This window comes from Neolamprologus multifasciatus, chromosome 2 (genome assembly GCF_963576455.1).
Source record: "Neolamprologus multifasciatus chromosome 2, fNeoMul1.2, whole genome shotgun sequence".
Lineage (NCBI taxonomy): Eukaryota > Metazoa > Chordata > Actinopteri > Cichliformes > Cichlidae > Neolamprologus > Neolamprologus multifasciatus.
The window spans coordinates 3,780,913-3,925,091 of NC_140440.1; the positions used below are offsets into that span (position 1 = coordinate 3,780,913).

At 40.7% G+C, this 144,179-nt stretch overlaps 4 protein-coding genes and 2 long non-coding RNA genes across 19 annotated transcripts; 2 read left to right on the forward strand and 4 right to left on the reverse strand.

Moving 5' to 3' along the window:
- The first annotated feature begins 1,843 nt into the window (after window positions 1-1,843).
- On the forward strand, window positions 1,844-18,723 carry LOC146523849 (NLR family CARD domain-containing protein 3-like). The gene is made up of 6 exons (XM_085172294.1): window positions 1,844-3,232; window positions 3,357-3,530; window positions 6,386-7,318; window positions 7,792-7,838; window positions 7,970-11,214; window positions 14,956-18,723. The coding sequence occupies exons 1-3, from the start codon at window positions 2,373-2,375 to the stop codon at window positions 6,510-6,512; spliced, it is 1,161 nt and encodes a 386-aa protein (XP_085028420.1). The 5' UTR covers window positions 1,844-2,372; the 3' UTR covers window positions 6,513-7,318; window positions 7,792-7,838; window positions 7,970-11,214; window positions 14,956-18,723.
- cplx2b (complexin 2b) lies at window positions 13,046-83,628 on the reverse strand. Of its 3 annotated transcripts, none has more exons than XR_014876022.1 (5): window positions 83,411-83,628; window positions 37,705-37,868; window positions 21,058-21,233; window positions 14,907-20,372; window positions 13,046-14,387 (listed from the first exon to the last, which is right to left on the reverse strand). XR_014876022.1 is itself a non-coding variant. In XM_085172318.1 (3 exons), exons 1-3 carry the CDS (start codon window positions 37,733-37,735, stop codon window positions 20,175-20,177), a joined length of 405 nt encoding a protein of 134 aa, XP_085028444.1. In that variant the 5' UTR covers window positions 37,736-37,871; the 3' UTR covers window positions 13,046-20,174. The 3 variants fall into 3 exon arrangements, 1 of the variants encoding a protein (XP_085028444.1); XR_014876019.1 differs by having other exon boundaries at window positions 37,705-37,871; XM_085172318.1 differs by lacking the exon at window positions 83,411-83,628 and having other exon boundaries at window positions 13,046-20,372; window positions 37,705-37,871.
- LOC146523851 (uncharacterized) lies at window positions 33,046-37,698 on the reverse strand. The gene is made up of 2 exons (XR_014876030.1): window positions 36,899-37,698; window positions 33,046-36,057 (listed from the first exon to the last, which is right to left on the reverse strand). It is a non-coding gene; the product is annotated as an uncharacterized LOC146523851 (long non-coding RNA).
- Window positions 64,489-81,337, forward strand: LOC146523852 (uncharacterized). Its single transcript, XR_014876029.1, has 2 exons — window positions 64,489-64,985; window positions 72,543-81,337. It is a non-coding gene; the product is annotated as an uncharacterized LOC146523852 (long non-coding RNA).
- Window positions 83,629-104,744: 21,116 nt separating the features above from the next.
- thoc3 (THO complex 3) lies at window positions 104,745-108,396 on the reverse strand. The gene is made up of 6 exons (XM_085181014.1): window positions 108,175-108,396; window positions 107,472-107,628; window positions 106,208-106,412; window positions 105,542-105,703; window positions 105,254-105,354; window positions 104,745-105,161 (listed from the first exon to the last, which is right to left on the reverse strand). Exons 1-6 carry the CDS (start codon window positions 108,352-108,354, stop codon window positions 104,998-105,000), a joined length of 969 nt encoding a protein of 322 aa, XP_085037140.1. The 5' UTR covers window positions 108,355-108,396; the 3' UTR covers window positions 104,745-104,997.
- Window positions 108,397-109,670: 1,274 nt separating this feature from the next.
- Window positions 109,671-139,384, reverse strand: shtn3 (shootin 3). Of its 12 annotated transcripts, none has more exons than XM_085180951.1 (17): window positions 139,084-139,384; window positions 133,995-134,055; window positions 122,248-122,342; window positions 121,268-121,433; window positions 120,967-121,064; window positions 120,658-120,739; window positions 120,150-120,244; window positions 119,394-119,540; window positions 118,142-118,295; window positions 116,264-116,438; window positions 115,888-115,958; window positions 115,601-115,707; window positions 114,629-114,643; window positions 114,301-114,360; window positions 113,302-113,431; window positions 112,257-112,524; window positions 109,671-112,010 (listed from the first exon to the last, which is right to left on the reverse strand). In XM_085180951.1, exons 1-17 carry the CDS (start codon window positions 139,159-139,161, stop codon window positions 111,896-111,898), a joined length of 1,917 nt encoding a protein of 638 aa, XP_085037077.1. In that variant the 5' UTR covers window positions 139,162-139,384; the 3' UTR covers window positions 109,671-111,895. The 12 variants fall into 12 exon arrangements, with proteins under 12 accessions (XP_085037077.1, XP_085037058.1, XP_085037067.1 ...); XM_085180932.1 differs by having other exon boundaries at window positions 114,301-114,363; window positions 139,084-139,383; XM_085180941.1 differs by having other exon boundaries at window positions 113,302-113,428; window positions 133,995-134,058; window positions 139,084-139,383.
- Between the last annotated feature and the right edge of the window lie 4,795 nt (window positions 139,385-144,179).

Genomic DNA, 144,179 nt, shown 5'->3' on the forward strand with positions numbered 1-144,179 from the left:
CAAGATCCTGATGAGCTGAAGTAAGTTGTCAGTAAAATGTCTCTGATGTGTCTTTGAATTGTGGTGTTATGGTTCTTACATCTGGTGACAGGGCAGGAGAGCTTTGCTAATGTACACAACTAACACACACACAGAGACACACACACTGATTTTAGGAATCCATATTTCCTGCTGTCAGAAAGCTTCAAGCACAGTGTACATGTTAGTTAAAGATACAAACTTTTTTAAATCTAATTTGTCTCTCATGAGCCTCCTTGATCTATACTTCTTCCCTCACAGTTTAAAACGCAAACTTTTTGAAGTCATAATGTCTCAGGGAGATGATGATATAAGGACATTGTCATAATCTTTCCACCAATTGAACTGGTTTGGTCAGCATTTGCTATTTCTCCCTGCTTACAATACAAGGATAGACAAACTGTGTAGAACCAGGAGCAGTTATTGCACCCATAGAGGAGGATAACAAATTAACATGTGTTAAAATCATTAGGCATTTCTAGTGGTTCAAGGATTAGGTGGGACAGCATAATGTCAAGCTTGGTCCGGATTCATTGATTTGATGCTATGCAGATCTTTGCAGGTAGACATCTACAATTGTAATGCTTGTCCTTTTGTTTCCCTGCTGCACAGAAAATATGATTAACTGTAGCAATTATGTTTTGTAGTGAATTTCTTAAACAGTTCATTGTGCTTCTTTGAAAGCTGCTATAGCACCTTGTTTTCACCCTGAAAGGGGCATGGACGTTCTGAGTTTAGGGCGACTGTAATAAGTTATAGTGCTAAATAATGTTGGCAGGCACATCATTGTAGAATCTGGACTCTGTAGATGTGGGACCTGGAAAAGTAAACCCTTATCAGAGCAAGGATAAAGGTTTACTTTTTTAAAGAACTTATTCCTATTTATGCTATTTAATGAGAGATAATATAAGCTAATTATTTTATGGTTCATCCACAGGATTGAGGACTGGGAGAACTCAGAGGATCAAAGTCATCAGTATGACGTGGACTCCATATTTAGGGTTTGTCCATGTTAAAACTAATATTTTAAATATGGTCAGTTCACAGACATACCCATGCTATATTTTGCAAACCTGTGGTTCGCCAGTCTAGCCACCATAGATCTGATGTGTGGCTTCATTAGTCTAATTGTATTCTTCATTTACGTTCTATTACAGCAACTGGAGGACAATATTATCCCTTTTGGAAAAAAATGACTGAATAACCTGCAGAAGAGTGTGAGTCCAGATAACTCAGAAGTCAATGAGTGTGAGGATGACAGATTTTTGGGGTGTGACGACAAACAGCAGAAAGACTTATTTCTAAGGAGCACACTGCACTTCCTAAGAAAAATGAACCAGGGGAAGTTGGCTGACTGTCTACAGAGCAGTAAGACAACCTTCCAAAGATTTACCCCACTGAATGAAGACTAAATGGCTGATCGACTGATAGATTCAAATACTCATGCTTTAGGAGAATGCATAATTGGTGGTAGGTTTGATGTACCTTTGTACTTTTAAAAATCCTGCTTTGTGTGTGTTCTTTCAGAATGCCATGCTGCAGTTTGTCAGCATAAATTTAAATACAGTCTGAAGATGAAATTTCAGTGTGTGCTTGAGGGCATTGCTAAAGCAAGAAACCCTACCCATCTGAATCAGATCTACGCTGAACTCTACATTACAGATGGGGATACTACAGAGGTCAATAATGAACATGAAGTCAGACAGCTTGAAACATCATCCAGGAAAGTAGACAGGCAAGAAACAACAATCAAACGAGAAGACATTTTTAAAGGTTTACCTGGAAAAAAAGGAAGAGATCAGAACAGTGCTCACAAAGGGAGTGGCTGAATGTACTGAAAGAGAAAAGGTTCAGCTTGGTGGAACTTGTTCATCACTTCTTTACTGACATAAAAAAGCAGGAATCTGCAGCTTTGATGAGTTTCGGGTCATGTTCATCTTTGATGGTCTGGACAAGTGTCGATTTTCTCTGGACTTTCACAACACTGAGATCCAGACTGATGCTACACAATTTGCCTCAGTGGATGTGTTGCTAATAAACCTCATCAGGGGTAATCTGCTTCCCTATGCTCACCTCTGGATAACCACACGGCCTGCAGCAGCCAATCAGATTCCTCCTGAGTTTGTTGACATGGTGACAGAAGTCAGAGGGTTCACCGATGAACAAAAAGAGGAGTACTTCAGGAAGAGATTAACAAATGAAGACCAGGCCACAAGCATTGTTTTCCACATCAAGTCATCACGGAGCCTACACATCATGTGCCACATCCAGTCTTCTGTTGGATCACTGCTACAGTTCTGGACAATGTATGGAAGACTAGAGAGGGAGCAGAGCTACCAAAGACTCTGACTGAGATGTACATCCATTTCCTGGTGTTTCAGTCTAAAGTAAGGAAGATCAAGTATCATGGTGATGCTGAAACAGATCCACACTGGAATTCAGAGAGCAAGAAGATGATTGAATATCTGGGAAAACTGGCTTTTGACCAGTTACAGAAAGAAAACCTGATCTTTTATGAATCAGACCTGACGGAGTGTAGCATCGATATCAGAGCAGCCTCGGTGTACTCAGGAGTGTTCACACAGATCTTTAAAGAGGAGAGCGGACTGTACCAGGACAAGGTGTTCTGCTTTGTCCATCTGAGTGTTCAGGAGTTTCTGGCTGCTCTTCATGTCCATCTGACCTTCATCAACTCTGGTATTAATCTGCTGGAAGATCAGCTAAAAATGCCTTTATGGTCTAAACTGTTTAAAGAAAGAAATGATTTAAAATATCTCCACCAGAGTGCTATTGACAAGGCCTTGGAAAGTCCAAATGGACTTGTTTCTCCCATTCCTTCTGGGTCTTTCAACTCAGACCAATCAGGGTCTCCTTTGAGGCTTCGAGACACAAAAAGACATTTTGAGAGCAATCAGGAAACAATCCAGCACATTAAGAAGAAAATTGGTGAGAATCAGTCTGCAGAGAAAAGCATCAATCTCTTCCACTGTCTCCATGAACTGAGCAATTGTTCTCTAGTGGAGGACATCCAACAATCTCTGAGATCAGGAAGTTTCTCTATAGATAAACTATCTCCAGCTCAGTGGTCAGCTCTGGTCTTCATCTTACTGTCATCAGAAAATGATCTGGATGTGTTTAACCTGAAGAAATACTCTGCTTCAGAGGAGGCTCTTCTAAGGCTGTTGCCTGTGGTCAAAGCCTCAAGAAAAGCCTTGTAAGTACACAGGTACACATGTATTGAAAACAAAGTGTATAGATATTTGAAATTAGTGAATAGTCTTCTCTGTGAAACAGAAAATAAGGCTAAATAAATGTCTTTCCTATGTTGTTTTACATAGATTGACTTTCTGCAACCTTGCAAAGAGAAGTTTTGAGGCCTTGTCTTCAGCTTTTACTTCTGAGTCCTCTAGACTGAGAGAACTGGACCTGAGTAACAACAACCTTTGGGATTCAGGATTGAACCTATTATCTGCTGGACTTGGGAGTCCACAGTGTATACTAGACAATCTCAGGTCAGATGAATATAGTTCTGCCTTACTTAAAAGAAAGCAAATCCCATTTTGCAGTTGACTGTGGAATTTTTAGTAGTGAGGAAAGTTTGTCGTACCAGTCTACATGCTTAGATGCTTAATTTTATACACCCATGGCTATGGAAATGATTGAAACACTTGAATTGAATGATTTAGATGTTTGACTGAAAAGTTCTACCGCCCAACACCCATTTCACCTGACCTCTATGGCACTTCCTGTGGGTGGTGGGCTTACAGGACAGGAAGCCCATATTGTTTTTTTGGGCTGCACCCGGCCAGGCCCCATGGGCTAAGGCCCGACCACCAAATGCTCTCCCTCCAGCTCCTTCCTTTTTAGTCTGTGGGACTTTGGAGACTGCTGATAGGTACTGGCAGTCCAAGCAGAATGTGGAATAGGCGGTAGCTGAAGCAAAAACTTGGAGATTGGTCTGATCTCTTGGCAGAATAAGTCAAACTTATTCTCAGTGGGTGTCTGACTCAGCCCTTTGTCACTGAATACATTCATAATTTTTATGGACAGAATTTCTAGTTGTAGCCAAGTGACAGAAGGCTTCCACTTTGGTGGCCTCAGAATCTCATCTCTGCTTTTAGGAAAGGATGTTGCCTTGTTGTTGTTGGCCTCATCAGGTGGTGGTCTCCAGCTTTCACTGGTGTGATTTGCAGCCGAGTGTGAAACAGTGGGAATAGGAATTAGCACTTTCAAATCTGAGGCCATGGTCCTCAGCCAAAAAAGGGTGGAGTGCTCACTCCAGGTCAGAGATGAGTTGCTGCCCCAAAGCAGAGGAGTTTAAGTATTTCAGGGTCTTAAACTCCTCTGCTTACGATCCTTGAAGAGAAAGGGGACTGAAGGGAGAGGGGAGTGAGAGATTGACCGAGGTATCAAGGCAGTGTCGGAGAGTGATGGGGATGCTGTACCAGTTTGTCGTGGTAAAGAGAGAGCTGATCACAACAGCAAAGCTGTCAATTTAACCCTTTAAAACCGGTAGGAGCGGGCACGCTCTGTTTTGCGTAACTATTTTTAAATCCCGGTAGCTCTGCAACCACGTGAGCTAGCGCAATATTTTTTTTTGCATATGAAACCTGAGGAGTTGTACTTACATCTTATGCCATCAGCTTGTCCTCGGTCACAGTTTCCTTCCACATCTAGCTTTGCAAAAACTGCATAAAAAGCGCTTGCAGCAACAAAAACATAATATTCCAGAAACACGCTTTGCCGATCCGATCAGCTGTTTGTAACACTTCCTAGGTTGGAATAGATGTCAGCGTGAACTATCGCATGTCCGCCATGACCTGCCCAAAACCGGAAGTGACGTCATTTTCGCGGAAATGTAGTTTTTTACGGTCCGGGCCTCAATGAGCCTATACTGGTGTTTTTAAAAGTTATGTTTGACTTTATGACTTTCTGTATCGTTTCTGGGATGCTTAGGACTCATATTGCACTGCTGGAAATAGTTTATTTTGATGCATATGCTGCTTTTTTGCAAATTTGCACTATAATATTTATTTTCGTTTTTCCTGCAGTGTATAAAAATTGGTGTATTTCAAAAATAAAACTATGAAGGCACTCAAAATAAATTTCCTGTGGTGGGAAACTATTTTGTGCAACTTTTTTGTATTTACAGTTTTGAGGGATAAGCCTCTTAAATTTCTCTAACTAGAAATATATGTTAAAAAAACAAAAACGATTTTCAATTTTTTTGTAGTTTATTGCACTTTTTTGCAATTTATGTAATCACTATGCACTTAATTCCTACATATTATTAAAATCTAGGCTGTAATGGTTGTATTGATGTATAGCAACTTGAAATGCTCCCAAAAATGGCTCCACAGCATGTAAACATATAATATAAGCTCTGGCGGACTTGGTTCTATGGTAGGTCTTAAAGGGTTAACGGTTTATCCCTATACTCACCTTTCACCACAAGCTCTGTTTATTGACAGAATGAATGATATCACAGATACAAGCAGCAGAAATTAGATTCATCTAAAGGTGGCTGACCTCTTCCTTAGTGATAGGGTGAGGAGTTCAGTCAAGAGGGTTTCAGAGTAGAGCCACTACTCCTCCACGTTGAAAAGAGACAGCGGTGCTTTGGCCATCTAATTAAGATTCCTCCTGGGCACCTTCTGCATGAGGTGTTCCAGGCATGTCACACGAGAAGGAGGCCCCTGGGGAGACCAAGGACACGCTGGGGGAATACCTACCTTTTTTTCATATATTATCTCACACGCAGTTATGGTCTCTCATTGATAATTTTATGCTTTCATGATTTTCGTGTTTTCAGTTCTTCAAACAATAGTAATGTGGGATATGTAAGAGTTAGTGCCACTCTTAGATAGATTAGACGGGTAGATAGGACTACATCTTATTAAAAAAACTACTGACATGTCACTTTAACACAAATATTACTATTCATCATTTTGTTCAGGCTGACTGGCTGTTTCATAACAGAACGAAATGTTGGCTCCCTGGCGTCAGTTCTCAGCTCCCAAACTTGCAGCCTGAGAGAACTGGACCTGAGTAACAACAACCTGCATGATTCAGGAGTGGAACTACTGTCTTGTGGCTGGCAGGGTCCTTCCTGCACGCTAGAAACTCTCATTTAACAGGGCAATCCGCGCTAACTTGCTAACGGAGATTTGCCGCGTTTTGCGGCTATGGCCTTAACGTCATTTTAATGAGCACTAGTCTATACATACTAGTCTGTACTGTCTAGTAATGACTATACCAAAGGTATTTAATTGGGCTATTTATTTTTACAAGTAAACACCCCGAAAATGTGATAAGATCTTGATAACTTGTTTCATTTAAAATGTTATTTCTCTTATTGTCTCTTTAGACTGAATGTCTGTAACCTCTCTGAAGGAAGCTGTGCAGCCCTGTCCTCAGTTCTTAGCTTGCAATCCTCTAGTCTCAGAGAGCTGGATCTGAATAATAACAACCTGCAAGATTCAGGAGTGAAATGATAGGACTGAAGAATCCACACTGTAGACTGGAAACTCTCAGGTCAGGTTTCTCTAACGTAATCAAATGGTCATCTTTAAATTTAGTATAATCTTTTTGTGTGTCACACCAATTGCACATCTATTCTGTTTCTTCCTATGGTACCATTTTTCAGGTACCTTTGTTGATTTCAACATCTCAACAGTCTAGTCCAGTCTAAAACAAACCTTGGCACATTCCTATACAGTGGCTTTTATTATTGTTTAGATATGAATCTATTTCTCTGAGAGCAACAGATCTTTATCATTAAAATAAATTAAAATATTGTATTTATGTAAAAACTGAAATTTTCTAGTGTTGGTCAGCTTGTCTTAATACTAGCCCACATCACCTGCTGGTCAGGTTATTCTCTTCTATACATCAAGTTGGCAAAACTCATTTATGACATATAATATAGGCAGCTTTAACCTTCCCGCAGTTGCTGCACTCTCCATGCCACTCTGCAGAACAGATCCATACTGCCAAATATGAATACTTGCAGATAAATATAGCAATGGTAATTTAACAGTAATGGTCATTGCATTACAGAAAAAAAGGGATAAAATACTTAATTTCTTTGTGTGTTCTCAGGATATCAGGTTGTTTGATTACAGAGGAAGGCTGTGCTTCACTAGCCTCAGCCCTGACTTCTAACCCTTCTCGTCTGAGGGAGCTGGACCTGAGCTACAATCACCCAGGAGACTCAGGAAAAAGGCTGCTATCTTCTGGACTTGAAGTCTGAAGATAGCAGCCTGGACTGTAGTCTCTGTTGGAGACTACAGAGTCTCAAGTATGGAAAAATGTATTTCACTCAAAGATAATGACAAAGAGGGGAAAAAAGCTAAATAGGTATAGCCATAAGTAGATTAACTGGATAGTTACTGTATGAATGCTTCATTACTTTATTAGAAGAAACAAGGCAACAGATTTAGTGTGTACAAATTGTGGATTTGAAGTTTTCAAGTCATCTGAACTTTATTTGTAGAGCAACATTCCATGTACTTCATGAAATAGTAAAGTAATGATAACAGTAAAAATAAATGATAACAGTCAAAATAAATGAATGGTAACTCAAAGCAGAACAGATCAAATAGACTTTAATCCTGTGTATTCGGCTTGTTTACAAGTGTTCAATACTGATATAAAATGCATTCATGAAGAACACAGTTATTACTCCAACACTGGCAGTAAATAGGTGAAGTGTGTGGATGAAAGTGCATTGTGAAAAGACTGTGTTGGTCCTGACAGTCCTCCTCCTTTCAGGTTGGAGCCTGCTGGTGTCCAGTAGCTCAGACAAGGTCTGAGGAAGTGTAAGTATGTTTTAAAATGAGTCAGGAAAAATTAAAATGACCAAAACCTACTGTGGATGAAGATGATCTCCAACGTTAGTTGTCATGAAAATGTTAATAATGAGCAAATTATGTCCTTTTGTCTTCATTAGATTTCTGTGAGCTCACAGTCAACACAGATACAGTAAACAGAAACCTTAAACTGTCTGACAACAACAGGAATGTGACATACATGAAAGAAAATCAGTCATATCCTGATCATCCAGACAGATTTGACCAGAATCATCAGCTGCTGTGCAGAGATGGTCTGACTGGCCGCTGTTACTGGGAGGTTGAGTGGAGTGGAGGTGTGCATATATCAGTGAGTTACAAGAGAATCAGCAGGAGAGGAGAAAGAAATGACAGTTGGTTTGGAGGGAATCCTCAGTCCTGGAGTCTGTTCACCGATGGTGGTTACTCGATCTGGCATGATACAAAAGGAACATCCATCCCTTCCTGTTCCTCTTCTTCCTCTGTCTCTGGCAGAGTAGCAGTGTATGTGGACTGTCCTGCTGGCATTCTGTCTTTTTACAGAGTCTCCTCTGACAAGCTGATCCACCTCCACACCTTCAACACCACATTTGATGACCTGGGTTTGGACTCTGGTCTTGGTCTTACTTATCACTGGCTTCCTCGGTACGTTTGTGTTCTTTGCAGAAATAATTCACTTTTGTTAAATAAACTCAGACTGTTGACTGTGTCACACTGGTCAGGATCACACACAGCTACAGACCCAGTACTACAGAGCAAATCCAGATGTACATCAAGTATATCTTTTCATTACACAGATTCACATTTGAGCTGTCTTTCAAAGGTGGCTATCAACTCACATCTGACTGAATTTTGTTCTTGTGTCCTTAAAAGCAAACGATAAAGACAGTAAGAGTTATAACTGCTGCCACCTGGTGATTAGTTACTCAACAACAAAATGCATATAGTAGCTAGATTGCATTTGGTTATTGTTTTCCATTTTGACGAGACAGATAGGTTTACTGAGTTTGGTTGCGAGCGTGTCCTGGAGAGAAACAGATTCCTGCTAATTATTACTTAGTAATATCAGACTCTAAAGATTTCTTGTGTAACCCTTTTAATGAATGCACCGGTACTTGTAGTATTTTTCTACACCAACTGAGCATTCAAAGTGAGTTTCACTATTAGCCACATTCACTCACAAATATTCATGCAGTGCTTTAATCTATGTTTATAAGTACTTTTTATCTGTCATGCACAAACTGACTGCTGGCTGCACTGGATACCCTCTTATACATTTATTAAAGGAGGAAATTAGCAAAACAGTTGTTGTAACCAGGCTGTAAATGTGTTTGTTATGTTGTTACGATGTTGTAAAAATGTTAATATTTTCATATTTTTTTAACAGTATACTTGTAGATGTGTTTTCAGAAAGTACTTGTATAAAATGTAAATCAACATAGAAAGCAATCCGCAAACTATTTAAACATAATATTTATTAAAGATAATATGAAAAAACACATAAAATTCTTTAATTCCAGTTTGAATGGGGTGAATGTTGGCCTCTTTTGAAAGGACTCGTCACACAATTTTTCCAATTTTCTGGCACCCAGTGTGATCTAATGCTGCTGTAGTCCATCTGCTTCCAGGTTTGATGTGCTATTTGTTTAAAGATGCTCTTCTGCATACCTTGTGTTATGGTATCATGTGGTTTTATTTTGAATATGTTAAAATAATACAGTAACAAAAAAGGAAAATGACAAGTTCATCATATATTATTGAGATTTCTACATCACACAGAGGATAAATACTGGGTGAGAACACCCAGTCAAAGCCATCTTTGTTCCCTGTATATTGCAAAACTAGAGTGATTGCTCTAGTTTCTCAGCAAGTTTGTTCCATAGCTTCACTCCCAATCCAGTATCATGGCAAAGCGTGTAATAGACACGCTGGTCCACAGTGTCCATTTTCCACCGAGGCTAAGCGTGAGCTGCAGAAGTTGCAGTAAGCTGCAGTACCAGCAGAGGGAGATATTTTATTTCAATCCAACACGAAAATAATCACGGTTACACATTTAAAGAGACAACACATTTACATTAGCCACCTCTACAGTTTCGTGCCATGATACTGGGATTTCACTGTTGTATGGACACAGAGATGTTTTAAACTGAACTCCCCTCAAATCAACAGTTTTAGAATATTGTCAGTGAGCACGTTGTTTTTGGCTTTAAACATAATTTGTGTGGTTTTAAAATGAGCCAGATCAGTAAATTTCAGTATGTTTGATTTCAAGAACAGGCTTTTGTGTGATCTCTGTGACCAGTATTCAGAATTATCCTCATGGCCCTTTCTTGCAAAATGGTAAATGATGACAGTGAACCTGTCATCATTTGAAACCTCTGAAAAGTAATTCAAATTTGGTGAAATTAGTGGTCAGTAGAGAATGTGGAGTAATATGAGGTCCCAAATGTAAATTGCTTCAATGAAATAATGAAATACTTTTTGAAACTTTGTTATACATGTCATGATCCTGGGTCATGTTGACTCAGCATTCTTAGTTTTTGTGTCTTTTGTATTTTGTTCTTTATTTATCCCTTGGTTCCTAGGTTGTTCTGTGCCCTTCTGTGTATCTGGGGCAACCGTGGCTCAGCGGGTTGGGAAGCGTATCTGTAACCGGAAGGTCGCCGGTTCGATCCCCGGGCTCTCTGTCCTGGTCGCTGTGTCCTTGGGCAAGACACTTTACCTACTGGTGTTGGCCAGAGGGACTGATGGCGCAATATGGCAGCCTCGCCTCTGTCAGTCTGCCCTGTAGCTTGCCTCCACCAGTGTGTGAATGAATAGTGGCATTGTAAAGCGCTTTGGGTGCCTTGAAAAGCGCTATATAAATCCAATCCATTATTATTATTATCTGTGAGCTCTCGTCTCCTTGTGTTTTATTCCATGTTTTCCCCAGCCCGTTATGTCTGTGCTCTCCCCATGCTCTCTTTCTCTCCTCCTGTCTGCACCTCTGTGTACTTCCTGTTTTACTTTGACAGTCTCCCGTCAGTGTTTTACTCATGCCGTGTCTCGTTATGACACGGCATGAGTGTCATGAGTGTACCTCTGTGTACTTCCTGTTTTACTTTGACAGTCTCCCGTCAGTGTTTTACTCATGCCGTGTCTCGTTATGATTATCAGTGTCACCTGTGTTCCCCGTGTGCTCCTCCCTCGTTAACCCTCTGTGTATTTATGTCCACGTCTCCCTCAGTTCAGTGTCGCGTTCTCCTTCATTCATGGCCGTGTGTTTCTCTGTGTACTAGTGTATAATCAATCATCACACCAAGAAGGTTTTTTTCATGGAATCTTTCAGGGTCCACACCATCTACAGTATCTGTACCTTTCCAGTCTTGTGAGTTTCTTTTACAATTCCAAAATAATTAAGATAATTGTAGTTTTACTGAGACCGATTATCTGTCATTATCATTAACTGTTTATGTATTTCATAACCAAAAACCTAGTGGTGTGCTGTTTATGCAATCCCAAGGAAAAGTGTGCAGGCTCGCAAACAAGCATACAGGATGTAAACAAAAGCTTTTTTCTTTAAATCTGAGCGAAGAGTAGAAAAGTGCACTGTTTTCCTGGCAGCCAAATACATTCATTATTGAGAATTAAAAAACAGAAATCTCTTGGTAAAGTAGCTAGTCTAGTAAATTTCAGCTTCAGCCTGACTCCTGTAGTTGCTGGACTTTGCCTTTGTTGGGCAGTTTAGCTTCATGTTTGTCTATGAACTCCAACACCGTAACTGTGCTTGCAGACTCTGGCTCCATTATAACATCTAATTTAATGAAAGCTTGAAAATAATATTCATGCTCATGGTGAATGTGGAAGAACCGGCATCTGCATGATGCTTTTATCTTAAATCTGGTTAATATACCTTATTTTTAAAAATGAACACATACGTGTATCTGGAAAATATATGCTTTATAGATATCTAAATTATAGACGTCTATATAGCGACTAGCAAAAAGAGTAGAATACCCATACTACGATACAAAGCATGTGCTCCTAGCTCAGAATAAATAGCCTGAAGGATCCTTACAAAGGCCCATTTCAAACAAGTAGATGTGATTATGCAACCTCTGTTTTTGCCATTTACAGTGTCCCCATTAAATATGAACATTAGCTAAAATAAACAGATAATCTCCCACTCTCCCACTCTGCGCATGCCTTGAGTTGAGTCTTTCTTAGAAGGCAGAAAAACACTAAACCTCTTCTCTGCTGTCTGTAATTTCCAGAGACCGAAAGACTTTTCTCGTTAAAGGGCTTTGAATGACAAACAGCCCACACGCACTAATCTGTCAGGGAGTCTTTTATTCAGGATTAACAAAACTGTAAAAGAGCAAATCACTGCTGGTAATTCACCCATTACAAAACACTGTGGAAGCAGCAACAGCAATGCGGAGAAGCAGGGTGGAATTACTGGAATACAGCAGGCGACTGTTTGTCTTGAACAGTGTGAATCTTTTTAAATCTAGAAAGTGCGAAGATGAGGCTGCATATGCAAGCTAAACTACCAATGTCTCTTTGATGAACAAAATGATGAAACCAAGAACATTTAGTATTAATGCTTTAGTGCAAAAGTAAAAGCTGCCTTCTGTTTAAGGGCAATAGACTGATGGTCTACAGTGAAGGTCATCTGATTTACATTTATGGGCTTTTAGCTCATTGCTGCTCACCAAGTAAACTTTTTTTGTTACGTTTTTTTCTGTCTAAAGCAAAAAAAGGAGAAAAAAATACTTATTGGAAGCTTTTTAATCAGCCACATTTTAGTCAGTGAGATGAGCAGCTGTTCTCAGACTGGGAGGCCCGGGTTCAAATCCTGCTTATGGCAACATTTTTTTCAGTTAACAGTTAAACTTTTTTTTTTACTCTTCTCAACACAAATTTTATGTTCTTCACTCCTTTATAGCAGAATTTTCAGTTTTTTCACCCCTTATCAGCACAAATCTCAGCATCTTCTGCTCATTTCACCAGAATTGTCAGTCTCTCCATCTCTTTTTATCTTGAGAATCAGTTTTGCTCAGTGAGATGAGTAACTACCTTGAGACCAGGAGGCCCAGGTTTGAATCCTGCTCATGTCAACATTTCTTTTTACCTCTTTTCAGTACAAATTTCAGCTTATTTACCTTTTTTTCAGTAGAATTTTTGGCTTTTCACCACTTTTCAGCAAAAGCTGACAGGGACCACATTATCAGTGTGATCACCAGTTTTGCTTGCTGGGCTGAGCCATGTTTTAGCTCAGTGAGATGAGCAGCCGTTCTCAGACCAGGAGGGCAGGGTTCGAATCCCGCTTATGGCAACATTTTCTGCAGTTAACACTTCAACTGTTTAAACTCTTTTCCACACAAATTTCAGCCTTTTCATCTCTTTTTAGCAAAATTTTCACTTTTTCACTACACTTCAGCACAAACTTCAGCTTCTTTATCTCTTTTCAGCAAAAATTCTGCTGATTCACCTGTTTTCAGCGCAAAGTTCTGCTTCTTAACCTCTTTTCAGCAAACAATTCTGCTGATTCACCTCTTTTCAGTACAATTTTGAGCTTTTTCACCTCTTTAGCACAATTTTCAGCCTCTTCTGCTCTTTTCAGCACAATTTTCAGCTTTTTCACCTCTTCAGCACAATTTTCAGGTTCCTTATCTCTTTTTTTGCTGTACATTCAGCATTTTTTTTTTTTTTACCTCTTTTCAGTATAGTTTAGCTTCTTCTGCACAGTGCACATTTTTTTCTCTCATCATATCTTTAGCTGAGATAAAAATTACATCACTTCTTCAATCATGAAAGATAAGCAGCTGAGATAAGCAGCTTCCCACAAGGGAAATTGTTGCAGCAGCATGATGAAGTGTAAAAATAGTGCAGTCTACAATAAACAACAAGTAAATAACACAGTTTAAGTAAAAGTGCCACAAAGGCCTGGTAAGGGCTTTATACTATGAGATAAGCAGCTTCTAATGATTTAACTAATACTGCAGTCTTTTATTCATAAATGTTTTTTTTTTGAAAACAGTAAGGTATTATTTTAAATCTTGGTTTTTGAGTAATGATGTATTAAATCTCCAGGTTATTCATATATTTGTATATAAGGAACCCCGTTAGCTTCCACAATAGCGGTTGCTAGTCTTCCTGGGGCCCAAGCCATCAAGTATAATCTAATAAAACATTACACAATAAAGTACATGCAAATATATCCACATAATTAGCTCTTATATCCACAGTGAGGTTTTACAATTGTAAAAATATAAGCATGTAAATATCAATAACATTGAGGCACAGTACAAAAGAATGAAAAACAGGTCACAACATTGGCCTCTTACGATATTTACAATGATTAAAAACTGTGTAAATAAGCTTTTAATTTGTTTTTTAAAATGAGTAATAGTAGCTAGTTCTCTAATTGCAAAAGGCAGTTTGTTCCACTTAAAAGATGCTCTGAAAATAACAGAGTTTTTCAAAAAATTACTTTTGGCTTGATGAATCTCTAAATTGTAGTTTATTAAAAATCAAAGTAATAAAATCAAAGTTTTACTGGAAGCCAGAAAAGTTTATTATGCATTTGATCGATGCTGGTATAGTATGAACATCTCAACACTAATCTGGCCGACTTATTCTGGACTAATTGAAGTCTGTTAAGGTCTATCTTATGAGCTAATTGAACCAGATAATTGAACAATACTCCAAATGAGATAATACTAGTGCGTTAATAACGTTAATCATGATTGAAGAAGTGATGTAGAAAGAGCATTTTGTCTTTGACTCACAGCTGTATTGAGCCTGTACAATTAACTTTTGGATTCAATACCAGATTGAAGTCTCCTCCTGTTATAGGTGTGAGTCCATACTAGTTTATTCTGTATTTTAGCTGATAATATTAGCTTGGTATCAAGGAATAAGGATATAAGTCTTTAAATCATCCTTTTATCATAAGCCATGTGGTCAACTAGACCTTAATGAAACTGTAATGGTCCATCACATGTTTATTAGTGCATGAGTGATTGGCACTGCAAACTATATTCAGTTCAGTTCAATTCAATTGTATTCAGTCACCTCAAAGCCAGAATTTACTGCTTAATCTTATTTTCTCTGGGTCGCATAGACAGCAGACTCGGCAGCCCAGACCTCCCTCTCCCAACCACCTCCTGCAGCTCTTCTGGGAGGATCCTGAGGCATTCCCAAGCCAGTCCAGAGACCTAATTGCTCTAAAGTGTTCTAGAAGTGCCCCAGGGTTGCATTGCAGTTGGATATGCATGGAACTCCTCACCTAGGAGGCATCCAGGAGGCATCCCTATTAGATGTGTAAACCATCTCAACAGGCGGCTTGTTATGTGGAGGAGTAGTAGCTCTACTCAGTCCTGAATGACCGAGCCCAATGCACTGCATTTCTACTCAGTCTTATTTGTATGGTCACTGCACACAGTTCTTTATGGTCATCAATATTAGAAAACAAAATGAAAAAACAACAGATTTAATAAGTTACTGAAATGGTCACAAGCAAGACAGGACTAAAGACACGTTTTTTTTTAAATAAACCTTTGTTTTTATTAGTCTTATGCATTAAATTTCCAAAAAGGATGTTTCCGTTCCATAGATGACAGTTTTACAGTGATCGGGCTCCACGTAAGAGTATATGACATGCAATTAAAGAAAAAAACAAAACAACAACATAAGAACTCATATTTTACATTCTTAACCTCTACCCCCTGAAATGAGTCATTATTCAACCTGAATTAAAAATAAAGACCCACTCGTTTAGACTTTTGGAGATTTTTTTAAAAAGGTTTTTTTTCCACTTCCTTACAAATTTTCTTATCAGCAGTTTCCGGTGATCATCACGCCATTCTCTCCCCAGATGGAGTCTGCTTCTCAGACAGTAAAGACAGCATGAGTGGTGACCAGAACAAGGTCACATAATCAATAACCTGGCGAATATCACTAGAGCCCTTCTAATATAGCATTCAGAAGGCTGGCAGGCAGGTAAAGTAAACTGTCATGGAAAGTAGATGCCATAGCAGTTGCCAGTATAACATTTCAACTTATCCTAGTGCAAATGCCAAAAAAGTCAGGAATGTATTTCTGTTCACAGTTACAGCTAATGAGAGTTCACCAGTCAGAAGTAAACTCGTTGACTAAGTATTAAGTACAGCACATTCACTTTCATTTCTACAGTCACTGGCAGGATTCAGCAGGGCAGTTCATATGCATAAGCTTATGTGAAAATGTTACAAACAAGACAAATGTTATGACATCTTTCACAAAGTCCAGCCTCGGAGTTGATTGAACAATAAAGTTTAGGTTAATTCTAAGATATTCTCTCCATCTCTATCATTCATTACACTTAATAACATTATATTTAGGATGTAAACATCTATGGCATGTCTTTTGGACTCTGCCGGTATGGATTCTTTGTGCTGTCATTTTCTAATAGTCACGAGAAATCACCAAACCCGATGAACATTGTTTTTGTCCTTTTTTGGAGGGTGTAGGGGTGGTGGACTGTGGTTTTGAATGGCAGTTCCAAGCCTATTATATCTAATGTTTCTGGGCTCCTGACAACAGAATTTGATCATCCAGGTTTTCAGACACAGTCTCCGATAAAAACGGTTCCATCTTTCTGAGTTAAGATGTTTCAGAGAAATATCAGCCAGGACTTGGACTTTTTAAAGCATTTGAGACCTTTCATGTATAATTTTCATTGCTCTCATTCACCTACATTTATTTCTATTTTACCACAACTTTTTAAGTATTCCCTGTAAAAAAAAAAAATCACTCTGGATTATTCTTTGTATAATAAAAAAAAAAAACCTCCTCGCTTTTACACTTTCATCTATGAAACCAAGGATTTTGTTAAACTGAACAGCTCCACAAACAAGTGTATATCATGCAACCCGAATGAGTTCAAACAGCAGCACATCACGCACAGACACGCACAGGTGCGACAGATGAGTTACCGCTTACCTGACGTAAAGATGACATGGCAATAGCCCTTTTCAAAGACAATTCACATGCTGTGATGCCTCGAAACGAGTCCCGCAGAGAGACACTTTTACATACAGAGGATGTATGGCTGTAGTTTCCATGAAGGGCCAGTAACCAAAGCCATGTCCATAATTGTACCTGCTATGGTGGGGGGCTTACTCTGTTCTCGCAGAGGTGCACGTGGCCTGGCTTTGGGTGATATGGGAATCATTTTTTAATGTAAATAATCAAAACTATCAAGACAATGTTCCTCATGCCACCTAACTGAAGCCCACTGCACTACCAACCATCCTCTAGAATGATCCGCAGTCTAAGATTTTCTTTTGAGGTCATTGCAATTCCACTTAAATTTATCTCAGGACTAATTTCTTCAAGCTGAGGTGAAAGATTTTTTTTTCACTCTTGCTGGCACAAGTTTAAACAACTTAACCAGGCAAATGATTTGCCCTACTTTGTGTTTTCTGGAAAACACCAGCTGAATGCATGACCCACAGTAGTAGAAGATATGCCACGTGCCAATTTGTCCTGTAAGCTTGATTTGTAGTAATATGACAGTGGCATTTTTGGCATGCCTAAACACGTCCCCAGTTACGGGCTGACAAAGAGGAGAACACGCACACGTATCTGACAAATCAAGTGTATTTGCAGGACAGCTGTCCAGCCGATGAGCAGCTGGGAATAAACTCTGAACTTCATCCCACTTAAACATGTTATGGCATGGCTGTGTAATGGGCTGTGAAAGTTTAGTTTTAGAGCAGTTTTTAAATAGGAGACTCAAAGAATCCTATTTTATACATAAATGTTGTTTCAATGCCCCTGTGGTACATTTTCTTAAAATAAAATACAGTTTTTATTTTTTGTGTGTTTTTCTTTGACCACATCTTTACTGACAGCTAATAATCTCCAACACTCTCCAGTTCAATCTCTCTGGATACAATGCACAGATTCTGTTGCCTGGAGACTCCTACAGAAACAGGGAGTTGTGTATTTTTTCATAATTCGGTTCATTTGGTGTATTCTCTACCAAACATTGCATGCTCAACATCTGAAAGGAATGTGTTAAGTATTCTTCTTTTTAGACATGGCACAAAAATAGCTCAAAGACACACTGACCATAAACCAGGACTATATGGATCAACAACATGATCTCACATCACAGACACATAGAAAGACGCACACATATAAACACACACACACTTACAGTACACGTGTTGCACACGGAGACAGAACAATGGCTTTTTTTCTACATACATTTTCTTTGTCTACATGTTTAAAGATACAAGAATGGTAAGGATTTACAAACAAATGTATCCCTTTTTTTCGCTTCTTCTTTTCTTTTCTTTTTTTACGGGAAACAAACATGAGACATGTAACTTGAAATATTCTCTTTATATAATTTTTATTGCAATCTAAACAGTATGGCTTTGTCTAGTGAAAATTCCTATCTGAGCTAGAAAAATAATAATAATAAAAACTGAAAAATGTGTTTTATGGTGTTTATGCCAACTTTATCAATGGTCCTAATAATCCCTAAAGTTTTTCTAAGTCACAGACTCATGGAACAATGTACCGTCCGTACATTGTTCCATCACTAACCACTGAAACGTCATTGGGTCTTTTAATAATAACCAACATGCTTTGTTTTATTTATTAATGTCCACATAGTAAATAGATTTTGTTTTCATTTACAGTACACCTATTTGAACATGACAAATCACTATGATATTAGTTGGATTAACAGATGCAGGATGCAGAATATTAGCAGGCTCTTTAGGCAGTGAGACGCAACAACTCACAGACCAGTTATCCCAGGCTCAGTCTATGGTGACATTACCTATTAATTATGGAATACCTTTGAGGAAGAAACAGAGCATCAGTTTTAGCTTAGCGGTCCCTGGGATGCATGCATGTGCTGAACGAACTTGCTGTGTGTCTTCTGCAGGCCTGGCACATATGATTGAAAATAAAAGTTACACATGCACGTCTTTGTTTGTGACGAAAGAAATAAGGTCTTACCAGCATTTCTTTGGTCTGGATGTTGATGAGTGAAAGTCAAGGTTGATTTGTACATTAAAAGATGAAGGAAAAGGTTAGCTCAGGTGGGATGTGAAGTCAATTTCAATTTCAGCATGTTAATGAAAGTGTGAAAAACACCAATAAGTTAATCAAGTGCTTAGTAACCAAATCAACCCGTTGCTAGTGGAGATGAAAGCATGTACCAGCAACCCCCAGTATCCCATTGGTCAATGCTCTGATTGTCTATGGCACCCACACCACCTAAATGATGACAACTTGTTAGCTTATGATGAATGAAAATTCACACGTTGACATACGTTTTTAAAATGTTTAAGCTGTAAAGTTTCTCTTCTGTCAAAACGTAGTGGCAGTCTAATCAGCTGACCAGATTAGAAAAGCTCTTGTAAAACTAGAAGTGGAAGCAGAAGGGATCTCTTTTTTTGTCCTATTTTTCGCAGACTGTTTTTTTTTTTTGGAAGCTTTTGATCTTAAAAGGAATTACAAATCATATTTTAATGTTTTGCAATTATTCTGGCATTTCCACAAGTTTTGATGCTTTGAACATTGGCACCATCATCAACCATATATGCCCGCTAGAAATCCTAATATCAAATACGTTATTCCAAAATTGTCCAGTCTTGTATCTTTGAACGAGTGCCTACATGCTACCAACAGCGTTGACTCAAAATGAAACCCTCATTTACAATTCCTCTGCTAGAGGAGATGATATGAAGGCACGTGTCCTAAAAACTCAAATGTTGATTTCTTGTACTATAAAGGTCTACACGACGTTTGTAAAAGTCGAAAACACCCATTGATTTAAACAGAACATGCTCCATCAACTGGGAAACGCGGTGGAAGTGCCATTTAAACACAAAAGTAAGCAGACACAAATCCACTGTCGTCCAATGCTGTTCTCCACGATGGCCATGCTCCGTCTGTTCTTAATAGGCGTGAACAAGAGCAAAACAACTCAAGTGTAAGAAAAGTGAAAGTTTTACAACTACTGCGGTAAAGAAAAGAGGAAGAATGACACTGTCATCAAAGAGTAGAAAAAGCAAAGTAAAGGTTCTCTACAAAGGCAGTGTGTAGCCTCTAACAGTTTGACGAGGACCCCCCCCCCCCCCCCCCCCCCCCCAAATTCATTGTGATCCCAAGAACCTCAACATGCCCCGAATCTACACTCAAACCCCAACAAATAATTTCCTTAGTCTCTTTTCAATTAACCCAAAGAACCCCTCCTCCCTCTGCCCCGCAGCCTCACTCAGGCCAGACCGGACCCTGATTTTAGGGTTCATTTGATTTGTTTTGTGTTTTTTAGTTTTACTTCTTGAACATGTCCTGTAGAGGTCCAGGCAGAAACTTGAGGACTGTGTCAAGGATGCTCTCTTCGTCTTCCTCATCATCATCTCCGCAGCCTCGCGGGATCGCTTTCTTCGGGCGTGTCAGCGATCCCTCGCAGGCTTGCTCCATGGCCGCTTTTTCCTCTGCCTCCTTCTCTTCCTTCTTTTTTAACCCATACTGGATGAAGGAGGAACACCGGTGACGTGCAGGGAAAAAATAAAGGGTAATTAAATGACGAGTGAGACCCACCTCTGTAATCAAACCTAAAATGACATGCAGCGTCAGTGCCAGTCTGGGGTGTAACATGTTACAAAGTAATGCGCTACTGTAATAACATTACATTTTTCAGGAACGCAGTAAAGTAACATGTAGCGATACAAAATTTCTTCTTTTCTTTGCAGTCTTCCCAGTATAGGTTTTTGTTTAGCGTTGAATTGGTTTTGCCTTTTGTTTCATACTTCAGCCACAATAAACAGCTCACTTTTGGTTAAGAATCAAGTTTTCATTTTGCGTGTCTGCATTTGGGTCCTCCTCCTCTGTCCAAGCAGTCGGAAGCTGACTGTGACAGAAAGAAAAGTATCAAACATGTCTGTGTTTCTAAAGTGGAATCATCTTTTTGAACTTTTCTTTGTGTTGTTGTGTTCACATTTAAACTCTAACACAAAAATTGCATGTGCGTCCTCGTTAGGCTCGGGTTTGTTGGCGTGCTGGATTGTAGCCTCAGGTTTATATTGTTAACTGGAAACTAAGTAATTTCTGTGTGTTGCAGGTCAAGTAGCGTACAGTAGTGTAGTAGTTTCTCCAGCTTGTGCATTACTTTTGAGAAAAGTAACAAGTAATGTGTAACGACCCCAACACTAACCTTGTCCCTGATGGTCTGCCGTACTTTTTCCCTCTCTGCCTCCATGCGGGCGTGTTTTGCCTTCCTCTCCTCCTCCTGCTGCCTCAGCGCCTCCTGTCGCTCCTCCTCCTTCTTGGCTGCATCCGGGTCCTTCTCTTCCTCCCCGCCTAACATCTTACCCATGTCTTTGGTGGCCCCTGGACAGAAAACATAGAAATACTGTAAGTTCCTTCATCGTTATTATTTTTTAAAATCCAGATGTTAAATGTTTCCAAAACTGAACAAATAAGAAAAATAAAAATAAGTTGCAGCAATAATTTCACTTAAGAAGAAGTCTAATAATACATTTGTGGCTGCTATGACGCAGACCGATTCAAAAGATAACATGTACCTGATACCTGCTTCTGTCATAGTCATCATCATCATCATCATCATAGTTTATTTACATAGCACTTTAAAAACACACAAGGCTGACCAAAGTGCTGAACAATAGAAATATAAGAGATACAGTAAGAATAATAAATACAATAAAATAATAAATATAGTAAAAACAATACTTTTTTTTTTTAGTCAACTATTAAAATACTGTGTGTTTGCATTTCTGAGGATTAGGTGGTGAACAGGTTCACCTAGGAGCTTCAAGGTCCGTTGGAAACAAGACGGAAGAAGAACAGCCAGCTGGAAGAGCTTCAAAGAAACACTGAGACAGAGGAAGACACATTCTTCCATCTGCTGTGGCCATCTGTTATCTCTACCTGTACCTCCGCATTCTGCTACTAAACATAATTCAGACTAAACATAAGTTTTCAAAGTTTCTGGGCACAGCGTGTGGTGAAAAAATGAGACTTTATTATTATGAAGGAGATAGACTTTGGGCCTTTTTATACTCACAAATGAAAATATTGGTCAATTAGAAAAAAATCTGAATGAAATCAAATTAAATATTTAACATCATTTATCAAACAAAAATGCTAACAACCTCTGATTACAGAATAATTAGGTACACATCCCAGTACAGGGTCGGAACCTTGCATGCTTTTCATTAAAAGTCTAAGGTTAACACTTACAATAGTAGAGCGGTGTTATCGGTGAGGGTTACAGTCAGATACGATCAATTCTCAGAAATCTGAAAACCTAAAGCAAGCTGAGAAGTTCTCAGAGCAGTAAACAATTTGTTTTCTGAAAACGTTGATTCATTCAGTTTCATTCATTGGCATTTTCTGTGTTACAAATACATTTTTTGTTTTATATCATAAAGAGATTAAAACTTAAACCACTGAAAGAAGTCTTTAATCTGCCTCCTCCAAATTCTTGGATACGTTTCCCAGCATCTGCTCCTGGAACACACTTACTCTTACTTAAATTTGTCACTGGAGTTGCCTTTCAGATGTGAAAGCCACTCCCTCTGGCCTATCGATATTGCTGTTGTTACCTCCGTCTGATCGACAGTAAATACAGGACCACCTGAGAGTGTACAAATTATGGATTGTCCAGCAGAGAGAAAACTTCATCTGAGTATCGATCTGCCTCTCAGGGACTGGTGAGAGGACAGTCTGGCTGACAGCCTGGTTTTCCAGCCTAGTGCCTTTCTTAAGCCTCACAAGCTGAATATGTCTTACTGCTCAGGCTGCTCAGGTTGATCATTGGAGCATAGTCTTCTTGGGGTCCTCAATATGTTCATAAATACAAATACAATCTACAAGGTCTGTAAGTGGCCTGTTTGGAAGCAAATGGGGTCAATAAATATTGATTTTATCCATCACCATCAATTACAAACTCTATAAACTATCACAGATATATTGCAGTTATTTATTGTTATATTGCAGTAAAAACCCGAGTTAGTACCTCTCTCCCACAAGAGTCTAAAGAGACCAATTCTGAGTAAATTACTCAGAAGAAACGTGGCTTTAAAGACTCTGTGGTTCTCTCCTGGGTTTGTGAGCCTAGGGGCAGCTGCTCCTGTCGCTCCTCAGCAGACTCATGCAGTGGCCCTAATTGCCCTGCAGCGCTGTGTGGTGGCAGCAAACCTGCAGATGACAAATTAGTGCTCAGCTGGTGGGAGGGGCAGGCTGTGAAATGTTCCCTGTAACTTGCTGAGGAGGTGAGTTAAGGTCAGAGTGTGTGCTGTGGAGCCTTCATTGTGATAAAACACTCAGTTACACCGTGTGTGAGCATGTACAGCTCATGAATCAGGCAACCTTGGTTTTTGCCTTCACCTTAGAAAGAGCTCCGTAGTTTTCAGATCCTTTAAACAGAGTATTTATCGCATGAGGTTTGCTTCTTTGTTCATTTGCAAAAGGACAATCTGTTATGCAGCAGATGAGCTCCAGTTATTTAAAAAAAAACATTATGCAGCTGTATTCTCCCTTCAGATTATTTTTGAGGTGATGTCCAAGCACCGGACATTTCATGTCTCATTGTGATTTTTTATAGTACTGATGGAACAGAGTGAAGTTCTTTTACTGTTTTTTGCTCACAATGTGTTCAGTAGGCTCGTTCGCTGACAGTTATCTGTATCCATGCAACATGGGTTACAACACTAACTTGAAGCTGTTTACCAGAAAATATGTTCACCAACTCAATGGTAAGTGTCAATAAACACAAAGTACAGCTGAGTCTAATAATGATGTTTTATGGTTATAGTTTCTTAATCACAGTCTTTCAAGTCAAACTAACTATGACTACCTTTCTGGATCAAATGCAGGAATAGCCAAATGATGTTTCCACCTGCCCCCATTAGCATGATTAAAAGTTTAAGGTGTTTTGATAAGATTTTGAGAAGATGCTCTCTTCGTCTTCCTCATCATCATCTCCGCAGCCTCGCGGGATCGTTAAAATAATTTCCCAGGGAGGCAGAGCATTTCCCTTTGCCCTTTTAACCACTTCAAAGAATGCATTTAGCCTGACTCTTGTATTTTGCTCATTTCTCTCTCTGCGTTTCAGTCTGTGGTTCCATTACCATCACTGCAGTCGTTTCCTTTCCTTTCCTTTCCTTCTCATCCATCTCCCTGCTCCACCTTCACCACCTCCAATAATCCATTAGAGGCAAGCTCACAGATTTCCTCTGCAGACAAAGATAGGCAGTTTGAGGCTAAGTGCTCTAACGCCCTCAGTCCTTGCAATGTGCATTCAATCACTCATTACTTCACTATTCCCCAGACTCAAGTCTTTGTGCCACAGGAGCTGTAACATACAAAAGCTCTGGGTTGGAAGGGGCAGAGATATGGAGCGTGATGGTTGCAGCACGGCTTCATCAGCATAAACTAGATGCCCAAAAGGCAAACACTGGACAGCAGAGAGTCTCTGCAGATAAGATTTGATTGATTTAATAGATTTGGCTGAAGCTGATTAAGGAATGAAGTGGATAAATGTCTCAGCTGTATGTGGACAGATAACAGCAGAGAGAGAGATGCTCGTCATTACAAGCAGAGAGCTTTTACAAGGAGTAATTAGCAGCTGGGAATGAAAACCTCAGAAGAGGCTGAAATGGAAACCGAAATGAAATGGAGAGTAGATGTCTTTGTTGTATTTTCTGCAGTATTTGTCATTTTTATCTTTAAGTGCCTCTGCAGTCCTCTGCCCAACTGGAACAATGATTTGTTCTGTGTGGTGGGAGAAGGGAGAATTTTATAAGGCATAAAAATTAACCATAAATTAACTAAGAGCAAAAGAAAAACCAAAATTATCGCTCCTAGTGAAAATAAATGGGCATCACACACACTCAAGGATGTGAGAATGAACAACAATAACTTGTCCTGTACAGAAATGGTTGACAGATTTTCTTTTGTTTTGCTGTAAATAGATCAATATCTTTTTTTGGTCTTCATTAAATAAATAAATAAAAAGGGTTTTTGAGGCTATCTGGAGAATAACTAATGTTGACGGCAAGCTAAAATGAGAGTAAAAGACATTTTTCCATAAAGCAACTCCAGTGAAACTTCTTTTTTTTGGTGGAAATAACACAATTCCCTTTTTGTCTGCAGGAAACATACGAAAACCTGCTCTACTGAAAATATATGTTTCTCTAAATAGATCAGTAGACCTAAAAATCATCATCAAGCAGCTCTACTTAATAATCATTAGGATTTAGCAGCCTAGGCAAAGAGGCCCAGACCTCCCTCTCCCCAGCCACCTCCTCCAGCTTATCTGGGGGAACACCAAGGCGTTCCCAGACCAGCCGAGAGATATAATCTCTCCAGCGTGTCCTGGGTCTGCCCCGAGGCCTCCTCCCGGTGGGACATGCCTGGAACACCTCACCCAGGAGGCGCCCAGGGGGCATCCTTGTCAGATGCCCAAACCACCTCAGCTGGCTCCTTTCGATGTGGAGCAGCAGTGGCTCTACTCTGAGCCCCTCCTGGATGGCCGAACTTCTCACCCGAACAGACCGTTGCAGCGTCTGCATTACTGCAGCTGCAGCCCCAATCCGTCTGTCGATCTCCGGCTCCCTTCTCCCATCACTCGCGAACAAGACCCCGAGATACTTGAACTCCTCCACTTGGGGCAGGAACTCATCCCCGACCCAGAGTGGGCACTCCACCCTTTTCCGGCTGAGAACCATGGCCTCAGATTTGGAGGTGCTGATCCTCATTCCCGCTGCTTCACACTCGGCTGCGAACCGCTCCAGTGCGAGCTGGAGGCCCTCACCTGATGAAGCCAACAGAACCACATCATCCGCAAAAATCAGAGATGACATTCTGAGGCCACCAAAGCGAAAGCCCTCCGCCACTTGGCTGCGCCTAGAAATCCTGTCCATAAAAATTATGAACAGAACCGGTGACAAAGGGCAGCCCTGGCGGAGCCCATCACCCACCGGGAACGAGTCTGACTTATTGCCGGCAATGCGAACCAAGCTCTTGCAACGGTTGTATAGGGATCGAATGGCCCGTAGCAATGGGCCAGACACCCCATACTCCCGCAACACCTCCCACAGGACACCCCGAGGGACACGGTCGAATGCCTTCTCCAAGTCCACAAAACACATGTAGACTGGTTGGGCAAACTCCCATGCACCCTCAAGTATCCTCGAGAGGATGAAGAGCTCGTCCAGTGTTCTGCGACCAGGACGAAAACCGCATTGTTCCTCCTGTATCCGTGGTTCGACTAGCGGACGAACTCTCCTTTCCAGCACCCTGGCATAGACTTTCCCGGGGAGGCTGAGGAGTGTGATCCCCCTGTAGTTGGAACACACCCTCCGGTCCCCCTTCTTAAAGATGGGGACCACCACCCCGGTCTGCCAGTCCACGGGTACTGCCCCTGATCTCCACGCAACACTGCAGAGGCGTGTCAACCAGGACAGCCCTACAATGTCCAGAGCCTTCAGGAACTCGGGGCGGACCTCATCAACACCAGGGGCTCTGCCACCAAGGAGTTGTTTAACTGCCTCAGTGACCTTGCCCCCGGAAATTGGGGGGTCATTCCCCTCATCCCCAGACTCTGCTTCCTCCTCAGAAGACGCGTCAGTGGAATTAAGGAGGTCCTCGAAGTATTCCTTCTTCCGCCTGACAATTTTCTCAGTCAACGTCAGCAGCGCTCCGCCAGCACTATACACAGTGCAGGTAGAGCACCGCTTTCCCCTCCTGAGACGCCTGACGGTTTGCCAGAATCTCTTCGAGGCAGTCCGAAAGTCTTTTTCCATGGCTTTTTTTTCCATTCCATTACTTTTTTGCTTCAGCCACTGCCCGAGCCGCATTCCGCTTGGCCTGTCGATACCCGTCGGCTGCCTCCGGAGTCCCACAGGCTAACCAAGCCCGATAGGACTCCTTCTTCGCTGAACATGGTCCATTCGGACTCAATGTCCCCCGCCTCCCTCGGAATGCTGTTGAAGCTCTGCCGGAGGTGTGCGTTGAAGATCTCGCGGACTGGGGCCTCTGCTAGTCGTCCACCTCACAGACTATTATGAACGGTCACTGACAGCAGTGCTGTGGATACACTCACACAGACCAGAATTACACATAGGTTTATGTAAATGCACAGCCTCGCTGTCACAATGCATGCACATGGACCTAATCATAAGCAATCCTTTTCCAATTCCAATTATTTATAGATTAATTATTTAAATACATAAATGAAATTAATTATTTCATACATAAATGAATAGAAACTGAATGATACAACATCAGAGATCTAAATTTGGACAACCAGCAGCGTCCAGATATGGTGGTCACTTGCGACGCACACTATCAAATTTATAATGGATAATACACCTTTTGCAGAAAAGATTATGGGTTAACCTAAAAGCACGGCAGAGCTTTAGTCATTTAATTTGTTATATAAAAATCATGTTAAAATAATTTCATTTGTTTTGTGTGTTGCATTGTAGTTCTGCATGCATTTGGTAGAATTATAAGAAGCCAGTTCGCAGGACAGTCGATGTTTGTCTTTCAGACTTTCATTCGCTTTGTTTTCACTTGTTTAATTTCAGTTCACTCATTTATTATGTTGACTCCATGTTGAAAAAATGCTTCTCCAGCGCATTTAAATGCAATGCCCAATGCAATTGGGTACTAAGACAGTCTTGGTACCAGCAGCAATTAGAGACAAAGAGCCATCATGTCTAACCACAAAAAGTGTGGTTAGACATCAACCTGCTCTGAGAAGCAGAAGGGTTTGTATGTAGAATGATTAAAGAAGAAAAAAAAAAAAAAAAAAAAAAAAAAAAAGAATGATTAAAGACATTTTAAAGACTCAAATATGCCATTCAAATGTGTTTTGATGATACACTGACAAGCTGATTTTTTAGTTTTTCAGTGTTTTAAAACCATGAAATATAGAAACACAAAGTTCTCGTGCTCAGTTATCAGGTCATTGTTTACTCACTGAACTTCACTGTAACGGAAACTCTGACCAAACTTTTCCATTTAAAAGAGAACAGATGATAAAATTAATTAATTAATAAATAAAAGACAAGCTATGCCCCACTGACTCCTCCTCCGGCCAGTCAGATGGATGGCAGTGCTGTTGGTTAATTTGTCAGGGGTGGGGAGATTTGAAAAATGAAGCTCATTTTAATAATGGATTACCCTCGTTGCCAAATTAGGCCTTCATAATTCACATGAGCGTCTGGATTTGCCACATCGATCAGATATTCGGGCAGCATGACAGGGTAGTTGTTTAACCCTTTGTCAGAGTCCCACATTTCCAACTGGGAGCTTCTTTTTGCGGAGTCTAATCGACCGATCGCCATGCCCGCTGGCTTCCTGTCATTACTGTATCCTTATCTTCATCACGCCTGCACAGGAAATGAGAGGAGAAGCTCGACCTGCGTGGTCAGGACCGGTTCACGCTGATCTCTCAGAGAATATCTGAACATCTTTTATTTGAGCTTCTTTATGAGAAATGGCGAGACATTCGCATGTTTGATAACCTCCAGAACACAGAAAAGGCACGGAGTCCATATTAGGAATAAAATGAACGAACTGATGGCAGAGACAAAACGTGGGCAACAGTGAGACTCAGAGATCACATCTTATCACTGGGGTTAATGACAAATTTCAAATATCCACATGGCTAATAACGTTCCACCTTAAAATGAAAAGTCACATATTGTTCTGTGAAAACTTGCTTGATATTTTTGCCAGTCCAAAGAACCCAGATTTCTGATAAAAAATAGTCCTGCTCAGATCCAAGCTGTTTGTTTTGAGGGGCACAGTAAGTGCTGGACATGCGTGCAATCATTTAATCTGAGGATTAAAATTTGATGCATGTACTATTTCATGATATTTGAGTTAAAAATGCAGAGCATCTCTCTCTCGCTCATGTGTTTGAGAATAACACTGTGCACAGTTTTGTTCCCAGCCTGTGTGTGGATCGATCATGCTGCCCTGGACTGATTAATCCAACACATGGAAACTCTGATGAATGTGATTTGTAATTAAATAACCAGTAAATACAAACTGAGGCCTGCAGCTGAAATCTATACCTCAGTCTGCACCAATGAAACGTTCAGGAGGTATCCTACAAGTAATGACATTAGTGAGGCTCAGCCTGAGAGTGTGTCAGGCTGGATTAGAAAAAGTTTGCGTCCATGTGTTGTGTTTTACTGCACACACCTAAATTAAATGACATTTTCTCTGTGTTTGTGCAGATAAAGCATAAACCGGAACCAGGCCTCAATCATGTCCACATGTAGAGAATTCACAAAGCTTTCCAAAGGCTCAGAAAATGCATCACAGACTAAATCTCGCACTGTCGTCTACGTGTTGATGGTTTTCTTTTCAAAGGAAAAATAAGCCTTTTTACAAAAAATGTTTCCGCCAAGCTTGGAAACTACTATTTAAAATTGTTTAAGAATTAAGTTATAAGAGTGTCACATCTGTTTCATTGTGTTTCTTTTTAGTTTAGTTTTTTAATGTTGAAGTTTCAGGATTTTTTTCTTTGAATTTATGGGATAAATCTTCACTGAAGACTTGAAAAAAAAAAGGTTCTGGAAGCTGACGCATCAGAAACAGGAAAAACTAGGCAGTGTAAGAATCTGAGCAAATGTTAAATAGACAAAACTGCAGTGACTGCAGTGATGGAAACCTTGTCGTAGACAGGATCAAGTAACTCACTTACCCACAGCAGGAAAGAAGGCCAATCCATGAAGCCTGAGCCCACAGAAGAGCTTCAGTAGAACAAACTTCTGAAAGCCTTATGATAGAAAGATGCTGGTAGACATATTGTGTAGACCGTGGTCAGACTGTCCACAATGTCCACTGCTGAAGGCACCTGTTCTGTGGACATCAGTATCTGAACTTGGACCAAGCAGCAATTGAAAAACAAGTGGAGACTACGGAGCCAGCCTTCAGGCAATTGAAGCTGGCTCCATTAAGTGGGCCAGTCCCCACAGTGCCCCCCATTTCCAGCTTTACAGTAGAAATAAATATGGTTTTGGCCTCTATGGATGATTTTCACTTTAAAATCTGCAGCCATACACGTATGCGTTCATGTTCTCATATTTTAGTCCAGATGAATATCTGAGAGTAAAAAGTTTAATCGATGGAGGGACGTTCACTGCAAAACTTCCAGGCAATATAACTTGGTCTTGGTGCTTTGGTGTAATAAAGTGGGGGTTCTTCACAATATCAACTAGCTAAAACATGCCTGATCCACAGTAGGAAAGACAAATATGACTTTAGTAAAAAAGAAAATGTACATTTCTTTTTACTTTTTTATTCCCTTTCTCCTGTTTATTTCCATATTTCTGTGTTTGTATGTTAATGGCACGAGAGTTCCTCACCTCATTTAAAGCCAGCGTGTAGTTAATAGGTTACTGCTGCCAGCTAGTGTCATGGAGATTATGTTTTGCTTCTGTGTGCTTCACCCTAAAGACCAAAACTCCATACAAAACATATGAAATGAACACTGTGCTCACAATGTTTTCTCCACTGATGTTCCAAATGCCAAAAATGATGAAGTGTTAATATTTAAATGTAGCAGAGAGTCTTTTCTTATTAAAATAAAATAAAAACAAAAATGTTTCAAATTGTTTTATTCAGCGTTAGTCTCCCACTATACAAAAATATATTAGGGGCATTGCTCTATCAGCTCTTTCCCATGGCATTAATAATTTACCTACCATTAATGCCTCAGCTTCCATAGACAACCTGCTATCTCACTATAACAATGAACTTATCAACCTCTTAGATACCTTGGCTCTCCCAAAAAACTTGAACTGTTTTTTCTCTCGCTCTGCCCCATGGTATTCATCTGAACTTCGCCAACTTAAAGCTACTGGACGCCGCCTGGAACGTCTCTCCAGGAAAACAGGACTTACTAGTCATAAGGACATGTATCTCAGTCATATACAACATTATAAAGAAGCTATTCATCATGCTAAATTTGCCTACTACACCTCTGTTATTGAATCTGCTGAAGGAAACACACACTTTGTTTTCTACATTACATAATATTGTTAAACCCCCAGATACCTTTGCCATACATACACACTCTGCTGCAGTTTGCAACAAATTTATGGACTTTTTTTACACCAAGATTGAGAATCTTTATCAACAATTGCCCTCGTCCTGTGATATGGTCAATTGTTCTATCTCCATTTTTTGCCCTTCTCAACTGTCATCCTCTCTATCCAATTTTGAACTTCCCACAATAATTCAGCTAACTTCCATAATTACTAAGTTAAAGTCATCATTGTGTAAACTTGATCTACTGCCGACTAATCTTGTCAAACTCTCATTCCCGTCTCTTGCCCCACTGATTACTAATATCGTACACTCCTCTCTTATATCTGGTTCTGTTCCTTCTTCTCTTAAAACTGCAATAATAACACCCATACTGAAAAAAAATGGTTCAGATCCCTCCAATCGAAATAATTTCAGGCCAATTTCAAATCTCCCTTTCTTAGCAAAAATTCTGGAAAAGATAGTGGCTGCACAGATTCATCGTCATCTCACTGGAAATAACTTGTGCGAACAGTTTCAGTCCGGCTTCCGTTCAAGTCACAGTACAGAAACAGCTCTAGTAAAAATCACCAATGATCTTCTGCTTGCAGCTGACTCTGGACTTATCTCCATCCTCATTCTCCTTGACCTCACAGCAGCTTTTGACACTATCTCCCACCACATCCTTCTTCACAGATTAGCATCTATTGGTATCAATGGTACAGTACTCGCCTGGTTTACCTCTTATCTCTCTGGCCGCTCACAGTTTGTTTAATTACTCACTCACAGATCATGATCTACTCCAGTTAATTCTGGTGTACCCCAAGGCTCTGTCCTGGGTCCTTAACTTTTTATCATCTATCTACTACCCCTAGGTAATATTTTCAGGAAGCATGGTATCCAGTTTCACTGCTACGCAGATAACACCCAGCTCTACCTGTCCCCCAAACACACAGCTACTCTCCCACCCAGATCCATTTCTGACTGTTTAAGTGAAATCAAGGTCTGGTTTTCTCACAACTTTCTTAAACTTAATGGCAATAAAACAGAATTCATTTTAATAGGCACCAGATCAAAACTGTCTAATTTCATTATCCATTGATAACTCTGTTGTCACACCATCCCCTCAGGTTAAGTCTTGGTGTCATCCTCAATAGCACTCTGTCCTTCACAGCACATATAAATAATATCACTCGGTCTTCCTACTTTTATCTCCGTAATATTAACCGCCTTCGTCCCTCACTAACTCCAAACAGTACCGCCATACTTGTCAATGCTCTTGTCACATTTCGTTTAGATTACTGTAATTCTCTTCTCCATAAATTGCAGTTAGTTCAAAATACAGCTGCTCGTATTATTTCCAGAACGATCCACTGAACATATAACACCTGTTCTCAAACAGCCCCATTGGCTTCCAATTCACCTCAGTGTTAATTTCAAGATCCTACTTCTCACTTTCAAAGCGCTTCATAACCTCGCTCCTCCATATTTATCCAATCTTCTCCATACATACTCACCCCATCGTACACCCCGCTCTTCTTCAGCTTCCCTTCTGTCCATTCCACCTGCTCACCTGACTACCATGGGACTCAGAGCCTTTAGTTGTTCTGCCCCTAGACTTTGGAATGCACTTCCACCAGATCTCCGGACCACAAATTCTCTCACCACTTTTAAATCACGCCTCAAAACCCATCTATTCAGAATTGCATACACCTGATCTGTCTTAGTCCATTTTTACCTTGCTCAGCTTTTATACTTGCTTTTATACTTTTATGCTTGTGTTTTGTTCTGTTTTTTTACCTTATGTCTAAATTTTATTTTGCCATGTATATTATATTTTATTACTGCTATTGTTCTTGTGTTATTGTAAGGTGAGCTTGAGGGTCTTAAAGGCGTCTATAAATAAAATGTAGTATTTATTATTATTATTATTATTATTATTATAAATAACAAACACAAAACTTGGTTCAAACATCAGAGTTTCTAAGCCTCAGATTCTGCAGGGTTTTTATTTTTAGACTGATGTCCTTACACGACCACCTCAACACACTCCCACTTCATATCAGAATGGTCATGTTCCACCTCAGGACTGAAACCGTGTTTTGTTTTGTTTTGTTTTTGTGTGTGTGTGTGTGTGTGTGTGTGTGTGTGTGTGTGTGTGTGTGTGTGTGTGTGTGTGTGTGTGTGTGTGTTTGCTTGTATATATTCATGAACAGCCAGCTGTGTCCTGGTGAAATAAATGCCACCCTGTTCCAAGGGAAAAGGTCACTGCACTCAAGCACACCTCTACAGGAGCTAAATTACAACAAACACAAACATTGGGGATAGATGGATGGATGGATGGACAGGTGGATGGATGGATGATAAAGGAATGGATGAATGGGTGGATGGATGGTATAAGAAAATGGTTTATGCTGTTTTACTTGTTCAAATGTAACAGCTCATTTAATATTATTAACTGACAAAACTAACACTCGCACTATTAGCAGACAGGTGCCAGTACTTAACAATAAATTAACACAATATTTTTAGGGATTATGAAAGTATTCTGATTCTGATGATTCTGATGAATGTGACAACTTTAAAGCTTGAGAGAGGAAAGAGGATCACAGTTACTTTAATCCCATATTTGTGTGATAAAGAATGTGTTCAGATGCAAGGAGGCAACAGTTTGCTGTCAGTAATGAAATTATTTAATCTTATTTACTCTAATATGCCACACGTTAGCAGCATTATTTACAAAAATATTATGTGCTGTGAATCAGGGTTGACATGACTTGGCATTGTCACGATCCTGGGTCTTTTGACCCAGCGTTTTGAGTTTTAGTTGTTGTTGTTTTTTTTAATGTTTATGGTTTATGTTTAAGTTCATTAGGTTATCTAAGTTCATTTGTTTATCAGATTCCCTTGTGTTTTCAATGCCTGTGTTAAGTCTTCCTTGTCCTTTATGTGTTTCATGTCTGCATGTCTTTTGTTGTCAAGTTCATGTAGTCATGTCTGTGTTTCATTATGTTTCGTGTTTTATTTTGAAGAGGTCCTGTATTCCTAGGTTAAATGTGTTTAGTTGTACTCTCCCCTTGTGACTTTGTTATGTTCATTTCTTTCAGCTGTTTCCCCATGTGTTTCCACTTCCCTCATTATCCTCCTGTGTGTATTTAGTCCGTGTGTTTTCAGTCATTCCTTGTCAGGTCGTCTGCTAATCCACGTCGTGTCTCCAGGTATCAACACCAGTCTTCATGTTTAAGTTTTTTTTTTCTTCATGTTTTACTTTTAGTTCACCCAGTTTAGGTTTTTGTTTAGTTTCACCCATGCCCTTTGTTTGTATCCATTTTTGCCAGCCTTAATAAACGGCTTGTTTTTGTCCACGCCACGTTTCACATTCTGTTTCTGCAATTGAGTCCTTTTTACAATACATACTCACGTAACGTCACCTCAGCCAGACTGTGACAGGCGTTAAGGCCTATCTGTGCATTTATGCATGTGACTGAACCAATGTGGATCATTAAAATATCACCAGATAAATAGGCATCGGCACTTAGGTCACATGACCCATAAGCCAGATTCAATGAATCATCAAATGCAGGTGGCATCTTTGCCTGTTGGGGCATCACTGGAAGCTCTAATTTTCATTTGTTCACTCAACTACTTCTGACCCAACCCAGATCTTGGCTGAAGTCCCGGGGTGACCGTGCGTTTGCTCTGGCTGCCCCGGTACTGTGGAATACCCTTCCTCTCGACCTCCGCGCATCTGATTCCATTGCACTGTTCAAATCACAACTAAAAACCCACTTATTCAATCTTGCCTTTCCCTCTAGTTAATATTTCTTTTATGATTTTATATCATGCACTTTTATGCTAATTTAAATTCTTGTTTGCTCTGTACCTGTTGCTTTCCTATGTATCAGTGACAGCTACCTGCTTGCATACTTAGTACTTGCTTTGGTTCTATTTCTATTATCCTCCTCCTATTCTCTATGTTACTTGTTAAGCACCTTGGCATAGCCTTGGTGCTTTATAAATAAAGTTTATTATTATTATTATTATTATTATTATTATTTGTTGATCTTATTGAGCCAGCTTGTCTGCAGCAACATGTGAAACTGTCAAAAGATTACTGTACACCAGAAGCAACTGTTGAAGGCAGCAACACTAGCTCTCTTATGAGAAAGAGCGATAGAAGAGAACACACAAAAGGAATAAGCATAGAAGAATCGATTGCAGGAAAACTGAGAAGAAGAAGGGAAGAAGGAGTCAAAGGAGATGAGCAGATATAAATTAGTCCTGTGACAAAGTGGGAAGGCTGAGCGTTAAAGGAATAAATCTCATTTCATTCTGGCCGGTGGTCACCGACCTGACTGAACTAGATGAGAGGGCTGATTTAAGGAGGCATGACCTCAGTACCCTTGGGGGACCTTCACTTACAAGAACATTCACTTAGATCTGTTTTAGTTCGCTCTTTGTGAATGAGCCCAATCTCAGCTAGCATAAAAGCCACATGGGGTGTAAATGACGGGCTGGGTCAAAAATACAGAATTACAAAGGAAATGCAAGAGGATAAAACTTATTATCACCATTATTGTGATAAATCTCCTTTCCTGTTACAGTTTGTCAGTGAAATAAACTAAATGTGTTTTTTAAAACCAAAAAATAAGAAACGAGAGAACTAAAGTGCTGCTGCTGAGGTTGGACGTGCCTTTGCATAAATATGCACTCATACACGACAGGTTTTAAAGTGAGGACAGTGCTTTGTGGGAAACATCACAGGCTTCTCCACCACAGTACCCACACCAAACACCTAAACTTTCTTCATGCCTTCAACAAATTTCACTTAAAGTATAGATTTGAGTAGGGCTGCCACAAACGATTATTTTGATAGTCGACTAGTCACCAATTATTTTTGCGATTAGTCGACTAATCATATCATGGATCCATTGGATGTACAGCGTACAGCTTATTGCACCAGCATGCATCTGCTCTTATATAACTATCATTAGCTTACAGCTTTAAGTGTTTAAGGTATGTTCTAACTAAAAATAAAGACAAGATGATAGTTTATTAAATTTTAATGAAATTTGCAGATTGTTTTGGTGAAGTTTAATAAACTCCTTGCTATCTAAAATATAACGGGACACCAGAGTATATTCTCGAGCATCTCACAGTTCTGATAATCAGTTGTCTGCTTGACGTTTATTCGGCTGTTTAAAAACTACAACTTTAATCTCAGCCAAACCAATTTACTCAGGAACAAATAAAATACTAAAAAAAGCCAAACAATAACATTTTTAAGTTATCTACGTGACTTGTATGTGTTTAACCTGAGTAGCGAAAGACGGCGGTGGGTTTGAAAACGATTTGCCGGGAGTCCAGTATTCTCACAGGCTCTAGTGAGCCTACCCCCGGCTAGCTATCGAGCTAGTGGGTAACAGACATCTCAGAAAACGTAGGAGCGCTTTTGAAAATATGTGGTGTCTTGATAAACTGAGCAGATATTTGAGGTTTACACAGCTACATTCTCGCCTGAAAATATGTTTGTGGCAAGAATAAGGCACGGCGGGTCCAGCGATCAGTGTTCTCAGCCATTTTATTGATTTCTCACCACACACCACATCACCACACACACCTGAGTCCCCGTGTTTTAACCTGGCGGGCGTGATTGCGGATGCCGTGCAGGTGCGTCCGCCCTCCCTGCACGCCACCGCAGACCACGCCCCACCACAATGTCAAACGTTTATTTTGTGACCCAGAAAGAATAATAAGAGTAATATTAAAACTAACTAGCTGCTGCCATTGTTGGAAACTGAGCTGGGCTGCACTATGAATTCTGGGACAGAGCTACTTCTTCTTCTTCGGGGTTTAACGGCAGCTGGCATCCTTGTACATGCAGTGCTGCCATCTTCTGTTTCAGTCCGTTATTACACTCTTAAATTCTACTACTTATTCCTGCGTCTTTTGTGATCTTACAAAGCTTCAAACGACGCTTCGACTATTAAATCAGTCGTCGACGATTTTGATAGTCGATGTAATCGTGACTAGTCGACTAATCGTGGCAGCCCTAGATTTGAGAGCTCAAAGCACTGGAACTTGACCCATTTGCTAGTCCATTGAATTAGCCTCAGGGGGGAAAGTACGCATAGAAACAGTCACCTGTCTGTCCGTAGTGTGGCTATTTTAAATATAAGAGCAAGAGAGAACTTTAAGAAATTAATATAGCCACTACAGTTACCATCAAAACGATGAAAAAATATTGCCATAAACAGTTTATTTTGTGACACCACGAGACAAACGATAGCGTAATAAGAAAACGATAGATGTTTTCATATTGGCATCCAATATATATTGTCCTATTCTGCTGCAGCGGCATCCCACCCAGTGGAGAATCAAGCGTGACGCCCCAAGAAGATTTAGCTTGAGCAAGTTGAAGACGATCTTAAATGACGACGTCTAACCCTTGAGTAAGTAAAGGTCAAGGCCACAGATCACAAGGCCTGGAAGTGCATCGTTGACCAAGATGGAAACCCTACAACACCCACGGCAATGTATTGGCTTCATGCACGACCTCTCCTGCTGACTGCCAGCTAGGGACAAAAGATCTCTCCTTTACTTTCTACATGGACTATCTACATGCTGCCATGTGATCGAACATAACTGGTCAAACTACAGGCCGATTCAAAGAGAAACCAGAAAGCCTTCATGTTTATATGCACATATGTGTTTGTAAGGCATCTTAAACAGAAAATATCTCCAACTCTAATGTATTCTCAGGAAAAGCATTTAGGACTGCAGTACTTACCACCTAGAGCTTGCTTCATTACAAAATCCATGATTCCTGCTGATTAGTACAGATGTTCTTCTTCAAGCTGGAGACAACTGAGCATGCAGCCACCAAGCCCAGGATCTGTGAGTGTCTCAGTTCTTCCCCCTTCCTCTGTGATGCTGAGCGTCTTCAGCAACTCTCTGCTGGACACAAGAGATGGAAAAAAGAAGCAATTAAACAAACCATACAGCTGTAAAACAGTAAACTGTTTTCCTCACATAGAAAAACACACCAGTAATTTGATTTAAATTTAAGCTTTTGCAGCTGTAAACAATCATATTTCCTCCTTTGTAGAAAGTGCATGATTACATCTCCAAACATGGTGAAAGATCCGCAACACGTCTGGCATCAGGCAGCATGAGACAGCATTTCCTTCTGAGTTTAAAACAACACATAATGGGATCTTTTTAGCACTCTTTACCCCCTGACAGATATCCCTTCCTGGGAAGATCGTAGATCAATACTGAGCCCTTTTGCTCTGAGTCACTTATCCGACTGTAACTGAATACCAGAGCAGTCAATAAGTGGTCATACATATTTAATGGAAAAGTGAAAGAAATGCAGTTGTTTTCTATTTAGATTGACCTGAAACATATGAAATATACTAAACATGTATGAGAAAATCAGGCTGTGCTCACTCATACAGCATCAACATAAAAACACACACTAGATTCATGAGAATAAAAATCCTGTCTACATCAAAAGTCTATATCTAATTAATATTTCATACACTATGCTAATCTCACTGTCTCACTTTCAGAAGCGACTTCGTGTATTTCAACCCAGCTGGTAATAAAATCACTTTTGCATGAATTTCATCTTTAGCTAAATCTGATTTACTCAGCTTAAGTAAAGCTGCAGGTTTGACTGTGATTTAGTGACTGCAGTGCACACTTTTGTGTCTGTAATCAGAATTATTATTTAAACTGATTCTCAGAATAAATCGATCAGGTGGAATTACCAGCTGAGACATCGACTGTGCAGTAAAAAACGGTGTCGTATCATCTGTACAGAGACTGCAGATGAAAAATGTGAGCATGTAATGATTATTGCTGCTTTTCTGGAGTACTGATGGAACAAACTCTCATAAGATCTGATACTTGAAGATAAAATGCTGAAAATATGGCTGCATGTGCAGGTCCTATTAAAGAGGTAATGTATGGATTTAACCGGTGCAAGAAAATAAAAATCCAGAATGTAAATAATGCAAAAGTGAATATGCATCTCGAAGAAGAAGCTCAGAAAAATTTAGCTAGCTGTAATATCAAATCCAGGAATTTGGATGACATTGGTACCAACTACTATATTTTCCATCCATCCATCTTCTTCCGTTTATCAGCGGCCGGGTCGTGGGGCCAGCAGCCTAGGCAGAGAAGCCCAGACCTCCCTCTCCCCGGCCACCTGCTCCAGCTTGTCCGTGGGAACCCCAAGGCATTCCCAGATGAGATATAATAACTCCAGCGTGTCCGGGTACTTAAACTCTTCCACTTGGGGCAGGAACTCATCCCTGACCCGGAGTGGGCAGTCCACCCTTTTCCAGCTGAGGACCATGGCTTCAGATTTGGAGATGCTGATTCTCACACTCAGCTGTGAACCATTCCAGTGCAAGCTGGAGGCCATGACCCGATGAAGCCAACAGAACCACATCATCTGCGTGAAGCAGAGATGAGATTCAGAGACCACCCAAGTGAAAGCCAAATTGACTAGACCTAGAAATTCTGTCCATATAAATTACGAACAAAATCTGTGACAAAGGGCAGTCCTGGCAGAGTCCATTACCCACCGGGAACGAGTCTGACTTATTGTTGGCTTTGCAGACCAAACTCTTGCACTGGTTGTATAAGGATCGAATGGCCGGTAGCGATATTCCCGAAGCACCTCCCACAGGACACTCCGAGGGACACAGTCGAATGCCAAATCTACTATATTTTTTTTAAGTAAAACATCTAATTTATTATGGTGACATTAAACTGGCCAACATGACACTCACCGTGCATGTTCTTCAAATAGTTGACACTAAGGAGATGAGTGATAAAACTATGGTAACAGTTTGTTACAACGCTAGCAGTGCAGATTTTCTTCCCATCTGAAGAAAACATGCACAATATGTGCTGTGCAAAGTTTGGATTTTAAGTTTTCTTTTTTCTTTGTTGGCTTCTTGGTCATTAGACAAATTGCAGCCTGAATGCTCATTGGCCCATTCTGAATACAGTGCCCCCTCCTGTGCTGCTGTATAAACTCACTTGTATCTATTTGATTAACTGTGCAAGTGGCAGCCAAGATGAAATCCTCCACATTTATTGCACCTGGCGAACCAGAACAGCATTTCCATTTTGAAGCAGATCTCTCCTGCTCTCCTCGCTGAACACTCGTGGCATCATTTTGATACGCCAGTATTTGCCAGGGCTGAATGGTGCCGGGATGAAATAGGAAGGGACGGCAGATTGAGCTGCACAGCTTATTCTGGGAGGCGACACGGGAGACGAGGCCGAGTGGGATGGCAATCCATTTGTAACTGTGACCGAGCGCCTCGAGGGGTGAAGTACCTCATTTCAATACACACACATTCAGAAATTCAAAATCAGCATGCTCACCCACACGCAAGATTTGATTAAAAAGACTGCAAATGTATGCTGATAGATAATAGAAGAAATGTCAGACTGTTAACCTGGTGAGGAGAGTAAGTGTTTCTGCATGAATGTGTGCGTGCTTACGGACAGGTGCATGCAGAAACATGTGACTATCATTTGAGTTTAACTGGAATCACATGTCAAAGAGCTCTGAACAGCCGTGTGTGTGTGTGAGTAAAGTCTCTTTAGTCATAAGCTGTTGGCTTTTCCAGTTTCCAGCCTCAGTCCAGTGACATGTAACTGGCTGGACCTTTGCAGCCTGTTGTTTACATGTTGTAGCTGTGTACTGACACCAGGGGGCAGTGTCAGAAATACGCTGACCAGCTGGTCTGGTCTGGCTCATGTTTGTGCTGTTGTCAGACCTTTAGCTTAGCCGCTCCTACAGGTATGACCAAAGTCGTAAAAGAGGAAGAATGAGTGTTTTAGTGAACTGAACGTGAACATTATAAACAAAGAAAATGTAAAACAAATGTAATCACATTTTTTTGATCTTTAATTTATTTTTGTGCTTCTTTCTGCTCCTAAATGCTGCAGTTGCTCCTTCTCTATTGAAGCCCACTTTTCAACCACACCACGTGCGTGTTGCATTCTTAAAATCCATCACAAATGCACCACAAACTGCACTTTGTGATAATTAGTCATTCTAAGCTGGCTGTGTAGGTGTTGCCTCAGTGTCTGGTGCCGTCCAAGCTGACTTCTTACAGACCTGACTAGCTAAATCAAACAGGTCACTTTGGTTCAGTTGGAGGTGAAAGTGTTTTTTTTTTCCTTCTATCTTGAGTACTTTTTTGGTCACTGTCTCAACAAGACGGCAGCTGTCGTGGTAAATGTCCCGGCTGCTTTAAGGAGGTCAGAGGTTACAGTCCTTACAGTCACCTGCAGTTCAACTATTAGATATTAAACTCATTCTTTTAACCACTGAGGAAGAGAAACAAATATGTGGCCTTTTGGATGAATGGACTGCATTTTACAGCTGCACAGCTCTAGTCTTCCAAAACACTCAAAGTGCTTTATACTACAACCACATTTACTCACACACACACTTTTATTATAGCAATAAATATACAATTTAACTATCACGCACAGTTTATGGGCTTCTGATAGCGAGCGAGTCTCTGTGTCCTTCAACAGAACAGTGAACACTGGAAACAGACGCCACACAACGAGGAAAGGATTCTTTCTTATTATGCTGCTTTCCTGAAACTTCTATATATGGCTATATGTGTGCATGTGCTTTTCTAATACCACTGTGGCCAACTTTCTGGTGCATGAATAACACAGCATGTAGTGCTGCAGTACGTAATTTGGGTTATTTTGAACTGTGAATCATCCAAAGCTACTGTAGTGGAGTCCAAGAATAAAAATCTAGTGCTGGAAATGAGCAGAATAGGTGCACACTTAGCTAAATGTCACATAACTGGTGCCTTGGGCTTTATTATACACAACAATAAGTGAATATTAACTATCAGCAGTGATGTAAGGTGTAAAGTTACTACAAAACTACCACACAGGAGCGCCGATGGGAAATAATAAACACTAAGTTTATTTAAGTTTTTGTTGTCATATTGCAGTTTTTTTGTTAGATTTTGTGTATTATATTGTATTTTGTATTTTTTTGTTATGTATTTTCATAACAAGGATGAAAAGAAGTTCCACAACACTTTATGTATCTGCTATCGGGGGGAAGACGGTGGGTGTGTGGCTGCTGTGTGTTTGTGCGTAGCATAATCGGCTGCTGACATTCATTGCCGTAATGTATAAAGACACAGGAACCCATCTGGGCCCACGCATCCCTAACAGGACGGGCCATGTGTCCGTGTTTAATACGATCCCAGCTGGTCAGGTGTGGCATGTTTCTGTGATACAGTGAATGTGGGTTTTTTCATAATAATGTTTTTTACAGTTTGTAACAAAGGCAAAGATAAGAAGGTCACAATTATGATGATAAATTCTACTATTTAACATTTCCCTCTGAATATCCTTTCTTTTATTTTATGAGACTTCGAAATGGCTTCCAGTATATTATTTGAAACTTCCAACCCTGAGCTGGAAAAAAATTGAAGACTGGATGTATGTTGTTTTTTTTCCTGGTATTTCACCTGAACAAAACGTGCAGCAGCGTAGCAGAAGCAGGGACGTATCTCACGAACTGGACGAGGGGTCTGCGTGTGTGTCTGTGTGTGTGCACACATTTGGAAGCAGAACATTTCTCTTATCATTACAGAAACAGACTCAAGGACTCACTAATGGAATAAAGGAAAGATGCGGCTGTCAGACAAGGACATCTGGAAGAAGAGGACACACACACGCGTGCACACGCACACACACACACACACACGCACACACACAGGGGGCATTCTCTTCCTAACTTTGAAAACTATTAAAAATGATGACTCTTTATAGTGTCACGATTTAATTACTAATACTTAAATAAAACATGTCGATTCAAAAGAGAAAGTGGGCACAAGATAAAGGCCAATCAAAAGGGTGATAATAAAGCAGTACCTGGCAACTGTGGAAAGGAAGAACTCCCTTTTAATAGGAGGAACCAGGCTCAGGAAGTCAATGATTCTCCTCAGGAAGGCCTTTCTAAAGCTGAGGAAAGCTCATAATACACAGTACATTAACCAAAACCTAACCTGCCAATGCCATCTGGTGTTTCCTACAATCTGCTGTTAGCAATCAGAGGCACGTCTAAGCTCACTGAAGACATTTAGTCGTCCGTTTAAAAAAAAGAAGAGATGGGTCTGACATTTTCAAATCACTGCAACCCAAACAGTCTCTGCTTCTTCATCTCGACACAACAGAAATGCAATCTTCAAAAATAATTCATGTGAGAAAAGACTGAAGCAATTCATCACGGCGTTATCATGCGAAACGGAGGAGCGCTCCTCTACTTGCCTCCATTTACATACTCATCAGACACCAGAGACCTCAACCGCAGCTCGTTATGTAAGCGCTTATCAGTGGGCGGTTAGCACTGGACTGGAAGCTGAAGCAGCTCTCCGGCATATTGAACTTCTCTGTTCTGGTGATAGTGGAGGGGCTTTAAAACCTTACATAACCCTCCCTTTCACACAGGGCCAAATATACTATACAATCACTGATGACAGCCCCCAGGGGCAAGCCTCCCTCCCACCTCAGCTCCCATTCCCCAGCACCCAACCACTTTCCCTCCATCCTCAACCATCCTTTCTTCTTCTTCTTCTTCAGCTTCTTTTTTTAATTTCATAATCCGGGCGCTGGCAGCAGTGCGTGACGTGGGATAATGTTATCAGGGCCAGGCAGGATGGCTTGCTGATCCTATCCAGTTAATTGGAAGTTGTTTCCAAGTTTTGTGGAAGGAGATGTGGATGGGAGCGACTGGTGAAGACAAGCACGAGGCTGTCACTGGAACATGTTGATGACAGGCAAAGGGAGCGTGTTTCAGGGGAGGGGAGGCAAGAAAAAGGAGGAAAAGCTTTAAATGTGTGCATGAGCAGACAAAAAGTACACATGAATGAGCTTTAAAGGATAATGCTGGCTACAGGCTATTCTGTGTTTCTGTGTGTCATCAAATACATGCAAACACCAAAAACCATTAAAAGAAGGGAAAAACCCTGTTTTAACTGTCATTAATAATCACTGTTTAGGCATCCATATTATTATTAACCACACGCGAACAATTATCAAATGAATAAGTTCTGCATTTTTGGTAACTATGTTGTAGGTGTTGTAGGTTTTAGTTTAGTTTGAGTTAACTATAATAACCTTGGACAGAACCACCCTTTAACACCTCTGTTTTTAACACGTTTGATCCTCACTTCATTACAACCTTTGAACCTTTGGAAAGGTGGCTCTATAATCTATAATAAAATTTTTTTTCACTATGTTGTAGTTCAAGTGGTCTGAGAGGGAACCCAGCTCCTGCACCTCCTCTGGTTCGCAGGCTTTGGAAAATCCTGCTTGTACTCTAATAGAGGACTTTGGCCAACTGTGGGTCTGTTAGGACCAGTGAATAGTGTAACCATGGAAAAGGACACAGAGAATTACTGTAGTAAGTAATGTCACAGTAATGAATTACATGAGTAATGAAAGTCAGTTTGCATTAACTGTGTACAAGAAAAATCCTGCAGACCACATCAGCGTTAATATAAAGTCCCCAGACTTCAGACCCTAGAATTCCCTGAGCTGCTAGTATAGCTATAAAGTTCAAGTCATCTCCTTTCCAACAAACAACAACAACTAAGCTGTAGTGCCTCTCCACTTCACTGTGCAATACCTTTTGTGCAATACTTTTTGTTAATAATCAGCAGTGCAATAGACTCCATACTTGAAATGTGCAATTCACTTGTATTTTTATTTTTATTTTTATTCCTATTTATTCTATTTATCCCCTTTGTATATTTTATCTATATATGTCTTTGTATTTATATATGTGTGTATATATATATATATATAATATTCTTAACTCTGTAACTTCTGTCGGTGCTGTGCTTTTTGGAAAACAAATTTCCCAGAGGAACCTACCCGAGGGATTAATAAAGTTTTATCTATCTATCTATCTATCTATCTAAACGCAACCATTTCAAAGATGGAAAGTAAAGCTTCAGCAAGCAGGAACGGAACCTCTGAGGGAAGTTCCCCTCTCGACTAAGCAAGTTTCAGCACATCAGTCACACCAGAATTGCTCCTGTCCTTTTTAACCAGTTCCAGGAACTTACAATTTGTAGTGCTTAGCGCACATGCACTCGCACAAACAGACACACACATCCAGCTAACCTTTCACCCTGTGCTTGATAAGCTGACCCTGGGGACACGTGGGCAAACCTGGAAGGGAAATCAATACTGGACGAGTGGACCGAGATGGATTACTGACAGGAGCCATTTTTCACAGCAGGTTAGCAAGACTCCACCACAACACTCCATCTTCATCTGTCCAGGAAGGATGTGGGAGCACAAAAATCTTAATGTAGTGTAGCATCCTAGTGCAAAAGTATATTCATTTTACCCTTCATATGCCCAACCTGCCATTCCATCTGGTGCCAATGGGACCGGGCTGTGCCCCTGATGACAACACAGTCTGAGAAGCTTGTAAGGCGGCGCCATCAGTTCTCTGAAGCTTTCCTGGTATTAACCCTCTCAGGCTCAAATTAAGTTTTTGTTGCTAATGCACAAAAGAATACCTGCAGTGGTAATTCTGAGTAAAAAAACCTCATAAAATAGCTTTTAGCTTTTACCTGATTGTAAAAGCTAACAATCAGGTTGTTAGCTTTTACTTGTTGCAAATCTGCAACGCCTGCCTTGAGAGGGTTAACAAGTAAAATGGCTGCATCATTTGTTGTGCTTCATTCATGTTGTATCAGATTGCCAAGGTACCTCTGAGAAATTTTAGAGCATGCTGAATAATAAATAATGTTAAGTAAAAGGCTGGTTTACTCTTCAGGGGTTTGGATAAGCAGAAGTTCATATTTTGCATGTTTGCTGCGGCCTGGTGATGGGGATAAGGAGGTTTGCTCTTTTCCTCTGAGACCAAGCTTGCTAATTCTGTATTTATTGCAGAGCTGTTACTTACTGATCTTTTTTAACAGAATTAAAACAAAATGAAATATTGAAATGTTGGTCAATCATTGCCCCAATCTGCACAATCTCATACACACACACAGAGACACACAGACACACACACCTTCATACACCAAGTTACTCTTTGCACAGTGCTCAGGCTTTTGCACATTTCTATTGCACTGTTGTGTCTGTATTGTTCTCTTCTGTCTGGTGTTGCACTGTCTTTGTTTTGGTTTTTTGGAATTTTTGCACCCTGCACTTTATGTAGTTCTGTGTTGATTGTCTGTTATATGTAGCACCATGGTCTTGGAGGAATGTTGTCTCATTTCACTGTGTACTGTACCACTGCACAGTGACAATAAAGTCACTTGATTTGACTTGACTTGTTCATTTATGCTGATATTCAGGGACCCCAGAGAATCCCCAAATTTCACCTGGTCACTAAAATAAACAGAATTTCTATGCTACAGCAAAACTGATGTTTGCTTCATTCAGTTTGAATGTTATATATTCCATTTAAATAAGCTAGATTTTCTTTGTTAGGGTTAGGGGTTAGGGTGATGGGTGATGAGTGGGGTGGATCATCTGTGTATGGGGAACACATTAAGTGTGTTCCCCATATTTATCAAACCACAAAAACATCATCAACCTCTGAATTATGTAGCCTATTTATTTTGGGCTTTGTCATTTTGAAGATGTCTGGATAATGTGAAGACTACAGAGGTCAAAAAGCACCTGTAGGCAACTGTTGTTGTGATTCGGAGCTATATAAATACAACTGAGCTGAAAATTCCAGCAATGATGTGTAAAAACAACTTCTGCATAACCATGCTGTAGGCCTCCAGCTGAAACCATTGTTTCTGCAATCCCACTGTTTCAGGCCTGTGTTGCATTATGAAGTAGGATGAGTTTCATCAAATCTGAATCTTATATCTTTAGTCCTGAGACCAAATAAACACCAAAGTCCGATCACCCCTGAACCTAACACGATTATTTGTTCCTTCATAGATTCTGCACTCAGGCTCATATTTTGAGTCTCTCCATGCACAGACTGCAAATATGTTTCACTTTGTTTATCAGAGTAAAACGCTGCTGCCCGCTCTACAAATAATACATTGATGATACAAAAGTCACCAAAGACAGAAAATAAATGGCACAGACGCCAGTAAATGAATTAATTATGAACTGCTAACACTGTTCCACTCTCTCAGATTTGCCGGGCAGAAACTTTAGCACTCCAGACATTATTTATTCATGTAAGTCTGCAGTGAAAAATGATTTCCTCAACAGAGGCTAGAAGGCAAAGGAGGTCTACAGGACTGCATTTGATTATTCTTCTCATTATTCTTCTCGAGTCACTGACCCACTGTGGTAAAGGAGCTTCAGAAAGACCGCGTCACAGAGACAGGGCTAATTTTAACTTGCATATTTTACATTTTAATAATAGTTAATAGGGTTAATTTTAGCACTAGCTTTATGAAGAACTGATATGATGGATTAAATATGACACTATTCCTTTTTTGTTAATATTTAATGCAAGCCTGTCTTGAGAATGACAGATCCACATTTTAGTTACGGATGGTTGCTAAATTAAATTCTGGATCTTTCTGTTCATACTTGCCACTAATATCACAGAAAACTAAAACTCAACATTTAAGATTAAAATGTTTTACATTTTACATTAATTAACACTGTGAAACAAAACATTATCGGGTAATTTGGATGCAACAGTGAGGAATGTTACCTTCAGTCAGGAAGTTCCAGGATTAACAAGTTTATGTACAGGAAACAGAGCAGGCAGGTTCCAAGTTTTATTGACTGAGAACCAACTGAGGACAAAAGGTTACAACAGAGGGCCACAGAGGAAAATGCACACAGTACTTTCTGTTCAGAGAATGGATGGTTATCATGGCAGGTTTTTTTTTTTTAACAATTAGTGAGGTAGCTGTTAGGTTCCCGGACGCTCAGTGTTTATTCTGCAATGATGGCTAAAGCAGTTGATACTGAAGGACAACGCTCCTTTGTCCACATGAGGAAACAATAATAGTATCACTGAGGAAACTGTGGCGCCTTTCTAAAACTGATTTAAGTAGCACCTCTATTTTTTCTACATATGTAAGATGAAAGGGAAAAACAAAAGGCAGTGATAAAGATGGCTATCTAGTCCACCTATACAGTACAAGTATAGATTATTATTATATTAACTTATTTATTAGATTAGATTAGATTATTATACTAAATATTATGAAGCTCATATAATATTGAATAGAAGTTTGTTCCACATCATTAGGCCTGAATGAGCAAAACCATAATGTCCACTGTTTTAATCCTGTACTGTGGAACCTGTAAGTGATTCACCAATCGGATGGATCCGGGAGCGGGATCAGGTGCTACTGGACTGAAGTCATGAGTTCCCTAGAGTATTTAGAAGTAGAATGGGAGCCTTCAGTTTTCAGGCCCCTCTTTTATAGAAACAGCTTCCATTTTGGATTCAGGAGACAGACACTATCTCTACTTTTAAGATTAGGCTTCAAACTTTCCTTTTTGCTAAAGCATATAGTTAGGGCTGGATCAGATGACCCTGAATCCTCCCCTAGTTATGCTGCTATAGGTGTAGGCTGCTGGGGGATTCCCATGATGCACTGGGTGTTTCTTCTTCACTCATTTCTCACCCCAACCGGTCGCAGCAGATGGCCGCCCCTCCCTGAGCCTGGTTCTGCCGGAGGTTTCTTCCTGTTAAAAGGGAGTTTTTCCTTCCCACTGTCGCCAAAGTGCTTGCTCATAGGGGGTCATATGATTGTTGGGCTTTTCTCTGTATCTATGAAGCGCCTTGAGGCGACATTTGTTGTGATTTGGCGCTATATAAATAAAATTGAATTGAATTGAATTGAATTCATGATGTACTAAGAGACCTCTCTGCACTGAATCATACTTGTTTTTAATCTCTGGCTCTCTTCCACAGCATATCTTTTATCCTGCCTTCCTTCTCTCACCCCAACCGGTCGCAGCAGATGGCCGCTCCTCCCTGAGCCTGGTACTTCCTCTTACAAGGGAGTTTTTCCTTCCCACTGTTGCCAAAGTGCTTCCTCATAGGGGGTCGTATGATTGTTGTGTTTTCTCTGTATTTATTACTCTAGGGTCTACCTTACAATATAAAGTGCCTTGAGGCGACTCTTGTTGTGATTTGTACAAATAAAACTGAATTGAATTGGATATATGTCAATGAACTTGGTGAATGTTGTCAGCAGTGCAGACTGAGACGGACCCCTTCAGCCTCAGCAGTTTGTGCCTAGCACCAAAGGACGCCACGCCATTAACATCCTGTGCTCTGATTTTTTTCCTGGTGAGTAAATGCTGAATCCACCTGATGTCAAAGAGGTTCGACTTTGTTTCTGCAGGTTTAAACTTTGATAGCCACTCCACGCTGGCAACCCCACGGAGAGAGGACGACTGTATTTTCACACTCTCTTTGTTCTAGTCGTCTCTCCGTCTGTTTGTGTCTCTGTGTCTTTGTCTCACTCTGCCTACTACATTTTCCCCCTGCTGTTAGTCTCTCTCACCCTCTGCCTCTCTGTTTTATCAAGCTTACTTTATATTTCCTCCACTTTTTCATTTCCTGCCTAATTTGGAAATTTACCCAGCGCTGTTTAAGCTGAAGCTCAGTTCTTTGTTTTTCCTCCATAAAAAAATATTTTTAAATAATATAAAATTGTTTGTAATATTCCAGGAAATTGTCGATGGTATTTACTTAAAATTTCAGGGAATGATTATAAGGAATTGCACTCATAAATATGATAAATGTGATTTTGAGCAGTGATGACTTATAATATAATAATACTATTATTGCAGTTCAATTCATTTTCAAACATTAAGACAGCCTTTATGTTGCTGATGCTAATATTGATGAAGGCCTTGGGATTATACCAAGCTCTAACAGTACACATTTGGGTTTTAAACATAGTGTTAAATTTATGCATATAGGTTCAGATTTTCTTTAAAGTCTGCAGACATGAGTAAATAAATGTTTCTAAACTGAACTAAAATAACATATTTTTAGTCTCATCTCAATTCAGCTCCACTTTATTAATAAATCACATTTAAAAGCCTGGATACAATAAATAAGAAGATAGATAAGAAACAAATAAAATACATGTGTGGGTGCTAAGCTTATATAATCATGGCTTTTAAAAAAAGGAGAGCGAGCAAGTCAAATGCTGCGTCTTCAGTGAGCACTAAACCTGTAGCTTAGTTCTGTCATTTGATCTTCGAGGCGCTTTGCAGGCAGTCAAATATAAGACAGGTGCCTCATCCACACCAAAATAAAAACATTACAATTAAAAGCTGCTTTTTAACCATGCTCAGGTAATGTGTGTGTCATGTTAACCTGCTCATTTTAGTTAAAGGATCGGCCTAGAATAAATACAACTTCTGACTTTGGTCTACTTTTTAATCCTGCATGGTTACCTTAAAAAAGCTAAAGTTAAGATTTAGCAGTGTCACAATAATGAAACCATTCCCTGGCATCTGACTCCTTGTGGTCAGAAAATCAGTGGGGATCATTTGAAAGGTACTTGTCTGACATTTTTAAGGTTTTTATTAAATTAACAGCTCTAAATGAGGTTCCCTTGGTGAACATTTGACTAAACTCAGCAGGCAGCTTCTACAAACTACACTTTCCTCCTTTTCGGTTTGATTTTCTTCTCGTTAACAAGTGTCCATTTCATGCTGCAGTCGTGCTGGTTGGCTAGTTGGTGCAGATGATAGCAGCAGGCACACGACAAGACACTCATCTTAAACTCCTGACACGGTCTGAAAATGACCTTGACCACAGCTATTGCCAGCTGTATTAATCAAGCTCAAGCAAAGCAAATGTAAACACATCTTTGGAGCATCAACACATCCAACATCAAACTTCATTACAGATGCAGGATGCCTCACAGATGCCTGTGAAAGGATCGTTTATATATAGACTTGGACATTTGGACCATGCACATCTGCATTTGCATCTTGGTAGGTTTGAAAATGACTAAGTGGAACTAAGCAGGAAAAAACTCCAGCCAACTGCCAAATAAATAACCTCTGAGGTGTTTTCCAGCAGATGAGTGAACAACTCCACAACAAAGTGCAATTAGCATGAAACTACAAAGCTTAACACAATAGATAAACAAACACTGAGTGAACAAAAAGACTGAGAGAAAAGGCAGCTGGTGATGAAGTGCAACCAAACAGCTGGTGACATTTTCAGAGTGAACTCATTCAGCCTGAAGACAAAAGACCCCAAAAAACAAAAGACCCTCAGATGCTGCTGACACGTTCACCTCTGACAGACAGAAACACTATTCACGTGCTGACATTTAATCATCTCCTGATATTTTACTGTTTCCATCAATCCAGAACATCATTCAGTCGTTTCTCGATCTGTCGATCCACTCAGCGGATGTCTGAAAGTTCTCCAAAACCTGATCACTCGTTTGAAAAATCATTACTTTACATAATCAATTCACTATTTTTAGGATTTCTTTTTGTTGTACATAGAAATATAAATTAATTTAACTGTGGATTTACATAATAAAAGGCTTATAAAGGAGAAGAAGTGGATATATTAATACTGAAATTAATGGCTGTTTAAATAATCTTTTTTTTATGACGGGATAGTATAAGTAATAAAAATATGATAATAAAACACAAGACAGACGTAATCTGAATTAAAGTGATGGTGCAGACCTCAGCCTGACTGAAATGGACCTTAAACACTTGCTAACCTTAATGAACTATAGCAACATTGCAAAGAAGAGTGGGCCAAAGTTGTGCATGACTTCATCAGAGACTGATGAAGTCATGTACAAAGGGATGATTTCAGGTTATTGCTGCTAAAGGTGGCTCTACAGAGGAAGAACAAGCACAGTGAATCCAGGGAAGGGTCAAAGTATAAGACAGCAGAATTTGCTTTTGCTTGAAATCCTAGTAGTGATGCATACAATGGAGCCCATGATATAACACATACCTCAGGTGATTCTGGCTGCTTTTCTTGATATAGGTTGATATGCCTCCTCCCCTCCGGTACTGGAGGCTATAGGGGGAGGAAGTGGGCTATATATTACCATCGTGGCATTTGTCCATTTGTCTTCCCGTTGTGTGTGTGAAGCAAGAGACAAATGAATAGAATGAAAAGAAATGAGGACAGAGGGAGGGACTGGAAAGAGGAGGAGGTAGCAAGGGAGGATGGGAAGAAGAACATGACTTGCCAGAAAATATACGTAGGGCAGAAGACTAGATGGGAAAGAAGAGAAGAAAGTAGACTAAATGAAATGACAAAGGTATATGAAGTATATGATACAACAGTACAGACTGTGCAAAACCTTTAAGACAAGGTTTCATATGTTCATATGTTTTTTTTTTTTTGTGATGAAATGCTTCATCACGAAAAACAGGGCATTAAAAAAGAAAAAAACAAGTTGATGTCGAATGTTGAATATGTAGGCAAAGGACAATTCTTGGTAACAAAAACGTAGTGACTGGCCTTTGTAGCTGAGGTAGTCCTGACCAATCAGACTTGAGAGTGTTCTGGTTGCATTCAGGTAAACAGTCTGTGTGGAGAGCTATAACTTAGATTATTTACTTGCACTACCTTTGATGCAACAGAAATCCCAAAATATTGGCCACTGACAGCAGAGGACATCATGGCCACGGCCTAAAATCATCAGATCACAACCACAGGTACGTGTTAGTTCTGATATTATTAAAATAATATCATTTTAAAACAAACTTTGACAATAATGATCATGTAGAATCCTAAACAGTGAGCACTTTTCTCCCCATCCTGCTGTAGTGGATACAGGAGAAAATGCAGCACATGATCTAAACATTTATACATGCAATTACAATGATTAAACTTAATGTTGCACCACATAATGCACAGTAAACATGTACACCCTCTTTCTTTCAGTCTGTTGACTCGATTCAGAGAGTGCTAACAGTTTGATGCCCCCACAGGTGCTAATTCAAGATGCAGACACGAGTCACCTGCTAACAGCTGCAAACGCCACTGTCCTGGTCAGCATGTTAAACCCCCCCAGAGCCAAACATCTGTTCCCATGCTCCTCAGCACTGACTCTGAGCGGTGCACAGATCACTGCCGCTTGATGCTTGAATATTACTACAATAATAAATTCTCATGTGTCACGACTGAACAAGTACTGAAAGTACTCATTTATGTTAACGAGTAAAGACAGTATGTGCAGTCTGAACTGCACCAGTTTCATTCATGTTTTTATTTATAAGGTTGCTATAACAAAATGTTACAGCTGTGAACATGTTAACTATTATTTGATGTGTGTTGCTAATTCATACAGCAAAAACACAAAGTTTTGCCTTGAAATGATTTGTAACAATCCGGCTATTTTACCATCTCTCCATAACTGAAGGTTTTAAACAGTTTAGAGGTTTCCCCTGAGAAGACTCTAAAGCTGTGAAACGTGTTCACCGCACACTGAAAGCAGTAGGAAAAAATTCACACAACAAAAACCTTGCAGCAAGGAAAAAAAAACAAAAACCATTTGTACACAGGAGAAAAAAGGCTGAGGTTGAGCTGCACGAGAACAGAAAATAGCTGCAAATCTTTCTTTCACCCAGTAACCGTACACTTCCTGAGATGAATGTGTCCAAAAACAAGGAGAAGAATGATGACGATGATGCACCAAAATGAGGTGCGTGTTCCTCTGCCGCTGTTTGTACGGGACAGATGTCCTGAGAGGGGAGGATGCTTCATTATGCATGGACAGATAAGTGGTTTGACTGTCTGCTCCGCTGTGCAGGACAGATCTAGGTTAAAGGTGCATCTTCTCCAAAGATGCACGGAAACACGTCCACAGATAAAGAACTGTGTTTTCTGCACAGCAAGGTGTCCAATGGAGTCAGTGTCCACACCTTCTGGTTGGTACATGAAAATCAAAAGTCAAGAAGGCCTCCAAAGTGAGCAGGATTCATCTTTTGACCAAGAATACTTCAAAATACATTTTTAAAAATCTAAAAGCAGACCTGCAGCTTTAGCTCTGATCAAAGCGTTCTGATTTGCGTCAATCTGATGCTTGGATGCCGATCGGGTTTACTGAACCATTTTTATTTTCTCATTCCTCAAAGGAAGAAGGATATTTGCGTTGATGTACTCTGATACAGTACGTAACTTAGGTGTTCTTTTGGACAGCTCCTTTAAACTTGATAAACAAGTGTCCTCTGTAGTACAGTCTAGCTTTTACCAACTACGACAAATCTCTAAGGCTAAGCATTACATACTGCGAATGGATCTTGAAAAACTTGAAAAACTGAAGTAACCTTTGTTACTTCAAGATTAGACTAGGGCAACTCCCTTTACCTGGGCCTCCAATCTGCCCTTCTTCATAAACTACAACTTGTCCAAAATACAGCAGCACGCCTTTTAACGCCTTTTTACTAGAAGGTTTTATTCTATTACTCCAAACCTTGCTCACCTACATTGGCTGCCCATCAAATATCGGATTGATTTTAAGATTTTATTGCTTACATTTGAAATCGTAAATAATATTGCGCCGTGCTATTTAACTTAACTTCTCAGCCTGTATACTCCTAGGAGAGCACTTCAATCATCTAGTCAAACGCTCTTGGTGCAACCTAGGTCCCAGCTGAAAACCAGAGGTGATCGTGCCTTTGCCATTGCTGCACTTAACCTCTGGAACAGTCTTCCAGCTGATATTCGCGGTTCAGAATCTATTCAATCTTTAAAACACAACTGAAAACTTATTTATTTGATCTTGCATTTTCGATTAGTTAGTGATTTATCAGATGTACACTTTGTACTTTTATTGCATTTGTATGTAATTTTAACATATTGTGTTACTGGGTTTTTCCAGTTGATATTTCTGTGTTGATTTTACCTAACTTTTATGCTAGGAGTGAAATATTTCTTTTAACATAGTACTCCCGGGTTAATTAGTGCTTTGTTTTGTCTGGAAATGTATTTGTACTCTACTATTGCACCGATATGTAATTAATTTTGGTCTTTAAATGTGCTATATAAATAAAGTATTGATTGACTGATTGATGTTGATGTGGCTGTTTGAGCCTTAACTTACACACAGTGCAAAGAAAACGTGTCCTACTTCAAATAGTTAGGTAACAGATAAATTTAGACATCTGAAGTTTGTCAAAGTCTATATTTGGCAAACTGCTCCACATCTTTCACATCTCTCAGAGTTGAAATGACTCTTTTCCTTTTTTGGGTTTCATTTTCTTTCTTGTTCCATTTATTTCAACTTTTACACACCATCCTCCACTGATTACCCATGCACACAAAATGTTCTGTCAAAGAACAAAACTCCTCTCCATTGGTTATGAAACCCTGTTAGAAATGCAGGAAATAAAGCCAGCCATGGCTGTTTTCTCATGTTGGATTCCAAACGAGTATATGACCAGAATGTAAGAGATAATGAGATGCGTTCGTTGGTATAAACGTGTGACAGATTACTGCTGAATATAAATGCTGTTTGTTTCTTCCTTCAGCTATTTTTCCTGTCAGAACGTTCACTCTATCCTCCTCCCTCCCGTTTCACTCCATTGGGGTTAAGAGGGCTGTGGTAAGTGGCCGGCAGCATGCTGGGAGGGTGGGTGGCGATGCTGTGTGGGTGGGAGGTTTGTTACGCCTGCCAACTGCTCGAGTGATGAATGTTGCTGAGAGAGGGAGAGCTGTGCTGGAAAAAGGAAATTAAAAAAATACCGCACATTTACATTTACTTTACTGTCAGGAGGATTTCAGCTATATTTTTATTGTTTTCCAGTTTTTCCTGTGAAATCACATTTTCTTTGCGGCATCATCTTCAAATATTTTGTTGCTGATATTTGTTATTTAGCAATTTGGGATAAAAAATTAACCTGAAATCAAGATCATTTGTGATTTACTGACAGCGGCCTTATTGATTAATACATTTTGCTTTGTGTGGGAGGGGTGTAATCAAGTTACGCCCTGTTAGCTCTTCCAGCGGATGATTAGCATTAAACACAGAGCTTAAAAACACAAAGAGCAAAGGCTGCGGTCTGACAGAGGCCCCACATACAGTCGCATTGTTTTTAGAGTGTATATCAGATAATTGCAGAGCTTACTGCACACAGCAGGAAGTCTTGGGAAACTGTATTGAATCCAACACTGAAGCATTTTGTCTAAATGTGCATGCGTGCCAATACTGGTCAACTGCAACATAGTTATAAACTGAAGTCTAGAACGATACTTTATGCATTTCAATTAAAATCAGTGATTAAAGCGTTGAGACAGACATCGAGGCTGGCTTCATACAATTTATTTGCACCTATTAGAAACACCAATGCTCAACAAGAACGAGGTAACACAGCTGACCTACCAACAGCTTAACCTGGAATATATCTTCCTTTTACATGTCAGAACCTTCCACTATTACCTTTAGACCCCAAATATGGTATAATATTGGTGGTCTTTCTCTATCAGACTTCATTAGCCCTGGAGGATTCTGACCACAAATGGACAGACAGAGCCGTCCAGAGATGTTGGCAGTGACAACAACATCACAAAGAAACTCTCTTTGTGTGTAATCGTTGTTTTTCTTTTCACGCCCAGATGTGCTGCATATATCTAAAAGCCATCAGAAGGAAGAACGCTAAAAGTCCACAGAGACCACAGTACAGTGAGATGCAGGAGATTTGACCCCAAATAAATCATTCATGGAGAGAAAACTACAGCAGCAGAGTTTAGAAAGATGGTGAAATGGATAGCAGTGCGTACAAGTGGCTTCAGTTTGTCCAGATATTAACTGGCACACTTCTCATCATGACTGGAGGTGAAGTCTACACCAGCCTCAACTGTAGAGCATCACGTTGAGTTGGTTCATAATTGATGAAAGCAGATACTCCATCTGGGACAACTCATGGCATCTCAACACAAACACCTGCATGTTCATTTTTTTGTTTTTCTCGCAGGTGCAGAGATTAATCAGATCATTTAAGAGCTGCTGTGGACGGGAGGCGCAATTAGAGCATCCTGAAACTGTTTTAAAACTTGAAAAAGTTTTTCAAATCTTCTCGATTATGTATCAATAAAAACAACAAGAGTGTCTCCAGTGTTCTCCATATGCATCCACTCCATTGTCCAGTCCATATACAGAGATCTAATTCTAATTCATGACCTATTTCTGTTCTAGGCCTTGTACGGTGAAACGAGACACTACAGTCATGCTGCCAACATTGTGCTGAACAGTGTAGCGGGGCCACGTTTTGTCCCATTTCCTGTTATAGACTTGTAATGTGAAAAGCACCATGATAAGCACAGTGACAGCTGTGTGTTAAACACGACTTTAGAGGCCTCAGAGCAGCGGCAGCTCGCCAGAGCAGGCTAATGCCCGCATACATGAAGACTTCCTGTGCAAAACACAAAGAGAGGCCAATGAAACGTGCAACTGAAAAACCCAGCATACCGTTTCAGCAGGACTTTGGTCTGAATATACTGAAGGCGGTCAGCTGGAATTGAGCAAAATGGCTTTGCTTTGGCGTGGACACAGTGTGGACCGGGCACAAGTTATTTAACTGAGAGATGCAGTGAGTGCAGTTAATTAGGTTGGGATTGCAGACAGTGATTCATTACATGGCTGATTGAACAATAAATCGGTGTGTTTTCTGAGGGGTGAGATGAGGGGCTCTGTGAAGCCGAGGTCTAAGTGCGGAGACCAAAGAGACGGAGAAACCCTAAAACTGATGTGGTTCTGAGAAAAAACAAAAATAATGAGTTGAAAAATTACTTTTCCCTGCCGTTTCTTTATTGAGCCAGTTTTGTAAGAGAAAAGAAAAAATAGGAATTTGTGAATTAGAAAGAAAATTTGTCATTTTTACATGAAAATTTATTTTCAGTTCATTGGACCATTTTAATTCTAGTCATGTCCCACTCATTTTAAACTACATTAAAAATCTGAATTCTGAACTTGTCTTCTACCATTCATACTACTTCAAGTCAGCCACACAACCCAGCTGATTCGGTTTCATATAAAGCTCAACCTTTCTGACAAGTCCCGACCTCTCTGCAGGATTTAGTTTTCCTGTAAGTCATTGGTTTTGAAGGTTTCTTCTGTGTGTGGAGCAGATTGCAATCATACCATGCACATTCTCATGTTCGTCCATTTCTGTCATTTGATAATACAATACATGCAAAAACACAGGAGAAGACATGCACTGAGTCAAATAATGTAGTTTTTTTAAAAAATACAATTGAATTCAACACCTATACACACAGTCAACATTTTTTTCCCTTTAAGACCCAGTCTTACAGATTAAAATGGATAATAATAAAAGAAAGTCATCCAGAGGATTTTCAGCCTTTGACTCCACCACAGCAGCAAAGAAGACATCAAGGTGAAGACACCACGTCAGAGTGAAGCAGTAACATGCACTGAGAGCGCTCCGTCTCTTCACCCTCCCTCCTGGTGCTGCTTTTTCTCCCAAGTCAGCCAGAACTGTCGCCCATTGGCAAACGCTGACACGGTGAACCACGGCAACAGGTGCCAAAGGGTCGTTGCCAGGGCAACAGAGGCAATTTGCATCAGCCAGTAGATAAGCGTTAAAGGAAGGAAGACATGCAGGCTAAGTTTAAGAAGCAAACTGCATCTGCTGCCACTTGTGGGCCTCAGACAACACCCGGACGAATGTGATTAGCTGATGCATGCAGGGCTACATAACATTTATGTGACAGCTCCACCGTCCACCACAGCCCTGACATGTGAATGTCATTTCATTCGATTCTAATATGTATAGAGGAGAAGTGCTCATTTCCAGTTTCATATTTGGATTCTTCTACACTGTAAGTGTGGCTTCACATGGGTCACAACAATCCTTATTTATCTTACACTGAGCTGTGGTGCCATACTGACTGGCTGCCCCTCATAAACAGAAGGCTTGAACAGCTGGCTGTTGGGGCTTGTGTGCTCGCAGCCTGTGATGGATATTCACTCTTTATAAGGATATTCACTCTTTACATCATAATGAGCCCAAAGTAGGAACAATATATATATATATATAGATAGATAGATAGATAGATAGATAGATAGATAGTGGGGGTGCAACGATACTCGTATCGATATTGAACCGTTCGTTACAGTGCTTTCGGTTCGGTACGCATATGTATCGAACAATACAAAATTTTTAATTTATTTTATCAACTTTCCTTCTGACGGTGCTGTCTGTGTTGAGCGCTCAGTGTATCTGAGCTCGACAGTGCAGCCTAGGCGGAGTAGTCGAACACAGATTTACTGAGCGCAGGGCAAGCTAGCAAGACAGAAGCTAAGCTCGTTGCAACATGGCAAATTGAACCTCCCCCACCCTCATTCAGATCTGGTGTTTGGAACTATTTTGGTTTTCATGTGAAGTATGACCCTGAAGGTAAGCGCATCATGGACTAAAGTAAAACAGTATGTTGGATGTGCCACGCAATGCTCAATTACATGGGTGGGAACTAGTGTGTTAGCGCAGTTAGCTCGTGTTGGCTGTCCAGCCTATCTGCGGTAGCTCGTTAACGGAGATTTGCCGTGTTGTGGCGTTAACGTCATTTCAGATTAACGCTGACAGCACTAGTGGGAACACAACGAATATGACTGCACATTTACTCCGACATCATCCTAGTGCAAAGACAAGTGGAAGCAGACAAAAACAACAAGCACGCATGCTGCAAACTTTACCCGAGTCATTTAGACAGACCGTTAGCACATGATTCTCCTTATGGGGACCTGATATGTTTAATATGTTGCTGAGAATATAGCCCAGAAGAAGCGTACAGTATAGCTTTTATTTTGGAAAGAGCCATTTCTCTGTAATAAACTCTTTTCCAAAGATGAGTGATTCCTCAATCAGATACAGGGCTCGCAAAATCGCTAGCCCGAGGTCCCGGGGGTAGCGATTTTTCCAGTCGGGCTACCAAAATCTATCTCTGCCCTGCCCGTCGGCCTATCGTAGGAAGGAAAAATATATGTCAATGCTTTTGCATTCTTTCGGAAATGTAGCTGGGTAATTATGTCATTGGCATCGGTGAACCACTGTCAATATGTGACATATTGAAATCGCGTTTGAATTTGCGCTTGTTTTTTGCTGTCACTTTGCAATCGCGTGAACTGTGTATAGAGAGCGACAGCACTGATTGGTGAGTGATGATAATTTGCGCACCAATTCCTCTGACATCGTCTTATCAATCGTTAGCTTACTATGCAAACATGACAAGTGAAATCTCCCGCAGCTTAAACATGTGAGAGGTTGATCGCAGAGAATCGCTGAGCGTTATGTGAGTGTGTGTGTAAAAGCAGCAGGATATATATTTTAGTTCTGCTGAGCCAAATAAGACAGGTCAGGGTGAAGAAGTGACAGCCAAAGAAAAGCTTACCACAAAACGGAAAAGTTATGACAAATCAGACTATAAGGCAAAAAGAAAGTGCAGCTTTATGGTTTCATGGACAAAAGAATTTCTGTGGCTGCAATATGACGAGATAAATAACCAGGGCTGCACATAAGTGGTCCGCAGGTGCACATTCGCTGTCAAAATAAAAAACACGCACAAGATAAGAAGTTGCAACGCGTGTTTGCGTACATAAGATTTTCAGGAGGAGGACAGACATTTGTTTAGAACTCTTAAAGATGTCGAAGAAGCTCCTTTAAGCAATTACTTTGGTGTTCCTCCACCTCCAAAGAAATGTCAGAAGGAGTCCGAACCACAAAAGAAGCGCGTATTCTCGGAAAAGTGGTTGCAGGAGGTGAGCTGGCTTCAAACAAATGATGAACGCATAGAGATGTGGTGCAGAATGTGCCGAGAAAATTTAATAAATGACAAATTAAAAAGGCATGAACATTTTTTTTTTTATCGAAAAAATATCGAACCGTGACACCAAAGTATTGAACCGAACCGAACCGTGAATTTTGTGTATCGTTGCACCCCTAATAGATAGATAGATAGATAGATATCCCCATATATATATATCCCTATATATATATATATATATATATATATATATATTTATACCCACATCCCCATTGAGTTGTGGAGGCCAACCTCAAGCCCATAGCACAAGTCACCATCAAGTGCGGGATCTACCAAGGAGATGCTCTGTCCCCACTGCTGTTCTGCATAGGCCTTAACCCCCTCAGTGAGATAATTGACAAGACTGGCTACGGATACCGACTACAGAATGGAGCAGTTGTCAGCCACCTCCTGTACATGGATGACATCAAGCTGTATGCCAAGAGTGAACGAGACATCAATTCACTGATCCACACCACCAGGATATACAGCAATGACATCGAAGTGTCGTTCGGGCTGGAGAAGTGTAGTCGGATGGTAACAAAGAGAGGGAAGGTAGTCAGAACTGAGGGGCTCAAACTACCAGAAGGCAACATTGCAGACATAGAGGACAGTTACAAGTACCTGGGGATCCCGCAGGCGAATGGGAACCATGAAGAGGCCACTAGGAAAGCTGCAACCACCCTGCAGAGGGTCAGGCAAGTCCTGAGAAGTCAGCTGAACGGTAAGAACAAGATCCGGGCTATCAACACGTACGCCCTGCCTGTGATCAGGTACCCTGCTGGGGCAATAGGCTGGCCAAAGGAGATAGAAGCCACTGACATCAAGAGAAGAAAGCATGTAGGGTTTCACCCCAAGTCCAGCGCCCTGAGGCTGTACGCTAAGCGGAAGGAAGGGGGCCGGGGACTGGTGAGTGTCAGCACCAAAATCCAGGATGAGACAAGGAACATCCACGAATACATCATGAAGATGGCCCCAACTGACAGCGTGCTCAGTGAATACCTCAGGCAGCAGAAACCCAAGAAAGTGGAGGAAGGCGAGGAACCATCATGGAAGGACAGGCCCCTGCACGGTATGTACCACCGGCAGATAGAGAAGGTGGCTGATACCCAGAAATCCTACTAGTGGCTGGACAAAGCTGGACTGAAAGACAGCACGGAAGCACTAATCATGGCAGCACAGGAACAAGCACTAAGCAAAAGATCCATTGAGGCTGGGATCTATCACACCAGGCAAGACCCAAGGTGCTGGCTGTGTAAAGATGCCCCAGAGACAATCCAGCACATAACAGCAGGGTGCAAGATGCTAGCAGGCAAGGCATACATGGAACGCCATAACCAAGTGGCTGGCATATTATAAAGGAACATCTGTGCCGAGTATAAAAATGGGAGATGCCCCCAAGGGTGATGGAGAATGACCGAGCTAAGATCCTGTGGGACTTCCAGATACAGACGGACAAAATGGTGGTGGCTAACCAACCGGACATACTGGTGGTAGACAAACATGAGAAGACGGCCGTAGTGATCGATGTAGCGGTTCCGAATGACATCAACATCAGGAAGAAGGAACACGAGAAGCTCGAGAAATACCAAGGGCTCAGAGAAGAGCTCGAGAAGATGTGGAGGGTGAAGGTGACGGTGGTCCCAGTGGTAATCGGAGCACTAGGTGCAGTGACTCCCAAGCTAGGCGAGTGGCTCCAGCAGATCCCGGGAACAACAGCGGAGATCTCTGTCCAAAAGAGCGCAGTCCTAGGAACAGCTTAGATATTGCGCAGGACCCTCAAGCTCCCAGGCCTCTGGTAGAGGACCCGAGCTTGAAGGATTGACCAAGGGCTCAGAGAAGAGCTCGAGAAGATGTGGAGGGTGAAGGTGACGGTGGTCCCAGTGGTAATCGGAGCACTAGGTGCAGTGACTCCCAAGCTAGGCGAGTGGCTCCAGCAGATCCCGGGAACAACAGCGGAGATCTCTGTCCAAAAGAGCGCAGTCCTAGGAACAGCTAAGATATTGCGCAGGACCCTCAAGCTCCCAGGCCTCTGGTAGAGGACCCGAGCTTGAAGGATTGACCACCCACAGGGGCGAGTGGGGAATTTACACACATACATATATGTATATATATATATATATGTATACATATATACATATCTATCTACATATATATATATATATATATATATATATATATATACATATATATATATATATACATATATATATATATATATATATATATATATATACATATATATACAGATAGATAGATAGATAGATATTTTTATTTATTTATTTTTATTTATTTATTTTTTTAATATGGAAAAAGTATCTGAACCTAAATTATGAAGGTCAGCCAGAAGTTTGTGTGTTTAGCACAAGGATTACTTGCATTATTGAAAACCTTGGCTGTTTAGCATAACTGCAACAGTATATTAAAGCAAATGAGGAAAAGCATAATAGAACTGCTGTTAGATAATCAAAACTATGAGTTTGCATTTTTAAGCAGAAAGTAAAGGGGTCAAAGTGACGTCACATCACACTGACCCCGATCCCACTACAAGTCCATTAAATGTCTGAGTGGTCATTAAAAAGCAATAAATGTGAAAAGGTTTTACAGTGAGTCACCTAATGGGAAACAAAGTGAAATCTATCACAGGTGTGAGACTCGTAATGAGCCAGGGAGGCATCGATGACTCATGCAGGTTTTAGAATGAGTCATCAATTTAGAGTCACTGCACAGTGCATCTGCCCGGGTACAAAGAGACAGGCAGGTAGACTGGGATAATCAGAAAAGCAGGCAGACGTGTCGAGGGACAAACGGATCAGACGATGTGTCGCTTAGCAAACTGATACGTTGAATGAATATCAGCCTAACCAGCTGACAGGCAGTCACACTGATATACAGATAATTAGGTATTGACAGGGAACAAGGGATCAAGTACAGCCAGATGGAAAAATGATGACTGTTTAAGGAGCACGTTGCCAAAAAAAAAGAAACTCAAACAAAGCACCCAGAAATGCTGATATGAAGCAAAATGTCTTATTATTCTGTCGTCTAGATTTCCTTGAGACGAATGTGTGCAAGAGGGGTTTAAAAAAATCTGATAAAAGTTTAGTTATTGGATTTAACTGAACGCCAACATACAAAAGCACAATTTATTACTAATTGTAGAAATATATTACGCGATGAGCACAAAGACAGTGTGAGGAAAGTGCCTTAAGAAAGTCAGTGAAGCCATAAAGGGATGTTGCTAAACTTCTGAGGACTAGTCAGATCCAAAATGAAGATACAGACTGTCATGGTCCTGGGTCGCTGGTGCTGTGTGTTTATGGACTAATCATTATGGTGTTTCTAGAGTGACTCATATTTCCTAGTTTAGTTTTTCTTGTTGTTTATCCCTAGTGGTTCTGGTTTTGTCTGCAGTGTTTCCTGTGCTTGCCAGTCTTGTTGTCATGTCCTGTCCATTATAGTCTTCGTCTCTGTGTTCTGTCTTTAGTACACTCCTTAACGTCTCTCTCTCTCCTCCTCTGTCTCTCCTATTGATAAGATTTATTTTGAAGCTACCTTGTCTCAGGTGTGTTATATTCAGTTTTGCTTCCCCTGTTCCATCAGTCAGATTTGTTTCTGCTGTTTCCACTTGTGTCCCATTCTCTTGTTATCCCGTGTATTTAAGTCTCTAGTTTATCACTGTTCCTTGTCATGTCAGCAGTCTTCATGTCCTTCTGCTGTGTGCTTCATGTTTTGCAGCCAAGTTACTACACCAGGAGTTTATTGTTTTGTGCTTTGAGTTTGTAGTTCTCAGCAATAAAGCTGATTAAGTTCATGTTTCGTCTTTGGAGTCCTGCATTTGGGTCCAGCCTCTGCTTGCCACACAGCCAGACCCTGACACAAACTGCAGTGAGGCACAATAGCATAGTGGAGATAGCAGTGCTCAGATGAAGCAGAAATTAACCTCTATCAATATGATGGAAAGAAATAACCAACTTTACCACACGCTGACGGTCTTCTACTAAATATGCTGAAAGTCTTCGATGGGCAAACCTTTCATTACACTGGAGCTTCATCCACAACAACCAGAAGTGTAACAGTGTGTGTGTGTGTGTTCCTGTCTAGCTATCTTTGTGAGGACCGAAATCGGCATTCTACTATACTTGTGAGAACCAACAGTCACTTGTGAGGACATACTCACCGGTCCTCACAAGTTTGAAGGCCTGTTTGAGGCTCAAAATGTGGTTTTAGTGTCAGAGTTACAATTAGGTTATGGTTAGGTTTAGGGTAAGGGTTAGGTAGGACTGGCAATATAGGCAATATATCGAGTTTTTTTAAATTATCGATATATTTTCATACGAGATATAAAGATGTGACAATATCGTTTATATCGATATAGTATTTAAGTCCAATTTATAATGTTAATGATATAATCGATATAATGTTACGTTATAATTATACTTGTGGAGCCGCAAGTTTGCCTCTCTTTCGTCCACTTTTGTCTCTACACAACATTACTCGGCCTCGCCTTTCCTTCACTGAACACAACTCCCCCTCCCCCATCGCTTCACCTGCAGGCAATGACAAGATGGACACGGCAAATCTCCGCTAACGAGTTACCGCGGATCGCCCCGTGCGTGGGGCTGGACGGTGTCAACGTGTTAGCGAGCTAATTGCGCTAACGAGCTAACCGCGCTAACGATATGCAGCCCCTGTGGGGATTTTACACAGGGGCTGCATGGCCTAAAATCTTTTCATTTTCTCAAAATTCAACAGCGTGCCTTATATGTGAATTCTGGTTGTGCTTACTAACCGCGAACCGATTTTATGTGGTACACGGTGCTCAGCAATCTGTCAAAAAATGTTTTAGTTCGACTTTGCAGCTGCACCGCTTGATGGTTCCAGACTACTAGTGATGGGTCGGTCGCGAACGAAATGGCTCTTAGATATGAGGTGCCGTAAGGGACATTATTACTGAAACGCTCTCACACACACTACTGAAACGCTCTCACACACACTACTGAAACGTTCTCACACACACTACTGAAACGCTCTCACACACACTACTGAAACGCTCTCACACACACTACTGAAATTTTAGCTCTCACACACACTACTGAAACGCTCTCACACACACTACTGAAACGCTCTCACACACACACTACTGAAATTTTAGCTCTCACACACACTACTGAAACGCTCTCACACACACTACTGAAACGCTCTCACACACACAACTGAAATGCTCTCACACACACTACTGAAACGCTCTCACACACACTACTGAAATTTTAGCTCTCACACACACTACTGAAACGCTCTCACACACACAACTGAAATTTTAGCTCTCACACACACTACTGAAACGCTCTCACACACACAACTGAAACACTCTCACACACACTACTGAAACGCTCTCACACACACTACTGAAACGCTCTCACACACACTACTGAAATGCTCTCACACACACTACTGAAATTTTAGCTCTCACACACACTACTGAAACGCTCTCACACACACAACTGAAATTTTAGCTCTCACACACACTACTGAAACGCTCTCACACACACAACTGAAACGCTCTCACACACACTACTGAAACACTCTCACATACACTACTGAAACGCTCTCACACACACTACTGAAACGCTCTCACACACACTACTGAAACGCTCTCACACACACTACTGAAATTTTAGCTCTTCACACACACTACTGAAACGCTCTCACACACACAACTGAAATGCTCTCACACACTACTGAAACGCTCTCACACACACAACTGAAACGCATTTCCGCTGAACAGGAAGTTGTTTCCTGACAAGGAAACTGATGGAAAAAGTGGAATATTTCAAAACACTACAAGGATGTCTACTCAGCAACCTGCTAGTACAGCAGTTCCCAACCTATTTTGTGCCACGTAAACAATATAAAAATAAAAAAAAAAGATAAATACCATGAAAACCATAAATTTTAAACTCAAGCCTCAACTCTTGCGACCCGGTACCAAACGACTCACTGGTCCAGGACCTGGGGGTTGGGGACGGCTGTGCTTGTAGCCTAAGTGAAGCAGCCGCATTACTTAACAATATTTTAGCTTCCTTGAATCAAGGAATGGATTCAAGGTGCAACAGGGAATTCGGCAATTATGTCCTGTTTCCCCTAAGCTTTTTATATTGGCAACTCAGTTGTTAACACTATTAATCAAAAATTCTAACGACATACAAGGAATATCAATTTTTAATAAAGACTTCAAAATAAGTCAATTCACAGATGATACATCTATCTTTTTGAAAGATAAATACATGGTAGAGAAAACTAAAGCTTCTCGTTTATCTCTCAGTATCAAAAAATGTGAACTTCTCCCGATTCATACAAGCTCTGACTCCTCAATAGCTTTGGTTAGAGTTGAATCTAAAGTTAAATATATAGGGCTGATAATATCTAAAAAAAACCAATTAGCAGAAAAGACACCAATATTTCTAACTGTATCATCGAGATGAAGAAATCACTTAGCCACTGGTTAAGCAGAGACCTCGCTTTTTTTGGCAGAAACATCCTATCTAAAGCTGAAGGCATCTCCAAATTGATTTATCCTTGTCACTCTCTATATATCTCCTCTAAAAGCATTAATAAGGCTAACACAGTTATTTTCGAATTTTTGTGGAGGAATAAAACCCATTACATAGAAAGATTTCAGCTTGTGAAGGAATACAATAAAGGTGGTATCAAAACTCCAGAATTAGAAATTATGGATGGCACCCTTAGAATTAAATGGTTAAAATCTTGTCTGTCACAGCCAGACTCTACTTAGGTCCACATCCTATGATCCTTATTTAATAAAATAGTATACAGGATTAGACTTTATTTTGAAATGAGATTTTGCGGTAAATAAAATCCCCATAAAGATATCAAACTTTCCAAAACAGACTGTGCATTTTTGGGAAAATGAGATTTACCCACAACTTCTCCCCATAATTCAACCTTATGGAATAATAGGGTAATACCACTTAATCAAAAATCAATTTTCAAGAGTGACTGGTTTGAACAAAAAGATTATATTCATAACAGATTTGTTGGATGATAACGGTGTAATTCTAAGTTACCCAGACTTTTCAGAAAAATATTGTCTAAACTGTTCTCAAAGAGAATATAACAAATTTTGTGAACTGGTCCCACTGCCTCTGCTTCATTTGATTAAAATTTTTATGATATACAATAATTTCTCATCAGTGCTCCCAAATTTATTGCTAGGGCAATGTCAGCTGTTTGATAAAAATGCAATAAGAAATTTGTTAGTAGTTTCTTCAAAGACAAAAATATTTCATAGTTACAACAGAATGGTTACATTGCATGGTTCTAATTTAGTTATTTCATATACACTGGATAAAGCATACTAAAAATTTATGAAATAGCCTATTCTACCTAAAGTTAAAGAAACACACTTTAAAAAAAATTAATCCTGTGGCAGAATTTCTAAAAAAAAAGAGATTTGGCTTTGAGGTGGATCAGTGTTCTTTTTGTACTGATGAAAATGAAACCCTAGAACATCTTTTTTTTTTTATATGCCCTATCACACAATGTATTTGGTGCAACTTAAAAAATTGGATTTTCCTAAATATTAATGATGTGCCACTATTTGAATTACATCATAATTTTTTTTATATGGATCATCTGTCTTAGACATTATTAACATCATCATACGTTTGAGTAAATATCATATCATATATGTGTTAAATGGAGGAACGCTAAGCCTTCTCTCCCTGGTTTTATTGATGATTTTACGATATTTTTTTCTTTGCTAAAAGAGACAAAAAGCACATATGCCAAAAAAAAAAAAAAACCAGGATAATGCCCATCTCCTGCTATTCTAAATTTTGACTTACGCTGAGGCTAATATATTTTTTTAGTAATGCAGCTGTCTCACTAAGACTAAGCTGTCTAACTTATCGTTCCATGATTCGATTCAATTCGATTCGATTCAATTCAATTCAATTCAATTTGATTCTGGGAAATTTTGACAGTCAGCAATATTATAATTCAGATCAGTACATTTACATATTTTTGTATCTAAAAAAAGGAAGCTGACACACGCAAGACTTTATCAAAGGTGTAAGCGTCACAGCAGATGCCTTTGTGTAAAAGTAGCTGAAGATAAAACACAGAAAAACATGAAGGTGATTTTTCCTGGCCTGGGATTTTATAAAAAATATTCTGCAGTACATCAAAAACGAAAGAAAACCATTAATCAACATATGAACGTTACCTCTGACGTTCCAGCGGTTTTATTAGAGACACGGCTAAGCGTTTTGCATTTTGCATAATTTTTAAATGTTTAAATTTGTTCAGTATTGAACAGCAGAAATAAGATTTTCTTTTCGGAAGTATGTAAAACGAAAAAAAAACAGCGGCCGACAGCGCTGTAAACAACAGTAGACTTGTGCATAACAAGCAAGCGAATAATGCAGAAAGCAGATTTTTAGAAGGGAAACAGTTCTTGAAGTACAGAGAGAGAGAGAAAGAGAGAGAGAGAGCTGTGCATGATGTGTGATTTTATCGTGGTGGAAGCAAAACAGTAAACGTCAGAGGGAATTCATGACGATGTTTATGTGAAGCGCAGTTTGGATCTTCTTTTGCTGCTGGTTCAGTCAATATTGTTTGGAGAGAGATCAAACTAACAGCTTTAGAATCTGCGCAAAAACGGCGTGAAAACAAAGCGTGGACCGCCGACAGATCAGAATCAGCCAGCTGTTGGCTTTCAGCCCCGACCGTGTCCGTGCCGTCGGGTGAGAAAGGCGACATCCCATTGATTCTGATCCGGTCCACGCTGTGTGTTTACGTCTTTATGCAGAATCCGTGTTCCTGCTCTCATTTACTGTTTTAGCTGTTTGGTGGTTGTTGAAATTTTGTGCGGTTTCACCTGAGATTCTGGCATTTCGGGCAAAATTAATTTATATTAAAAAATCGATTCAGGATTTTAATGAATCGATTTCACGTTATCCAAGCCAGAATCGATTTTAATTGATAAATCGATTATAAAAACCCACCCCTAACTAGCAGGTTGCTGAGTAGACATCTGTGTAGTGGTTTGTTTGAAATCTACCACTTTTTCCTTCAGTTTCTTTGTCAAGAATTAACTTCCTGTTCAACTGAAATGCCTTCCTGTTCAACTGAAATGCCTTCCTGTTTAACTGAAATGCCTTCCTGTTTAACTGAAATGCCTTCCTGTTCAACTGAAACGCCTTCCTGTTTAACTGAAATGCCTTCCTGTTCAACTGAAACGCCTTCCTGTTTAACTGAAATGCCTTCCTGTTCAACTGAAACGCCTTCCTGTTCAACTGAAACGCCTTCCTGTTTAACTGAAATGCCTTCCTGTTCAACTGAAACGCCTTCCTGTTCAACTGAAATGCCTTCCTGTTCAACTGAAATGCCTTGGTTTTTCAGTAGTGTGTGTGAGAGCGTTTCAGTTGTGTGTGAGAGCGTTTCAGTAGTGTGCGTGAGAGTGTTTCAGTAGTGTGTGTGAGAGCTAAAATTTCAGTAGTGTGTGGAAGAGCTAAAATTTCAGTAGTGTGTGTGAGAGTGTTTCAGTTGTGTGTGTGAGAGTGTTTCAGTTGTGTGTGTGAGAGTGTTTCAGTAGTGTGTGTGAGAGCTAAAATTTCAGTAGTGTGTGTGAGAGCGTTTCAGTAGTGTGTGTGAGAGCGTTTCAGTAGTGTGTGTGAGAGCGTTTCAGTAGTGTGTGTGAGAGCGTTTCAGTAGTGTGTGTGAGAGCTAAAATTTCAGTAGTGTATGTGAGAGTGTTTCAGTTGTGTGTGTGAGAGTGTTTCAGTAGTGTGTGTGAGAGCGTTTCAGTAGTGTGTGAGAGCTAAAATTTCAGTAGTGTATGTGAGAGCGTTTCAGTAGTGTATGTGAGAGTGTTTCAGTTGTGTGTGTGAGAGTGTTTCAGTAGTGTGTGTGAGAGCGTTTCAGTAGTGTGTGTGAGAGCGTTTCAGTAGTGTGTGTGAGAGCGTTTCAGTAATAATGTCCCTTACGGCACCTCATACTTAGAGCCGGGTCTTTGACGTGAACGACGCGAGCCGGCTCCTTAGCGCGAGCCGTGGGTTTTTTTTTTTTTTCTTTCTCTCACCCTCTCTCTCGCACTTTTTTTCGGCTTCACTCAGCATGCGAGCCTTGTGCTTTACGCTGGGAAGAGGGGGGAGGGGCAGTAGTTACACTCAGTAGCACAGGAACAGAGCCGGAGGGAGAGACAGAGAAAGAGCCAGGGACAACAACATCACATTAGAAAGGTATAGTAATCATCCACAACTATTTTCAGTTGCAGATGATTCAGGATTCAGAAAGTTTATTCATGCAGGTCCATATGACAGAGAATATGCATGTTCTTTTTGTTTTCATATTATAATTTATATTTAATTGTGTTGTGGTTTGCAGTGTTCTGTGTTGTTTCACTTTAAATTTGTAAAAGGAAAAAGCTGAAAATTTAAATAGTTAAAAGTTGAAATGTGAACAGTTGATTTTTGTATTATATGATTTATTTATTACATTTTATGTGGAGTGAATACATAAAAGTATATTTACGGTGGCCCCTACAGACAAAGCACATACAAACTTCAAATCACGTACAAACTCTGAAGCACGTACAAACTCCAAAACACGTAAAAACACGTACAAACTCCAAAACACGTAAAAACACAGAAGCACATAAAAACTCAAAACACGTACAAAAGACAACAGAAGTGCTCCAGGATGCTAGGGGCATTGTTGAGCTTTTGTTACCTAGTGGCTACACAAGCCAGCAAGTACCAACGACCGGATTTGGTGTGTGGTAATAACAGGTAAATGAACATTTATTTTTTTAAATTATTTGACTGTATATGAATGCTTGTGTATAAATACACAAACAATACACATATGCTTTCATGCTTTCAATTGTGTAATTTAAGTGATCTAGGTAGCTCTGTTTTGGAAGTTCAGTTCATGCTAGAAATGTGTTTTGGAGTTTGGATGTGGTTTTTGGAGTGTGTACGTGTTTTGTCTCTAGGGGCCAACGCATTTATTTATATATAAACATATATAAATTAAAAAAAAATGTTTACATTAGTAATTCCTTTTGTGCATAATTTTATATTATTGTTAATAATAAATTAATTAAAGCAACAAAACAACCTGAAGAGCCGGTTCGGAGCCGAAAGAGCCGGCTCTTTTTAGTGAGCCGAACTGAAAGAGCCGGCTCTTTTTAGTGAGCCGAACTGAAAGAGCCGGTTCTCTAAAAGGAGCCGGAAGTCCCATCACTACAGACTACGGCTACCGTAGTCGCGGAGTAATACGCGGAGTAATCGCCTCGCGGAGTAATACGTACAGTGCATCAACGTAATATTACTGTATTGTGTGTGTATAAGGACCATAAATGGCACCTGTAAGAGACGTGGTTACGAAGCAGATTTCAAACTCAAGGCTGTCAGTCACGCAGTAGAACTTGGGAATATAGCAGCTGTGAAATCTGTCTTTGTTATTATGCTCAGCGTCTGTTAGTTTACATTTTGACTGCACAGTTGTGAGCTTTTTGTTATGCACAAAAGCAACATTGTTTTCTTTTATTTATGGAGAATTATTATTTAATAAATGATTATATTATTTTTTTGAGTAATTTCTTCATGTACATCTACACTGTATGTTAATAAAAGTGCCCGTGTGACATCTGGGACACAGCTTTGACTAAGAACTCTCTTTTTGTTCTTACCTTATGGCTTTAAAAAAAAAAAATCAAGATATCGTATATCGTCATCCAGCTAAAAAATATCGAGATATGAATTTTGGGTCATATCGCCCAGCCCTAGGGTTAGGCATTCATTTTTTATGGTTAGGGTAAGGGGCTAGGGAAACCATTATGTTAATGAAGGTCCTCACTAAGATAGCTGAACGGGCTTGTGTGTGTATGTGTGTGGGGCCTCTAGTCTGAATAAGGTGTTGAGTCACTCAGCAAAGAATAACCAAGAGTTTTGAGGCCGTTGTCTCCACAATGCAGGAGCGAGCCTCTAGTGTCTGACTGTGCCTGCTGTTTGTAAGGTCTCAGGTGTTTGCGTGCTCTACATTTGTAAGGATTCAGGGGTTTTATTGTAATTTCTGCACATGAATTCACTCGATGTGAAACTACATTTAGCACTCAGATACTGGCTAAGGCCATCAAGAGCAAGAAACACATTTACAGTGTGACTATAAATAAGAAACATCCACAATGGGCTGTACATTTGTTAAAAACATCAGAACTAGAAAAAGAAAAGGAAGATGTGTCACTGAAACTAAAATTGCCAAATCAAACGTGTGGAGCTGCCTGCTGTGGTGCCCCCTTGTGACAAAGAAGCAGCTGACAGTAGTAGTAGTATGTGCCTGTTCGAAACTTTATACTGTTCAAGCAAAACAATTTGAACTGCCAAATGTTTTGGGTAGTGACCCCCAAAAACATCAATAAAACTATGAAAAAGGGGAAAAATGTCAAATAAAGTGTTTTAGGTTTGCACACCTATCCTTTCTTCATCTCATCAAATCAAAACAATCCAAATTTATATTGACTAAACAAAAATAGTCCTGCTGATAAAGGTACGTTAGTTGAATAGGGCTAGTTGTTCTAAAATTTTGATTTCAAGGACTTGTTTTTATTTTTTTAAGTTTCTATAATGCTCCATCATGTCCAGCCAGCATGATATATAGAAGAAAAGAACATTTTGAGGCTAAATGAAACCTTATGCCAAACAAGCTAACAAAATCGTACATAATTAAAAAAAACTGCAAAAATGTGAAGACAGACTGGATCGGGACAGAAAGCAGAAACAAGCTCCAAACTTATGTTCCATTAATGCCACAGTGCTGCCTCTGAAAAGGTCACCTGGTTTCAGACCACTGAGTCATGAATGAAGGCAAATGAAACGGCAAAAAGTTGACTACCCTGAAAATCATCACAGGAGAACAACAAGGTCAATTGTGAGCTGAACGTCTACCCTGGCACTCGTATCTATGCTTATTATTTCCATGTGACAGCATTCCTAACTGTCCCCCGGGTGGTGTTAAGCTAGTATCCAACCCTCTCGCAGTAGTTCAGGCTCAGTCGAGCCAGGCGCAGACTGAGCCTCATCAGAGCTCAGCATGAAGCATGAGTTATCTGCATCAGGCACGTGCAGAGGGGGGGGGCTAGAGGGGCTTGAGCACCCGCCCCTTTCCTGATGGGTGCCCAAAGTGCCCTTCTGTTGAGGCAACTTTTTAAAAAAAATGTATTTATATTTTTTAATGTGTGTGTGCGTGCGGAGTCCTGTCTGTGCCCCTCAACAATAATATTTAACTATTAATCACAGTTTTGCTAAATAAAAGGATCTGGCTTGCATCAGTCACATGATCACATTTAACCAATGATCGCCCTTGATGGCAGAACGCGCTGGTTACGAGCCGGGAACGAGCTCACAAAGAGCACGCGCATTCTTTGCAGTCCGGAGCTGCAGGAGAAACACAAATTAACTCAGAGACACAGACTCATGCGACAAAACCAGTAAGTAGGTGTACAGCGTACACTGTAGTGTATAGCACCCAGGAGTATTAGCTTATTACGTACACGTTGGTATGTTGAAACAAACGAGCGTGCTGTGTGTGCAACAGCGTGACAAACATTACCTGTCCTTTTATTAACTGCACAAGTAGTGCTGGTCATAGCTGCTGGCTACCTGTGTAAGGCTGTCGTGGGTCTGTAGCTCTGTCACCGTTTTAGGGAACATATTTAGTTTTAAAGTATTTAGAACATATTTAGTTTTAAAGTAAGTTTCTGGGCTTTTCCTGCCTTTCTGGAGGGATTATATTTCACTAAAAAACAATCTAATATGCATGTCCACATAATTATGCATTATTATAATTATAATATATTAAAAAACACACGCTGTATTTTAAAGAACATACATTAAGAAGCAGATTATAGTAGATTTATATTTTAAATAAGACAAAATTTGGATTTTACAGCAGTAAAATGATTGTATCTCTACAGTTTAAAAATGTAATAAGCTTTGCCCCTGCACAGAGTGGATAGTGAAACAAATGGAATCATCATAAATACATTATTTCATATTTATTACTTCCCCCTCCTCATTGCTTTATTATTGTAGCTCTAGTAATAAATAATAATGTAAGGATTCTGGATCAGCACCGTGATGCCCATAGTATATCCAGTATTCTGAAGAAGGTCTAAAATGTCACTGCGTGTGCGTGCATGTGTGTGTTTTATTTAGATGGATTTTTAAAAAAAATATTACTCATGATATAACAATGTCCAGACATGCCTGGTAAGGACATGAGGAGGAAACAGTAGGAGCTGTGTGAGGCTACTAAAGGCAGTGCTATAACATTTTTCTGTCATCATTTTATTATAGATTAAGTGCAAGAGTTGTTAGGTGTGGATAATTAGATTATAGTTTATTGCAATAGAAAGTTGTGCCTTGTTCTCAGATAGACAGCAAGTGGAGAGTGATATATGAAATGATGGGATGGAAGGAAGAAGAGAAGCAAAGAGTGATTCACAGGCAGAGCCAAAATTATTTCTCACAGTTTTTTGTTGCCTTATGGTTCCAAGTGCTGTCACCAATCTTTGCATTTTGTTATTATCTCATGACACTTGTTTAATCAGCTACCATCTCTCCTATGGACTTTTTAATGTCTACAGATCAACACAGCCCTGCCCTCCAGCACTATCAGCAGCACTATCAGCAGCAACCCCTCAACAGCAACATTGTACCCATCAGGTAAAACATCGGCTACGTTTGCTTTGCCTTGTTGCCCATATTAGATTCTTGATGAATGTGTGTTGTTGTTATTCAGCCTGGTTCAATGTGCCCCTTTTTAACTTTGAGCACCCGCCCCTTTAAACCTCTCTGCACGGCCCTGATCTGCATAACATTTCAGAAAGATTAAATCACTCCATCCAGCCACTATCAGCCCCTGACAACAGATGGATTAAGTGTCCATGTCAGAGTATGCTGAGTGTGTGAAATTCACTTTAAATTAAATAAAGTTACTTTCATACCACTGAGCTGAATTTTCAGCATATCTGAAGCTTTGGCATAGCTAGTGTTGGCACGAGTGTCCTTTCTCACAAACTTGGACAGCTTTTGCATGCCTCATCTCAGCAGAGTTACTCCTGCTACAAAGCATTAGTTTTCATTAATTATTTTCCTAATTACCACAGTAAATCATGTCCACAGATATGATCACAGCTTAGCTGCTTCAAAAGGCGTATTTTTCTAGCTTACAATCAAAATAACCCAAGAGCAATGTTCCCTCTAAGCTGCGCGTGTGCGCAATTGCGCACTGCTGGCACAGTCTCTGCGCACAAAAAAAATCTAACCTGAATTGAAATTAAAATTAATACTTTAACAATTCTGTTTTGCAGTGTTAGTCAGTAAGTGACTGGCTGCTCCCGTATGGGATTAGAACAATGCCACCTTATCCCATAGTCCAGCCAGTGATGCGATTCACATTCATATATACGCAGCTAATCAACGTCATTGACAGGCTATGACAGCGTCCTTATGTGTTGACAACAGTGTTTTGGCTAGCAAAGCGGCGAGGCTGATGTGGAGTGAAGCCACGTTAATGACAACGTGTACAACCATTGGAGATGTGAGCAGGACAGACGGAACAATTGATGGAAAAAGTGTGGACTTTATACCAGTTTTTAAATTGTGTTGATAGGCCACGGAAAACCAGAGTTATGATAAAAATATATGCAATATTTGGTTTTCTTCCTGAACACTGTTGTTGTTTATATTTACTGCGGGAAGAAACGGTAAAAATGGCGTTTTATAAGGAAAATGCTCGAAAGCACTCTCCACCTGTGAGCAAAACCAAAACCAAAAACCCCACCCTTTCCTATTGGTGGAAAAATTTACCATGACGACCAATCAAAAAATGATATGGCAACATGGCATTTAGTTGTTTAGGAAAGGGGGAAGTTTTAGGAGCGACGGTGTGTTTTGAGATGTGAGAGATTTGCGGCGTTTAGCACAGATCTTGTGTAGTTAGTGTGTAGTGTAGTCAATAGTTTTGTTGTGTGTGTCAGAACAATGAGGCGACTGCTGAATGTTACAGGTGTTACAGGAGTGACACATCTCCTGTTGTCAGGCCTGCAGGTATCAGGCTGTTGTTCTCTTTTATCTCATAGTGGACAGAAATTATTTTTTGGAGTGGCACAAATAATTTGTGTGGCATCAAATTTGATGCAGAACAGATGATTGTTCTGTAAATATTTTGAAATGTTTATTAGAAAAACGCATTGGCTGCATTTTTAGGTAAACAGCTGCAAAAAACGTTGTTTGCATAACTCAGTTACTTTTTTGAAGAAGTAACTATATAATTGCCCAACATTGGTCATTATATACTGTATTTTGCAGACACAGAGTTACAGGACTCTCTCCCAGACTACAGACTCATAATATAAGTCAGAGCTTTATAAAAAAAAAAAAAGTTGTTTTTTCAAAATTGGACTTCAAGTTATTTTTACTTCCAATAGTGTTAACATACTACACAGGTCATGAACAAGATTTTTTTTTTTTAATTTTCATTGTAAGTGGGCTAAAGCAGTTAATTAAAAGTAGTCAAACATAAATGTAAATGCTGTAATTTGATTATTCTAATAAACCATGTAACTTGGATGGATTCAATGCTGGCGTGACCACAGTGCACACGTCTAATGTCGCTCACAGTGGTCCAAGGGACCGCTCAGGGAGTTTGTGTGTTCGCTCAGACACATGAAAAATTAGAGGGAACATTGTCCAAGGGTCCTTTTGCTGACACACAGTGAAGGAAACTGGAATTTCATCAGAAATGTGAAGATCTGAGGCAATGGAAATGAAAAACAGCACTTTCCTAGTCTCAGTGAGACATGTTTGTGCACATGTTTATTAGTACTTTTAGTGCTTTATCATTCTCACACCTACGGCCAATTTCAAATCCCCAGTCTTCACAGCTCCTCACCTCAGAGCTGAGAGAAGTTTAACTTTGATCCACTAAAGTTTCTGTTTCTGTTGTCACTACAAGCTGCTGAATGTCACATATATTCCATGTTCTCTGGTCACTACAAAGAAGCTAATCCTTTTCTGCTGGTCACTCCTCAGTCTTTTAGACTGTCAGAGAAAACCAGGGCACCCGGAGAAAACCTGTGCAAACACATGCAAAAAGGCCCCAGAGAGACTGGACCACAGAACATTCTTGTTATGAGGTCACATTGCCAACCACTGCACCTCTGCCCCACCCAAGGATAAATGTTTCAAAAGGTATAAAAGTACTTATTAAACCTGCTTAATCGTGGGATGCAGGATAGACAAAAACAGTTCACTGTCCTGAATATCACTTTGATAATTCTGACATTCCTGTTTAAAAATCACTGATTATAGCCTTCAGCTTTTGAGTTTACTGGTCCAAACAACTTACAAAAACAAAGTGGGAATACTGCATGCTGTGTGCATGGAAATCTACTGACAGTGAAGACTTTACTTACACTATAAAGCAAACGCTACCAAACGCTGGCCTATGAACACCCATAACATGCTACTGTCATCACCCTCTGATGATGATTGTGGACTTCACTGCAGATATGCTGTGTGAAAGCATTATAGAAAACACATTTAGCACCATTTATGGTGAAACTGCAGTTCTCAGCAGTGCAGTCAGATCAGACAGCTGTTTGTCGAGACATGAAGAAAAAAAAAACTCATCAGGAGAAATATACGGTGAAGCACGGCGGCGGCAGCATCATGCTATGAGCTATTCTGATGAAAATGTTAATTTAGATTCTTGGCAGTGCAATAATAATACTCTCAGATGTGGTGACCATTAATTGATTGACTGAATTTATTTACATATATGACTTACTCTCGGATTCTGACCTATTCTCTTCCAGTTTTCATCACAGCTGGTGGCCTGGTGTTATTTTTTGTATGCTGCCATCCACACATAAGGCAAAAAGGCAATGAATGAATACAGCGGTAAATTGAGCCACAAACACAGACACAATGTTTTCAGCACTTAAACTTTTTGAGTAGTCACTTATTTGTACTAGAGAGCGAAGGATAAGTGAGAGATCTCACGGCGTGAAATCTGTGAGATTCTCTCTAAATAAAGAACTCTGAGTGAAGGTATTGCAGTGCACAGCTGGCTACAAATATTGCATCTTTTATGAAGACTCTCGAGCATGCAGTCACTCCTGCAGAGAAGCTCCTGTAGAGTGACAGCACAACAAAAAGAACACACACACACTCTCTCACACACAAACTGAATTGTTCTTTATACAAATACTCAGAGCGTCATAGATAAAGGTTTCTACCAATAGTGATTAACCACGACCATAATTATTTTGAATTTTGGTGAAATGTAGAGTGCATATGCCAAATATTTTTGTTAGTTGTTAGAACTTCTGTTAGTCATACTGGATTCTAGACAATAATAAGTCATTTTGAAGAATTTAGACGATCTTCAGCTGATTAACCTTGTGTAAATGTGATTTACCTCACTCTAGCAATCACAGCCTCAACACAGACCTCAATAACAGAGATTGCCTATCATGCAACATGTTGGGTAAACATGCTAATAAATATAAATACAATATTTTTATTTGTGCACAGATTTCTGCCATGACATGAAACATCATATTTAGTGGGCTGTGACTGACTCTGGCTGCCTCATGTTGTGGACTGGCAGCCTGTCCAGTTTGCACCGTGCCTCAGCTGACATATCCCCACCCACCCTGTGACCATAAAGATAGTATTTCAGGAAGAAAGGATCCCTGATAATGCTAATGTTAGCACAGCAGGGCGGTGTTTTGCCGGTGCAGGCAGCTGCCATCTTCCTATTTTCAGAGCTCAGTCGTTCTTTTTTGTGCAATATTTATTTCATCTTAACTGACTTGTTAAACCTTTAAAATCTAAATATCTGAACTACATGAGATCCTTAACAGGGCAGCATAGTAACATCACTGCCAAAGAGCACTGAAAGTGTGATTCCAGAGGAATGCAGACGTAAAACAAGTGACATAAAGTGTGATGTCCTTTACATTATTTTCAGTAACATTTTATTTGTCGAAAAACTGAACAAAATTCACACAAATAGCTTTTATAGTGATCATACATCCAGAGTGACTAACGCGAGATAATGGCCTATCAGCACAGTGATAGAGGTCTGTTTGTGGCAACAGTGGGGTGACAGACAGAGCGAGAATGCCAACACGCCGGGCGAATTTTTTCTGTGCAGCTGTCACTCAAACGTCTCACAGCTCAGGAGCACAAAGCCAGCGATGCTCGGTTTTATTCAACTGTTGAACACTGGCTGATTTTCTTTTGTGAGAACAGAAAACCAATGCAGTGCTGATCATGGAAATGCATTCTTTTCTACGCACACTTACGGGATCAATGCAGGATAGACAGCAGATCATTCTCCTCACCTTGACTGTCTGTGATGTGTGCTTTTAAGATTGCGTTCTGACTCCGGGACTGCCGAGTGATCATCATCAATAAAAGAGAGCGAGCTGTAGAGGCACCAGTGCAAGCCAAGGCCATAACTTGACCTCCAGCCTCCTTTGCATTGGTTCAGATAGATCAGGTAGTTCAGGTATCTCATCAATCCAGAAAATAAAATGAAATACATTTTTACTCTTTGTTGTGTTTTTAAGTAAAAACTAAACGATTAAAGTAGGAAAAATAAATGTTACTGCTAGCATACCGTTTACTGGAGGGGCTGTAACTTTTAAGTCCTTTAGCATGTAAGATTTTTGGTATTTACATATAATAAGAAAACTGAATTTTCAAGAATCAGTTAAAGTAAATTAAGATACGTAGTAAGTTAAGTTAAATCTTAACAAACCTAAGTATCCACATTATATCCAATATATGAATAAAATTACAGGTTATCAGAAATCAGCTTTCCAACTGAGCAAATGACTCGCATGCACAGTTACAGGCTCTCATGGGTTACATGAAATACATAATGATACAGGACACGTGTAAAGATATTATTTCAAAAGTAAATCCTGTAAAAAGTAGTTTTCCGATGCCAGTGTCTCTCTGTTTCACGGGATCTGTCTAGTGGCACAAGTTTTTTCCTGATAGCAAAAAACTATCAAGATACTGAAAACAAGGGCACTTCTACCCCCCATATATTGCATGAGTGCATACATATATTGCATGCACTCATGCAATATATGTATGAGACAGGAAGCGCTGGGGCGCTCTGGTTAGCAGCAGCTAAACTTTTAAAACAAGAGTAATCCCCACTGCTATTCAATCATACAGTTTATGTGAATGGATGAAAAAATAGGAATAAAAACATCAGAATGAGGTGCCAGAAATACTGGAGGGTGTATGTCTACCTTGATGTATAAAAAAGGCTGTTCGTGTTGGTGGATAAGCCTGACTCTTGTCTGATAAGTTAATTATTGCAGCTCCTGAAGGATTAAGGTGGAAACATTGTTTTTGAACAATACATCTGGATTTAACTCAGATTAAATGTTCTCTCCAAAGGAACTGGTTGTGGGATTTTTTTTTTTGTCCAGTCCAGGAACTATATGGGTTTAGGGAAGCTCTTTGCAGATACAGCAGAAAGGCGAGATGATGTGATTTTAACATGTAAATAAATTTGCTGTCAGTTACTCAGATGTGAAGGTGGCACTGTGGCAGCAGAGATTACTGCTCCATCTACGGTTGTGTTTGAATCTGGGCTGATATGAATATGTCTGATATGATATGAAACCACATGGGATTTCAAATGGCAAAGCTTTTATCATAATATGTGCTATTACTCAACAGCGTTACATACAGTAGCAGAGACCCAAGTGTCATCTCAGCATTGCAGTCAACACAACCACAATCAGAACAACCACACTCGTGCCTGGAGTCACAGCAGTCTGTGGGAGCGCTGGGTGACACATGACTGCCACCTTTATCTCAGGTGGGCTGACCATAAGAATTCAGATATGCATGCAATCTCACACTTTAATGACACTTACAGTGAGAGTGTAAAATAACAATTTTACTAAATCCTACACTACAAAAGGTGGTCAAGTGTTTGGCTGCTTGAGAAAAGGTGGATGCACAGGAACTGGAATACTCCAGTCTGCATGTCAAAGTTCAGCAAGATACTGAACACTGAGTGGATTCTGTATGTGTGTGAATGGATGAACAAGGCTACTTTGAGTACTGAAGCAGAGCAGAAAAATGCTAGGTAAGAACTAGACTATGCACTGGATGGAGCTCAAACAGCAGGACGTCTGGTGGTGAGAAACTCTTTAAGACACCGATGTATGATTAACACCTGATTCATTAAACTTTAAAGTTCAAATTCAGTTATTTCACTAAAAATACATCATTTATCTTTTTTCCCCACTGATGTTTTAAAGACTGTTAAATATAAAAACATGTACAAGTATCTAGTGTCCATTCATCTTACCAAACATCAAAACATCAGTGGACAAAGAATCAGCGAGATGTACTCAGAGTAAAATATCTTAACGCTTTACTGACTTTATCAGACATCAGTTGTACGAATGCAGTGAAGTATTTGCAGTGCTGACTGATCTATGATGGTAGCTGATATGTATGTGCCATGTAGATTAGTTTTATGTTGAGCTGAAAGACAGTTACGTTTTTACACATTTACTTTCTTTCCCTGTGACAGGGAATATAAAAACATAACAATACAAACATTTAGTTAATGCAGGAACGTCTGAGAGACATTTTACTGCTGAGCTGTTTGTCTGTGGCACACATCATAAACTAACCCATCCAGGATCAGGCACCACTGAAGGCTCTGACACTGTCAGTGAAATCTTTATCTGAAATAGAGCTCAGAGCTGTGAGAGTTGCAGTAACTGTGTCTATGAGAAGCATGCGGTGGAAACTTGAGTAAATGATCCGCTGCTCTTACGTTTCTACAGGTGATTGGCTGGGTGCCTCACTCATTTCCACACACACCGCCTATCAAACGCTAATCAAAAGCGCGTGCGCATGTGTGCGCATGCACGGAGGCACACACACTTGATTTTCACGATGCCAAACACAAACGGAGACTTCCTCTGTGACGGCACCCTCTGCTCATAAAGCCAATCAGCGCGCTGGCTGCTATAAATAATTCCGCCGGCCGGCCCCGCCGACACCAACACCAACACTGCGGAGAACCGGAGCCGGCCAGGCCCTCCTCCCTCGGCTGACTCCCCTACAGCCTCGTTCTCCTCTCCCGTCTCTGTCACAAAACGCACGCCTTTGAATGCGAGTGATGGCGGCGGAGGATTGAGGAGATCCGCCTTTACCTGGAAGAAAACGGAAGGAACAGAGCGAGAGGGGAGAGGAGGAGCAGGAGGGAGGGGGAGATATCCGCAGCATGCCTTTGTGTTCCGCGCCCCGGTGCCAGAAGTGGCTCTTTCAGCCCACAGCCGCGCGGATTGTGCACAGACATCGCGCCAGCAGGTGAAGCGCGTACCTGCAGCCCGCCCGCGTGCACAAACACACCGAGACCAAAACAGCCTCACGCCTAAAACCGTCTGCCTCACCGAGAGTGCCAGCTCCCCCTCCATCCATCAGAGCTGCAGCACTAATGCACAAACAAGCACGGAGCACCGGGGGTCCCCGCGGCGTCCCGGCAGCTCGGGCTCTCTCATCGTCTAACATGCGCTGCGTTTGCTTTCACTAACCTGATGCGTCTGAAGGACCGAGGGGCCGATGGGATCCCGACCAGTCTGCAGGAGAGCTTTCGTTTGATGCCTGTCCTATATCCAGTCTCTCTCACACACACGCGCGCGCGCTCTCTCTTTCTCTCCACCACCCCCTCTTGCGCACTATTACCTCACAGCCTCCACTCTGTTCCTCCAAGACGAGAGAGAGAGAGAGAGCATATGGCGACAGATTCTCAACAGGAGCGCGAATCCGTGTAAAAGTAGAGACGCTGCTTTGTGCTTTGTTTAAATTCTCCAAAGTGCGCACGCCACCACCAACAAGTGAGCCTGTTAGGATACACATAAAGTTCATTCAAAGAGAACAGTGTTTAAGCTGACAAAGGTGCACAATTAAAAAGAGGCCAGAACACAAAATAGGATTTTACCCTCAGAGGTTTTAATGGGGTGTCGGTGAATTCATTTATTTTGATTGGCGTGAATATTCCAGTTTACAGTATGCCATCTATTTTATTTTGCCAGATGTGATCAGAGGACACTTTGATAACCGAATGCTACATCTTTCACACAGAGGCCTGACACTGCCATTTAAAAAATAGCATTCATAGAAATATACATGTGGACCAGGTGGGCGCACGACAGGAAGCCAGCAGCAGCAGCTGTTTGTAAATTCAAAGTTAGCCTGCTGTACACGTAGAAGTGAAAGAAAGCGCCAGACAGGGGGACTTGCATGTGTCACTTTAATTTTGAACAATGCAGGCTTCAAGGGAAAGTTTGGAAGTTTAAAATAGCCTAGAGTCGTCAAACAGCTGGTCCTGAGTCATCAAGCCTTCATGGGAGTTGAAACAGTGACATGAAATAACAGGATGTTCAGATTTTATTGTCATGCAGCTGTAGGTAGTTTATAACTTAATAAATGCTCACAATGTGACCGAGAACAGATGCAAAGGCCACATACTGGCTTTTATTTCTTTATGAATCAAAACAATGGTGCCGCTGATGCATTCGGGGCCAGCAGCTCTCAGAGCATCCTGCGTAGCCGGAGGCCGTCAATCCTAAGCCTCGTGATGCCTAACGCTAATGCACTCATTGTTAACGTGTCATTACCGAGCTCCTTTATCGCTGAGCAAACACACACGCATGTACACAGATCCTGTGCAAACAGATAGGACAGGTGCTGCCTCCTGCGTGTCACGCTAACATCACGGCTGAATTAGCCGAATCGAAACAAACTCGCAGTCCTCACAATTAAGCACCACCAGGCGTTAGTTTAGGTTTATTTATTAATATGCGTTTTGAGATCAAACCCCATCTTTGCATGTGGGCATCATGAGCGCAGATGCTGTACTGGCGTCTTTATTCTACACTTCAAACACTTCTAACAGAAAGTGACAACATTAGGTGTACTGTCAGGGATTAGTAAGCATAAGAAATGCAGAGATTAAATACTGCAGCAGTGAATAACCCAAAAAAGTTCTTGTTTTTTGTTTTTCTTGTTCCATGTTCAATAATCCAGGTAAGGAAATCAACTTTCTGAGATTCACTTAGAAACATTTTCACTTTATTAACCTTCTAAATTTAAAGTGAATCACTGTTATCAGTTTTCATATCATTTCCTTTAATTACACAACCAAAAACATACATTTTCTCATGTATATAAAATCGTATGAAGAATATGTTTGAATCTCTACAATTACATCATGGACACTGAAAGATGGTTTGTACTTAGTTATGCAGAGATGTTGTGTTGGGGTTAAATAATGAAATGTCTATATTTTTACCTAAAAAAAATCCTTCTGCAAAGCAACCTTAAATATTTCAAAAGAATGAAGGCTCTTACCCAGAGGCAGTCATTTCCCCAGGCTTTTATGCCGTCTGAGGATACTAATCTTAGTTATGGCAATCACATCACCTCTCCAAAACATCCATCATGTGGGTTCAGGGGGAGGTTACTCCTGTGTGCACCATGTGCGCATTTATTTAGACCTTTTTCTTTTTCCAAAGCAGATTCCATCTTTGGATGTTCTAGCTGCTTAATGTGTTAGAGATGCATTTTTGACACGCTAATCCTCTAATTTAAAATCATTTAAAGGCTGCTTGTCGGGGTTAATGTCACCGGATGTTTGTCTTTGCATGGTCAAGATTCCTGGTTCCCACTTTTGCAAGGTCGCATTTCACTCATTTTTGTGTTAATGAACAAATAAGTGGCTTAGACACAAGCAAACAAAACCATCCCTAGGCTTCTGAATACAGAGGATTCAGTCATCAGCTATTAAGATTTAGTTGAGTCTGCAAAGTCAGTGGTGCTGGTGTTATGATGTGAAACTCCAATCGTGGATGCTGCCATTAGTGACATTTGCCCATATTTACTGCCACTACATCCTGCTGGCGCCGCTAAGGCTGCTTACACAGCATTACACACCCACTTCCCCTGGAGAAATCAATGATTTAAAAAAAATGTAGGCAGGTGATTATTGGCTGGATAAGAAGACTCTGTCATGTTGCACAACATCAGTGTACAAATGTGATCATGAAACTTTAGACTGCGTTGATAATTTACTCTTATTTTCTTCATCTTTCTCTCTTTGCATCTCATACATATTTAAATATTATTTCTATGAAATTTCATACAGATGTCTGTGAGCATGAGATGTCCTCTACTTTTAAAAAAAAGGTCAAACATCAATTTGATGATTAACTGACTTTCCATCAAGGCCCATATCATGTCAGGCTGTGTGTTTTAAATTGTGCATCAAAGGAGATGTCAGCTTGAGTTGTCTGCAGTACTACAAGGCTTTAAGGTTTTTCCAGGCAGACTAAAGCCCCACGAAGACAAGGCAAATGAATCAGGTCAAGCAAGAACTGATCCCCTGCCTCATTCCTGACTTTAAAAGACATTGACAAGCTATTGCGGTCAGCTTATTTTGCATTCTGTATTCTGCAGAGACACGTACAGCATTTTACACAGTTCCAGTTTCCAGCACCAAGAGTCCCACCCCACTGATATTCCATAAAAACTCTTAACTGTGAAACAGTATGCCATCACACATTTTGTTACAAGGCCGGGCTGCGATTACATAACCACATTTCTGTTAAACAGCACATCTCCTGTCAGTGTAAACACTATTGGTCTACATGAGATTACTCACTACACAAAATACAATGAATGGACAATTTGGATCTTTTTTGGAGACTAAACTTTCGTCGCCACGGTGGATCATCTGCTTCTGTTTCCCAGCATCCTCCTCTGTCATGACTGAGGACACCGACTGCATGTCCTCCTTTAGTACATCCATGAACCTCCTGTATGGTTTTCCTCTTTCCGACAGTGTCGTCTGCAAACATCAGCATCCACAGAGACCCCTCCCTGATCTCATCTGTCAGCCTGTCCATCAACACTGCAAACAAAAAGGGGCTCAGAGTAGAACCCTGATGTAATCCCACCCCCCACCTTCAACCCATCTGTCACTCCTACCCTCACCACTCTGTCCTCATACATGTCCTGCACCACCCTCACATACTCCCGGCAGCACCACACTTCCTCTTTTGGCACCCTATCATCAGTGAATCTCCTCTGACCTTCTCTAAACTTCTCCATCAGCGCTATCAAAGCAAACATCACATCTGTGGAGCTCTTTCTCAGCAGGAAGCCACACTGCCACTCACTGATCATCTCCTCTCATCTTAGCCTAGCTTTAACAACTCTTTCTCATATCTTCGTGGTATGGCTCATCAGTTTTATCCCCCTGTAGTGACGACTCTGCACATCACCCTTGAATACTCAACACTTCCCATTTACTTTAATGAAGTTTAGGTTGTAAAATAGGACTAAGTACAACTGAGTGTAAATGAAATGAGTTTCCAAGCTGCTGAGAATGAACTCAGCACATTTTCAGAAAATGGAATCTGTAATATAAATGCAGTGCTAGATTAGCTCCATATTAAATGACACTGTCAGGGGCGGGAAGGCGATCACACCACAGCTGCTACAGAGAAGGCAAAAATTTGGCTCGACGATGAAATGTTCTGGATGTTAAACTTAGTTTTCCAAATAAATTAGCTACGAGTACAACTTCTCCAAACACAGCAGCATATATGAGACTTTGTTCTTCTTATCTTCTTAAGAATCATCACCGGATAGACTGGATATAACACTTTGACTTTTGGTTGTCATTTATTGGAAGAAGGACCATATTTAAACAAGCACAGACTATCAGGTTGCAACAGACAGATTTGTGCCAATTAGTGCTAACATCCAAAATAAAATCAGTTTACAATTTCGCTTGCTCAAACTGGAGCTCTGTTAGTATAATCTCTCAGCAGCCATTTTATTGGTCACATAATGTTATTAAAATGCTCCAAAACAGTTTTTGTGTCAGGCTGTGAACATGTGGGGATTGACTCCCTGCTGGAGCCTCTGCTGGACGTTAGAGGAACTGCAGGTTTTGGCACTTCTTCAGTGACTTCATTTTCTAGGTTCAAACACATTTATGTCTGTAGTATATAAAAGAAGTGCATTGTTAGAAAAGAATAGAGTAAATAATATATAAAATATGATTTTTATTGTCATCATAGTCTGAAGAATTTAAGGATTTATTCCTGCTCACAAACAGCTGGCTGAGACAACACTTCAAAGAAGAGTGACGTGAACCTTGTGCTGTGTATTTGTGGCCTGAGACAGCTCTGTGGAAAAAACAGACATGAGCATGTAATTGAATTAACCCACCATGCCTTTAAAACACCACTGTCCTAGCAGAAGAAAATAAAGCTAATTAATGTGCTCTGTGTCCACACCGTCTGCAGGCTAGCCTCCAACCGAGGAAAAATACGTCACATGTGGGACTTAAAAACAGAGAAGCTGCAGCAATGAGTCTTTGGGAAAATAAAGTTAATGTATTTACATAATACATGTTGAAGTGAAATAAAACTATAGCTAAATGGACTTTGCTGCCATCTGGTTTCTCTATAAACAAATACAGACCAAACCAACTCCAGTTGGCTTTGCCAATTTTACTGTTCATAATACTGATACTAGAATACAGTCCAAGTAGTGATGAAAAACACTATTTAATTGCATCTTGTTTATGAGGCGGGACTGTTATAATTCATTATTATAAGTTTAATTGTCAGGGTGTGTGCTGTGGCAGGCAGGATGTAGGACCCAAACACAGGACTCGTACACGGAAACTTATTGTTGGGAAGACTTTCCATTAAAAATAAACTTCACAAAAAACAAATCAAAACCATGAAAACTAGAAACTAAACTGGACACCAGAAAATAAGAAACACAAACTAGGAAAACAAACCAAGGACTGAATTCAGGACCAAAAAGGGGGGAACAGCACAGCAAGGGTACAACATGACAATGGACAGAGGACAGAGGAAAACACAGGGCTTAAATACACCAGGGAGTAAAGAGGGGATGGAAAACAGGAGGGAAGCACAGCCGGAGTTAATCTGACATAACGAGACACAGGAAACAAAGCAGAATACACTGACAGCACACAGGAGGCACAGTACAAAACCACTAAAGTATAACCAGCAATAAACAGAAATAAAGAATATAAATACTCAAAAACCATAAATACTGAGTCACAAGACTCGGGACCATGACATTAATGTGATAAAAGCTCCTTTAAAATCAGTTGATCCCAAATCCTGCTCCTCATATACAAGGTCTTGAATAATTAAGTCACATCTTACCTTAATGACCTTGTTGTTTTTAAGAATATATATATAATATTGTAGAGTATCTGTACCTGTGCTGTATCCAACAGAAGCTTTAGGTGACAGGGTTCTTACCTCACGATGTAAAGCCCTTTGAGCTAACAGCTAAATGAAGTAAGAATGAGTGGTTATATTTGTGGATGCATATATATTTTTTATTCAAAAGCATATAACGCCTTCATGTTTAGCAGATATAATTATTTTTTATTGCTTCAGTTAAAAACTACAGCAGTAAACAACAGGCCTGCTTGTCTGTAAAGGTTTGATAATCTTGTGCTGGGGCTTAAATCCGTCTCCACAGGCCATCCCTATAGTTTTATTCGTTTTCCTTGTAAACTTATTTTAGGAACTGAGTAGATCCTCAAAATATTCAGAAAATAAGAAAAATTAAATAAAAATAATCTTGTTTAATTGCAGCCGGTGTTTGCCATAAATGAAAGTCCTCCTACAGAACAGCAGCAGCATTTTCATTAACCAGATGTCACTTTAAAACGAGGTTCAGCCATTAGTGAATAATTCATATGAAACACTGTATATGCTCTGGATTCATGCTCCATCTGATTACAGCTCACAAGACACTTTATCATGTGTACATGCTGCAGAGCCAACAGTGTTTAAATCCAACAGTGGTTCACAGAATCAACACTTTCAGAGTTGACCTGCTGTTTTAAAGTCCAGGAACATTCCTACAACGCAACAAGGTCTTTTAAAAATCTGTCCATCAAAACGGCGCTGGAGGAAGTCACTGGCATCAGATTAGTCATGCTGCTGCGATCACAGTGCTAACACGAAGCGCCCCGCTCCCCCCGCTTCAAGGCATCAGCTGAGATGTTTCGAATGAAGAAATGACTGATCCGCACGCCGACATGAAATTTCACGAGTTTGTGTCTTTACAGCTTTTATAAAATGCAGTCACAGATAAACTTGTGCTGCCTTCAACAAAGCGCCCTTGTATAAAAAAGGAGAAGAAATCAAATGACTACTAAAATCTTTGCATCTAGTAGTGAACGACAGAATCAGATTTGACTGAAAAAAACACAATTGTGATGTGGAGGAAGCAGTACTGTGGTGTGTACGGTGTAGGCTGCTGAATGTCAAAGTCTCCTTATTTGTCTCCCTTTGGACAGACGGGTTACATCGCACAGACCCCAGTGCACTCTACATAGATTAATGAAGACATTAGAAGATTACTAAAATTATTATTAAAATAAGTAAATAAATCAATTAAAAATACACTAGTCCCCAACCTCCCCCAAAAACCCACATATATCTGTAACCACGAGATAAAAGTGATTAAAGAACCAAATTAGTTATCTGGGTTTTTTTTTTTTTATTCTGGACCTGTTCCTCTCATGGTCTGTGTTCATTAATCATCTTAAATGATGGAAGGGAAGGAATAAGTGTTTGTACCAGTTATGCTTACATAGAAAAGCTCTGTACCTTTGCCTTGAGTATAATAAAACATACTCAGAATGCAGAAAATGAGAGAACGTGTTATGATGCCACCTGCCTGCCTGAGGATGGTCGGTTCTAGTAATTCTTGAGGGTTTACAGGAGCTGTTGTGCCCACGATCGTCCCTGCAGTCGTAATCAAAGTTCAAATATAAGCTTTTTATTTGACAGTTAGATTACCAAACCATTAGCAACACCATACCTTAAAACTGACTCAATTGTTGCTCTATAAAAGAAAATCATCATTATATCAATGCAAACACCAAACGACCCAAGTCTACGGAGAAAGTGTCAACACTGATGGATCTGAGGACAAACCAAGCTTAGATCACCAACAATATGAATTCCCAGGTATTTGAAGGAGTTAACTTGCCGGATGTTTCGGCCATTTACAGCCACTGGAAGGTGATCTCCAACTGACCTGGGATCCACCAGCATCTCCACTGTCTTATTTGTACTAATATCTAGTTGGTGAGCATCACACCAGCTCATGCACTTCTCCACTACACAGCTGTGGGTTTGTAGTATCACAGTGTCACCAGAAAATTTCACAACATATTGATTTGGCTGGGAGGTAGTACAGTCATTAGTGTAACGTGAGAATAAAAAAGGTGAACTGAGCCCCTAATGTACATTTAGAGGCTTAGAGAAGTTTGATAAATGTGTTCAAAATGATCCTCAGAGTGGTTTTGTTCAATAAGAACACATTTCCCTTGATTCTTATTGTTAATGTGATTATCCACACTGTTCCAAAAAATAGTAATGTCAAATTATTTTACTGTGTATTTTACAGTTTTGTACTGTTTTTCTAGAATATCACTACATTTACATAAGTAGACTGTGATCTGACACGTCAAATGTAAAATAACATAACATCACTGTAAATGTAATAAAACACAATTTACTTGTTTTTTTAATATATTTTTTTGTACATATGCATATTTAGATTGTAAAAATACATCCAGAAATGTATCATAATTTTCACGAATTTTTGTCTGTTATGTGAGAGAATGATCTGTTAAAGTCAAATGTAATACTATGGAAAAATATATAAAATGATCGAAAATTAATGAGAATAATCAATCATTAAAGGAGTATTTGAATTATAATTTTGCTGAAAATTTCATGTCACCTATAATTCAATAGGATATATTCAGAGGTAACAAGTGAACATATAATTAATAGGAATAAAAACTAAAAAAAACATATTGTGGCGTGTTGGGGGAACAGCTAGTTCTCTCCCATCATGCATTGGGACATGTGCTGCTGTTTAGATGTTCTTGTTTTATTGTTTATGGTTACGTTACTTTTAACTGTTATTTTGAATGTTGTGTTTACGCCGTGATGCAGAGTCACTGACAGTTGTTGTTTTGTAGGGCGAGTGCTGTACCATGAGTGACTTCTGTTGTGCTGTTGTTGAACTTTGAGGCACATTGAAGCACCGGCAAGTGTTTTAATAAAGAACTCCCCCTACCAGCTTGGGGTTGAATAACAAGCTCAATCTTTCTCTGTGACCTTCTTTGTTAAGATTCCTCTGCATGCCACAATGTAAGACATTGCATGGCCACGCTGTGCCAATTATATGTTTTGAAAAAGAAATGTAGAGATAGGAAATGCAATTAATATAGATAACATGACGCTAAGCATCGGCCAATGAATGTGAACTAACAACAAGGTCGCGGGTATGGCTGCGACCGTAGGAAAAAACCCTAATATGAAGGTATTTTACTGTGCATTTTACAGTAATGTTCTGTTCTTCTAGAATTAAAGTTACGTAAATAGACTTTGACTTCACATTTTAAATGTAAATTAACGTTAAATCACTGTAATGTAATACAACATAATTTTCATGATTATTAAATGTATCTGTCTGTACATATGCATATTTAGATTGTTAAAATACATTCACAAATGTATCATGATTTCACAAATATCTGTCTGTTATTTGAAAGATTGAACTGTTGAATTCAAATGTAATGCCATGGAAAAGCATATAACATGATCCCTATAAGCTTGTGTTACATCACATAAGTATTATTATCATTGCTAGTTAGGGCGATCGTGGCTCAAGAGTTTGCAGTTCGCCTTATGATCAGAAGGTTGCCGGTTCGCGCCCCGGCTCGGACACTCTCCGTCGTTGTGTCCGTGGCCAAGACACTTCACCTACTGGCGAAGGGCCGATGGTGCGATATGACAGCCTCGCCTCTGTCAGTCTGTCCCAGGGCGTGCAATCCATTATTATTAGTATATTTCTGTACATTTACGTATTATGATTGCCACATTCATTGACCTTGTTTATAGGTAATTTCATTGTTTGATCACGTTAAAATGTTCCTAATTTAATGTCTAAAAGCACTTGGAAAAGGCAGAATCCCATGTAAAATTAGCGCAACAAACTCTATTTTCATTACTGAAAATGACCATATTTTTATGGGACAGTTATTTTCTGTTATTTTACGGTCGTATTTTGGCGCCCCAGCTGCCGGAATATCACCGTTTTTTTAAGATGTTTTTTTTTTTTTTCCTATTTATAGATGATTTCATTGTCTAATCACATTAACATGTTCCTAATTTAATGTTTAGCGGCACTTGAAAAAGGCGAGATCCCATGTCAAATTAGCGCAACTAATTGTATTTTTATTACTGGAAATAACCGTATTTTTATGGGGAGTTATTTTCTGTTATTTCACGGTCGTGTTTTGGCGCCCCAGCTGCTGGAATATTACCGTTGTTTTAGGATGTTTTTTTTAACAGTGCACCATCTCCTGAACAGGTAACATGCGCCTCTGTATATACAGCGTGAAATGAGACTGGACTGAATGAAGACTTGTGTGTGTGTGTGTGTGTGTGTGTGTGTGTGTGTGTGTGTGTGTGTGTGTGTGTGTGTGTGTGTGTGTATCAGAGTCGTATACCAGTGATGGGAAAAGGTCACTGTAGGAAAAGGAGCTGGATTTACTTTGATGCTTTCTTTTTCATTTCCTAATTTTCTACACTTACTTCACAAACAGGTGATATGATGACATTACCGTGAAACTCGAGAAACAAATCCAACCACAAATCTTTAATCATTACAAAATAAATGTGCAATCCCAGAAAAGACGAGCTGCTTTTCTGCCTGCTGTATGATCAGCACAGTCCAGGAGCTGTTTGCCTCCTTTAATCTGATCAAAGGTCGACATATTTTGCTCCAGTTTACTTTTGGCTCAAGACAGTTTGAATGTGGAGGTGCGGAAGCATCCAAAAGCAAAATACAAAGGAAAAGAAATGTTTAAAGTATGAAATAATGTCTGTAAAAAATAAGTGGTCAAATGACATCATTAGCACAAGGGCCATTTATACCATACCTGGCTTCACTCACAGTGGGAGGGAGTGGTGTTGTGTTTATAAATGGCCTATAAACTTTTTCCTGAGTCTTGTCCCCTTCCATAGCGCTGTCTCTGCTTCCTTTCTTCAGACCACATTTAGGCTTCCTTTATTCATCCTCCTCTATTCTCTCTTCCCCACCTGCTCTCCCTCCTTTATCTCCTTTCCTCCTCATTAATCCGGTCTTTGTTCTTCCTCCTGCTGCAGTAAATTATTTCATAAAGCATTTAAACTGAAGCGAAAACACAGCAGTGGACTAAATCTTACTCCATGAGCTTCACACCAGATTGTAATTCATATTTCGCCAACCCTGTTCAGCTTAAAAAGCCGTTTGTGTTTTCTCACCAGCATTCTGGGTAATGTAGGAGGAGAAAATGTAAAAGAAATGAAGTAATTCACAAGAAAGTGAAGACGGTGGAGTCACCGGAGCATGGTAAAACCTTGGTATCGGCTTAACTTTCTTCAGTGGAACAGCTTCTATATTTGTTTTCCCTGTTTTTGGATGGTTACCTCCTCCTCTTCCTTTGTTGTGCGGCGTTACCGCACTGATTAGTCCATTAGTCACAAGGGGAGCTCAGTTTATCATCAGCCAACAAGCCATCGCTCCTGCTTCGGGAAACGATCCATCACTTGCCTCGATTGTTGGAAATACTTCAAAGAAGAAAACATGAGATGAATTGCTGCTGCATCTTTCATCACAACTGCTATAAAGGTTGCAGTAAACAGTTTGTAAATCAGGCTGTTTATGAAAGGAAACATGACAGTTATCAGCCAAGAGGAAGGATTGCTTATGACAGAACAAAACTGATCAACAACTGAGCGTGTCTGGAGCCAAAACTTACTCAGTAAAACATTGTGAAGACTGAATATCTCATCATCTGCAGTATTTAGAGATACAGAGAAATCTCTGTGTGCACAGGACAAGACTGAAAATCAGTTTGATGCCTGTGATTTTCAGGCCCTTAGCAGCAACTGGAACTGGCAGCTGGCACATGTGGAAAGTTCCATACAGGTGTTAGAGCAACATATCTGCCCATCCAGATGTCTTTTTCTGCGAAGTCCTTCATGGTTCAGTAGGATGATGCTGAACCGTATACTGCATCTATGCCAGCAGTGGAAGAGTTTCCTATGAATAAAATACTTTACACAGCCTCCCAGCTTCTTTGGAGCTGGGCTTGTATTTGTGGTCTCATTTGCACTGGCCAAAGCTAGTGCACAGGTGCATGGTAAAGATGGTAAATGGACTGGTGAAGCTTTGCAATCGGTAGGCCCACAAAAGCACATTAGAAAAAGTCTGGTTCAGCTTGTATGAGCTGGATCCTATGCAGTAGAGGTTGCAGTAAGGTTCTAGAGCAGATGTGGTTGGGGGGGGGGACTCGCCCAACGTGACTGCTTTGACATCTACTGGTTGCCCTGATACAAAGAAACCCAAGTAACCTCGCAGGTTAAATCTTATCAGTCAGACTTGTCATGGCAGCTCCCCTCTTGATCGTGGCACTTGTTAATCTGGGTTGGTCTTAGAAGCCTGGGTCGCCCCAGGGGAAGGTATTACTTGGAAGGCTAGAGCAACCTATTAGATCTATTTGGACTAATATAGATTAATACACAGATGTATGCCTTTTTTGTTTCAGGGTTAACAAGTGAATGTCCACAATTTAGACTTCAATTGGGTTGTATGAAAGCAGCTTGGCAGTAGTGAAGCAAAAGCAAAAATAAAAACAATAATCAAATCACATCAGTTATACTTATTAAATGAACCCACTCTGAGCTAATGCAGATTTTGTTCTTATCTTTGAGGGGAGAGATGTTGGTGGTGAGACTCCCAGCACAGATGTGTTCCACCTCAGTGCTTTGTGTTCATGGAAGTAATCCAGAGGGCAGGACTCCTTGATAAAGCCCACATCCACAGGGAAAACCTTGAAAGTCTTGAATCTGCAGTCCACCTGGAAACTGATGGAAGAGCAAATCATTCTCAGAATTATAATCCAGCATGGCGATAATGATGATGTAGATGTCTTGACGTTGCACAACACCCTTTGCAACGGCACAGACCCAGGAGACCTGGGGATACGCAGCAGAAGATGACTGATAGAGTTATTCGAAACATCTCGAATCAAGAACCAAGAGTTCATTGACAGTTAACCTCTGTGCAGCTACAGCTAAGGTCCATATCCTCACATAAGCGTCAAGTTTTTTTTTCTGCATTCACTTGTTTATGACCGAGCTCATAATTTTTTTATACTGAAGTTTATATTTATCAAGTACAGAGTTTGGTCATTAACTACATGTGCTAGAATGTCGCACTACAACAATTATGATAATCAGTTAATCAACATTAAGTCTAAAACGACATTCGTCTTAACAGTCTGCACTCCTGTCATTATTTAGTCATTATTTCGACAACAGAAGGTGAAAAAAATATGTAAATGAGCTCTTTATTGGAAATGATTTAAACAGAACATGCAACTGATATATATGAGGACCTTCAGACAGACTGAAATATTATTTATCTTCAGGTTTTTTCCCCTGATGTGTCGTTCAAATTCAGGTGTGCAAACATTTTGTAGAACAAATAAAGCTGCATTGAAAAAATAAAATGTAACAAAAGATGACTTTCTTTAGGATGAATTCTGCTGAGGTGAGTGCTTGTGTGTCCCAGTGCTTCTCGTCTTTACGCAGAGCATTTGCTTCAGTCAGCCGAGGGTTGCCGCGGTCAGCAGTTCACTGCCTCCCCAGAAAGAAAAGTCCTGACTCCTGCACATGCAGTTAAAGCAGTAATCTGTGTCATTCTCTCCTTGTCCCCTGAGGTTGAAATCACAAATTAGACACCCAAATGTCTCGTATTGTCGTCTGTGATAGACTAAGCCTTTATTTGTCCAAGCAGGGCTTGCTGAACACACCTGCCGCTTTTCATAAAAAATAAATACAGTGATCGCTTGGCATCCCCCTCCATGCGGTTCAGCACTTTTCGTATAAAATGCAAACTATGTGGGCCAAGCTAGAAGCTATAATGTAGAAATACACATCTTTGTTTATATTCATGAAGTCTCTCCAGATTCATCCAAGCTCACCAGAACCAGACCTGCTGCTTGTGTCCAGAGCCTCATTCAAACACACAATATATAAGAGCACTTCTACCTCACATTCTTCATAGAGCTCCATAAGAACCACATATTCTGAAAAAATTATAAAGCTTTGTGTCTGTCAGGTGGAAACTTTCACATCTTTTAAACATATTTCTGAGAATAAGGAATACTGCTCATTCTGATGTGCATTCAAACACGAGGGGCACATTTGCCCTGCCCTCTACTTTGTGGAAGCGCAAATAATTCATGTTAACGTGATCATCTGGGTTTGGGCTTTCTGATCACCGCTCGCTTTCATCCAAATATGTGATTAGAAATAAAAGAAAGACATTGAAAAAAGAAAAAAAAAACCTCCTGATAAATTGAACCTCAAATTAAAATTAAGCCTTTCTACATGTCTGTAATCTCCTACAGATCCCAACTCAAATAAATCGATAACTTTAATCTGGACACAACAATTAAATGTTTGAGCACTAGCTGCTGAACAAAGCCTGTGTGGATTGACAATGAGGCTGCTCAGATCTGGTTTGAGCATCATAGGCTTAAACTCTCAATTATCTGAGAAGCTGTTAGGGGAAAAAAGCCAATGAAGTGCACCGAGCAATATGTATATATATATATGTATATATATATATATATATATATATATATATATATATATATATATATATATATATATATATATATATATATATATTTAAAATTGTGTTTTGGTCCAGCTGCTCATTCTAACTGCAATATTCACTCAGTTAGGTCTGGTTTTGGTGTTCACCAGCACCAGACTAACATCTCTGGCTCCCCTGTTTCCAAAAACTGTCTGCTGTTTTCTGCTGCACAGTTCAACTGGATTTGTTTTTTTCTTTTTGTTAGTTTTACTTTATAAACAGTTGATAGCAGCATGCAAAAAAATGCAAAAAAAAAAAAAAAGGAGTGGCTTTACTGCAAAATAAAATAATTCACTACATGAAGGACCATTATATTTTTCTTATATTTCTAAAAGTAAAACAAAAAACCTATCACATAACCTGTAACAGATGAAATAATTTAGGCAGTTTTTCAACTCTCAGTAATGCTGCAGTGATCATTTGACTTAGGGATCTGCAGCAGAGTTTGGGCCCAGACATGGCTAATGACGTCAGACTTAAAGACCGGATTGCCTTCATATTAAATAATATTTTACTTCACGTCATTATGCGCCTGCAAGTAGAGGTGACATGGGCCGCTAGATTGAGACACAGGCATTAGAGCCTCTTAATGCGTGTTTTGTCCGGTGTGGAATTACCAAAAAATAGAGAGGGCGTAGCCTAACATATGAATCCATTTATTTCAACAAAGTAACTGTATTCTAAATACCACTTTTTTAAACGGTAACTGTAACTGTAATAGAGTTACTCATATTTTGTATTTTAAATACGTAACGTGTATTCCATTTTTCCCCAACACTGTGTCCACCCTACTGTTATTCATTTTATATTAAGATTTAAAAATCTAGTTGGTATTGGTATGGCGAGTAGCCTTCAGTAATAGTAATAAATCACACAGCAGTAATATATTCATGTAGTTGTAAAAAGCACGATAATATATTACGTAATCTAAAGTATTCAGAATACGTTACTGTACATACTTATGGTTATAGCATATTCATAACATACCTTCATACCGTGCACATTGTAACATGCCCATAATAGACCCATATTTTGTACCCTCATAGCTATAACAGACCCATTTCTGTATTTATCTATATTATTGCTAATATATATTTTGTAATATATCTATATTATGGGTGAAGGACTTTCTGGATGGATGCAAACTGCATTTCGTTGCTTTGTACTTGTGACATGTGCAATGACACTAAAGTTGAATTCTATTCTATTCTACAATAATACATACAGAGAAAAAACCAACAACCATATGATCCCCAACGACCGAGACTGTCCGAGCTGGGGCTCGAACCGGCAACCTTCTGGTTACAACACAAACTGCCAACTCTTTGAGCCACTATCGCCCTATGTATGTGGTTGGTGTGAGAGAAGGAAGAAGGATAAAAGACATGCTGTGGAAGAGAGACAGAGATTAATAACAAGTTTGATTCAGTGCAGAGAGGTCTATTAACACATAAGGAGTGAATCTAATAAAAGATATGGACACCTCTTCCATCAGTGTTATATACCTGTCAGCAGTCTTCTGTCATGCACATACCCACCATACACACTTGTAAAGTCCAATTAGAAATCTGGTTTCTCACAAATACTGTAGAGAAATCCACCTGGGAAATCAGATTTCTTTAATCCTCTATTTCCATTATGGTAACAAGGTTTGTTGTTTACGTGGCAGGAATACGCTGGAAAGCTGGAGTAGTCCGGTTCCTTAAGGGCATGTAAATACAGCGAATGTTAGTCTGATCAATAATGTTGATTGACGGACGTTTGTTGAACAATTTGACCAGCTGAAACAAAGCACATTTGGTCACTGCTGGGACATTTAAAATTCTCATCAAACTCCAGAAATCAATCAGGAAGCCTGCAATCAATGCAGCACGCCAACGATCCAGAACGGTGGAAGTGCCCTTTAGTGGATCTGGACCCTAATTCATTGTGGCAGCGGCAAATGAACGGGCTGGTCTGATTGTCTCTCAGCACACAGCTGGCCTTCACCAGCACACACACACACACACACACACACACAGGCACACACACCTACATACACCTTGTCTGAAAGCATTAGTTTCTGGATAGATTGATTAGCATGCTGGAGCACATCTGAGCACTCTGATGAAATAGAGGAGGATCACATTGGGAAAGCTGCTGTTCAGTTAATGAGACGATTGATCAGCGAAACCTGTTTCAGGCTGCGGCTCAATCCTGACACGTTTCACCTCCAATATGTTTAAACTGTTAAGCACATTAAGAAGAAGGCATTATTGAAAGGCTGTTTAGGAGTCTGTGAGCATCCTGCTGTGTTTCAGAAGCTGGATTTTTTTTTTTTTAATATGAAGTTAGGAGAGCACAGGCAATGCTTAAATACCTCTACATTTGTCTGTTTAGTCACAATAATGCTGACTTTAGTCTGAGCAGGCACAGCTGCTCACTCTGTGCCTGGTGATGTCTACAATATCCATCCAACCTCCATTATCATTCCCATCCCTAAAAAGACTGGCGTAGACAGCCTCAGTGAATACAGACCTACAGCTCTCCCGTCTGTAGTCATGTAAGTTTTGAGCAGGTAATGTCTCAGCACATCGGAGACTGTCTACCCCTACTTTACACTCTGTACACATATGACTGCACACAACCAACCCATCCAACCAACATCACTGTCAAGTATGCCGATAACACCATTGGCTGGATGGGCTCAACTCTGATGGAGATGAGACAGCGTACAGGGTGGAGGTAGAGAACATGTGCTGCTGGTGCTCAGAAAACAACCTGAAGCTGAATATCCTTAAAACAAAACAACTCATAATGGACTTCAGCGGGCACAGACAGGTCCACTCCCCTCATTATAAATAGAGAATGGGTAGTATCTGTCTCCACCTTCCAATTTCTGGGCACCCACATATCTGCCAACCTCACCTGGACCCACACCACCATCGCCCTGGTAAAGAAGGCCCAGCAGCAGCTGCGCTTCCTCCATGTCCCGAGGAAGAATAACCTGAACCAGAAGCTGCTGCTGGCCTTCTACCACTCCTCAGTGGAGGGCGTGCTCTCCTCCTGCCTGGTGTTTGGTACTCAGGGGCCACGACTGAGAACAGGAAGGCTGTGCAGAGGGTTATTAACACCGGCTGCCCTCTGCCACCCCTGAAGGCCATCACCAGATCCTGCTTTCTCAGGAAAACCAGGGCCATCACAGGGGACCCCTACACCCTGCCCACCACCCGGTGGACTGGCTGCCCCCTGGATGGCACCTCCAGACTCATTAACAGCTTCTTTCCCCTGGCCATTCAGACTGTTAAACATTATGCCCCCACACTCCACCCGTACCCACTCGCCTCATCAATCTGAGCCATGGTCTGAGTAACCCTCATCACTCAGGCCACTCACATACAAACTCTATACTCAGACATGTCTGTTCTTTCCACTACTTCCAAGCACTTTGCAACGGCTTTCTCTTGTTTTGTATATACTTCTAATGTTTGCTTTTTATTGACTACTATTTATATTTTATTCTGGCACAGTTGGTGTGGAACACTCAGTTTTTTTGTACAGGTACTATGACAATAAAGGGCTATTCTATTCTATTTAAGGTGGAGACTGTCATGACACCAAAGAACCAATCAGCAGGCAAAGTGGTAAACATAGCCGGTAGTGATTAAGTCACACAGAGAGGTTAACAAGCAGTTTTAAGCTGTCAAACAGAATTAGAACTTCTTATTTGGGCCAAAATAAAAGTTTTGCTATTAATATAATTTTTATGTTGCAGTGGCTGGTGACATTATGGCTCTCTCCCCAATTATTTGAACAAGGGCTACAAAATAACCTCCCTGATTCTAATATGGCTGTCATGTTGCAGACCTGCTCCCCTTAGCTTTGTTGGAAAGCATCTTTGAGATGTTGGAATTGATGTTTTACAGCATGTAGCGGTCGGTAGTTAACGTGAAGGGGACCAGATGACAGAAAAAACAATCACAACAGACTTCAGTTGTTTCCCAGAGCTCTGAATATATTTCTCTTTATAAATACCAAGGTTCAACACACGTAAACATCGCAGCCCCCAAAAAACCTCCTTAAATAGGCACCTCAGACATGGCAAGTGTGTGCTTCACCTTAGCAAGGGAAATGCTACCCTGCATCCTCACACAGTGAAATAAGATTTTTTTTAAATTTCCACATTACCTCACTTAAACCCCCATCCCTAGTCATGAGCCACCATCCCCTTATATTTCCTACCTTTCTTTGCTCTAAAAAAATGCGTGTAGTAAAAACTTTAATTTGCTGACTGAACCAGTAACACAAGAGACTGTCTGAATTTATCTAATAACATCAAATATTGTAGATGGCATCATCAGAGTAGGCTCATGTAGGCTGACTCGTTGTCTCATTATACTGAGAGATGAAGAGCAGATATCTAGTATGAGATGTGATGTTACTGCAGATTTGTCCTGCTTGCTTCTCTGCTGTTTACCTCAAATTAATCTAGAGGAAATGACCCAGGCCAGACACAAAGTCTGGCAAAAATCCAATTTGGATTTGACTTTTAACAGTTTCTGTCATTATGTTTAATAAATGTCTTACAGGCTTATAACTCCAGCTTTGCATGCAACAGCAGCAGAGTTAACATGGTTTCAAAGCTGCATCAAAAAGCTGAAATATCAGTGATTTACAGGCCAGCAGTAAATGAAACAGTGAGGCTGCTCCAGGTAGATCAGATATTGCCTGCAGGTGACTATACTTGATTTATTAACTCACGATGCTCACTGGTAATCACAAATATGGATATTGACCACCTTCTTCACAATACTCAGACACAATGAGTAACAGCTGGGATCAGCAGGAACACTGATTGGATGAAACACTCCAGGTTCATGAGGCCAAATTCAATCAAAGGTGCTTGAATTAACTAATTCTTATGTCAGCATCGAAATGAAGATCCTTATAGGATCAGTTTAGCCTGTGCTGGTTCAAATCGCTCATTTGTCTTCACAAAGCAACGTCCTCACAAAGTTGAGAACATTAAATTGTCCAAAATGTCTTTGCTAAAGCACAAAGAGTTCCTTTCACCTGAACTAACTCCCGAAAAACACCCCCACACCATAATTCCCCCTCCACCGAACTCTACACTTGGCACAGTGCAGTCAGAGAAGTACCGTTCCCGTGGCAACCGTCAAACCCAGACTCGTCCATGAGATTGGCAGATGGAGAAGCATGATTGGTCACTCCAGAACATGCTGCTGCTGCTCTAGGGTCCAGTGGTGGTGTGCTTTGCACCGCTGCATCAACACTTTTCATTGAACTTGGTGATGTAAGGCTTGGATGCAGCTGGTCGCCATGGAAACACACTATTCTTGAGTTAATCTGAAGGCCATGTGACGTTTGGAGGTCTGTAGCCTGCATCCACTTTGTTATAATCCCTCTAATACTTAGTAGAATATTTAGAAGTGAGGAAATTTCACAACTGGACCTGTTGCACAGGTGTCATCCACAGTATCACACTAGAACTCATTGAGGTCCCAAGAGCAGTCATTCTTTCAGGTATTTGCAGAAGCAGTCTACATGCCTTGCTGCTTGATTTTATACACCTGTGGACATGGAACTGACTGGAACACCTGAATTCAATAATTTGGATGAGTGAGTGAATACTTTTGGCTGTTAGTGTATTTATGCTGTTATGATTCATGAGAAGAATACAAACTCAATCACTTGTATGTGACTGCCATTTGCTACACCCACACATTGTAAAGACAGTCTATAAATTCACATAAAGAGTACAACCTCACTGTCAGTTAATTTGGAAAAAGGAGACAGTAGAGCCACAGATGAAAGGACCCTGCACACATGTTAACAGCTGTACTTCCAAACACAACATGAGCAAGCAGTGAGCGTACAGATGAGACTGTGCTGACACAGGGGGCAACTAATACATGTTTGTTACTCTTGTTTTGCTATATTTCTTTGTATGTATGAAAACCTTTACAACAGTACCTGTTGCATATGAATGCCTCTTAGTATCGCACAGATATAGCAAATTCAACTTATAAAATATAAATATATATAAACTATATATATAGAAATCAAAATGACCTGGTTAAGGTTACAGAATGCCTGCTCAGGTTAAAATATCTTGATTATCTTCATGTTAAACACTGTGGTGGGAGACAAAAGACACACAACATCAAATTCACAAACCTTTAAGTTTCAGTGGTGACACTTCACCACATTGTCTTCTTTGCACAGAAACCTTAAAGGTTTCCAAAAGACTTTCGTGAATGAAGCATTAAAACATTTTCCAGCAAATATTTCTGAATATAAAATAAAAGGTTAATTTAATGCCAGCACAGGCGAGGCAGCAGAGGGCAGCCACTCCACAGGAAGGTTTTTGGGCACATTTCTCATGTGAGGTTGAACCAAATTAAAAGAAATCAAAGCAAGACAGCAGGGTTCCCGTTGACATCCCCGCCAAGATGACAGGAAGCTGCGAGGGGAAAACAACCTGCAGCCTGCTGCTCTCAGGCTCTGGGGACCGGGAGTGACCAGCTGCCACCAGCCTGGGCTGAGGGCCTTAAATTTTTGCTCACGCTGTGAACGTATGTCAGGGTGGAGGAAGATAAAGCAGTCACAGGAGAAAAAGACAGGAAGACACTTCTGCTGTCAGCTGATGTCTGTTTTACACTCGGCAGTGTTACCCTTATAACGATGGCCTAATTAAAAAATAAAAGGTCTCGTGATGTAGAAATAAAAATGAACTATTTAGGAATAGTGGACATGTAACAAAAGCAGTGAATCAGTCTTTGACTTGAAGACAAAAGCGAATGGATTTTCTTGGCTTGAGTGTGTGTGTGTACTTATACAGGGTACAAGTGCAGCTCCTCTTATCTGGTACACCTACCTGGTGTATACCTACAGGCTGCAGGAAGGATATGATGAGTCAACATCCAGTGTCTAAAATCAAATAAATATAATGAAGCTTAATAAACTAACGCACACCTCCGAGGCTTTCATCATTTTCATATTTGAACTATAATCACAAGTTCAGCTATCAGAGCTCAAAACAAAAGACTTATAGACAAAGAGCAGCTTTAATATCAAAACACTTTATTTTACATACAAACAGTATCTTACAGCACATTTTTATTCATGTACACAAATGAGGAATGAAGTTAGAGTTTGTAAAGGAAGCGCTAGGAAAGCAGCACCATCTGCTGGTGGGAGAAGGCTACTGCCGTTTTAGGATCGCGCTCGGCGCTGGAGAAGACTCTCTACTTCCATCCTTGGCAGGTTTCGCTCACAGAGTTCAAGCTAAACAAGTCTGAACGCAGAAATGACCTCAGGAGTCGTTGGGGAGGCCAAACAGTTTGACAGTGCCCGCCTCCCGGTTGTTGTCGTACTTGCCCTCCTTGTCATCGCAGGCGTAGGCCAGCAGGGGCCTCTTTGGGTGCCAGGCGACTGTGAAGGTTGGAGAGTCACACTGAACTTCCCAAAGCTTCTCTCCTACAACAAGAGGAGAAGACGGAGAATGTTTTTAATGCTTAGTAAAAAAGTATATATATTTCAAATTTACAGCTCCAAACTGTATCACTGACCCGTTTCCACCTCAGCGATGTCTATGAAGTGATCCTCGGAGGCCGAGGCTAGCATCTTGCCATCGTGGCTGAAGCTCAGAGTCCTCACTGGCCAGTCCAGTCTGCACCGTCAGAGCGATAAAAGAAAGAAACTCTCTGAGATCCAGAATAACCTTAGAGTCATAACGGCACATTTCTATTCCACGATAAAGATGTGATCCATGATGCATTTTTTATTTATTTTTTTAAAAGACCATTACTGTAATTATCTCATGAAACCTAAAACTCTGAAAATAAACAGTCTCTGACCTGGAGAAGCAGCGGACACACACCAGCTCCTCCACGTCCCACAGGCTGACCAACGCATCAGCACTTCCTGTGGCAAAGTACTTCCCTGTGGGGTCAAACTTGATGCAGATGCAGTTGGACGGGTGAGCATTGATGGACTGGATGGGCTTCAACTCGGGATAACTGCGAACAAACCCACCGTTTATTTCATGAGTGCAGATCGTCATTTATATGACGGAGATAATCAGAATACTCTGACACGACTTTGACACCAGTGTTTCAGAGGAGTCCACATGGCTCGTGCACAGGTGAAGAAAAACGTGAGTCAGTGTAAAATACCTTCAGACCTTTACTTATTATTGACCTGCAGTGTTTGCGTGTTCATTTTCAAAGACAGAATTAGGAGCAGATAGAAAACTTCCTCTGTTTTTCTAATAATGCAAAAACACATTTTAAAGCCAAACCACAATGAAGTGGCGACCATTCCCGCCAGCTCTGGGATCAGCTTGTAGACATTTTCTCACCTTGATTTGAAAAAAGAAAAATCAAACTCCCCAACCTTTAGTTGTACACTTTCACTCAGCAGCTAGCCGGTGTTGGTGTGTGAGAAGCGACGGAGAACATGACGCTCAGCTTTTCATGAACATGCATGTCAGGAATGAACGTGAGCAGAAATCTGCTCCGTACCTCAGAATATTGATGCAGCCGTTTCCGTTGGTGAGGAAGAACATGTCGTTGTCGTTGTTCCACGAAATCTCATTCACCTCAAACTTGAACTGCTCTTCTGCCTTGGAGCGGTGCGTCTTGGCATCGATGAAAGTCACCACGTCATCTTTGTTCCCCACGGCGATGGTTTGACCGTCCGGGCTCCAGCAGATGTTGATGTTTTCACCTTTAGACAAAGATTCAGTTTTGATCACACAGTGATGAGCGAGGTTTAAAGAAGGGTCATGACTCCTGTACGGGTGGGCATTTTGAATGACCGAGACAAAAGTGCCCGCTATCATCCCAGCAGACTTTCCTCAGACGGTGAGACTATTGTATCTTTGAATAACCAGAAGTTGTTTTGTTTTTTTATTCATTTAAATTTTTTTGGGATGACCAGCTGCACAGAGAGATGTTATTTGTTCAAAGAACTGGTTACAACTCGCTGTCTAATGTAACCATGAATGAAGGAATAATTGTATTTCACTATGCTTTACTTATGACTTCATAATCTGGGAAGCTCGACTCACTAAACATCTTTCCTGCTTTACTGAAGTCTATAACTCACAATGGTTTATGTCAGTGTCTTTTCAAGAGTCTCTTCACCATCTAGTCACAGTAAGCAGTGCTGCAGCTAAGAGCGCAGGTAGCTCATTCAGCATTAATGCAAGCTGTGTGTTTAGAGGATAACATCAGACAAACAAGCCTTACAGAAGTCTGTATGACAATTATTTTTAATTAGATTTGAGGGATGTTACAGATTACAGAAGCTTCCCGGGAGAAACCACCTGGGAAAAATGAATCAGCAGGTACAGACTCATGAATTCACCATGAACAGATGACTCTGTAACATTCTGATTAACAAATTTGGATGATGTCATCATACTCGGACTGTTTGCTATTTTCATGATTTTGTTTCATGCTGAACGAACATCCGGATTAAAGAAGTGGAATCTTTCAAAGCCTTTGAGCATAAGCACTCAAAAATACTTAGGATTACTTTTAATCTTAATCTAAAATCTTCAACTGTCAATAGTAAATGCCCAATTACAATCAAATCAGAGCCTACAATGTTAACAAACTGACATAAATATACAGATGGGGTCATAAAGGATCCCAGTCAGTTACCTGAATCAGTCAGCTTCTATCAGCTACAATAACTCCCAAAGAGAAAATGCAGGCAAACAGCAGCAACCTGAGGTCAGTACTAGCTGCTGACTGTTCGCCACAAAAACCAAGAGCCTACCCTTCGTGTTGACAGTGGCGATGCATTTGGTGGTGCGTACATCCCAGATGCGGATGGTTTTGTCTCCGGATGCCGTGACGAACAGATCCGGGTTGGTGGGATGCCAGCAGAGCTGATCCACGCTATCACTGTGACCTCTGTAGTTGTTCTCTTTCACCTGCAGACAAACATCACATGTATCAGGCATCCATCATGTGCCACTTTACAGAGCACATCCACAAGCAGCCCAGCAAGACGATCACCTGTAAAGTTTTCTCTTAGAAATATAACTCCGATTATCTTGCATACCACACTTTGTGGAAAGGAAAATAAAATTAGCATCCAGCTATGCAAGTTATAATTTGAACTTGAGGGCTGTTACTTTAACTTTCTGATTTGATCATGTCTCTTTACATAAATATGAAAGTTTATAAATTTGGGCATTCCAGTGATAAAAATACTAATCAGTAAATATATACGTAATTAAAATGAATAAAGTAGAAAGCTGGGCTGCAGACGGAGGTTATAGGTTTCTGCTTAATGACGTAAATTCCTAAATAACCACAAGGCTATTCAGTTAGTGGCAGTGAGTCATAGGGATTATCCAGGGGGACCGTGTTTTTTGTGACAGTCGGCTCTCTAACGTCAAACTTTCATTCATTCACGGTAGCGAGCTAACCAGGCTAACGCTAGCATACTAGCAACATGCCGCTATGTGACTCACCAAACGGTCCTTTTCCAGCACGAAGACGCTCGCTGTTTTATCAAAGGACCCGGAGGCCAGCCTCCTGCCATCACAGCTCCACGCCACCGAGTGAACTTTAGCCGTATGAGCGGGAAATTCGCGGCTTTTGTTGTTATTTTTAAAGCTCTCCTGCATCTCTTGGAAATACTGCGACGCCATCTTGGATTCCTACGTAACAACAGTGGCCGCCGACTGTAGGTGGGTTTAAGGGAGCCTTCGCGCCATCTGGTGGTTCGGAGGGGATCTACACCTGTTTACTTTGCTCAGACGGTTAACTTTATAAAAAGTCCTGTAACCGTCCTGTAACATAAATACATTCTGAAAACAACAGTAGAAATGAAGTATGTGTAAATCTATCTTATCTGTATTTTTTAATGCAAGGAATAAAATATTTAAATCGTTCTAAATACCAAATGAAAAGGCCTTATTATTGCAGGATATTGCTCATAAGAATGATTAATCAGTCAAATTAGAAACAGAAAAGTTAAAGTTATCCATTTAAAATAATATATAAGAAATCTCAAACTGTGACGTCATTTATTTGAATTGATATGCATTTTCTAATAACTAAAACCAACACAAGAAAAACATAAAGCCAGACTTCACCTTGAAGAAACTTCAGCTGCATAAACCTTATGAATGAATTTAACAGGTTTCGTTGAGCTTTGGGGAAATGGGCTATTTAATAAATTTAGAATGAGCATCATCCATAATTTACAAACTGTCAGATCCTCGTTTCTCTATGACAGTAAAATATGAAACAGTTCAGAGCTCAGTCAGTGATCTTCAGTTTAAATGCCAGAAAACAAAAATTACTTCAGCTTCATTGTATTGTTTCTATCATTATTAATAATGTGGAATGCATAACATGACACAACCCATGCACAACACACTGCATGTTTAATAGCTGTCTGGTTTGCAGCCTATGTGCATTTAATGTGCTACAGCTGATAGAGTTTTATCATACAGTTTAAAGTGGGTTAATCTATACATCAAAGTTTTTTGTGACTATTTGTGGAAGAACTGGAAAGAAGTGGCACGATCTGCTTTAAGGTAAATTATTGTGAAATATTTTGCTTTTATTTTCTTCCATTTTTTCCTTCCTTTTGTAAATTCATGCAGAAAAAATGCTTGACCATCTCTCATTTTCTAAAGAAAATACAGCAGTTCTTTGCACATAGGCCTACGTGAACACCAACAGCGTGATAGGTTTGAGTACAAAAATAAATCCACTGATTGTGCAGGGGGAGATTTTTATGCCCTTTGAACTTTACATCATCTTCTCTGACATATTTCACATGTTGGTCTATGACTTTAAGATTCAGTGGCAGTAACGCTGTCACTCAAAGTAATGCTATATGTTCATATTACCACACATGTGATCTTTGACTCGGCACACATTCATCATATCTTTCAATGATGTAACCACTGCAGGTTTCCAAATTCATTGTTGAATTAAAGACAGAAACCTCTCGTTTTATTTGAATTCCAATTTATTTAAAGTGATGTTTAAAAAAAACCAACACTCCATTTATATCTCAAACACACACAATATCTAGTCACCCCATCTCTGTCAAATATGGTATATCCCTCGGTTAAGAAGCCACTTGGTTACCAACTAAGCAATCGATGCGAGGACCCAAAACCTGCACCATCTGCAGGGGGACTCCCCTGCCATCCGGAGGCCTGTGCAAGGCCTCAATATGCATAATATTCAGGCCTGAGGCAGCTTCTGATGTTGAGTGTGTGGTCCTTTTGCACTAGAGTAAAACACACCGAATGGACGGAACAAAATGCATTTTTTAAATGTGATTCTGTGTTTTAAGAAAAGATGACAAGCAGTGAAAGCGTCACATAAATGTGCCTTGCGTCTTTGCATACTCGTAAAAAATTTTTTAATGTTACGGGCACGTTCCAGGAAAGCAATGTAAAGACAGCAAGCCCTACAAAATAAAAGTCAACTGTTGTGGTGAGGAACGAGGGCGGTGTTTCAGGACACGTGCACACAGGTCTCTGGACTCAGTGCTGATTCAGTGGAGGAAGACAACTCGTCTCTGGTGGACTATGACACGATCTCATGAGTTTTCACGCCACAGACTATAACTCAGGATGTTGAGGTTTAGATGCAGGTGTATGGAGAGGTAGAAAAAGTACACAAGCACCCTAATTCCTCCAAAGCACTTCTATTCTTAGCTCATTTAACCAGAAAAACAAAAAAACACTCTGTGTCTTTCCTCATCGTTTTCTCACTGAGGCCCCTAAAGTAGGTTTGATGAAGGTCTGACCCATGGACCCTGAGAACATTTCTGTGACATGTATCGTTAAAAAGCTTATGTCGTGTTCCTCTAAACCTGAAATATCAGTCACATGTCACTTCTGTGTTTCCCTCCTTCTCACCTTGCATGACTTATGACGACACACCTGGACTGAAAGGTGTGAGAAGGCAGGAAGCGTTTGTTTTTTTTAAACCCTGTCTATAAAAATGACTCCCAGGTGTTTTCATCAGCCTGAGCTCATACTCAGGTAAACGCCTGGACAGGTGGAGCTGCAGGCAGCTGCAGGAAGCTGAAAGCAGCACAACAAAACTTAACCGCTCATTTACCTCATCTGGAAGTTTCTGAAACATCCAATGCTTTCATCATTGACTAGAACATGTCTGAAAAGAAGCTTCGATTTTAACATCCCCACATTACCAAAAAACACGCTTTTAAAACTGCAATCAACTGTCTGTTGGTACATTTGGTATTGCTTGGTTTGCCGGAGAACACAGCAGAATCTGTGGTGCACATCTTAAAAGCAGCCCATGACAAAGTGTTTCGTTTGTTTGAAAGCAGCAGAAGAAGAGCGTTTCTCCACTATTATACTGCAGGTCATGAACAGAGAAAAACCAGGTATGCTCGCGCCGCTGAGGATGCCAGCTGCAGCACAGGTCTAACTTAACCAGGAGAAAAAAATACAGGACGTGGAGGCAAGGCAGGAGAAGCCAGAGAACTGGGCTCTATAACAGTACAGCGCATTCCTGCTGATGACACAAAGTGACGCTGAGCAGAATCTTTGTGCATCAAATAGAAAAAAATCAACCTAAAGCTTTGCAGTCTTTATACAAGTCAAAGTGTCTGAAGAAAACTGAGTATCTGTGCAAAAATAGTGCAGCTTCCCTTGTACAGTGCAGCCCATCCTTCCTCCTGGATCCACAGGTTTATGTTCAAAAATCATCAGAGAAGTGAGCGGCCGATAAAAGCCGTTGTAGAAAAGCCAACAGTGCACTAACGCTGTTCTTTTGGCTCCTTTGAGACTTTTTGGTGTTTTTAGAAGCAGCTACAAAAATCCGAGTGTCAGTTTTATTGAATGTGAGCGCGTTAGCCTCATGTGGTAGGTATGAGGCAGCAGATACAGTCGGTCTTTGTGCCGCTGGAGTTTCTACAATGGCTGATCACCTCCCCTTATCTGAGCCCTGCTTTTTTCAAAAAGTCACCAGTGCATTAGCTCTTACTGCTCTGTTACCTGCACATCTTCATCCGAGCGAGTTGTTAGTCGGTTAGTGTAAATCCAAAAAAAACATAAATACAAAAGTACAACAAAGTCAACGTTTCCATTTTTGATCTGACACAGTAAACAAAAGGCAAACACTCTGCAAATCATCTGATCTCATCACTCTTTTGTCAAAAAACGCACAAACCGAAGATACTCAGAGTCCATCCTAGCACTCTGCGTCTGCGCTGCCGTTGATTGAGCCAGCGGAGAGGGCGGCGTCTGCATCATCACTGGGCACTGCATGGTCGACTCCGTTTGACTTGATTTGATCCTCCTCGACACTGTGGAGCAGAGACAGCAAGCAACATGTCAGCCGAGACGCAGCGATCACTGTAATCTGTAATCTGTGGAGATTAGCCTCCTTCTTGACTGCATGACTTCAAATATTCTTTTCTGTGTTTGTTTTACACATGCAAAGGTTTTTAGATTAGATACATTAACTTCCAGGGATACTGATGGAGTCTCCACCCGGGTCAGAAAGTATAATGACGGGATGGAGGGCATGCTTGTGATGAGTGTCGCTCCACCTGTTGATGCAGCCGTTGCTGACTGGAGACTCGGCTGTTTCTTTCTCAGATAGAGAGCTGCAGGACCTCCTCTCCTTGCCCGTGTCCGAGCTCTTCCTCCGGGGTACGACCGGCCCCGACCCCCGTCTCTCTGGGCTAAGCCTGGGCCCTGCTGGGTCAGACGGGGCACTCAGCCCGCCGGGCCCTTCTGGATCTTTGCCGGAGTCGCTGCTGGTTCGCCTTCCATTCAGGCTGTCAGAAGATGAGACGTGGCTCATATGGCCCTCATCTGGTTATCAAAGAGACAGACAAAAACCAAAAAGCAGGTTTTTACATGAGTCTGACTTTAAAAAAAAAACTCAAAATGGTAAAGATCCTTTATTTAGAAGAAAGAATGTCAGATGTCTGATAATAGAGGGTAGATGTTAGTTTCATCTGTGGCTTTATATTCTCTGACTGCATGTATTGAATTTCTACTCATCTTTATTTTATTTTTATTTGCTTTTTAACACTGTTTTTGTCTTCCTTGAACTTTTTCTCCTACTCAAACTACATCCTACTGCTTACTGCTCGCTCTTCTTTGTGTCATTGTTTTTTTTTTTTTAGAAATTAGAAATTTTGTAGATGAATATTTATCCAGCTCAAATACTCTGCACACTTAAAATGAGAAGGTCGTGGCTGTTTTTGCCAAACGGGTGAATCAATGCGAGGAAAGCAGAGCAGAAGTGTTTGTCCTGTCTGTGCAGTGCGCCCTCTGCTGGACACAAACTGACACAGCCGTTTGGAAAGACTTTTGTTCATTAAGCTCTTATTAAGATCTTATATTCATATTATCCTGATTATACTTAAATACTTTTACTTCAGTAAAAAACAACAATAGTACAAAATAATATAGAACTTTTAGTGACAGTATCCTGACCAACACTATGGCGGCTCTTTGAGGTCCTTGTTGGCACTTTTGATAATGATTTTCAATATTTCTAAAGACGAAATGTTTTATTGTATGTAATTAATGAAAATAGCTACTGACGCAATGCTGATGAGCTGCTTGGTGACAGGTTGCTACCTCCTGAGCCAGCCTCGCCCGCCTTGTTGCGTCGGCGTCTCAGGATGACCTCCAGCTCGCTGTCCTTCTTTCCGGGAGGTGACGGTCCCGACTCCTGCGAGCCTCGGCTGGGGCTCCTCTTCACCGTCTCCTGGAGGAGTACACACATCACTGCAGGAAGTACAGTTTTTTAATCTGAAAACAAATTGTTTCCAACCAGCGATGCTACAACTGATCCTACTGCACAATCCTAACTGTCAGGTCCAGAAAACATAAATACTACATTTAGACATTGTTACAGTGTCAGTCAGCTGAACCTGAGACCTCTGTGCTAGTCACAGGTTGCCTTTAACAAACACTTTGTTTGAGCACCAGAGTGTTCATAAGTGCACCCGGCACAATCAGGTGGTGGGGGAAGATGCTCCAGTCTCGACGCACCCAAACGTGTCGTGAGGGTGTGCTGGAAACACGAGGCTGAGACACTGAGTCAGAGTGGATCACACAACTGCTCAGAGCTACAACCTCCTTGGTGGGCTGTTTAGTGTCCCTCCCATTCGAGTGGGAGGGCTGAATGTACTGAATGACATGAGGTCTGTCTCTGGGGGAGTTTTGAATTATCCTTCATGCAGTTTCTCGTATTTTCACAGTTAACCTGATGTTTTGCGTTGTTTCCGTGTCTGGCCTCCTCTGCTCTTTGTCTGCTCTGAGCAACTTGGTTCAGTGAAACAGAAACCCGGCACTGTTCGCAGCGATGTGGAACAGAAAACCACATCCAGATCAATCCTCAAACACCCTGCAGCAGGTCTGATGGAAACAAGTACCATCTTAAGCCTGGCGTGTTCGTGGGGTCAGAGCTTACGATGCGCACCGCCCACCAGAGGGCAATGCACTTATTTCTCCTCTTGACATCTCCAGTCTACACAGGAAGATCCATGCAGATTAAAGTTTGTCTGAATATTCTCTTTTCACATTTAACAACGTTTAACACGCTGCAGTAAAGCCAGCATAAGCCCGTTTTACCAGGATGCCTTTCAGTTCCTCCATGGCGCTCTCCTGCTGTTTCTCCTCACAGATTGGAGGCTGCTGGAACAAAAACAGAAACATCACACTTGACCTTCATGACCTTCATGTTCCACCGGCAGATCTGTGCAGCATCACTAGCAGAGAATCATGGAAAAGGGGAAGAAGCTTCTAGTAACTGAGCAGGCACATGGTGTCCGGGCCATGAAGTGCTTAACAACAGACGTTAAAGTGACATGTTTTAGTGACTGGAAGAGGACCTGCAGTGTGTGTGTGTGTGTGTGTTAGTCTCTCTGGAAAGCTAGAGAGCAACTGTGACTTGACTCACTTTTACTGCTATCCTCTGCAGCGGCACCAAGAAGAAGAAACATGGAGAGAAAAGAGAGGACAACAATCAGGTAGAGTGCTTTCAGACTGCACGAGAAAAAACAGCCCTGAAAGTATTAACAGACGCCCGGATTCATTTTCACATGAACAACAGAGCTGAGATAAAACAGGAAGGATGAATCAGGAAGTACAGATTGATTTTTTACAGCTCATATTTGTGACATTTAATCTCTTACTCTTGTTGAAGGTAGAAAAATCAATGGAAGCTGACAAGTGACAACAAAAGAACCCGTTTGACAATTAGTTTAAAATGGTGATGAGCAAATGCGTCTTCTTATAGAGTGTATGCTTCACTCACATTCTGGAGCATTAAAATACACTATAGTAAATACTGTGATCTTTTTTCTTTACATATTAAAGTGAGCAGGAAATGATTAAAAAAATGAACGAGGTTTTCTGTTTTTTCTTATTCTTGGATCAGAATAAGAAAAAACAGAAAGGCTGTGAGGTGAGGCTCCTGTCAGAGCTTTCACCTCACAGCCTTTACCAGCTGATAGATCAAGCTCAGGTGTTTCTACATCCATTTATATATTTGGGAATCAATGGAGGGGTGTCAGTGTTTCTAAAAAATACCCACAGAGATAAAAACCCCAACAACAATGACCCAAGCTTCGTCGTTGGCTTCATATAAGACTAAAAAAGAGACACACAAAGGACACAAAACAACAACAAAGAGAAGAAAACAAGTGACTGAAACGGAGGCAGGTCGACCGCAAAGACACACACAAACGCCTGTTATTCCTGACAGGTGACGCATGTCTGTGCATGTATGTCTGCAGCTCAGCACATTTACTGGTTTAAACTGGAGTTCACATCAGCACTTGTAACTCCAGTCGTGTCCTTGTTTTTCAAATTTAGCTGTGAAAAAAAAGGGTTAGGGTTACGCCTCTCAGCGTGCACTGCTCCGTCTCACCTTGGTGTCCTGACTCTTGACGGGCCGCAGGACGACGCCATGTTTGATCCGCTCCATCATCTCGTTCACCGCCTTCACTTTCACGTCATCCACACCTTCAGCAGCAGCTGGACAGCCAGAGGGAGACAAACCCAAATTACACCTACTAGATTAACGTAGCGTTATCATTTATTTCTGAGGCTGGCATTGGCTGAGAACATGCTGTTGACCATAACAATCACGATAAATAATAACAACAACATTCTGTCTATCAATACATGAATATAAAACAGTGTGGTGAAACCCACCAGGAGGCTGCTCAGCCTTCACGGAGGCTTTGGAACCTTTGGAAGATTTCCTCATGATGGCTATCAGAGAGCTGAAGAAACAGGCAAAATGATTAAAAATGAAAAACCAAGAGACAAAAGAAAAATCACGAGGTCAGACTTATGTGCAAATAGTCAAATTTACTTCCTATTACAGCTTCAACGACATGTTTATGTCACATATGAAAGAAAATCCATATCAGCTTTTTATCAGATTGTTGTTACTCTCAGTGTCAGATACGGGAAAATAAATACGTGATTTTAAGTCCTTCTCTTAATATTTACTTATTTATTCATGTGTTTGCCCTCACTGGCAGCCAGGCTTTCTGATTGGCCGAGACAAACGCTGGTCTCTCACCTGAGGGGGTTACATCTGGACGGGGGAGGCGGAGGGGGAGGGGGAGGGGGAGGAGGAGGGGGTGGCGGTGGCTGTGGAGGAGGGGCGGGAGGCGGCGCGACCCCAGGTGCAGGAGGAGGGGGGTCTGTGCTGGTCGTCATGGCGATTTTTTTCTGGGCCTCCTGGAGCTCATGAACTGGAGAGGAGAAAACGTGAGCGGTTAAAAATCCTCCTTCCTAAACTCAGAGAGCAGGATCCGGTCATGTTTTTAACGGTTGTCATTGGTTGCTGGTTTTAGCCCTGACATCATGTGACCCATTTACGAGTATCAGACAGTGTTGTGAGGCTTGAGTCATCCTGTTTCTTTCTGCATCAGCAGAGGAATAAACACAGGAGCCACGAAGCACCGAGACCTGTAACCCTCTTATTTAATCAGCCGTCGGGTCAGCTGTTTCCTCCTCACATTATACTACAATAGAAAATCACTAAAAACCGTAAAACATTGACTGTACCATGGATATTTTATTTTTACTTAGTTTTGCCTAATGTGAATTATAAATGTAGATTATTTCTCATTAATCAGTCTGCTGCAGTTCGTTTACTTGCTCCTCATCTTTAGAAGATGCTTGAAAGAGACTCAAAGCTAACATAGAAATTATTGATTACTTTGCTAACTGCATTAGGGACCGAGCAGTTAACCTAACCCTGCTGTGAGCTTGAACAGTGATATCATAAAGAGCAGGAATGAGCTGATTAACTCCCAGGATCCTCTCAGCAGGCAGGACTCTCACCCACAGACTGTCCGTCTCTTTCAGCAGCATCCACCTGCTTCTCTACACAGACACAGACAAGCTGCCCGGTGATCCAAAGGAAAGATGGAGGATGAATATAAAAGCCAATCAGGGAGCAGGTCAGACAAAAACATGAGTTAAACCAGACTTAAACAGTTAATATTTGTATTATTGTCTCTCATATTCAGCTTCAGTGAGTTTGTGACATTTTACTTGAATATAAGAATTATCTGAACCTCATCTCATGGCACCTGCTTCTGTGTTTAAAAGCTGTGGGGTCTTTCTCTGTATGTCAGAGTGTGGGACCTGATCGGTGCCTCAGATTACCATTCAGCCTGCCTGCTGCTGTATGTTACTCCCTTTTCCTATTTTAACTCATTTTTCATCTATAATGTGGAAAACTTTCATTCCAGAAGATCACAGTGGGCACAATTCAGTAAATACAGCCTCCCTTCACCTCCAGTGTTCTATACTAGGCACGCAATGATATTAAAACTTTAATCAACACATAAGGTCAGCTGACAAAATGAGGAATCTGTGGGTGTGCAGAGTTATTGAGTCCACCCCTGCTAATCCACTGCATATTCATCAGCACGTCCATTTTATTAGGAACAAAAATGGAAAACAGAAGGTTGAACCGGTCTGATTCTGGTGCAGCTTGATCTGAGCACTAAAACTGGGTCAATTGACACGTGCCACATTGGCTGGAAAAGTATTGGTGCATAAATAACATGTAGCAACATGAGGCTTCACTGATCCCAGTTTTAACAGGACTCCAGTTTTCATGCAGCTGAAATATTATTCTGTCCTTTGAAAGAAGAGACGCGCCCACAGGTCTGAGAGGAAGTGTTTGTTCTATCTTTAGCTTCATCGCGTCTTCCTACAAAAGCAACAATCTACTTCACTGTGTTACACTCAGTTTGTTTAGGTGGACTCTTGCCAGCCAATCAGAGATTGTTTTTTTCTGTTGCTATGCTGTGTGTCTCCTGTCTCCTTTTAATGTTAATCTTCTATTTTAATGCTCAACTGAGGACCTGGTGAAGTGCACCTCCTGTATATATTCTCCATGGGACACTCTTAATGTGTGTGCATCTCCACCTCCACCCACCTTTTTCCTCCAGCTCCTCGTTCTTCTTCAGTGCCTGCTCCAGTCGTCCCTCCGAGTCCTTCTTGTCCACCTCCAACAGCTCCAGCTGCCTCTGCAGAGCCTCTAGCTGTGTCTTCACACGGTTCTGCTCCAGCTGTTCCTCCAGGTTCTGCACCTACACACAGGCGTAGCACATGATTCTGAACAAGCTACACAGAAGCACCGTTACCAGACTGAAGGCTTTCCAAGCATGCAGCACTGGATGAAAGGCCATCAGACCCATTAAATCACATGACCACCGCATTTCATCAAGGAATAACTAAAAAGTAAAGGACCAGCTTCACCTATGATACCTGCAGAATGTCCCATCAGTCACCAACAGTTGAAGCAAAACTAAAAATCGAATTACCTGAGTTATTATACTACATGTGCCCTTGCTTTGGATTACTGAGGATTTTATTCACCTCCCAGCGAAAGTCAGCTGTTTTAAAACTCAACATTTAACAACCTTCTTCTTCTTCCAGCTGCTCCCTTTAGGGGTCGCCACAGCTTCCTTCATCGCACCCTATCCCAGCACCCTCCTCTGTCACACCAACCCTCTGCATGTCCTCCTTCAGTATTTATTTTTCCTTCAGTCAAGGTCATGATGGGACCGGTGTGAAATATGTTACAAGAAATATGTAGTACTGTAGACTGTGTCATTTCAGACTATGTGCATATTTTCTTTTTATTGGGTATATTATTGACTGTCTGATCAACATGCAAACAAAAGAAGAGTGTTAGCAAAGAGTAAGCTTCAGTGCTAAACCGATTTAACTCATTTAAAAATCAAAACAAAAATTCCAAAATGTCTAGAAAAGCAGAATCTCCAGGAAGCACCGAGGCAGGACTACAGAAGGAACTGAGAACAGATGGAGCCAATGAGGGTGGAGAAGATCAGAAAAGGAACTTGAGACAAAATGCAAAGCCTGGAAGTGAAAACACAACAAGACACACAGGAAAAATAATATAAATTTTTTAATTTAGATATTTAAACTCTTTCAGCACAGCTGAAATATTTCAGCACAGGCACAGCTCTCACTCACCACTTTGACTGAGTGTATTATTTAACTGCTCTACATGATTTCACAGGTAAACACAACAAAACCACACCTCTGCTATTATCCTTAACCATGCACGATGATCATATTTGCTTGTTTCAGGATATATTCACACAGCTCCAGCAGTAGAAACTCCGCCTTCCTGGCAGTGAAATTAAGACTTCATATTTTACCTTCTGCTGATGCTGCAGTCGCTCCTCCTCCAGGGTTTTGGTGACGGCAGCAACGTCTTCAAGGGCTTTGAGCAGCTGAACGCTGGGCTCAGCACTCTGCAGCAGCAGCATGCTTTGCCTGTTGGCCTCCTTCTGCTTCACCAGCATCTGCAGAAGACCGAGGACGATGATGAGGATGATGGGAACAATGGAAGTTTTAGAAAGAGAGAAGGAAATGCCCGTCTGTGAATCTTTACTCTAAACAAACCATCACAGAATCTGCTTTAATCCCACAGACTGTTCACTTTTCAGATCAGTAAACACCAGATTCAGGACATTTCACCAATATTAACACACACATCAGTTACAAGCACAGAAACACAGCTCACTGTTTATCACTGAAGCTAGCAGCAGCAAAGCTCAGCTTTCAGTTCATGGAAACAGTTACTTGGATTATCAGAATGAATGACTTTGGAAAACTGTGGGAGTCACAAAGTGCTCTGGACGAAGAGGAGAAACTCTCAAATGCCGATTATGCAAAATATGAAGATTAAGTTCTGCAGCTGTGGTGAGACAGCAGCAAGCATGGCTTTTATGTATTATTGTAGTGAAAGATTAGTCATTGTGTTTGCCAGCTGGAAAACTGGAAGGAGTGTTTGATTCCACCATGAATCATATTTCAAATTTCTGCTCTGCCAAGACAAACAGGAAAAGGCAGATTTTAAGCTTCTTTTGGTGTTTGACCATACAGCCGCATTTCTTTGACTCGCTCTTTACCTCGTGTGCATAAGTTTCAGCTTTGACTCGGAGGCTCTGCTCCAAGTCGAGCTGCTCCTTCATTCCCTCGTACTCCTGAGCTGCCATCATGGAGACTGCAGAGACGGGAGGGGGGCGGGTTAAAAAAGACAGCATTCATCTAACTGCTATTAATATTCAGTATATAAGGCAGCCTTCTACCAGGAGAGTTAAAAACTGATGTTTTAAGGATTATTAGCTGATAGCCATCTCTCCTGTTTTTGTTATCTGTGGATAAATTTGAGTTTCTTTTTTTTCTAATACTGCAAGTGACTGATGGAAAAAGCAGCGACATTACTTTATTTTAATTTCAAAAACAACCAAACAGACAGAGTGTTGAACATGCATGTTTAGAAAGGCGCTGATGTTACGCCAAGGGTTTGGAGTTATTAGCATAGCAGCATAAATGTGATGCTGAATGATGTTACTTTTACTCCAGCTCTCTGCTTTGCATTAAGTTGCTCTTCGCCTGCAGTTTGTTTCGACTCACCTCTGTTAAATCTCTTGATGGTTTTGCTTTGCTGCTCAACTGTTTCACGAAGCTGCTTCATCTCTGTCTGATCTTTCTCTGACTGCTCGCAGTGGAAGAGCAAACACACAGAAAACGTCTTAAAAACAGAAACTTTATTTCTCTTTCTATTTTTATTTATGAAATCTTAACGATTATCATGACACTGACCCACAATTTAAGCTTGTATGATAAGAAAAAGGTTTGGACTGACAAAATTTTTCCAGAAACAAACTAATCACGTGACCCATGATGTCACAAACAGTAATGTTTGTGCTGTGCAGTATTCACCTGTGTAATCAGCTCTTCTATCCTTTGCTGCTGGTCATGAATCTGACAGACAAAATTCTTCTTCTCCTCCAACAAGCTGTTCACCGTCTCCCTCAGCTCTGAGCAAACACAGTGAAGTATATTCATTTATTCAGATTAGCAGCTGAATTATGGAGTGTATTGGAAAACTCCTCAAGTGCAGTGATTTAAAAGTATATTATTAGCAAGAATGAATGAGTAAAAATGAATCCGTGACAAAAACGTTGTTCCAGAACACGTTCCTGCTGTTTGTGGAAGGTGAATCTCATTTGGTGAGCTGTACCTTTAACCTGCTGATGGTACTGCGTGAAGACGTCGGGGCTGCAGTCTCCCGTGTCAGCTGCGTCGGCCTCCAGCGCGATGCAGTCTGAGATGCTGGGGAGCAGCTCGTCCAAACACGGCCGTGACGTCAGACTCGGGTACTTCAGCTTCCTGTTCTCACAGTTCAGCTGCAGGTCAGAGGTTACAGGGGTCGACAGTAAGAGCAGGTCAGTGAGATTAAAGCCACAGAAATCATAGATCACAAACTACTGGGATCAATCCTGAAGCACACATTTCCTGTTTACTGCATTTAGATTTTAATAGATTTTAATAATAATCTTTGCTCTGGTCTGGATTATTTTCTTTTCATTATACTTCAAATGTCTACTTCATTACTGTTCAGAACAGTAATGAAGCATTGCGCTTTTTACAGCATTAGTTGGTCTGACAGGTTACGTTGCTTTTATTTTATGAGTTGAGATGTTTCTAATGCTCTGTGATGATGATTTGTTGGGGTTTTTTTTGTCTTTTAGAACTTATTTTTAGTCAATAATAATAATCTGGGCAGGCATCATGTATGTTAGGCGTCACACTGGACAAACGATCAGTTCATTTATTCAGAAACTCAATCGGCAACAGGAGGTGAGAGACAAACAGTTTGTGGAAGAAATGATAGAAAGTGACAGCACTTTAAGGCATTATTAGTACTTTTATCAACATGAAAATCTGTTCCGTACCTTTAAACTGTATAATTGTTCACCATCATCCCTGTACCTGTTCTAAGTATTTTAGACATATTACTACATCATTAATGTAACCACGCAGCTGTTGCAGTGGAGGCATTAATGCACACAGATAATGTAGTCAAATCGTCTCTGTGCACAGTCATCCTGACTCACTCCTCCTGATACTGCCAGCTGAGCCCTGATAATTCTAATCTTAGCATTGATTATTGAGCAGCGTGTGTGTGGTCTGTGGTGTGTGCGTGTGTTTGCGTGCAACCTTTGTGGCCAGGGCCTCTGCATTCTCCCGACACGACTTCTCGATCTCCAGCTGAGTCTGCAGAACACTCACCTCCTCAATCACCATCTGAGACACTGAGGGAGTACACACACACACACACACACACACACACACACACACACACACACACACACACACACACACACACAGAGTGTCAGTTTTGCTTTCATATTCTAAATGTTGAGTAATAACACAGCATAAGTAATGCAAGTACATAAATATGGTTTTATTGTTACTGTTTTACACAATATTCACAGAATTAATTGACTTTGACAGAGATCACCATTTTTTATTGTCTGAACCCAATATTAAAACATCATTTCAAAAGAAAAGCATCAAACCTCGAGATTTGTGAATAAAATCAGTGCTCAGTAACTTTCACTTTAGCTGCAAGCGACTTTTATTTTGACGCACACAGATGCAGTTGAAGCTACTCGACCTTTGAACATAACAAAAATCAGGTTTCCAGTACAGATCGTAACATTTATTGAACCTTAAGCGGACAATGGCTCTTCTATTAACATGTCCACAGTGAGCAGAAGAGTTGCAGGTTTTGACCAATCAGAAAGACAGATATTTAAACATGTAAAGTGAGTCATTGAAAGGTCCGTTGAGTGAATCTGTCTCCTTGATGCAGAGAAGAGAAGAAGCATGCAGAGCATCGTGCACCTGCAGAGTGTCGTTCTGCTCAGAGAGTATCTGCTAACACAAACAGCTGAAAGAAGCAGGCTTGAGGTTGTTAGACGCTCACAGCCTTCGAACGTGTCACCAAGCCTTTGCGACTCCTCGGTTATTTTAAAATGACCCAGATATGGAGACTTGGTGAAAAAAATGGAGAGTGAGAGGAGAGAAGTAGCTTTGCTATCGTGTCAAAATAAAGCTCAACTTGTCTCACTGTGCTGTCGTCTCTGCTGCATTCTGGGTGTAACTGGTTAGAGAGCTCTGATGATTAATCCCCAGAGTTTAAATCTAAAGTCTGTATTTCAAATACAACTGAAATACATTACAAGTTTTAGTATTGCGACACAGTCAGTCCTGGGCTCTCTCAGCAGCTGGCGCTGGATTATATTAGAGCCAACAGGAAGCTGCTGCTAACATCCCGGCTCCATTAACACAGTCCTTCCTGATCAATATACAAGCTCCAAATCTAATTATACTCTTCACTCCTTCAGCTGAAGGCAGGAGGAAATGTGTTCCTGTCCTCCTCCTCCTCTGCCACAGAGACTCTGTAATAACTCTGATGTACTGTCCTCTTTCTTTGTTGATGTTGCAGTAGCATTTAGCATTGGTCAAAATATTTATGGGCATATTTGTCTGTGGTGTGAAACAGTGGCATAAACAGATGAAACCGGCACACTTCTGTCAGACTCCAGAGTAACCCACACCTTTGCAGTGAACAGCTGCTGTAGTGGGCAGCATTCAGTATTTTTTGTATTTGTACTTGCTGGTGTGCCTGCATCGCTCTGCTGAAGCTCAAAAGTTCATGTTGGCGCTAAAATATGAAAGAACAGAATTTACTTTTACAGGAATAAAGGATGGAGAGAAACATACACAGACTGGCATACTGAGCAAGCTGAATACATTCTGGTTCTTCTATTTCTACTCTAGTTAAGTGCTTTACACAGCATGCCTTTTTCCGATGGTTGTGCTTTCTGTGTAACATTCACACTCCGGCGACTGCATCAGAGAGCAGCTCAGGGTTACTATCTTGCTCAAGAATATTTGGCATGCAGACTGGAGCAGCCGGGGATCAAACTACCAACCTTCTAACTAATAGATGACCTGCTCTGTCTCTGAAGGTACAGCCACGTCTAATTTTGCATTTCCTTTTTCTGAAGTGCTATCCTTGTGTGCAGCAGGCTACTCACAGACCAATCACAGTTGAGGTCTGCAGAGCTGAAATGTGTAGTTAAATGCACGTAAACAGCACAGGGAGCATGCAGGGTCAGTTCAACTAGATCAGCGTTCAGGGTTTGCACTTAGTACTCAGTTTAAAGAATCTAAAGTTTAAATGAGTCTTACACAGTTACTCCCTGAATCATTTACACAGCCTGCATCACACAAAATGACCGGCTCTTTCTGCTAAATAAAAAAACTAAAAGTTGAATTGACATAGTCATAGAAAATGTTTTTTTTTTACTGTCCTGTGAATTTAATTTTTGTCAAATTACAACCAAACTCTCTCACTTTAGAGGCACAGCGTATCTATGATGCATCTGTATTATATTTTATGAACCAGCTTACACCAGCAGCGTCTCAAACAAACACCATAAAGTTTCATTAATACAAAACTCAGGAAACAAACTTGACAGAAACCTAACAGAAGCTAGCTGCACAATAGAAGCTGCTTTGTGGTTGTCACATGCAGTATGACAGAAGAATCCCGTTCACTGTTTCCTAGCAGGAATCTCAATAACCTGTATTTGAGCACTCAGTATGTTCAGGGTAACACTTTCCATCACCAGCTGAATGCAGACTTCATAACACAGCACATGAGCGGAGCAGTTAATGACAGGCTGCTGCTCCATCATTTGCCAGACCGGTTGTTAGGCTGCTGTAAGTGAAACCTTCGCGTCTGCTGGCATGCAGAAACGTACATCGTCAGCTTATCCTGAACGTCATCTTTAAAAGATGTTAGCTCAGCCGGCGTGCTCAGACCAGACAGTGATCAGAAATATCATCTAATAACACTTATACACAATATTTTCTCCTTAATTTGTAACAAAAAATAAAGTCTAACTCCTAATTTCACCAATCCATACATGTCCTTCAAAGCCTGTCCTTGGTGTCCCATTTTCACAAATACATAAACAGCAGTGACGTTTAAAGGTTTTGCTGCATGAAAAAAATCTGCATATGTAAAAAATGTCAGAGTAATATCAGACCATGAGAAGAAAATAGAAATCCCCCGATGATGACAGTGACCACAAGCTGAACCCGTCTCTGTGTCGCTGATGCCTTCAGGTCACCTGAGCTTATTACATTTTAGAGTCAGGTGAGACCTGCAGGAAACATGACTGAACGCTTCTCTGCCTGATGATGCATTCTGGGCACATACCAACAGCTCTGCGTAAACAAAAACAGCTGGATTTAAAGGGCCTGCGGGACGTCGCGCTCCAGCTGCGGATCAGCATCATTCGGCTCAGACACTGATCTGATCTAAAGACCACCGAAAAATGACTTCCTTTAAAGCAAAGCAACACATTTGTTAGGGAAACTGATCCAGAATAGTAACAGAGCACTGGAGGAGATACTACAACAACTATACAACTATAGAACTATGTTACAAAACCACAAATAATCATGCTTTTTAATCTGTGTAGATCTGAATCAAACATATTTTTGCTAAAAGAAATGATGACATCAATCCTGTTGGGCTCTGGTTTAAATGATCGTCTTCACCAGGAAATAAAGCTGAACTACATCCTCAGGAGGAGGCTGGGGAGTAGGGGAAGGAACCGTTTCCTGAGGAGACCCAAAACGAAGCTCTAACAGCCTCTGTCCTATATATATATATATATATATATATATATATATATATATATATATATATATATATATATATATATATATATATATATATATAGGACAGAGGCTGTTAGAGCTTCGTATATATATATATATATATATATATATATATATATATATATATATATATATATATATATATATATATATATATATATATATATATATATATATATATATATATATATATATATATATATATATATATACTGGGGCGATCGTGCCTCAAGAGTTGGGAGTTCGCCTTGTAATCGGAAGGTTGACGGTTCGAGCCCCGGCTTGGACAGTCTCGGTCGTTGTGTCCTTGGGCAAGACACTTCACCCGTTGCCTACTGGTGGTGGTCAGAGGGCCCGGTGGCGCCAGTGTCCGGCAGCCTCGCCTCTGTTAGTGCGCCCCAGGGTGGCTGTGGCTACAATGTAGCTTGCCATCACCAGTGTGTGAATGTGTTTGTGAATGGGTGGATGACTGGATATGTAAAGCGCAAAATAGTTTCCGCATGTACCTCATCATGTAAATGTTTAGGTCTGGGTTTTTTGAGTTTGATTTATTATTATAAATTATTATAAAAATAAAGCAGGCCTGTGATATGGGCACCAACTGACCCGAGGTGCGATTTTCATTCAAGCTACTTCACCCTCGGCTACAAACTGCCCCGGTGCAGGCTGCAGGTCACAGCTTGATGGAGCTAACAGAACCACATCATTAGCAAAAAGAAGAGGCGCTTTGTCTGATCCTCCAATTGGCCATGCCTTGAAATTCTAGGCCCGTAACAATAGATCATATACCCTGGAGTCCCAAAGCACCTCCCTAGGGACACCGTCAGGGGCGGGGAGCTCCTTCATATGGGAAGGAGACATTGCATCCTTGGTTGTCCTGGGAAGCTGAGAGAGGACCAGTGAGTGCTGTGTCTTATATCCCCACGCCCCAAGGAAGCAGCAGAAAATGGATGGATGGTATTTGTTGGTTAACCACTTAACTATTAAGTACATATTTTTCAAAAACGAATAAAGCTAGGTTAACATCATCATTTAACTGTTTCTAAACCTATCATTAGATGAAAGTAATAAATGAATAAAGAAAGGTGCTGATTAGAGAGCTCTGACCAAATAAAATCCATCCACACATTTCTAAGCAGCCAAGAGCTGCAAACAGAAAAGCTTCAGCTGCAGAAGATGTTGACCCAGAGTGTCGACCATGCTTACATAAGGGCCTGGATATGGGTGAGGAAGCAGCAGTGAGGATGACGTGAGAGAGAAGGGAGACAGGGAAGGCTTCCGGATCTATTTTTAATCCCTCATTCAATGTTTAATGCTGGTGGATGGGCTTTGGGTGTGTGATTCCCTCCAATCCAGAGACTCATTTAAACCCTCAGAGATCTCTCAGGGATTCGTTTGGTCCCTTTAAACACTGCTTCAACCCACATGCCACCGCGGATCGTCCTCCACTTGACTTCACTGCAGCTCAGCTGCAGCTCTGCGGGTCAGACGCAGCAAACAGTTAATTCTCAGCTATTTATAGCTTTCAAATGCTACTTTACAGGAGAAACCCTCAGCTGGTGCAGTCTCTGGATCTCCTGGTAATCCCACACCTAACAATGTGCAGTGAGAAATGTTAAGCTTCTTCCTCTTCTTTCTTTTATTTTTTTTCCTCTATTGAAAAACCATTAATGTGGCTGTTTACGTTGTTTTAAAGTTAAACCATGCATAATTAATTTATTTCTATCTCCACATGTCTGCGAGGATGACTTTACATATGTGGATATGTGTAGGTTTTATAATCCATATTTAATGTAATATGGTTGTGCCACATGCTCAGCATTTTATCCAGCAGAACGCGACACACCGACCCTGCTTGTTGTGTCTCCTTCATTTTTCTCGTGTGTGCGTACACTGACGATAGTGGCTTAAATAAGTGACGAGTAACGAAACGTTTCTCCCACTGAAAACGCTACGTCCAGATGAGCAGAATCAACCTTTTGGTGACAAATTGTAAGCTACCAATATGAATTATTAGGAGTTTAAAGATGTTATTTATTAACTAAATATAAACTGGAACCCCAAAGAGTTGAAATGGCATGCTCATGCTGACTGAGATCATGACAAATGATGAAAAATGATGCATTATTTGACAGATAGGGATTGAAGGATTGAAGAGCAGACGATTCATCTTTTTTGAAAGCATCACAGGAACAGTGTGAAATAAAACACGTGGCTATCCTCTCACAGACACACTTTGTCCTGCAGAAGCTGTTCTGGGTCAGTAATTCCTCCGAGCTCAGGGCCTCATGAGATAAATGACGTGCCGTTAAAACCTGTGACAATTGAAGCTAAAACAGAGGCAGGCTTTTGTTTTTCATCGACGAACTGCAGCTGGTAAAGCCGCTTTAGTGGCGGTCCGTGTTATCGGCAGAAGATTTGCAGGATTAGCCAACGGTTTGGACATTCATCGTAACAGCAAAATCCCAGCGCAGAGTGTTAAATCAGGGTTAAAATGCTGGAGAGGACAGAGAGCTGTGGAGTTTAAGCTCCAACACTAAGCTAAGCTGTAGATAACTGAATGTCTAATTGTGTAATTATGTTTTAACTTTAGAAGTTCATTGTAAACATGATCAACAGCTTCAATGCTTTAGGGCACAATCTGTGATTAAATCTGACGCCATTGTTATTTTCTGTACTGTTTTTGAGTGTCGGATCCTTTGTGCTCATCGTGTTTATGCCCGGGTCCTGATTTCAAGTAGTTTGAAAGTTTCTACCAGAGTCACATGGTCACAGGTCCTCTGTGGACTCTGAGCATGTAATTACAGTACTTCCTGCAGTACTCGAATGCAGGGAAAGTGCAGCCACAGGCTTTTATCTAAGTACAGTAGACTGGATAACTAGGCTGCACATGATAATAACACTACAGGCGATCAGCCTGTGAAGCTGAGTGCTGCACAGTTGGCCTCCAGCTACATGCAGCATTACAGTAGGTGATGCAAAGCACTGGTGGAAGAAGAACATAGAAATATATTTCTGTCTCTTTTCTAAAGTTTATTTGCTGATGTGTTCACTGCATTTCACATATTCTTTTGTCTTCTGTTCTGTGCAGTTTTTCATTGTTCTTTGGTTTTAACTGAGCTCAAACAAATTTTGGCTGCTGCCAAAATCCCTCCCAGGAAGGCGGGTTTGTCACTCTGCTCCTGTGCTCTTTTACTTGCTCTGCTGCACTGGTTTAATAGAGAATAAATTGCAGACTGTGAGACATCAGTTCCGCCTGCTTCCTACTGGCTGAAAGGTTCAGGAAAAGAGCTGAGGGCGCCGGGCAGCTTCCATTTTAACAGAGAAAATATAAGGTTCAAGAAAAGCAAAATAAAGGGAAAGAAACCTTCTGACAGATCACCTCCTCCTAAATGATGCTCCTCAGTGCTCGCTGCTGCAGGAAACATGTTAGGACCTTTGCAATCTGTTTAGTTATTCCTACTTTAGGGTTTGTCAGCTTGCAAACATATTTATAGAAGTAATCTTGGACTAAACTCACAATTTCTGCCATGAAATATGATACAACGCTGCACCAGACGAGACAGGGCAGCTATGCCTGGACTATCTTTGGTCCAGTCACAGGAAAACAACAGAAATATTTTTAGATTTTTGGAACAATTAATTCTCAACACATTAAAATCGACTCCAAATTAGAATGTGGATATCTCAAAGACCAACTAGAGGGACAGTTCTACACAAAGTAAGCCTCGTTATAATCACCTGTGTATTAGTAGCATTCTCATCAAACCCATGATCTTCCACGCTGTTGTTCTTCTCTGTGCTTTTTGAAACTTTTATAAGCAACAAACATTAAATACTCAGAGACTGATTTTGTGAAAAGGAACAAATATTTAACTGATAAATTTTTATGCTAAACAATTACAGTGGGAATCAATAAATGGAGATAAAGTTAAAACCTTAAAAATACCTTATAAGAACTGCACTCACAGAAGAAATGTAACAGCAGTAGAAGCAAACAGAGTGATGCCAAGGTGGACTTTTTAACCACAATCATTTTTGAGACCAACTATAATATATAGTTGGTCTCAAACTATAACAGAAATAACAGAAATATGCTTAAATTAAACTTATAGAAACAAAAATACAAAAATGTGAAATGTTGAGTGAGTTTCATAATCATGTACGTATCCTGTTACTTTAATCACAGGATTGTAATAAAGTCAGTTAGTTATGTTTGCTCTCAGTGTGAATAGGATCCTCCGTCACTGAGGCCAGTTTATTATCTCACAGAGACTCCGGTTCGGGTCATGTTTTCACTGTTTTATGCTCACTTAATCTCAGACTGGCCTTTGAATTCCAAAAGAGCTCAAAATCAAGTACCTGCCAGGCAGCCAAGTCTCCCTCATTAAAGCCATTAGAGCACGGTCATCAATTATTGAGGAACAGGTAGAAAGGGCCTTTCAAGGACCACAGTGGATAAAGAGTCAGGCAAGATGAGCCCACCCCCCTCCCACACACACTCTCGTCCGTCCCCAGTTTTCTGCTGCTAAATTATTCATGTCAGGAGGTTTTAATAATTCATGAGAATAACATGACAAGAGCGACTGCTGTCTTCTCTGGGGGAAGGCGGTGAATGAATAAATGAGTGAATGAATGATAGACTGGGTGTGTGAAGTGATGAGACCCATGGTGAAAAGGAGGATCAGCATTCTGCTGACACGGCCGAGGATCTTAGGTCCAGTTTTGCTGCTGACGACAAGTTTGTGACACTTTCCTGGCAGTTTGAGGCTTGAGTCGGATTAAAAGACTAGAATATGTTTTTCTCACAGGTTTCCATCAAATGTTCTGAGAAAAACCCCCAAATGAACAGAAGCCTTTCTGATAAAAATTTTAAACACCCAGATTTTAATTTGCACCTGTTAAACATAAGGACTGCAAACAGGAAGTTTGTTGTGTGTGTAATGATACGCTTTTGCCGATCGTTGTATCATATACTGACTCTACTTTAAACTGCAAAATATGAAAGACAATCATTTCCTTCCATTAGGAGCATGCTGTGCGCTTTAAACTGCCACATCATTACCATTTAATATGAATATTATTGAGTTCTAGGAGAGGACTGCGATATCTGACAGTCACTGAAGACCTCAACAAAACACCAGCAGGATAACTCAGCTCATGTTTCTTTAAACGCCAGTTAAACCAACAAACATTTGTCAATTTATTCATTTATTTCATCCCCATTAGCCATAGGCCCCGCCCCAACAACAGCTGCTCGTGCTTGGCTCAGTTAGACAAAATTACAACCGACTGAAAGTCTGCAGACACAATGGCAGCTCTGTGCTCTTAATTATATAACACAAACGGTGCATCAGGGTTAAAGCTGATGCTTAAGTATAATGATCTCTGCAATGATTGCAATCTTAGTTTAGCTTGTAGCATGTCAGTTTAATCATTCTCACAGAACACTAAGGAAAGAAAAGGCTGTTAACTGGTCATAAACCCAATAACTGGTAACGCTAATTATAACTTTATGATGCCAGGCAGTAAAAATCACCAGTGTGATTAATATAATGCTGCTGGGATCATGCTTGTGTGCCAAATTTAATGCCAATGCATTAAATGCTTAAAAATACAAAAGGTCAGTCTCACTGCAGGATCACAAATGTAGATGACAACGTTGTGCAAATTAAAAAGTCAAATAAAAAGTTTGACCTGATGGCAATCAGGGAAATGTCAGCTGAATTAGGATTTATCCTCTGGGGGCCAAGCTGGAGTTGATCAAAATTCTCAGTAATCTATCCAACAGCTGTTAACTTATGTTCATAGAAGGTTAAAAAATACAGTGTCATGCCCTGTGGTGACACCAGATGTAGAGGATGAGCCCTGACAGCATCATTAGAGTTCATCCTCAGGGGACACTAACTTTGGTAAGATCATCTGAATGCCTCCACTTAAATTAAATCAACAAAGGAGCTCAGTAAAACAAAAATATCCTTAAATCAGACATTGACACGACACCGTTAGATTTAGGAAGAACTGCTGTAGTTAGGGGTGGTAGGCGATGACTCTGAATCGGCCTGTTTTACTGAAACGTCACCTGAGGACAAGCCACAGATGGAGACCGCCTGGTTCTCCTGTTACCTTTGGACAATAACAGCTCGCCCACATACACATAGCTGACTGAACCGACTGACATCACTGACCCGCTTCTCTAAGACACAAAAGGATAATTAAAATGTAATCTTTTTGGAAGACAAATGTTGGCTTGTGTGTTCGTTAATATGGCTAAATCTACAAGAATATCGAATATAAGCCTTTTGAATATGAAAAAGTTGGTAGTCTGAATTTTAGCATCCTAAACTGACATTTAGCACCACTAATTTATCCATCCCACACATAATCAGGTAGCTATGCAAACACTTGACTCCTACATGCTTCTATAATTGATAAACATCAGTAAACCTTCTCTTACCTCTGTGAATAATCATGGAAGGCATGGGAGCCGTAGGTAAGTGCTGCCGTTTCCTCAGTTTTAGAATCACTCCTCAGAACAAAAGTGCTCCTCTACAACTGGCTGACTAAACTGACAGTCACCATGGAAACGGGTGACACCCTCTTAAACACACCCGTTCAGAGGACAAGGTGTTGGTGATGTCATACCAGCAGAGACACAGATGAATAACGCGAAAAAGGAGGGAGGAAGAGAAGGCTCACTGGGATGAGGTGTCAGGCTGCTCTGTGGTATTTGATATCTGGACATACCATACTTCCTGGACTATAAGCCGCTACTTTTTTCCTAGGTTTTGAGCCATGAGGCTTATACAAAGGTGCGGCTATTCTGTGGATTTTTCTTCCACCACTAGGGGGACTCTAACCAGAATTAGAATAAAAAACAAGATAGATGAAAAATCAATGCAAAGAAGAATACGCTACTTTTTCTTTAGCAGATAGAACACGCACAACAAATTACCAACTGGTAATTATTTTCAAATCCTCGCCCCTTCATCATGGAAACCACACGAAGAAGTTTGTATGATGCAAGTTAGAGAGCCAACTTCACCGGAGGATGACAGTGACACGGAGAGCGAGACTGATGGAGACAGATGTGACGAAGCGCTTCTGAGCCTGTTCAACTCCGACACTGAAGAAGACGACTTCATGGGTTTCAGCGAAGATGATTAAAGTGACTTGTGGTTTCAAATACAGGAAAAATGGAGGTAAATAAATAGCGGTCATTTTCTCTTGGTTCTGTTCCGTTTTAATTAGCAAAGTTGCTGCCGTGTTAAAAGGCATTGTTCGGAAAGAATCTGTTCAGGTACATACATGTACATTTACAGTACAAGATTGTTCTGTACATGCAGTAAATATCTAATTTTTCATCATAGATATCTGCGGCTTATAGCTGGGTGCGGCTTGTATATCTTTTTTTTTTAAATTTTTTAAAAATAGAGCGGATGCGGCTTATATACAGGTGCGCTCTATTGTCCAGAAAGTACAGTAAGTATTTGTCTGTGTGCACTGAAGGATTAATGGCACCAATTTTTTTTTACTTTTAAATGATAATTATAGTTTTCTGCAACCTCTAGGAGGACGAGGACTTTACTAAATGGAAATCTGACAGGTGAAGAAAAATGAGCAGAAACTATTAATGAATATGGGCTGATCCAGAAACTCTAAACCAGTTTATCCCAAGGTCAAAGTGAGCAGACAGGAAATGCCAGGAGTAGCTGGATCTTCAGGGTAAAGATCAAACATCCACGGTACAAAGCTTGTTTTTAGGACCAGGAAATTTGGTATAGATATCTTCTGTTTTATAAAGTTATAAGGCTTAAAAACCATTGATAAAAATTCGAAGCCACACCCATGTACTTTTAGGGCCTGTAACTGGGAAAATATTCATAGTATGAAGGTAAAAAAAATTAGATATACAAGTTGTTGCACAAAAAAACAATCAACTGATTCTGATGGGATATGTGTAAAGGTTTTTCAGAGTTGACTGCTTTTAAAACTAAGAAGATCACAAGACTTGGTATTATTCATCCTCTATAGAGCACTAATGTCTGCAGAATAAATGTATGTCACTCCATTATTGGTTGTTATAGCTGCTGAAGGTTAACTTTGTTGTTTAGCAAAGATTCTTTAATTTCATTTCCTGCTTCAAAACACATTTTTTGTGCGTTTGAGAGTTTGAGAAGGTGTAAACAAGCTGGACTCACCTCTCTTGATGTGTTTGAGTTGTCTCTCTGCCTCGTCTCTCTCCTCCGTCAGTCTGTTGCACTGCTGGAGCAGACAGCAGGGTCAACCCATCAGATCATGTTCCACAACAGGCTGAACGTACAGGTCACTGATATCAGCAGAGTGAAGTTACACCCACACACGCACAACAGTTTACACACTCAGCTGTGACAAAGCAGCGATTTTATCCTGAAACACGTTCAGCAGGCCGACAACAAGCAGTACCTGGAAGCTGGTGCATCAGACAAACAATCATTCAGAACCTACATCAAATCGAGAGTCACCAGTTAACCTAACACGCACACCTTTGGGGAAGCTGGAGAAACTGGAGAGAACCAACACAGACACAGGGAGAACACGAAGACCCCTCACAGAAACACTCACCCACACGTTAGGCGGGTACGAACCATGACCTTGCTGCCACTGTAGAATATTTCTGCAGGATTAGCTGCATGCATCTGGTGGTTCTCAAGCTGTGATTGCTAAGATTCACTGGCATTACTTTACTTGGTGACACCAACGTTTAAAATCCAACAATAATATTAATCTTTTCTGAATGTGGCTAATGTGAAGTAATGCTTAGAACACTGCAGCGACAGTGTTAGCAGCTAACAGAAACATCACAAGCACTTCCTTCCTACCACATCCTCCAGATAAGCGTTCATTTTGCCCGATGCCCCTCTGTGCTGAAGGCTGCGCTGCCCTCTTCTATCGTCTTAAAATGCTGCCTGGATTTCTGTAATAACACTGACAGCCCATCACCTCTGATAACAGACTGACTCACTCTGCTCCTGCTGACTTGAAAAGCCAGAAAGACCATAACTGCTTATTTTCGCATGCACTGTCTCTTCTTGTGCTGTGTTTCGGACAAGCAGCTGAGGAGACGCCGCGTTTGAATGTTGGAAAAATGAAAGCAGCTGCAAACGTCACAGATTAACAGAAGCTCAACATGCACACTGAAAGACAAATCAACTTTTCCACCACACCCAAACATGTATTTCTAGTCTGACTGAGAAAAACACGCACAGCTGGTTAGAATCTCCCCGTATTACTAACATTGACAGAGTTGCCTGACATATGAAAGGATTCATGTTGCTAAATCAAACAGGTGAAGCCAGGTGTGTGGTGGCATCGTGTGAATAAAAGAGCAGCCCCAAGAAGCTTTGGGATGATGACGGTCTTTCTAGTCAGCCGTCTCTCAGATATGTGTCTGTGCTTGCTCACTGAGCAGAAAAGTAACTGTTGGATTATCATCCCATCGTTCATATCTCCTTCCTCTTAAAGGACAGAAGTACAGTGCCCTCCTGAGTGACCACAGCCACTAACAGAGTATCTGCAGTGCTGCTGTGCTCTGCACACAATTAATTTAAAATGGTAATTGAAACTCGTAAAGCTTTCAGTGACCTCCTGCAAAGCAAAAAACAAAAGTACACAGGCAAAGAAACGTCTCCCTGTGGGTTTAAACAACCTCCAGAGTACAAACGCACTGCATGAAACATCACTCTCTGCATACAGGAGAGCACTGATTAGCTTCAAGCTCATTTTCTGGAGCAATGTAGTGAAACAAACATAATGGTTAACATATGACTGATGCAAACTGGCAACAGCCAAACCTTGAAGATTCATCAGAATCAGACCCTCTGCAGGGAGTGCATCGTTAAAAAGATTGACCTTTTACACGCTCCATCGGACCGCTGCAGTGATGTCACACGTGACAAGGCGCATCATAAGGAAATGCCAAATACAAGGTTAAAACGATGAACTTTTAGGCCAAACGGTATGTCCACATGCAGCATGTCATTAGCACAGTCATTGGAGGTAACTACTTTAGATGGACTGACATAAGATGAGCCTATAGGCAGAAACTGGGGACGGGTTTTATAGTCAGTCAAGGTGAAGTGAATTTTCCTGGTGGCCCAAATACAGTCTCCTTCAAGGACTGATGATTCGAACATTTGGACTTACAGACGTTCGATTTTTATAGTTCTCAGAAATAGAAGATGATGTCTCCTTTGTGGCTTTTAGTGTCCATCCTCGCTTGCCCATCAGCAATTTAAAGATGCATTCAGGCAGTTACTGTCTGCTTGTAAAGCCAGGACAAATCCCACGGTGACCATACTGTACTCATCAGGGGTTTGTGTTCAGGTGGTCATCAGTCACTGGTAAATACAGGAGAAGCATCTGACTGATGCAGCAGCTGGGTGTGATGCAAACACAGACTGGCTGTTTCCACAGAGTGTGCACAGGGCTCAAAGGCATCGTAAGCCTCTATTCTTTCTACTTCTGATCCACAAGAGATGAAGCTGTGCTTGCATCAGGGTGTGGCTGCTTTGGGATTGGAAAGGTGGATTCGACTTTTTCAGTCACCTCCACCTCATGATGCAGGTTAAATGAAACAAAGATGGTGACGGATGAAAGGCCAAACCTGAAGCTTCGTAACACTCTACAAACCGCTGGGTGACTTAAACGTAGAAAAGCCAAATGGCTGCTCTCTGGGAGTTCCAGTGTTAATGTTGGTGGCTTCCCCCCTTACTTTTTATTTATTCTGTGGTTGTACCAACAAATGTTAGTTATTTGACTTAATCTGCCATTACAGAGCAACTTGCAGCTGATGAACCAACTTTTGACTTTGATGAGTTTCACAGAGCACCATTAGTTTCACTCTGTGTGGCCATAATGATCTAGTATTATAGTCGCAGGCAGGCTAGGTCATGAATGACCAGCAAGACAGATAGCTCTTTGGTCACTTAGATCACTAAACAAGGCGGTCAGGGACACATTTGACCACATTTTCCACTGAAGATCCTAAAGCTACCTGGTGTTTCTGACAGTGATGGAAGACATTTTGTGGATGACGTACCAACACTTGACAAAACAGAGAAGTAACAACACTGCAAAATCCTACATATGGATAATAAATTCTGGGATGTCTTTTTTTTTCCTTACAATTGGTGCTCGCTCGTCTTGTGATTTGTAATGTAAGACCTATTTGCACACATTTCACCTGCACATACCGATGTCAGCGGTGTAACTTCAGCTACTTGGAGAACTGGGCTACTTTCTGGAATTCTTAAACCCGTTAAATGTTATTCCATTAAAATATAGGACCGACAGACACCAGCACTTCCTGGTTTGAGCTCTAAGAACCTAAACTGTTCTTGGGGTGTAGCCCTAAACTGATTCTTCACCATCCTCAGCTCCCCTTACATTAGATTTCACAGATGTGACCTAAAAAGCTCTACAAACAGATGAACACAGTCTGATTAGATCTATTTTGTGTCAGTGACACAGATGTGTTCATGGTGTTCTGATGCTGACAGGAAAACGGTGCTTGATCTCATATCAGTGGTCAAAGTTCGAGGCCATTAAAGGGCGGAATTGCGACAAAACGGGCATTCCTCAGATAAAAAAGCACGAAAAGGCCGTTCAGCATCCAGCTCGCTCGCTCGTGCTCTCTCTCTCTCTTTCCTCCAGCAGCAGGAAGCACTTGTCCCACTTTTGCCCGGCTCTACCTGCAGCCTCACACACTGTCAGCTTAGATTTCCCTCAGGAGCACAGTGAGGGCAGCTGGTTCATCGGCACACAGGAAGGCACTGAGGTTGCCTGGTTGAGCGGTTCGATCTCCTGCACTTCCCACCGATCACGACAAAAAACCTATTCCCCAACCACCTATCAGAGCAGCAGTCCCAAGCTATTTGGTTCTCATTTCCTTTTAATTTTAATGGAAACAAACTGTTATTATGAATACTTTTTCATTTTCTTTGCACCGAGACAATTACAGTATTATTACTCCTTTCAGTATAAAATGCTGGCACATATGATAATACCTGGAAGGTTAAGCTTTTTTCTTTTGGCTGAATACTTGTAAACAGTAGGTAGGTTTAGCTAAAATGTAGATGCTTTTCTTTCTTTGCAGTGATCATGCAGTGTTTCTTGGATCCACACCTCGCTCATGCATTTAAAAATCCAGCTCGAGGCTTCACAGCTGGGCCTTGATAAGCCAATACAGTAATTACCAGAGTACGGCTAAAAAGTGGATCTTTAACTGTATGATCATGGTTGAGGTGGGTGTCTGGGAGAGTGCCTGAGCCAAATGAAGACCAGGAAATTTAGCTGAAACCTATAAAAACTGCAATACGACCCTAAGACTCTGCTCTTGTTCTTGGATTATAACTTAATTCTTTACAAAGTTCAAGAAGAAACTAAAGCAAACTAGTTTAATATTAGCAGGTTAAATTAGAATGTGAGTAAGACTCTTCTATTCTTCTAAGACTTTTCTATTCTTCTTCACCCACAAAACAGCTACAAATACATTTTTTCTGCAGAAGATGGTGCTAAAACAGAATTTTCTGATGAAACCCTGACTCTGATCGAGCATAAAGCTTACTGATCCATTACTTCCTTTGAACATCAGAGCAAGGCACTGACACACTTTGGTTTGAGTGTCCGATTCCCAGTGGGCATAAAGCCATCAAAAGGGGGCAAGAAGCAGGTGAATAAGCACTAAAGGCTGATGTTTTTGTTCCCACCTCAACTTTAAGCATATTTTTCGCTCCTGGAGGTCAAAGGGTGGGGCAACTAAATTCCAAGAGCAAGGCATTACCACTGAAATGGTGCCCACCCCTACCATGCAGGTGTTTGGGGTCATAGCCAAGCCCTGGTGGTGTGAGAACATGATTTAAGGCGTTTTTCATTCTGTCTATTGTAAGGGAGCACGCAGTAAGACACACGGTCCAGAATAAACCGGCAGCCTCATTCACTCCGCACATTTTTACACAAAAAGACACACAGCGTGTTTTAAACCCAGAAACTTCCCCGTGAAGGGAGATGTAGCTGTGCTATTCGTATCATTTCTCCTCACTGACTGGTTCAGTTCGCTTAAATGGCGTGAAGAGCATGATTTAGGGAGGGGTCCGGCTCTTTGATGTCTGAGCTCCTCTAGCATAAGCCGGGCGGCAAAATGCCCCACAGGGGCAACAGAGCCGCTCGGGCTCCCGCATACATGCTCGCCTCTCACACGCTGATTTGGAGTGTCGGAAGTCAGCACAGGAGACGTTTGTGTCATTTTACCTCTGTTTGCATGTGTGCGTCCTTCTCCTCCTCCTCCTCGCATCCCTCCATCTGCGCGGATGGTGAGCAGGGAAGCATTTTGATTGATAAATTATCTTCCAGGCTGTTGATGTATTCTTATCAACAGCTATATTTAAAAAAAAAAACAACAACAGGAAAGAGCTGAAATTCTACGAGCACATGTCTGAACGCGAGCCCATTTTCTTCCCTTTGCAGCACATGGGATGGAGAGAGGCTCAGTACGATGCTGCTGCCGGCGGGCAGGACCCTCCTCCTCTTCCTCCTCCCTTCACTGACAGCGTCATCCTGCTCCCCTGATCGCCTCCTCTATGGAGGACCACAAGAGCCACACATCGAAATAAAGAATTCTGTGCTTAAATAATAATTTATAGAATTTGAATTGATTTTTTAAATCACTTAATCTAAACACTATTTTTAAATAATTTTTTCAAAATGAATTATTAATCCATCAATAAACACTTCAATTTGATAATGAATTTTACAAAGAAAAGACCTAAATGTCAATAAAAACCCCGTTTCAAAAAACATTTTCGAATTCCAAATTAAACTGATTTTCAAAACGTTTTTTAAAACACAATTTAAAATAGCGATTCCACTCTTCATTTTAAAATCCATTTCCCTTTCCTGTTTGCTCACAGATTAATGTTTGTTTGGATTAGCAATTTAATTTTAAAAATACTGCTGCAATGCAAATTAGTATCACAATCAATGACTGTAGAAAACATGGACGATGCGACAGCACCTCCTCCCATTGTGCAAAAATCAAGCCAAAATATCCGCTTGTGGAGGCTGCCATCTTGCAATTTTGGACCCAGAGTCTAAGCAGTAGTGACTTGAGGTGGAGCAACTGTGTAACGCTCCCACCCACACACCCGCTGGACATGACCGCAAACACGCCCCCCTACACTTTTTATGTAGCCTGGCTGCTCCAGTTTATTTGCTGATGGGTTTACCGTAACTGACGACTCGTTTAATTAAGCTACAACATCTAAAATCACTCTGTTTTTAATTTGTTTGCAAGATTAGCCGCTAGCATACGCAATGTGTTGGGGGCTTGTTGCTAGCTAGTTAGCGATTGACACACCTGTTACTATAATAATCTGTGCTATTGAATGATTCAGGACTCCTTAGGTTTTGTTATTCATTTTGGAAAGCGATAAGATCAGCTGCACACTCTACAGAGGCCCAGAGTTACTATTAATATCAAAAATGTAATGCTGTCCTTTGAGATTTTAACATTTAAGACTGTGAGTGTAATGGATCTAAAACCGTTTAAATCTTCAGAGCCGTCTACAGCCTGGTATCATGGAAACTTTAAAAAGAGCAGCAGAAGGTTTCAGTAGTGTAGTCTAATTTGTTCTTTTCATTTAATAATATGATATAATAGTCCATATTATATCAACAGCTACATTCAGCCTGGGGAGAAACTAGTGAGGGAGACCATCAGGACCAAGCTGGGTTTCCTGGGTCCAGAGGTTTGGAGAAACTTCTTCCCTTTCTTTCATCACAGCTGTCCTGTGCCAGAAGTTCTGTTGACCCACTGAGAGAGGCATCATTTAAGAAACACCAGGAAGACTGAAGCTCATCGCATTGATCAAGCAGGACTCATGATCTTCACAAGCAGCTCCCTCACAGGGAAATCTTCAGACCTCCCGCTCCAGAAGATGGATAAACCCAGCATTTCATGAACACTGTGATGAGACCTTTGGTTTGTGTAATGTTATAAATACTCAGATACTCCCCAGAGGCTCCAGACTTTTACATAAAGATATTATATTCAGCCCTGTAGAAAGTTATATATTTAAAAATATGTGATCCTTTCTGGTTACTCTGGTATCAATAACTGAATTATTTTATAGTAAATAACACACTATCTGCAAAAAACTGTGAAAGAATTCAAGATCACCAGTTTGTAGTTCGACATACAAGTGACGACCTTTGACCTTCATCAGGTTTTATTTAATTGTGTCAGAGAAAACCAAATGTGCTCTTCATGCAGCTGAGTACATCAAGTGTTTAAAATGGAAGCTGTGCAGGTCTGAGATCAGCAGCTTTTTGAAACACCAAACTGAGGTCCCGTTAATGCTGATATATAGTGACACAGTTACATGAGTGATTAATCCTTTTTTGTCTTTAACTTTATCAATAAAACAGTTGCAGCTTTCACTGACAGCATATGTGGTACTTTAACCTTTGTACTGTTTTCATCAGTTAATTTTGCAGTTAAAATGTGAACATGTTGGATGATCTGTCTGCTTCAGATCCTGGGTATGTGAGGACAGCTCCTGTAATCACAAAGAGAATAGAACCATCACAAACTGAAAACTAAAGTTTATTTCTCAAATCTGAAATAGAGCTGATCCTTCACTGTCCTCACACACCCAGAATCTGAAGTTCTTCTCTTACATTTTTTCAGTTCAAGAGTTTAATCCATAGTTAATGATTAATGAGGAGTTACTGAAGTACAAGCGTTTTTTTAATTTTTTAAAATGGTATTACTGTCTTTACAGATGTTGCAAGAGACTGAAAACATGCTGTTGTTTGAAGATATTTAATAATCAGCTCTGCACAGGAGCTGCAGCAGAGTGCAGTCTGTTGCTTTTACAGAATAATTCTTGTACTTGTACAGTAAAGGTAATTATTTAAAAAAAAAAAAAAAGATCCACAGAGGATGCCATCGCCCACGTCCTGCACACCACCCTCAGCCACGTGGACAAGAAACAGGATAACTATGTGAGAATGCTGTTTGTTGATTACAGTTCAGCGTTTAACACAATAGTGCCCTGCAGATTGTTCACAAAGCTCAGGGATCTGGGACTCAACAGCCGTCTGTGTGCATGGGTGTTGGACTTCCTCACTGGCAGAACTCAGGTGGTGAGGGTGGGTAGATGCGTCTCTAACAGCATCAGCATCAACACAGGAGCACCACCTGAGTTGTGTGTCGTCTCGCCACTGCTCTACTCCCTCTACACTTCAGACTGTGTGGCCACCCATGGCTCCAACACCATTGTGAAGTTTGCTGACGACACAGTGGTGTTGGGTGCCATCTCCAACAACGATGAGGCGGCCTACATGGACGAAGTGAAGAATCTGGCATCATGGTGCCAGGAAAACCACCTCCAGCTGAACGTCGGCAAGACCAAGGAGCTGGTGGTGGACTTCAGAAGGAGTCAGTACAGAGACTACAAGCCCATTATCATCAATGGAACTCCAGTGGAGAGGGTGCAGTCCTTCAAGTATCTTGGTGTCTACATCTCCTCAGACCTGACATGGGCTGCCCACATTCAGGTCCAGACCAAAAAGGCTAGGCAGCGCCTGTATCACCTACGACAACTGAGGAAGTTCAGGGTCTCTTCAAAGATCCTCAGGATTTTCTATACAGGCGCTGTGGAGAGCATCCTCACACAGAACATGACATCGTGGTTTGGGAACAGCTGTGTGAAGGACCAAAAAGCTCTCCAGAGAGTAATCCGTATAGCAGAACGCTGCTGCAGGATTGCTCTCCCCCCGCTTCAGGACACCTACTCCAGGAGATGCCGGACTAGAGCAGCGCAGATACTGAAGGACCCATCCCATCCTGGCAACAAACTGTTCCAACTTCTGCAACCTGGTAGACGGTTCCGCATCATCCAGGCAAGGACAGAGAGACTCAAGAGGAGCTTCTATCCCCAAGCCATCCGGGCCCTAAACACACACACCCGCCCTCTCACATCATCTATAATTGACTGAGACAGGACTCTCTTCCAGACACTCTAAACCCAGGCACAATGTACATTTCAAATTCCTTTAATTTTAAATATGTTTATATTAGTCAGATGTCTATTGTTATTAATGTACAGAATTCACCTGTTTGCTGCTACTACTGCACATTCACCCAATATGTATATACTATATATATAATGTTCCTCCTCTACACCCCCCCCCCCATTTTTGCACATGTCGAGGAGCGTGTCAGGTTACATTTCACTGTGTGTTATACTTGTATAACTATGCATGTGACAAATAAAGAACCTTGAACCTTGAACCTAGTGACTGAGCAGCCCAGGGCGTTTCTCTTGATTTCTTTAGTCAGGGTAAATTCATTCACCTGCACGGGTTAGCTAAACAAACTTTACCAAACAGGTTCCCCGACAGCCGAGTGCTCATCTTAGGTCATCTAGGTCTCAGGACCTAGCTAAGGACAGTAGTTATGGATTAGCTTACAAACACGTTTAACTTACCGAAAAAGTGCTTCAAGGCCTCGGGTAGTGATGATGTGACACTCTGTATCAAGGCTTCAAAGCTTGTGTCGAGTAATGGAGGGGGCATTTCCGCGATGCGCGTAACGAGGCTTGTATGGGCTCAAATTGTGGTCATAAATATTTTGTACTTGTAAATCAGTTTTGTATGTGTAAAAAGAATTTGTGTATGTGTAAAAAAGATTTGTATGTGTAAAAAGAATTTGTGTGTGCGTAAAAAAGATTTGTGTGTGGACTTAGCCAAAAGATACATGTGAAACTTGTCAGGTTTTGTATTGTTGATTGTCATTTATGCTTAGAAATATCTACTTATATATGCTTATAGTTTTCTAATTAGTTGTAGATTGGTAGAGGTTTGATCCTTAATAGTCTGCAAACTTTGTGTGCATTCCAGAGCACTCTGGGAGCATGGGAGAGGTCGTACCTTGTCTTATTGTTTTAGGGTAGGATAAACGTAGCTATATCTGTTTTAGTCTAAGTACTTTTGGTTTAGATGAACTGCTGGACTTCCAGACCAGCAGGTTAAGGGAAGTCTTCATGGGGTCACACTCTGACCACACACACACGCACACACACACACACGCACACACACACACACACACACACACACAACGCACAGGCAAGGTACTCTTTGTTTGTATGTAGACGTCATATGTTAATGAAGCTATGTATATTCATGTAACCTCAATAAAAGAGCAGTGTTACGGGGGAGCGGACGAGAGCGACTGGGGTCAAGTGAAGGAATGGCGCTTGTCGTGGTTCTCTCCCTCATGCATGAGTGACACGAAGAACTTTGCCTACTTGGTGTTTAATGCTTTTTGCTGTGTAGTTGAATTG

Coding starts and splice junctions, on each gene's coding strand:
- LOC146523849 (XM_085172294.1), top strand. CDS start 2,373: ATGTACATCCATTTCCTGGTGTTTCAGTCTAAAGTAAGGAAGATCAAG. Junction 3,233..3,356: donor AAAGCCTCAAGAAAAGCCTT/GTAAGTACACAG, acceptor TGTTTTACATAG/ATTGACTTTCTGCAACCTTG. Junction 3,531..6,385: donor TGTATACTAGACAATCTCAG/GTCAGATGAATA, acceptor TTGTCTCTTTAG/ACTGAATGTCTGTAACCTCT.
- cplx2b (XM_085172318.1), bottom strand. CDS start 37,735: ATGGATTTTGTAATGAAGCAAGCTCTAGGTG. Junction 21,234..37,704: donor AATGAAGCAAGCTCTAGGTG/GTAAGTACTGCA, acceptor TTTTCTGTCCAG/GGGCCACCAAAGACATGGGT. Junction 20,373..21,057: donor GGCAGACCATCAGGGACAAG/GTTAGTGTTGGG, acceptor TCCTTCATCCAG/TATGGGTTAAAAAAGAAGGA.
- thoc3 (XM_085181014.1), bottom strand. CDS start 108,354: ATGGCGTCGCAGTATTTCCAAGAGATGCAGGAGAGCTTTAAAAATAAC. Junction 105,355..105,541: donor TGTGTCCGCTGCTTCTCCAG/GTCAGAGACTGT, acceptor CTGACGGTGCAG/ACTGGACTGGCCAGTGAGGA. Junction 105,162..105,253: donor CATCGCTGAGGTGGAAACGG/GTCAGTGATACA, acceptor CTCTTGTTGTAG/GAGAGAAGCTTTGGGAAGTT.
- shtn3 (XM_085180917.1), bottom strand. CDS start 139,161: ATGCTTCCCTGCTCACCATCCGCGCAGATGGAGGGATGCGAGGAGGAG. Junction 121,065..121,267: donor GTACCATCAGCAGGTTAAAG/GTACAGCTCACC, acceptor GTGTTTGCTCAG/AGCTGAGGGAGACGGTGAAC. Junction 113,432..114,300: donor AGGAACTGAAAGGCATCCTG/GTAAAACGGGCT, acceptor GTACTCCTCCAG/GAGACGGTGAAGAGGAGCCC.